The 144,179-nt window shown below is 36.1% G+C and overlaps 1 long non-coding RNA gene across 1 annotated transcript; it reads left to right on the forward strand.

The window, feature by feature from the left end:
* Positions 1–24,639: 24,639 nt before the first annotated feature.
* Positions 24,640–25,535, forward strand: LOC131181680 (uncharacterized). The gene is made up of 2 exons (XR_009150177.1): positions 24,640–24,690; positions 25,269–25,535. It is a non-coding gene; the product is annotated as an uncharacterized LOC131181680 (long non-coding RNA).
* Positions 25,536–144,179: the final 118,644 nt, after the last annotated feature.

Raw genomic sequence — 144,179 nt, forward strand, 5'->3', positions numbered from 1 at the left:
GCGCCTTTGAGGTGCGTCTTCAGGATATCAGATGTTGTCCCTCTAGCTTGTCCACACCAAGAACATCTATAGCAGTCCTTGAGCAGCTTCTAAAGCTTTTTCTATTATTTAGAAATTCAAGTTCTGCCTTTTAAGAGATTAAAGATGTAAACAGGACACTAGAAACAATTTCTAGTGTTTTTTATTCAAGAGATTGTTTGTTAATCTCTTGGAAAGATGAGAGAAGAAGATGAGGAGAGAAACCGTCTTGGGTGGTGGCACCAAAGAAAGAGGCTATTGGTTGTGTTATTTTTTTTCATAACAACACTTATATAGCTAGGTCAACATATTAAACCCTTGCCACATGTCACCCTCTGATTGGTTCTAGGTTTAATTGACCCAATCACATTGTGCCAAGTGTCAAACCTATATTTAATCTTAATTTTAATCATCTTACATGATTAAAAAACATTTGGCGAGCTTATGTGTAATGCCATGTGTCACCATCATATGGTGCCACATGTCACCCTGTGAATGACCAAAATGCCCCTGTGTCTTAATTTTGAGTTCTCAACCCAAAATAATTATTTCTCTTTTTCTAATCAATTTATATCAAATATAAATTAATTAATTAAATTCATATTTAAACACTTTAAATAGAAATTTAACTTATACAATACATCCAATAATCTAGATTTGGTTTCAAGTCATGTTAGGGACTTTGCAATCTAATTACAAACCAAACTTATTTAATTAATCAATTAAACTCTTTAATTAATTAATTAATTAAATCATATTTAATTAGGTGATTACTTGTGTATGTGTGTGACTTACTAGGCTCATCAGTAATTGGCAATGATATATGATATGAGATATGATATCAACTCTTAATATCATCAAAACTCTTTCTTACCAAAAATGATTTCTCTAAATCATTTTATGCACCTCATAGACCATGGTTAACACCTATCATAGCATGCCATGGCCACCCAATTAGTAATAAGGTTTACCTTAAATGAACCTATAATCATATGTTACCATGCACTAGAATCTCTCTGTTACAAAATCCCAAATCAAGCTGGAGTCATGGTTTCTGTCAAACCCCATTTGCTATAAATATTATGTTCTCTTTTAATTCCAGTTCTTGATTAAGATTTTTCTCATCAGAAACTCTTTTCTGATTAAATCTATCTGTCCTGGCCAGGAACTTGAAACATCAAGAATAATTAAATGAACATAGGATTTTATCTCTATTTACTTAGAGGAATAGATTCCATCTTGATTAACACCTTCCTCCATATATAACTAGTAGGAGTCAACACATGCCCATATACCCATACACAGTGCAAGTATGAAAGCAGTATCAAACTCAAACCACCTATATACAAGATAACTGTGCTATCTCAGGTCTAAAGATTATATGGACTGATATGATTTATGACAATGCATTGACAAGAGTAAACTCCATGTAATTATCATAAGTGTCATTGGTTCGACCTACTTATCATGTATAAGTGCCTATCATGTTTATTATATGGCATAAGACTCACCATTCCATCTTATTTATATCTCATATAAATAACTTGGGAACAAACATGAATACAATCTTTCTGGATAAGTCATGTCCTTATTATGAAGTATCCTCGATTGTGAACCTATTAATGATACTTTGTACTAGAAATACTGTCACTCATATTCTTAACGACTTAAGAATAGAATTTCTAACAAAATATCAATAGACCTTTTCTATTACACATAAATATATTATGTAAATAGAAAAGTGGAAATGCCTTTTATTAATAAAAACATGCACAAGATATATACTAAATGATATGCTCTAGGGCATACTACTAACATTTCATATTTGTACTGTGTATAGGTATATGGGCATGTGTTGGCTCTACTAGTTATATATGGAGGTAGGTGTTGATCAAGATGGAATCTGTTCTTCTAAGTAAATAGGGATAAAATCCTATGTTCATTTAATTATTCTTGTTGTTTCAAATTCCTAGCTAGGACAGATAGATTTAATCAGAAAAGAGTTTCTGATGAGAAAATCTTTTTAATCAATAACTGAAATTAAAAGAAAACATAATATTCATAGCAAATGGAGTTTGACATAAACCATGACTCCGGTTCGAATTGGGATTTTGTAACAAAGAGATCTAGTGCATGGTAACATATGATTATAGGTTCATTTAAGATAAACCTTATTACTAATTGGGTGGCCATGGCATGCTACGTTAGGTGTTAACCATGAGGTGCATAAAATGATTTAGAGAAATCATTTATGGTAAGAAAGAATTCTGATGATATTAAGAGTTAATATCATATCTCATTGCCAATTAGTGATGAGCCACGTAAGTCACACACATACACAAGTAATTACCAAATTAAATATGATTTAATTAATTAATTAAAGAGTTTAATTGATTTAATTGATTAATTAAATAGTTTGGTTTGCAATTAGATTGCAAAGTCTCTAGCATGGCTTGAAACTAAATCTTGGTTATTGGATGTATAGTATAAGTTAAATTTATATTTAAAGTGTTTAAATATGAATTTAATTAATGGAAAATTAATTAATAGAGATTAATTAATTAATTTATATTTGATATAAATTGATTAGAAAAAGAGAAATAATTATTCTGGGTTGAGAACTCAAAATTAAGACACAGGGGTATTTTGGTCATTTTATAGGTTGACATGTAGCACCATGAGATGGTGACACATGGCACTACATATAAGCTTGCCATATGTCTTTTAATCATGTAAGATGATCAAAGTCAAGATTAAATATAGGTTTGACACTTGGCACATGTGATTGGGTCAATTAAACCTAGAGCTAATCAAAAGGTGACATGTGGCAAGGGTTTTAAGTGGTGACCTAGCTATATAAGGAGTAGAATGAAAAGAAAAAATACAAGCTGCCATTCATCTATTTTGTGCCACCACCCCTTGGCTGCCTCTCCCTCTCTTCTTCTTCATCTCTCATCAATTCAAAGAGATTAGCAAACAATCTCTTGAATTAAAAATACTAGAAATCGTTTCTAGTGTCCTGTTTACATCTGTAATCTCTCAAAAGACAAAACTTGATTTTCTAATTCATAGAAAAAGCTTTAGAAGCTGTTCAAGGGTTGTCATTGGTGATATTGGTGTGGACAAGCTAGAGGGACAATGTAATACCCCTATATTCGATAGTGCATTTTACTGTTCTGATGATCAGTGTCAGTCTGGACAGCTAGAATGCTGGAAACTATACTTAAATGTTTATAAAGAGACATGAAATGATAAAATAAATAAAAAGAAAATACAAGAAAAATTAAGGAAAAATAAAAGAGAGAAAATGAAACAAAGTTAAACGAGCCAGTACCGCAGCGATGGGTGACCGCATGGGGAAGTTACGGTGCAGGCAATAGCCGGTCCAGGACTGCAGGGAACCCTCGAAATTTAATTTTGAGACATAATGAAATACTTATAAAAGTATAAGTGACATTAGAAATGTCAAAGAAAAATTAATTAATTAGTACAAAGGAAAACGAGAAATTGAGAAACCGACAAAAATTGGTGTTACCTAAAAATTGGGAATACAACCTGAATAGGGGCATTGTGGTCAATTGACACCCTGAGTTGCCTTTTGACCTAAATGACCCCTAAAAATAAGTGACATTAAAGTTGGAAAACTTCATGAAAAATTAAATTGTAAATGAAATATATAAATAAGGAAAATTAAGCGGTAAGAATTGGAATAATTGAAAGTTAAATTAAACTAATGTTATTTCTACATTAGTGGACCACTAAGCACTTTGTAAATCAATTAAAAATCTGTCATCTTCCACTAACTTCTGCAAAGCCATCTTCTTCCTCAAACTCTCCCTTGGCCGAACCAAAAAGCTCCCAAACTCTCCCATGGCCGTCCAAGCTCCAACCTCCATGCATCCATGATCCAAGCTCCCAATGGTTAAGGTTTCTTCATTAAACTTGACCATCACACCTTGGGCAGCACTTAGGGAACAAGAAAGAAGGAATTTGGTGGAGTTTTGAGGAAGTCCATAAGAGGTAAGTAGCCATATTTTCATCCTTTCTTTGTTAAACTTTGAGTTGATGTTGTGGTGAGTTGATTTATGGAAGAAGTTTTGAGGTTTGATGAATTATTGGTGATGTACCATTTTGACAGCCATGAAAGTTTAAATATTTAGCTTGTTTTTACATGTAAATAATGGGAAAGTATGTTGATTAATGTTATAAGATGTTGTAGCCAATGTGTATTAAGTGTATGTGATGATTGAGCAATTGATCTTGAAGTTGAAGAAAGTATGGGAAACTTTGGTAAATTGGAGCATTTCGGCACCCTTGAGAAGGTCATGAGGAATGCTTGAATTCATGAATATTATTTGATGAAATGTGATTTTAAAGTTGCTAAGTATGTATGTAATTTATTAGTGAAATTATATGTTATAGTTAGGAGTGATTATGTGTATATATTGTTAGAATTGGATCGAGTGAATTGGAATTATAATTGATGTATTGACAATTGGTTTATTACTGCCCAAATTAATTATAATGTGAAATGAGGAATGGATTTGGTACCATACCAAATTAGAATTGGTATGAAAGGTTTAAATTTGGTCAGTTGAATGTGCATTTGGTTTGGTGCCTTAAAAATGTGCTAATGGCAGTATGTGTTTTAGGCTATAAATGGAATTGTGTGACTCAAATTGGTATGAGGCTAATTGGCAGTGAAACTAGGCACAAAATGAAGAAAGCCTACCTAAATTCTATCCAAAATGTGACATGAGAATTGACCAAATACGGATTAGTGACTTTGCAAACCTGAAAATTGACTATTTGGACAGCAGTCAGTGTTTTGGCCATGACTCACTCAAAACAGGTCCAATTGACCTGAAATTTATACCATAGATATCTTAGACATAGAGCTACAACTCTTATGAAGACACCAAAACCCAGAAATGATCATAAGCAAGTCAAAATGCTTGCACAAGTTCGGGTATAAAAACTGTTAGAACCGGAAATGACCTAAGTTTGTCATTTTAGTGTAATCTGACCAGTAATAGTAAAATGACCATAACTTGGTCTAGTAAACTCCAAATGACCTAAAATTTGTGGCAAAAGTTCACTAAGACATAGACCTACAAGTTTATAAGTCGAACCAGAAATCGAAATCCGAGGGAACTAGGTCATCTGATTAGGTCAAAACAGCATACCGAAATTCGATAAATAGTAATAAAATGCAATACATTTGAAAATGAAACTGATAACATATACCAACACTAAAGGACTATAAAATGTGACATATTGGTAATATTAAAATTAATACCCCTAGAGTGCATCAAAGTTCAACATTATAGGTTGACTAAGGAAAGCAATAGTATTAAATAAATTTAATTATTAAACTTTATTATTAGAAACAATTTAAAAGAGTTCTGAAACACTTCAAATTGTGTGTTAAACACTTCAAACACTTTTGGTCTCCCTCAGTACAGTAATGTAGTAATGCATGGGGAGAGGCGGTTATTGCCATCAAACATTATTTCGGCTGCACTAGCTCGAAAAATGATCAGAAAGGGGTGTGAATGATACTTGGCACATGTGGTAGACAACCAAGTGGGCAGTCCAACATTGGGGAACATTCCTACAGTATGTGACTTTATAGATGTGTTTCATGATGAATTGCCAGGACTACCTCCGGAAAGAGAAGTGCAGTATGAAATTAATGTTATGCCTGGTGTGAATCCAATCTCCATTACACCATATAGTATGGCACCAGCAGAGTTGAAGGAGTTGAAGGTACAGTTGCAAGAACTACTTGAAAAGGGCTTCATCCGCCCTAGTGTGTCACCTTGAGGAGCGCCAGTATTGTTTGTTAAGAAGAAAGATGGCACTCTCCGCTTATGTATTGACTACCGACAGTTGAATAAGTTGACAATAGAGAACAGATATCCATTGCCTTGCATTGATGATCTGTTTGATCAATTGAAGGGTGCAGCTGTATTCTCCAAAATTGATTTGCGATCTGGTTATTATCAGTTGAAAGTGCAAGAGCAGAGTATTCCAAAAACTGCTTTCAGAACTCGATATGGCCACTATGAGTTTCTACTAATGCCATTCGGGTTAACAAATACTCCAGCTGCTTTTATGGATCTGATGAACAATATCTTCATTCCATATCTAGACCAATTTGTGGTGGTGTTTATTGATGATATTTTGATATATTCAAGGAATGCAGAGGAGCATGACAAACATCTGCGGATTGTACTGCAGACATTAAGGGAGAAACAGCTATACGCCAAATTGTTGAAATGTGAATTTTGGCTGAAAGAAATCTCCTTCTTGGGACATGTTGTGTCAGCTGAAGGGATCAAGGTAGATTCCAGCAAGGTAGAAGCTATCCTTAATTGGAAGCCGCCCAGGAATATCACAGAAATTTGCAGTTTTCTGAGTTTAGCTGGATATTACCGTCGGTTTGTGAAAGGGTTTTCTAAGCTGGCTTCTCCACTGACCAAGCTGCTCCGAAAAGATGTAAAATTTCAGTAGACAGACAAATGCCAGCAGAGTTTTGATGAGTTGAAGAGGTGTTTGATTGAAGGTCCAGTCCTTACTTTACCTACACTGGGTAAAGAATACACAGTTTATAGTGATACTTCTCACAATGGGTTAGGCTGTGCACTGATGCAAGATCGGAATGTCATTGCTTATGCATCACGCCAGCTGAAACCGCATGAGAGGAACTACCCAACACATGATTTGGAGCTTGCAGCTATTGTTTTTGCTCTGAAGATCTAGAAACACTATTTGTATGGGGAGAAATGCTACATTTACATAGATCACAAGGGCTTGAAGTACTTAGGCACCCAGAAGGAATTGAACTTGAGGCAAAGGAGATGGTTAGAATTGATTAAAGACTATGATTACTTAATAGACTATCAGCCAGGGAAAGCAAATGTGCTGGCTGACGCCTTAAGTCGCAAGACTATGGCAAGTCTCAGAGTTTCTCCTTTGTCCATGGTACATGAGTTGAAAGCACAGCATGCCAGTTTAGAGATTGATGATGAAGGACAGAAAGTAGTTGCAGGGTATGTACAGCCAGTGTTGATTGATCAGATTAGAATAGCTACTCAGGGTGATGAAAAATATCAGAAGCTGCTGAAAGAAGTCAAGCAGGGCAAGAAACCTGAATTTTCTGTGAGAGATGATGGTTTACTACTACATCAGGGCAGAATGTGAGTTCCTAATGATGTTGACTTGAGACAGATCATCATGAAGGAAGCACATGAGTCTCCTTTTACTATATATCCTGGTGGAACTAAAAAGTACAGAGGGCTGAAAGAGCATTACTGGTGGATGGGTATCAAGAGGGATATAGCTGATTTTGTCTCCAAATGCCTAACTTGTCAGCAAGTGAAGGCAGAACATCAAGTACCAACAGGTTTATTACATCCATTGCCAGTACTAGAGTGGAAATGGGAACGGATAACTATGGATTTTGTGATGGGACTTCCGAAGACACAGAATAGTCGTGATGCAGTATGGGCTATAGTTGACAGACTGACCAAGTCTGCTCACTTTTTGCCATTCCGGATGGACTATAGCCTGGAAAGATTGGCCAGATTGTACATAAATAAGATTGTAAAACTGCATGGAGTGCCAGTATCGATTGTATCTGACAGACTTCCAAGGTTCACTTCTATATTCTGGGGTAGTCTTCAGAGAGCCCTAGGAACTAGATTGAACTTCAGCACAGTGTTCCACCCACAGACAGATGGCCAGTCTAAGAGGGTAATTCAGATATTGGAGGATATGCTATGGGCTTGTGTGATTGAGTTTGAAGGTAGTTGGGATACACACTTGCCTTTGATTGAGTTTGCTTATAACAACATGTTATCCTCATTTTTCTTATAGTTGCTAAAAGCCTTTTCCCTATCCTCCTTCTTCCAGTTAGACTTCCAAGATGAAGAAGTACCTGCATTTCCTCCAAATTTTGACTTGCTTTTAAGTTGCCTTTCTACCTTCATAGCCATGTGGACCATATCCTCCAACTCAACATAGTGATGTAACTCAACAATATGATCAATCTCCTTGTTTAGCCCATTCAAGAATCCAGCCATGGTGGCTTCTCTATCCTCCTCCACATTTGCTCTAATCATAGCAATTTCCATTTCTTTATGATAATCTTCAACACTTTTAGAACCTTGAGTCAATTTTTGTAACCTCTGATGTAGCTCTCTATAGTAATGACTAGGAACAAATCTCTTCCTCATTATAGTTTTCATCTCACCCCAGGTTGCAATTGATTCTCATAATTTCTCCTTCTACTAATCAACACTTGATCCCACCATACCAAAGCATAATCAGTAAATTCTACTGCTGCTAACTTTACTTTCTTTTCCTCTGAATAGTGATGACAATCAAACACAGCTTCTACCTTCCTTTCCCATTCAAGATACACATCCGGATCATTTTTCCCTTGGAAAGAAGGGATGCTCATTTTAATACTTTTGATATTGTCATCTACCCTATTTCTCTCTCTTTCCTCTCTTCTTATCCTCCTATCCCCATTCCTCCTATCTTCAGCTCTTCTCTCATATCTACCCCTCCTAGGTCTTTCAACCTCAAAATCATAGTTATCAACCTCAACTTCATCAGATTCAACTACTGGAGGTACAAGATCCCTCCTATTTGGCCTTCTCTCATTTTGCCTATCTCTTTGCTCCAATCTTTCCAACCTATCTATGATTTCATTGCACACAACATTCATTCTTTCAAATTGTTGTCTGACAGCCTGCATGTAGAATGGATTTTCACCTTCCCCCTCACTACCATCACCCCTTCTAGACATGTTTTCAGACCTGCAAGAAAATGGTTAGTGTAAAGAAAACACCTCACTCACTCCCTTACGTGTTTACACTCAACAGAGGACACTCCACTCGTGTTTAACTCAACAAGGCTTTTTCCCTCTTATGAACTCACCACTCTGTGCCTTTTACCTCTCTTGGCTATGTCCACAAGTTCTTATCAAACTCAAGTAACTCAAACCAAGACTGTACCCACAAAAATTTAACACACAATAAAATTCCTGAACGTGACGGATCAAAACGAGTAATCAAGAAAACAATAATGTGATTCAAGAAGTCAAGAAAAGAAAAGCTCAAGTATGGAAATGTAATGCAATAGGAATCAAGAAAGAAGACACCAAAATAAAAGAGTAGTAAGCTGGAAAAGAGACAACCTAAAGTAGAGATATTAAGCTTAAATATCCAAGTTTGCCACCAACTTATCACAATTACCAGCAGTTCACACAATACACCAAGAATTGCATAAATTTAGGATCACCAAGCAAATGAGTGTATTTTGATCTGAAATTGAGTAGGCAAATGCAACCCAATACTGACTAATTGCTGCAAGAATTTCACGCTTTTCTTGACAGACTTACTATGTAAATCAAATATAATCGTGTCTGCCGCAAAATTTTGGTTCCCCACACAAACGATTAAATTTTGAGCTGAAATTTAATTTGAGAATAGCTCAAATGTGGCACAAATGGCCTGTAAATTTTCAGGAATTTCAGGGCTGATTTGCTATGTGAACTTAATTTGATCGGGTCTGCCGCAAAATTTTGGTTCCCCACACAAACGGATGAATTTTAAGCTGAAATTTAATTTGGGTACTACTGATATGGGGTATAAACACTCGGTAAATTTTCAGAAATTTCTGGGTATATTTGCATGCTCCACGTGACACCTGGTCACTTCTAAGCATAATTTTCACCAAATTTAATCCTTTACATTTTTCTTCATGCCATTCCAGCTTATAATCCTTGCTCCTTATGATTTCACAAATTAAATTCTGAAGTGATTTAGCTCTAGCTCTGGTAATTGGACCTTGGATGAAATCCTTTATTGTGGATGTAGCTTGATTCTCATCACAACAGCTACCAATCAAGCATTGGGATGCCTCAATATGAAGCTTTGTATGGCAGGAAGTGCAGAACTCCCCAATGTTGGGATGAAGTAGGTGAAAGAAAGATGATTGGGCCAGAAATTGTTCAGCAGATAGAGGAAAAGATCAGATTGATCAGAGATGGACTCAAATCTGCATCAGACAGTCAGAAGTCCTATGTTAATTTGAAAAGAAGAGATATTGAATATGCAGTGGGTGATAAGGTATTCCTTAAAGTTTCTCCTTGGAAGAGGATTATGAGATTTGGCAGAAAGGGGAAACTGAGTCCTCGCTTTACCGGACCGTATGAAGTTCTAGAAAGAGTGGGTCCTTTGGCATATCGATTAGCATTACCTCCAGATCTAGAAAGGATACACAGTGTCTTTCATGTGTCCATGTTAAGGAGGTACAGATCTGACCCATCCCATGTACTATCAGTTGAAGAGATTGAGGTAAATCCAGACCTCTCATATGATGAAGAACCCATAGAAATTCTGACATATGAGGTGAAGCAGCTGATGAATAAACAGATACACCTGGTTAAAATGCTGTGGAACCATTATTTAGGCAAGGATGCTACTTGGGAATGTGAAGAGGAAATGAGGCGACAACACCCACAGCTGTTCAAAAACTGATGCCAGGTAAAATTTCGAGACGAAATTTATTTTAAGGGGAGGGGGGGGGAGAATTGTAATACCCCTATGTTCGGTAGTGCGTTCTACTATTCCGGTGACAGTGTCTGTCTGGACAGCTAGGATGCCTAAAACTACACTTAGATATAGATGATGAGACATAAAATAATGAAATATAAGAAAAGAAAATACAAGAAAAACAAAGGAAAAATAATAGCAATGAAATGTAACCAAGTTAAACGAGCCAAAAACCATAGCGATGGGGTGACCACACCAGAAAGTTGCGGCGTGGACCATTGACTAGCCCTGCACCGTGGGGAACCTTGGAAAATATTTTTAAGACTTAAATGAACATCTATTGAGGTATAAATTTCATTATAAATATCAAAGAAAAATTGATTAATTAGTCGAAAGAAAAACGAGAAATCGAGAAAATGACAAAACTCGGTGTTACTGAAAAATCGGGAATACAACCCGAATAGGGGCATTGTGGTCATTTGACATCCCGAGTTGCCTTTTGACCTAAATATCCATTAAAAATAAATGATATTAAACTTTGAAAATATCATGAAAAATTAAAATAAGGTACATTATGTAAATAGTGAAAGTGTGATGGCCAAATTGCAAAAAATTGGAAACTTAATAAATAACCATTAAAATGTTAGATAGTGCTCCACTAACTTTAGCATTTGGACACCTAAAGGGACACTTGGGAGGTGTAGCACTCATCTTCAACCTTAGGAAGAGAACCAGCGGAACCAAACCTTTAGAGAAAACCTTCATAGCCATCCATGGTGAGAGCTCCATGCAAGCATGTTTTAGCCACTTTTTCCATTAGCTTTCTTCATTAAACTTGATCTCCATACTTTGGGCAGCATACTAGGAGCAAGAAGTATAAGTTTTGGTGAGGTTTTAAAGAACTTCCAAAGTGGTAAGTGAGTTTTTTTAATTCTTGTTTCATTAAAAGTGTAACCAAAGTTGTGGGTAGTTGATTTATGGAGGAATTTTTAAAGTTTGATGTTTGAATGGAGATGAACATTTTGACAGCCATGGAAATTCAGTATATGTAGCTTGTTTTTACTTGTTTATAATTGTTTAAGATGTTGTTATTAATGGCAACATACATATGTGTATAATGGTTTGGAATTGGGTATGTAAATGGGGTATGTTCATGTGGTTAAATGGTGTAAATGGACTTTAGAAAATTCTATTTTATAGTGTGCAAATTGAGAATGGTTACAAGCTATCCAAAATAACCAAAATGTGTTGTTAAATGTGTTAATGGTAAGGTACAAACTAGAATTGGCATGAAAGAAGTAGTTTGGTAATTGTTGAATATGTAATTGGTAAGTGATGAGAAGTGTGTAGTAGGGCAATGTGTGTTTTGGCTTAGAACCTTAAGTGTGTGACTCCAATTGGTATGAGACTAATTGAAGGTGAAACTAGGCACAAAATGTGCCAACTTTCATGAAGGAAGCTTACCTAAATTCTGCCTAGAAGTTGACTTGAAAAATGACCAAATCCGGATTAGTGACTTGAAAGCCTGAAAATTGACCATTTGGACAGTAGTTAGTGTTTTGACCATAACTTACTCAAAACAGGTCTAATTGACCTGAAATTTTCTCCATGAATAGACATATATCTACAATTCTTATGAAGACACCAAAGCCAAGAAATGGCCAAAACCAAACCAAATAGCTTTCACAAATTCAGGTACCAAAACTGGCCAAACCAAAAGTGACCTAAAAATGACCTAAAGTTACCATTTTGGTGCATTCTGTCCAGTATTGGTAAATTGACCACAACATGGTCTGCACAACTCATAATAACCTGAAATTTTGCTCCGCGTGCAATAAGACATAGACATATTCGGGTTATATTCCTGATTTTTCGGAAACATCGATTTCTCGTTTTCCTTTGTACTAATTACTTAATTTTTCTTTAACATTTCTAATGTTATTTATACTTTAATAGATGTTTATTTAAGTCTTAAAAATATTTTCAAGGGTTCTCCACGATCCAAAGCCAATCAACAGTCCACACCGCAACTTCCCAATGCGGTCACCCATCGCTACGGTTTTCGGCTCATTTAACTTGGTTACATTTCATTGCTATTATTTTTTCTTTGTTTTTCTTATATTTCCCTCTATTGTATTTCATTATTTTATGTCTCCTCACTAACATTTAAGTGTAGTTCTAGGTATTCTAACTATCCGGACAGACACTGGTCACCGAAACAGTAGAACACACTACCAAATATAGGGGTGTTATAATTCTCCCCCCCCCCCTCAAAATAAATTTCTTCTCGAAATTTTACCTACCATCAGTTTCTGAATAGCTGTGGGTGCTGTCTCCTTATGTCCTCTTCACGATCCCAAGTAGCTTCCTGACCTGAATGATGGTTTCACAGCAATTTAACCAGGAGTATCTGCTTATTCCTCAGCTGCTTCTCCTCATGTGCCAGAATTTCTATGGGTTCTTTCTCATATGAGAGGTCTGGATTTACCTTAATCTCTTCAACTGATAGAACATGAGATGGGTCAGATCTGTACCTCCTTAACATGGACACATGGAAGACACTGTGCATCCTTTTTAGCTCTGGAGGTAATGCCAATCGATATGCCAAAGGACCCACTCTTTCCAGAACCTCATATAGTCCGATAAAACGAGGACTCAGTTTCCCCTTTCTGCCAAATCTCATAATCCTCTTCCAAGGAGAAACTTTGAGGAATACCTTATCACCCACTGCATATTCAATATATCTTCTCTTCAGATCAATATAGGACTTCTGATGGTCTGATGCAGCCTTGAGTCGATCTCTGATCAATCTAATCTTTTCCTCTGTCTGCTGAACAATTTCTAGCCCAATCATCTTTCTTTCACCTACTTCATCTCAATATAGCGGAGTTATGCACTTTCTGTCATACAAAGCTTCATATGGAGGTATCCCAATGCTTGATTGGCAGTTGTTGTTATAAGCAAACTCAATCAAAGGCAAGTGTATATCCCAACTACCTTCAAACTCCATCACACAAGCCCGTAACATATCCTCCAATATCTAAATTACCCTCTCAAACTGGCCATCTATCTGTGGGTGGAATGTTGTGCTGAAGTTCAATCTAGTTCCTAGGGCTCTCTGAAGACTACCCCAGAATCTAGAAGTGAATCTAGGATCTCTGTCAGATACAATTAATATTGGCACTCCATGCAATCTTACAATCTCATCTATGTACAATCTGGCCAATCTTTCCAGGCTATAGTCCATCCGGACTGGTAGAAAGTGAGTAGACTTTGTCAGTCTGTCAAGTATAACCCATATTGCATCATGACTATTCTGTGTCCTTGGAAGTCCCATCACAAAATCCATAGTTATCCGTTTCCATTTCCACTCTGGTACTGGCAATGGATGTAACAAACCTGCTGGTACTTGATGTTCTGCCTTCACTTGTTAACAAGTTAAGCATTTTGAGACAAAATTAGCTACATCCCTCTTCATACCCATCCACCAGTAATGCTCTTTCAGTCCTCTGTACATTTTAGTTCCACCAGGGTGCATAGCAAAAGGAGACTCATGTGCTTCCTTCATAAGGATCCGTCTCAATTCCACATCATTAGGAATGCACATTCTGCCCTGATGTAGTAATAAACCATCATTTCTCATAGAAAATTCAGGTTTCTTGCCCTACTAGATTTCTTTCAGTAGCTTCTGATATTTTTCATCATTCTGAGCCATTCTAATCTGATCAATCAACACTGGCTGTAAATGCCATGCAACTACTGTCTGTCCCTCATCATCAATCTCCAAACTGGCATGTTGTGCTTTCAACTCATGTATCATGGACAAAGGAGAAACTCTGAGACTTGCCATAGTCTTGCGACTTAAGGCGTCAGCCACCATATTTGCTTTCCCTGGCTGATAGTCTATTAAGTAATCATAGTCTTTAATCAGTTCTAACCATCTCCTCTGCCTCAAGTTCAATTCCTTCTGAGTGCCCAAACACTTCAAGCCCTTGTGATCTATGTAAATGTAGCATTTCACCCCATACAAGTAGTGTCTCCAGATCTTTAGAGCAAAAATAATAGCTGCTAGCTCCAAGTCATGTGTACGATAGTTCCTCTCGTGCTGTTTTAGCTGGCATTGTAACACCCTCCCTGTAGCAACTCCGAACATTCTACTATTCTGGTGACCAGTGTCGGTCCGGACAGCTAGAACATCCAAAATATATATATATATATATATATATATATATATATATATATATATATATATATATATATTTAAACTAAAAGTGAGGAACCATAATTAACTCAACTATTAATAAGAAAAATTTAGTAAAAATTTTAGAAATAAAATACAACCAAGTTAAATGAGCCTGTGCCCTAGCGATGGGTAACCTAGTGAGAAGTTGCGGTTTTCGCAACTAGGAGCCCTAGACCAGGGGAAAAAATAATAAAATAATTTTTGGGACTCCAGAGAAGGGTTATTGAAGTTCTTATGGCATTAGAATGCCAAGAAAATACTTAGAAAAAATTTTCAATTGGTACAGACAATTTTGGCCCGTTAAGCCAAACGGAGGGTATTTTCGTCATTTCGTCTTCGGAGATGATTTTAGACAAACTTTTCCAGTTAAATAAATATTTATATAACATAAAATTTGATTAAATGTTGTTAAAAATTTAATTGAAATTAATTAGATAAAAAATGGAAAGAAAATGAGATTTATTACCTCATGCTTATGTAAGCATGAGGTAATTAAAAAGGGATGGCCAATCAAATTAAAGGAAGACATTTATAATACATAAATTGGGCAGAAAAAGAGACAATTCTAGAAAAAATTCTGCAGCTACTCATCTTCCCAAAAGAGACTCCCCACACTCCTCCTTTCCCTCCATTTTCATGCTTGCAAAGCTTGAATTCCTTAGTCTTTTCTCAATAAAACCCTAACCTAGTAACATAAAAATTTGTTCTTACATCCTAGTGAAGCTTTTGGGAGCAAAAAGAATTAAAAAGAAAGAGTTCTTGCAAGCTTTGGATTAGCTCCCTAAGAGGTTAGTGACCTAAACCTTGAATTTCACTTTAATTTCATGTTTAAGAACTATAAATATGTGTAAATGACAAAGAAATTTGATGAAACACCATTGGTATGTTAACCCTAAATTTTGGCAGCCATGGTTAGGGTAATATGGTGATGATTTTTGGAGAGCTAACATGCTAGTATGGCTGCCCTTAATGTGTATCTTATAAGTGAATTGATAAATGCAATGATAATGCATGGTTTTGAAATGTTGAGTTAGGGTTTAGGTTGAAGAATGAGACTTTGATCTTGTGATGATGGGAGTAGGTTTTAATGGTCAATTAGTTACCATTTGGTTTGGTTTGAATAAAAAATGAAGTGATTTGGGTTGTGGGATTTGAGGTTGGAGTGGCTGCCTTGTGTGACCTGCAGGTTTGGATGTGAGTCCAGCCTGTTTGGACAGCCATAACTTGAAATATAGAGGTCCAATTGGTGCAAGGCCGATTGTAAATGAAACTACACACATAATGGCACAACTTTGGTGATGAAACCATGCCCAGAAAACCAAACCAACTTGACCAAAAGTTTGCCCTAATCTGGGTGACCTGCAATCTGCCTGGGCAAAATGACCAAATGAACAGTGTTTGATCATTTGGTCATTTGGCCATAACTCAATGTAGAAAGGTCCAATTGACCTAAAATTTTACCGGCAACAAGGTGACATATAGACCAACAACTTTCATGAAGAAACCTGACCCAAATTATGACCATAACCTAGTCAAATTGCCAACAAAACTTGAGTTACCAAATCTGGCAGAAACAATTTATCCCAGAATTTTGAAATCTGTCCAATTCGGCCAGTTATGGTTTTTAGGCCATAACTTGAGCTACAAAACTCCAAATGGAGTGATTCAAAAAAAGGAAATTCAACTAGACAAAATAAGGAACAACTTTCATGTTGATCATTTTTCCAAATTCCCACTGCAACGGTGACTAATGGAACAGTAACCCCAAAGTTTGAAAACTGAAAATTCTGTCCAATTCACTTTAAGCTTAGAGATGGTATTGGCAACCAATACCAACAAGTTTAAAATGCAAAATGTGGTATGTTGATGATATTTAAACTAATTTACCTATTGTCAATGCAAAAGTCAACATTTTGGTTGACTAATGAAATGAATAGTAGTCATAAAAATTTCAATTTCAAAGAATTACACAAATTAAAAGTGTTAAATGCCCTAGTAGGCCTAACGTGATTGGTTTGGATAGGTTGGCATGGCAATAGGGTTCTGTTAGCAGTACTGCATATGGCTTCATGCCAGTCTGTTTTTCATGGCTTTCCATGCCATTCCGGGACATAAGAGTCTTTGGCTATGATATTGAGTTGTTATACTCGGGTTTAATCCCCGATAATTATTACAGCTTATTAGCTGTTCTGTTGCACACCGGGAGACACAATGTGACCGATGGTGTGATGGTCCGAGGTACTTAGTACCCAGTACCAGTATACCCGTTTATCCAGTCCAGTCAACTAGTATAGGTTACTCGGGCAGTGTTAATAAATCTTACCAAACTTCAATTGAATAATATTGCAATAAACATTTGAGACTTAGTTCACCCAAAAATGTAAACATACATGCTGTACACATGTTTTTATTTTATTTTATATTGTCACCACTAAGCAGAATTGCTTAGCGCGTCGCTTTTGCCACGCGCAGGTACTGGAGACATAGCTGGGGAGTCCAGCAGGCCTCATACAGGGTGAGCCTTCATATCTGCACTCAGAGTTCAGAGTCACCTCACATTGTAGTGCATTTGGTAGGACATTAGGCCATTTTGATATTTTGATATTTTGTATTTTGTAACATTCTGTAATGTATATTATAAATTCATGTAATTATGCTTTTGATGTAAGTATCTATGGAATATGTTCAGTAATAAATTGAGCATTTTTCATTGAGTTAATTGTGTTTTGAATTGAATTGAATTTTTGAGATACTGAAGTGAATTGAGAAATTGTTGAGAATATATTGGAGGTTGATTGAGAATAATGTGATGATATTATTGGAAGTGTTTTTAACAGGTTCAGAAGAACTGTTTTGCCAATTTATAGCCAGCACTCTGTCGGATTTTCTATAAAATTTGCTGAAAAATTTAGATTTATCAAAATTATAAATAAATGAATTAAAAAAGATTAATTGAAATTGAAACATGAATTAGTGTTCCGACACACTAAGCTGCATAACTTGCTCGGCTACACTATAGACGGATAAGGGGTGTCACAGGCATGATGCAAAAGCAATGACATTCCGATCTTGCATCAGTACACAGCCTAACCCATTGTGAGAAGCATCACTATAAACTGTGTAATCTTTACCCATTCAGTCAAACACCTCTTCAACTCATCAAAACTCTGCTGGCATTTATCTGTCCACTGAAATTTTACATCTTTCTGAAACAGCTTGGTCAGTGGAGAAGCCAACATAGAAAACCCTTTCACAAATCGACGGTAATATCCAGCTAAACCCAGAAAACTGCGAATTTCTGTGATATTCCTGGGCAGCTTCCAATTAAGGATATGATGTGAACCTTCAAGTAATTGGTAACTTGAAAACCCACATTCAAGAATTAAATGAACAATATGGAAAGCACCAAATCAAGATGTATGAATTTGAATCTTTGAACCAGCACAATCAGATTGTTGTGTAATTCAAAGAAAATATCAGAAATGGGATTCTTGACCTAATTCATATGGAGAATGAATAAACCAAGAATATTATGCACATTAAACCTTGCAAGATAGAATCTCAGCAAGTTAATGAGCTTCACAAGAACAAAGGCAACAGCCAATTTACTCACTAGCGGAGCAGAAACAATCTCTCATTAATATTCAAGTGTGTCCTCCACTCTCTCATTACACTTGTATTTATAGCCTCTTGGCTTCAAAACTAAAGACAAAAATATCCCTACTTTAGTAACAGCTGTAAGGAGCTTTAAGTCCAAACAAGAATTAATCTATCAAAAGACTAAAAACTCCTTACAAAAAGTAAATTTAATGCAGCCGCAAATAAGGGCATTTAAGTCCAAAAGAGAAGTGGTTATAACAGATGGAAAATTCCTTGAAAAAGGTGCCAGCAGATACATGTACATGGGTTGGATCTGGTGCATGCATGTCCACAGGTTATTCCATGTAATCTAATGCTCCACATGACACCTGTTCACTTCTAAGCATAATTTTCACCAAATTTAATCCTTTATATTTTTCTTCATGCCATTCCAGCTTATAATCCTTGCTCCTTATGATTTCACAAATTAAATTCTGAAGTGATTTAGCTCTAGCTCTAGTAATTGGACCTTGGATGAAATCCTTTGTTGTGGATGTAGCTTGATTCTCATCATTCCCCTCCGCTTCAAAAGGATTCGTCCTCGAATCTGTTCCTGCATTAACACAAGGAGATAAATCAGCAACATTGAAGGTGGCACTGACATTATACTCACCGGGTAGGTTTATTTTGTAAGCGTTATCATTAATTTTGGTCAGCACTTGGAAAGGTCCATCACATCTTGGATGTAATTTTGATTTCCTTCGAGAGGGAAACCTTTCTTTGCGCAAGTGAACCCATACCCAATCTCCAGGTTGAAATGTGACTTTCTTCCTTCCTTTGTTGGCTTGACTAGCATATTTTTCATTGTTCTTTTTAATTTGAAGCTTGGCTTGTTCATGGATTTTCTTCACCAATTCTGCTTTTCTTTTTCCATCTAAACTAGCAAGCTCGTTCACAGGCAAAGGTAAAAGATCCAAAGGAGTTGAAGGATTCAAACCATACACAATTTCAAATGGAGAATAGCCAGTAGAAGAATGCACATTTCTATTGTATGCAAATTCAACAAGTGGAATGCAATCTTCCCATGACTTCAAATTTTGCTTAACCACAGCACGCAAAAGAGTAGTTAGTGTCCTATTTACTACTTCAGTTTGACCATCGGTTTGTGGGTGACAAGTAGTGGAAAATAACAACTTGGTGCTCAATTTTCCCCACAAAACCTTCCAAAAGTGACTAAGGAATTTAACATCCCTATCACTAACTAAACTCTTAGGTATGCCATGCAACCTAACAATATCTCTAAAAAATAAATTTGCAACATTTGTAGCATCATCAGTTTTATGGCATGGAATAAAATGTGCCATTTTGAAAACTCACAACAACAACAAAAATTGAATCATGGCCTTGTTTAGACCTAGGTAATCCCAACACAAAATCCATAGACAAATGAACCCAAGGATCACTAGGGGTAGGCAAAGGTGTATACAAACCTTGTGGCAAAACTCTAGATTTAGCCTTAGCACACACAATGCACCTAGCACATACTCTTTCAACATCTCTTTTCATATTCAGCCAATAAAAATGTTCCTTCAATACATCTAAAGTTTTGGCAACACCAAAATGACCCATTAATCCACCAGCATGAGACTCATTCACAAGTAATTCACGCATGGAACTCTTAGGCACACACAATCTATTTTCTCTAAACAAATATCCATCATGCCTATAAAACTTCTCAAAAGCATTCTTTTCACAAGCTGCATATACTCTAGCAAAGTCATCATCTTCAGCATATAATTCTTTCACATATTCGAATCCTAATAACTTTGCATCAAGAAGGGCAAGAAGGAGATAAGGCATCAGCCACCACATTTTCTTTCCCATGTTTGTATTGAATCACATATGGAAAGGTCTCAAGAAACTGAACCCATTTTGCATGACGCCTACTCAACTTATTTTGCCCCTTGATATGCTTCAATGACTCATGATCTGTGTGGATGACAAATTGCTTTGGCCAAAGGTAATGTTGCCATGTTTCCAAGGCACGTACCAATGCATACAACTCCTTGTCATATATGTAGAATAGCTTAAAGCTGCTCCATTAAGCTTCTCACTAAAGTATGCTATTGGTCTCTTTTCCTGCATTAAAACGGCTCCAATACCTATTCCTGATGCGTCACACTCAATCTCAAAAGTTTTAGAAAAATCAGGTAAAGCCAACACAGGAGCGGAACATAACATCTCTTTATTTTTGTGAAAAGCATCATCTTGTTTCTGTTCCCAAACAAAATTAACATTCTTTTTGACAAGATCATTCAATGGTGCTGCAATGGTACTGAAATTCTTAATAAATCTTCTATAGAAACTAGCTAGTCCATGAAAACTACGTACTTCAGATGCAGTCTTTGGAATGGGCCAGTCTCTAATAGCTCTAATTTTTTCATCATCAACTTCAACACCATTAGCACTAATGACAAATCCTAAAAAGACAACCTTTTCCATGCAAAATGAACATTTCTTCAAGTTAGCATATAATTTTTCCTTTCTTAACACATCGAATACAGCCCTTAAATGATGCATATGTTCATTCATGCCTCTACTGTAAACCAATATATCATCAAAATAAACAACAACAAATTTTCCAATAAAAGCACGCAACACATGATTCATTAATCTCATAAAAGTGCTAGGAGCATTAGTTAGCCCAAAAGGCATCACTAACCACTCATATAGTCCATGTTTTGTTTTAAATGCAGTCTTCCATTCATCACCTACTTTCATGCGAATTTGATGATATCCGCTTTTCAAGTCAATTTTGGTAAAAACACAAGCACCACAAAGTTCATCCAACATATCATCTAATCTAGGTATAGGATGGCGATACTTTACAGTGATTTTGTTGACCGCCCTACAATCCACACACATGCGCCATGTGCCATCTTTCTTTGGTACCAAAAGGACGGGTACAGCACAGGGCTCATACTTTCTCTCACATATCCCTTAGCTAGCAATTCCTCAACTTGCCTTTGTAATTCTTTGGTTTCTTCAGGGTTACTTCTATAGGCTGGACGGTTGGGAATAACTACTCCAGGTACAAAATCAATCTGGTGCTCAATCCCTCGAATAGGTGGTAGTCCAGTCGGCATCTCCTTCGGTAGCACATCCTCATATTCCTGCAAAAGGGAGACAACAACACTAGGCAAATTGGGGTCAAGGTCAGATGTGGATAAACAAGAGTCCTTAAACACAATTAATAACATTTGCTTATTGGCAAATATGGCATTCCTCACATCTCTTCCTTTAGCATACAAGCTTAATTTTCTCTCCCCTCTTTTCGCACAGCTCTCCTTTTGAGCCGAAGATTCACCTTTTTCAAGCACTCTTGGAATGTTTTCTTTACTCTCTTTTCTTTCCTCACAACCACCCTTGTCTTGCTCACTCACAACATTTTCACTCAATTTCTTTTCACTCCTTCTTTTCTTCTCTGCTCTCTTTTCGGCCACTCTTGATTTTTCCTCACCCATTGCTTGCTTAAGCCTTGTTTGGTCTTCATAAATCTGTTTTGGTGTCATAGGTGCCAAAATGATTTCCCTTCCATTCATTTCAAAAGAATACCTATTTTTATACCCATCGTGGATCACCTTTCTATCAAATTGCCATGGTCGGCCAAGTAATAAATGGCCAGCTTGCATTGGAACCACGTCACACATAACCTCATCTTGATACTTTCCTATTGCAAAGGAAATCAATACTCGTTTTGTTACTTTCACCTCACCACATTCATTCAACCACTGCAATTTATAGGGTCTAGGGAAGACCTGTAACACCCCAAAAATTTTAAATTTATGAGCATTTTTGGTATTTTAATTTTATTTAAATTTTAGGAATTTTTTTGAGATTTTTCGGATTTTAAAAATCGGGTTCGATTTTCCGAAAATATAAACTTTGATGATTTTTAAAAATTAATTTAAAGACCACGTGGCAAAACTAAAAATATATTTGGAGTCTACGTATTTTTCTGAGTTTTCTGGAATTTTTTCAGAATTTTTGGACCTCGTTTTCGGTCCCGAGGCAGAGTAAAAATTCAAAATTTTGTATTTCGAATCGAACCGGCCGAATCGAACCGGACCGGATCGGACCGGTCGAATCGGACCGGTCTTCTTCCCTTTTTCTTCCTCCCGCGCGCGACGTTCCCTCTCCCTTTTCTCTCTCTTTTCTCTCTCCTCCCCTCCCCTGCCGCCGGCCAGCCGCCTCCCCTGCGTCCCCACCTCGCCGGCGCCGCCTCCCAGCTGTCCCAGCCGACCGGCCGCCGCCCCAAACGGCCGGAAACGCGCGCGAACGCCCCTCCCCTGCGCGCGCGGCGTTTCGGCTTCTCCGGCCAAAATCCGGCCGATCCGGCCACCAATTGGACCGGGTCTTGTGTCTAAAATCATCTACTCGGCGAGAGCTTTCCATAGACACCAAGAACGCCGAAATCCATCGAGCGGTTTGTCCAATTTTTGCTCGGGAAGTTTTTAGCCCATTTCGACTTTTGGGCTAGATTTCTCGAAAACCGTGAATCCCACGAGAAAACCGAGGCTACCAGCACGCTCCACTCGTCGAGAGCTTCGCAACGACATAAATTTCGAATTTTTCCGACACCGTTTTTCGGTGGGTCCCACGGAACTTCGCAGTGTTTTTCCGAGCATTAAATGAGCTTAGAAAATTCTGAAAAATTTATGTACTAACCCCCGTGTTGTGGGCTTCGTGTAGGTATCCTCAATTCGCGGAAATTCGACAGTTGACCAGGTCTGTGAATTTCCGGCCAGACAGACCCATTACCGGAAAAGTCTCCGAATTGGACCGAGGTTTTGGCTACCCCCCCATTGTCAGACGTCCTGAGTGTGTCCCTGAGGTCGGAATAGGCAAAGGTAAACCCGAACCTTGCTTTTTTGTAATTTTCTAGTGCTTAAATAGGATTAAAAATCCATAAAATATTCGTGGTAGCTTAGAAAATTACGATTCTTTTTGCAATAGCTTAGTAATATTGCTAAGGACCGCGGGGCAAAGTTTTATAATTTTTAGAGCTTGTTTGGGCAGTTTTTGCAAAAATGATCAATAATAAGGACTAAATTGAAATTTTGCATATTGTGATGGATGACTGATTTGATGGGCCCAGGAGGGGCTGTGTGATATGATTGAACTGTGGATATATGGATTGTGAATATAGAAGTGTGTTTTGAGCCATTTTGCAGGTTGGGTAGGTCCTAGGTATAGGGGAGACTCTGCCGGATTTTCGGCACGACTTAGGACGTATTGGTCTTTTTCTTTGTTTGTATTGAGTCAAATTTATTAAATGATGATGAAGAGGCACCAGTGCCTATGCCATTATTTAGAGGACCCATCACCAGAGCCAGAGCTAGAGAGCTGCAAGCATTGGTGTTGGAGCATTGTGAGCACAAGGGGGATCAAAATTGCCATGTTGGACTTTCTTGCATATTGTTGGAATCTAGGTGGATCATTCTCACACAAGTTGGCATGGGAGACTTGACAAGTGGCACCACATCAGCGTGACTTCGCCACATCAGCATGACTTGGCACAAGACCATTTGGCCAAGTGGATTGGAGGAGCTTCTTATGCTTATTTGGATTTGCCATGTGCTGATACCTTTTGTTGGTCCCCACTACATTAAAAAAAGGCTGCTACCACCTAAAGTGTTGCTGCCAACTTATGGTCCCCACTACATAAAGGGCTGCCATAAAGCAAGTGGTCCCAAGTGGTCCCAAATGGTCCCCCCCCCCTATGGAAACGCCCCATCTGATTGAGGAGCCTTTTATTTTTGTCTTTTTAGCCATGTTGGCACACTTTTAGGGTTTTGGCACACTTTTAGGGTTTTAGAGATGCTATATATAACCCAAGATATTCAGATTGTATGGGCAGCCTTCATTTTTCTAGTTTAAGTGTGAGTATTAGGGAGAGAACTCCATTGCTGGAGCTTGAGTTTCTTCTATGTTTCTTCCATGTTTCTTGAAAGAACTTGGATTCTAGCAGCATGAACCCCTTGCTAGTCTTATTTTGATGATCAATATGCTTTAGCTTGTTACTATTTGTGTATTGACACTTGGGTTTTCAATCTGAAATTCTGCCTTGTTTGGATTATTAAAGATCTTGGTTCCAATATTTAGATGTTGTGTTTCTTGTCATCCTAGGAGTGCTCATCAAATGATTGTAATAAATTTGTCAGGTGAGCCGGGACAGCCTTCTTCCTCCGCCCAGCCTCCTCAGTGACCATCGTCAAGTCTGTGAGTAGAATATTAATTTTAATTGTAATTTCGATATTATTATATGTTCAAGCATGCCCATGCATCACTTATATGCATATATTTATGTAGTTAAACTCTAGGCACGATTTATGTTGCATTCATAACTGTTGATGTGCCATGGATATTGTTGTGGTAATTTGGAGCAGTGTGCGTGCGTTGGCGTGCGTGTGATGTGGTGTGGACTATGGATAGGACGGGGTAGTCACGGCTTGAGTAATTCGCTGGGACCCGATCCTTCGAGGGGTAGTCACGGCTTGAGTAATTCGCTGGGACCCTCGATTTGGTTATTAAGTGGAAGTCCGAGCTGAGTAATTCGCTGGCACCAGGTTGGATTTAAGAGAGCTGTATAGGGGATCAGCTCCCATATGTTATGATTGATACTACAGGGTGTGTGAGTGCTCCAAATTACCTTTTTGATGTTATGATGTGAAAATGTTGTTGATGTTGCATTTCACTCTACAGGGTGCATTAGTTTTAGATAGTTATAGGGATTATGGTTAAAATTGATATTTTACTCTCTGAGTCGAACGCTCACTCCTGTTCAAAAATTTTTACAGGCCACAGGAGGATATTTTATTCTGGGTTAACCTGCTTTTATACTTCGCAGGTTGTTTATCAATATTTGTGTAATTTTATTTACTCCTAGAATTTCCGCATGTGTTAGCAGTATTTATTTGAATTTGGTCTGTAATATTATTATCATGTTGGACCTGTAAACTTAATATTCTATGTCTGTTTGATGGATTGGATGAGGGAGCTGAGCTCCCATTTCTTTTATGATGCTATGAGTATGTGGAGGGTGAGCTGAGCTCCCCAATTGAGTATTATTGTGTTTACAGGTCGGGTGAGTCAAAAACTCCCCGTTGGAAAGTCCATTTTATGGCCGGACTCTGTCCGTTTGGTTTCTTGAAATTGGGCCCAAATGGGCCTTAGAATTGGGTTAATGAACAGTTAGGCTTACTACGGGCCTCGGGGGCTTTAGGCTGGCCCAGGTCCTAGTGCCGGTCCGGCCCATAGGTTGGGTCGTGACAAGACCAATGTGATTGGATTTATTTCTTTTTATGTTTCTTTGGGTTGTAATGTAAATTAATTGATTTTAATTTATTTTTTGGCATATATTATTAAGGTTGTAATAATTTTTTATTGTGATTTCATTTATTTAGTTCTTGTAAATTTGCCTCGGTATGCCAAGGATTACTATGTAATTGGATTGCAAGAAGATAAAGGAAGTCAAGAGCATTGGTAGGACCAGTGGGGGGAATTCAAGATCAAGTGTTGATTTGTACTCCTTCAGCGACTCTTGTAATATGAATGAATGAAATACACCTAGGAATGCCCTGATTCAATTCTTGGTGGCTCAGAATTGAATCCCTTAGAAAGTCCATGATCATACCATATTTACTGTTTCTACTGTTTATCCATGAATGCATGAGATGTATGGGAATGTATGCAAGTATATGATATATGCATGCTAAATGGATAATGTGCAAAGTGAGACGTTAATAGTAATTAGGATGACCATAAAATCTTCCAAACAAATGATTAAGTTGGAAATGCCATAATTAAAGTAATTATAACATGGGCCCTCTATTGGGGCAATTATTTTAAGAAATTTTAAATAGTTGCATATGATGCAATTAATTTAAGAGATATTCTTAAGAATAATTGTTAAGCATGAGATGTTGTGAATATGTAAATGGTTTGATGGCCAATATTGGATGTACCTGAGGACATTAAAATTATTTTCATAATTACTGGCTCAATTGGATCAACTTAACTAATGCAAGATAAGTCAATAATGGATGTACCTGAGATTTTGAGCAGTAGGGGCTAGGTAAAGGATTGAACCTCACATGAGATGTGATGGGCAAGGAGTTGCTCACTTATAGTTTATTGTAATTCCAATAATGGATGTACCTGAGGATGATTAATAGAATTATAGGAATTCAATCACCCACTAGAAATCCATCTAACTAGGATTTTAGTTTTCTATTTTGAAAGTATAGGATTCGTTAAGTGGGAGGACCAATTTGATTGAAAGACCATACATTTACTAATTAATCTGGTTATTTTCTGCAGTTAATTTTCTGATAATAATGAGCACAAAACAACCACCACCATCCAATATTCTTGCAAGCATACTAGATCGCAATAGATTGACAGGACCTAATCTATCTGATTGGCTAAGAAATTTAAAACTTGTCCTGAACCTTGAACATATAGGATATGTTCTAGACTCAAATGTTCCTGGCCCCTTGCCTCCAGAGGCCACACAATAGAAACATGAAACTTTGGATAAGTGGAAGGAGCATGATATGAAAGCCAAGTGTTACATGCTTGCTTCTATGAGTAATGAGTTACAGAAGCAGCATGAGAACATGCTGAGTGTGAATGAGATCCTCCTTCACCTACAAGAGTTGTATGGTGAGCATAGCAGGAATGCTAGGTATGAGATATCTAGACAGCTATTCCGCATGAGGATGTCTGAGGGACAGAATGTTGGGGATCATGTCCACAAGATGATTTAGCTGATTGAGCAGCTAGAACATCTTGACTTTAACATGGATTTCCAACTGCAGATGGATTTGATCCTTCAGTCCCTTCCTGAGTCTTTTGGGAATTTTGTGACAAATTTCTATATGACTAAGCAGGAATGCACCTTGGCTAGTTTACTCATCATGCACTTGCCCAAAATAATATGCCGGGCAATAAAGGAAAAGAGTTAGCTTTGATTGCATCTTCTTCAGCTGGAAAGTCCAACAAGAAGAAGGGTAATAAGAAAAAGAAACCTCAGATTCCTGGTCCTTCCAAGAAAATAGCTAAATAGAAAAGGAAGACTAAAGCTGATGGAGGCAAAGGAAAGTGTTTTCACTGCCAGAAGGATGGGCACTGGAAAAGGAACTGCCAAGAGTATTTTGCTTCTCTGAAGGACAAGAAGGATAGACCTTCGGAAGGTATGTCTATATCTTGTTATTTAGATTCTAATGATACTCATAGTTCATCTACAGCTTAGGTTTTAAATACTAGTGCCAGTTCTCATATTTCTTATGATATGCAGGAACTAACAAATAATAGCAGCTTGCGTTCTCAAGATGTTAGACTCTGAATTGGCGATGGCTCAACTATTGAAGCTTTAGCCATAGGATCTAAATCTTTTTACATGTCTAAACGTGTTTTATATTTGGATAATATTTTATATGTACCTGATGCTTTTAAGAACATCATTTCTATATCTAGTTTGACAAGAAATGGCTATGAATTTCAGTTCACAGATGATGTTTGCAATATTTATTTTAGAAATAAATATGTTGGTTCGGGTTATATGAATGATGGTCTTTATTATTTAGATAATAATGACAAACACAAAATGAATGCAAATGATCTAAATGAATGCAATGCCATGGTGAAAATCAACTCAAGTTCAAAATATATTTGGCACTTAAGGTTAGGTCATGTTGCAGAAGATAGGATTGCAAAACTGGAGAAAATGGGAATTTTATCCTCATTGGGCTCTGAGCCTACTCCAACTTGTGAATCTTGCCTTCAGGGCAAAATGACTAGATCACCCTTTGTAGGACAAGGGCTAAAAGCTGAAAATATTTTGAAGCTAATACATAGTGATGTATGTGGTCGATTTAAAGAAATGGCTAGAGGTGGCTTTCATTACTTTATTACCTTTACTGATGATAAATCAAGATTTGGGCATTTGTGTTTGATGAAATACAAACATGAATCCTTTGATAAGTTCAAAGAATTTAAATCTCAAGTAAAAAATCAAACGAGAAAGAGTATTAAAGCTCTTCGATCAAATCGTGGAGGTGAATACTTGAGTACTGAATTTGATGAATACTTGAGAGAACACGGCATTGTTTCCTAGCTAACTCCTCCAGGAACACCATAGCTGAATGGTGTATCTGAGAGGAGAAATCGTATCCTATTGGATATGGTACGTAGTATGATGAGCTATACTGATATGCCAATCTCATTTTGGGGATTTGCATTAGAATCAGCTTTGTATATTCTGAATAGGATTCCATCAAAATCAGTTTCTTCCACACCTTATGAGATATGGCATGGAAGAAAACTAAGTCTTAAGCATGTTAAGATTTGGGGTTGTCCAGCTTATATCAAAAAGATAGTTTTGGATACTATTTTTATTTGCCTACATCACAAAAGGTTGTGATAAATAGAGATGCCACATTTCTTGAACAACTGTTTGTTTAGGAAGAAGGCAAAGGAAGGCAAATAGAGTTAGAATTAGAGAATTCTGACTAACCAACAGATCAGATGGATATAGATCCATCTAGTCAACCTACACCTATTGATGAAACATTTACAGCTGTTCCTGGTAGAACAACTAGGGTATCTCACCCACCAGTGAGATGTGGTTTCCTTCATGAAGAAGAACAAGAGTTGTCTACTCATGAAGAAGTAGATCATGGAGATGATCCACTTACCTATGAAGAAGCTATATCAGATATAGACTCTTCAAAATGGATTGATGCTATGAAATCCGAAATTGATTCCATGTATAAGAATCAAGTTTGGGATCTTGTTGACCCACCTGAAGGTATTGTACCTATAGGCAATAAATGGGTTTTCAAGAAGAAAATTGGTTCTGATGGAAAGGTAGAGACCTATAAGGCAAGGCTAGTAGCGAAAGGGTTTCGCTAAAGGCAAGGAATCAACTATGAGGAGACTTTCTCGCCTGTTGCCATGCTTAAATCAATTAGGATTCAATTAGCAATAGCTGTATACTATGATTATGAGATTTGGCAGATGGATGTCAAAACAGCTTTTCTCAATGGATACATTGAAGAAAACATTTTCATGGAACAACCTAGGGGTTTTGAATCCCAAGATGGTTCCAAGGTATGCAAGCAAAAGTGATCCATTTATGGGTTGAAACAAGCTTCGAAGAGTAGGAACATCCGTTTTGATGAAGCCATTGAGTCATTTGGTTTTATCAAAAATGAGGATGAGCCATCTGTATATAAGAAGGTTAGTGACAGTGCTATCACTTTCCTTGTCTTATATGTGGATGACATACTATTGATGGGTAATGACACAGGTATGTTGACAACTGTAAAGGTATAGTTATCAAATACATTCTCCATGAAAGTGTAACACCCCTATATTTGGTAGTGCGTTCTACTGTTCCGGTGACCATTGTCTATCCGGACAGCTAGAATGCCTAGAACTATACTTAAATATTAGTGAGGAGACTCATGATGAAATAAATAAAAAGAAAATACAAGAAAAATTAAGGAAAAATAAAAGAGAGAAAATGAAACTAAGTTAAATGAGCCAACACCGTAGCGATGGGTAACAGCACGGGAAAGTTATGGCCTGCAATAGCCGACCCCTAGATTGTGGGAAACCATCGGAATTAAGTTTTGAGACAAAATTAAAGACTTATTGAAGTATAATTGATATTAGAAATGTCTAAGAAAAATTAATTAATTAGTACAAAGAAAAACGAAATATCGAGAAACTGACAAAAAATCGGTGTTACCAAAAAATCGGAAATACAAACCGAATAGGGGCATTTTGGTCATTTGACACCTAGAGTTGGCTTTTCACCTAAATGTCCATTAAAAATAAGTGGCATTAAAGTTTGAAAACCCCATGAAAAATGAAATTGCAAATGAAATATATAAATAAGGAAAATTAGGGGGTAAGAATTGGAATAATTAAAAGTTTAATTAAACAAATATTTCCTTAACATTAGTGGACCACTAATGACTATATAAGCGCACAAATCAATAGAATTTTCCATTAACATTCTGTAACCTTTTTCTTCCTCAAGCACTCACCTTGGCTGAACCAAAATTTGCTCCCAAAGTTCATCCATGGCTGCCTACTTTTACAAGCCCCAAACTCCATGATCAAGCCATGATTTTCACCACTGGTCTTCATTAAAGTTAATCCTCACTTTGCAAGGAAGAAGTTGATACTAAATTTAAGAGATTTTAGTGAAGATTTAACAAGCTTCAACAATAGGTAAGTGTTCAAATTCCTTTCCTTCTTAAGTAAAGTTTGTGGGTAGTTTGAGATAAGTGATTTAGTGAAGAAATTTTAAAGTTTTGAAGAGTTATTGATATATCTAATTTTGGGCAGCCATGGAACTAGAAGGTATTGAGTTAGTGAAGAGTTAGTGAATTAATATCATGTATGTGATTAAACATGTGAAATTAGAGATTTGCTTGAAGTAGTGAAGGCCTTGGCAAATTGCAATGTTCGGTAGCCTTGAATTCCATGGAAGAATGTTAATTTCAAGAATGTAAATATTAATTTAATGTGTTAATACATTAGTGGAAGTACATGGTGAAAATTGCTAATTGAATTCTTATGTATTAGTTAGTTATTTCATATATATTAGGTATTTCATATATATTGTGTGTTTCAGTTGAAAAGGCCATTGAAAAGCATAAGTAACATTGAGTCAAGGCCTAGAGGCGACTCAAACTAGGTTTGTACATAATAACTTTTCACTTTCGATTTACTATTAGAAAATTTGTTTGAATACGCTTTGGAGCAATTTATGCTAAACAATGCTTTGAGAAATATTGTGTTGCCTACTTTGTAAATGGAAATTTGAAATGAAAATTGATTAATGTTTTGCATGAAATGTTGAATAATATGATTTTGAAATTGTTTTTGATTCACACTTGGCATGGCAGTCCCTTACTATGTTCCTCTTCCACTTGTGGGGTTGAGTTTGATATTTGATCACTTTCCTCCCTCTCTGGCTTGCCAGTATGAGGTGAGTTTGGATGAGTACTCATTAGCTAGGTAGCCACCTCCCTTATTGATTTCGATTAGTGGGGTGAGTTTGCCTTATCGTGGTGTACAACACGGCATGTTCAAAAAAATTTGTATCATGACCTAAGTTGTGTTATTGATTGGCAACACTGTGTTAGTAAATTATTTGATCAAATTTGTGTTTTATGAGCTTTGAAAATTATGACATGAAATTGTGAATCATTTGAATTGTAAATTGTCAATAAAAGTTTTATATACCGCATTTTAAATTGTTATTGTGCACCACTGAGTAAATTTTACTCAGCAATAACTTTTTCATTGCTGTCGTAGGTAGACAGACAGATAAAGCAGCAAAGTAGGCTGCTTGTGACTTCGCATTGGGATTTTGCCTGGTATATTGAGTATACCACTTCTTTGTAATTTTTGTTATAATGTATGTGAACTGTATGTAAATATTGTACTTGGTCTTGAGCAGTTGTAAACTAAAGTTGTAAAATAAAGTTATAAATTATTTTAGCCTGTTAAAATGTTGTATTTCAATTCTATTATTTCAGCTTTTGAAATACTCAGTCATTTTACATTCTCTTTTTAGATCTACTGAAAATGAGGTTGAATTGAGTTTGATAAATGTTGAGAAAATTGATTTGTGTTGAACCATATTGGAGTTTGGGAATGAAACAAATATATTGAAAGTGCTTTTTATAGGTTTTTGAAGAACTGTTTTGCTCAAAATACAGATGACACTCTGCCAAAATTTTTATAGAAATTATTGATACTTCAGATTTGTTATTTGATTTCACTTCAGAAAAAATTTTTTTTTAATACCTATCAAAAGTGCTCACCACTGTAAAAAGAAATAAGAAAGGGTTCACAATTCCTTATAGTGTATTTAATGGGTTATCAGTAGACGAAGTTTGGTAATTCATTAGGTATACTACAGGATCATGTTATGCCTTACGAAGGGGTAGGGTGTGACAGAAAAGACTTAGGGGAGGCAACCTATATTCTTGGGATTTGCATCTATAGAGATAGAGCGAAAAGAATAATTGGTTTATCCCAAAGTCTATACTTGGAAAAGGTGTTAAAGAGGTTTAACATGTTTGATTCCAAGAGAGGATTGTTGCCAGTGAGACATGGTATCTAGCTTTCTAAGGAGATGTCTCCAAAGACACCTGAAGAAAGAGATAAAATGGCTAGGATTCCACATGCTTCGGCTATTGGAAGTTTGATGTATGCAATGTTGTGTACTAAGCCGAATATCTCACATGCTGTTAGTTTGAGTCTCAGGTATCAATCCAATCCAGGTTTGGAACACTGGATAGTGTCAAGAATATCCTTAAGTACTTGAGAAGAACTAAGGATTTATTCTTGATATATGGAGGTGGAGACTTGCAATTTGATGGTTATACTGATTTTGATTTCTAATCAGATATCGATGATAGAAAGTCTACCTCTGGATATGTGTTCATTTGTGATAGAGGTGCAGTCAGTTGGAGGAGTTCCAAATAGAGTACCACTGCAGATTCCACTACCGAAGCTGAGTATATTGCTGCATCAGATGCTGCAAAAGGAAGCTGTGTAACATCCCCACTGTACATATTTTGTACGTTCTATTGCTCCAGTAGTCAAATAACAGTCCAGGCAAGTCAGTATGTCTGGAACTACACTTCGGTGATAGTAAATAGACATATAATGATAAAATAAATAAAAAAAAATACAAGAAAAATCAAACAAAAATGAAAGAGAGAAAATGATGCTAAGTTAAACGAGCCGGCACCACAGCGATGGGTGACCGCACCGGGAAGGCCGTTGCCGACCCCAGGACCTCGGGGAACCCTCTAAATTTAATTTTGAGACATAAATAAAGGTTTATTAAAAAGTAATTGATACTAGAAATATCAAAGAAAAAATTAATAGATTAGTACAAAGAAAAATGAAAAATCGAGAAACAGACAAAAATCGGTGTTACAAAAAAATCGGGAATGTAACCCGAAGTGGGGTATTTTGGTCATTTGACACATAGTGTTGCCTTTTGACCTCAATGTCCATTAAAAATAAATGATATTACACTTTAGAAATGTCATGAAAAATTAAATGGTGATACATTATGTAAATAGTGAAATAATTGAGCTAAAGATACAAATAATTAGTGGGCAGAAACCACTTCTTCATTATTTGTATATGTGTAATATTAACAATGAAGAAGTATATGTGTAATATTAACAATGAAGAAGTGGTTTCTGCCCACTAATTATTTGTATCTTTAGCTCAATTATTTCACTATTTACATAATGTATCACCATTTAATTTTTCATGACATTTCTAAAGTGTAATATCATTTATTTTTAATGGACATTGAGGTCAAAAGGCAACACTATGTGTCAAATAACCAAAATACCCCACTTCGGGTTACATTCCCGATTTTTTTGTAACACCGATTTTTGTCTGTTTCTCGATTTTTCATTTTTCTTTGTACTAATCTATTAATTTTTTCTTTGATATTTCTAGTATCAATTACTTTTTAATAAACCTTTATTTATGTCTCAAAATTAAATTTAGAGGGTTCCCCGAGGTCCTGGGGTCGGCAACGCCTTTTCCATGGTGTCACCCATCATTGGTGCCGCTTTTAACTTAGCATCATTTTCTCTCTTTGATGTTAGATCTTATAGACAAGATAGAAGATCAAGGAGAAAAAAGAGAAAAATTAGAAGAATATCTGAATCTGGTTAAGGATAAAAGTCCTTTAGAAAGAAAGATAGAAGAAAGAACAAATCCATATGAACTTAAAGAAGTTATGGAAAGAATGAAAAAAGCTAAAATGCCAAGAGAACCAACTCTAAAAGAGTTAAGACAAGAAGTAAATTCGATTAAATTCGAAATACAATTTTTAAAAGAAAACATAGTCTTGCTAAAGGCAAAACAAGAATTTCCCTTAATAGTGGAAACAACAGAAGAAAAAGAAGAAAAGCAAGAACCAGTAGAAATAAACAGTCTTCAGTATGTCAATCGTATAGATAGAGTAATCACTCATAAGTGGCATACCAAAGTTACAATCATTGTTCAAAAGGAGTACTTATTTAGTACTATAGCCTTAATAGACTCAGGTGCAGATTTATGCTGTATAGATGAAGGACTTGTACCTTCAAAATACTTCTCTAAAACAGTAGAAGAATTGCATACAGCAGACAGTTCTAAAATGGACATCAAATACAAATTATCTAATACGGTAGTTTGTAATCAAGGAATATGCTTTGAAATACCATTTATAATGGTAAAAGGGTTATCTCATCCAGTAATCCTAGGAAACCCATTCCTTCACATGTTATACCCAATTAAGTCAATTACTGAAAAAGGAATAACAACAGAAATAGATGGAAGAGAGATTATTTTTGAATTTATCTCTTTACCCATTGAAAGGGAAATTGATGTGCTTAAAAGTAACATCAAAAGGAAAGAAAAATTTATTTATTCTCTTAAAAGAGAAGTTGATTACAAAACAATAATAGAAAAGGTTAATGAACCTTTGATACAATAAAAAATAAAGCAGCTTCAAAATGAGATGGCTAATAGCATCTGTGCAGAAGTCCCTAATGCCTTCTGGGATAGAAAGAGTCATGTGGTTAATTTACCATATGAGCCCAGTTTCAGTGAAACAGATATACCCACTAAAGCCCGGCCCATTGCCATGGGTCCAAGACATTTGGAGATCTGTAAAAAAGAAATTGCTGACCTCGAGTCAAAAGGGCTAATTAGAAAAAGTCAAAGCCCATGGAGTTGCCCAGCATTTTATGTTGAAAATGCCGCTGAACTAGAAAGAGGAGTACCCAGATTGGTAATCAATTATAAGCCTTTAAATAAGGCCCTTAGATGGATAAGATATCCATTGCCTAATAAAAGAGATCTATTAAATAGACTCTTTGAGGCCCAAATCTTTTCAAAGTTCGATATGAAGTCTGGATATTGGCAAATCCAGATAGCTGAATCAGATAGGTATAAAACTGCCTTTACTGTGCCATTTGGACATTACGAATGGAACGTAAGGATTCAAGATTACTATTTACTATCCTTTACAAAATACCATGGATAGTCAGATGGGATTATATTATCTCAAGAAAAAAGATGAAAAGGTTCAGTGAATTCTCTACTGAACACGTACCCTGGTTAACCAGAAGAGTCCTAATCAAATGGTGGGATAAGTGTGACTTTTTCGAGCCACCCTCAATCTATTCCTCCAAAGGACTAATCACTCTGGCTAAAAAGCCATCACTGCCAAGTCCATCAGTCTCTTCAGGACTGTCAGATCTTTTCAAAGACCTACTCAAATCAGTGCCGAAAGAAGAATTGCGCCGACAACTTTTCAGCGCACTACAAGAAGAAGACAAAGAAGCCAGCTCAAAAGCATCCACTTCAAAAGCAAAAGATGCTGCTGAGTGCTCCAAGTCTCACAAAAAGGACGATAGCGACAGCGACACTGACATGGAAGGACAGTATTGGGACGACAGCCAGGACCCATATGCACTATAAAAAGTCAAAAGATTCTTGCCAGCACTAAAGAAAGCCACTACCAACTCCACCTTATCTTGTCTGCCACTTAAAAGTGATGCATGCCATGACATCAGAAGATTCCTTCTAAAGACTATAAGAAGGCCTCTCGACTTGCTTAACAAGCAGAATGTAACTTAGGCAATAAGTTGTAAAATAGAGTGCTCTCTAAGTTTTCAATTTGTTTTCTCTGCTTTGCTACTGTTTTGTTCAAAGTGTTCTTGTGTATACTGTTTTTATCAATAAAGAGTTTATGAATTTCTCTTCTACTTCTGATATTCGATCTTCATTAAACAAAGTAGGAAAAGAACTAGATGTTTTAATAGATCAAGCTAAAGAACTAAACAAAGAACTAGAGTTTAAATCCCGTAACATTGAGGATCTGCTTGGTCAACCATCTGGTAAGTTTGACTATAGAGTCTACTATTCACCTCCACCTACTGGTTGGAACAGCTCTGTAAGTATTACTGTTCATACTATTACTGTTTAAATATTTGTTTTATTGGAAGCACTGTAAGAATCATTACTGTTTAAGTATGCTCTGTACTTGCCCTTAAAGGGATCCTGTACATCAGAAACTGTTCATGTTTACTATTTATGTCCACTTATATTAATCGTCTTTTATTTACGTACCCTTGATTTAACTAATAGACGTGAAGTAGAATTGTTTAGACGAGCTTTGATTGAAAACGGTACTGACCTGTATAATTATCACGTTGAAACTCATAATGAATGGTGTGATTGTAGAGAGCATCAACGTTTGTTAAATTTGTTTAATATTATAATTAGATTTTTAGATTTTTTACTTAATAATAATAATTTTTAAGACTCTTCTTCTCCTAAGAAAGTAAGTGGTATATCGGCTGGAAACTACTAACCGCTTTAGCCCTTCACTGTTGGAAGGTAGAGCGACCTGTAGCTACAACGCCACGTACTACTGAAATAGTTTATATATAATCCTGAAAGTCCAGTGTTTAAAAAGAAAAAATTAAAAGCGATCCTTGCGTCTAAGTATTAGGCGTCTTCGATGGTATCAGAGCCTAGTTAGGAAACAGTTTGGTCAAAAGTTCTAGTGAAACCCCAAGTCGCGTATCCGTCAGCCGTTTAGCCGCAGTCAGGCGTTTTAGGCATTTGGAGTAAGTCGTTGACAGTGATCTAGAACCAATGGACAAATTATTTTCTCACTTACCTGGTAGCAGTAGAAGCGCTAGATATGAAACCGAGGAAAACAAAAAATCAAAAAATAAAAATAAAGAAATTTTGTTAATATCTAATATAGATAAAAGTCTAAATGATTGGAGTCTACCCCCTATCTCGTCAAAATTAATATATAAGTCAACTAATAGTTTTAAGTGGAAGTCAGACTATATAGTTAAAACCGTAGAACAAGCTACTCCTATCCATGAAGGATTAAGTTCAAGGAGTCTGTTTTCAAAAGAACTCTTAGATCAGCATCAAAAGATCTATCAATTCCTACACATAGGAATGATACAAGTTGCTCTTAAACCTGCAACTAGATTAGGCTTAAGCACCTCAGCCTTAGTCTGTGTTCGAGATAAAAGACACAAAGACTTTAACGATTCCTTATTAGGAATAATAGAATCATCCCTGTGTGATGGCCCGATATATTTTTCGTGCTATCCCAATTTTACAATCTCAATTAAAGATCCAAACATTATGCAAGCCTTATCCCTGGATATTCAAACCCATGGATATAACATGTTACCAGGATCCGAGAACATTATCCTTATTTACAGGATTCATTACAAAGCCATGAACACTGTAGTCCCTAACCTTAAGGAAAATACTACGAAACTCATCACCCCAAAAGGAACCACCACTTTCTTTGTCACAGACTTGCAGAAAGGAAACCTAGTGGTCCCTAAGTCCATAGCATGGGAACAGGTTAATTTACCTGATAGCTGGATTTTAGAAGAAGCAATTCCTCCTAAAAAGGAAGAATCTGATGATGTAGAATCCATTATTGAAACAAACAATGGAACCGTAGCAATATCTTTTGTTAGGACTAGGTCCAGAAACTCATTCTCAGGAAGATCTGTAGTTTCAGAACCTATCAGACCTAGGACATCCTTATCAGGAATAGACCTAGACAGATTCAGCTCTATTGGAATCCATAGAACTGAAGAACAAATAGCCCAGCCTATTTATGGCCCGAAAGCACGATTGCAAGCCCAATAGAAACAGTAAGCCTTAAAAGGCGTAAAGCCCAACTCCTTCAGATATGGGTTACGAAAGAGAAAGCGTTAGGACCCAACAACCTAAAAGGATTATGGCCCTAACAACAGAAGAAAGCCCATTTGAAAAAAGGTTTCAAATGACTTTCAAATTGAACCAACAAAAACAATTCTTAAAAGAATATAGTTGGTATCAAGATAGAGGTGGAAATAAAAATTTCCAAGACTTTATGAAATTCAGCTTAGAAATTCAAAGAAAGTCTTTCCCAGACTTTGAAGATCAGCAGTCCTAGTCACCCTAGAATGCGCCTACAGAATTTCATAACTCCCAAAGGTAAAACCTTAAGAGGCGTCCATCCACCATTAACAGAGATATCTTATAAGGTATCAGAAAATCAAGAATTTGAGTGTTCTCCATTCTCAAGATCAGATAAGCAGGGTTATTATGCCAACCTTAGCTTATACACCATAGGTCAACAATTGACCAGAGTAGAAACACAACTCCAGACCTTTAAATCAAGAGAGTACAAGCCAGAAAAGGGAGAAACCTCTAAATCAAGTTTAGAGAAAAAGGTTTTATTTAAGCCTGTTGAAACAGACAAGACCCCTATTAAGTTAGGAGGGAACTCAGAAATAGTTGATGAACTAACTAAAAGGTTAGCAGAATTAGGATTAGAAGCTAAGGATTCTAAAAAGAAAACTATAGCTCCATTAACTAAATCCCTGAACATACAAGAAGAATTAGAACAAAGGTTAAAAGCCTTAAGTATTGCTCCTTTAAGTAAAGGACAAGAAGAAACTGAAACTGAGTCTGAAGATTCTTCTAATACAGAAGAACAAATTAACTCTCTAGAAGTCATGTTTAAAGAACCTGAACCTCTAGAAGTTAATAGACTAGTATACCCTAAACCTAGAACTTGATCGAAATGAAGCCTTAGTATTCTAGGCCTTCACCAATTAATCTACAATTTGAAGACACTAGTTACAACTACGTACAATTTGATGGAACTTCAATTGTAGAATGGAACATAGATGGATTATCTGAATACCAGATTAAAAATACTATCCATTTTATGACCATGTATGCGTTTGCCGCTAAATCAAGAGGAAACAGTGAGCAGCAAATAGTCCACGCAATTACATGTGGATTTACAGGCCAACTTAAAGGTTGGTGGGATTTTTCCTTAACTGAAGAAGGAAAAAGACAAATTTACGATCTTTGTTAAAGCAGAACAATCAACAACGGTCAAACTCAAGTCCCGGTGTGTGTGTATACCTTATTGTGTACAATAGGATTACACTTCGTAGGCACCATGAGTATGTACCTAGATAGATCCAGGAACAACTAATGAACCTTAGGTGTCTGACCTATCTCATTTCAAATGGTATAAAGATACCTTCTTTTCCCTTATATTTGTCGGGAAGACAATCAATATGATTTTTGGAAAGAAAAATTTCTTTACGGATTGCCCTCGTTATTTCTTTGAGCAGGTCAAAAAACAAATAAGAGTCAAACATGACAATACATTGCCATACAATCAGTATACCTTTGGTGAATTAGCATCCGAAGTAGTCACTGCAGGGTTAACACTGTGCAATGAACTAAGACTTCAGCGCCAATTACACAAAGAACGGATCACGGGTAAAAGAATACTCGGTGATTTCTGTGAACAGTATGGTTTACCACCAGTAACTTTTCCTAATAAAGGCAAAGTTAAAAAACTGGGGAGAGAGAGTAAGAGAAGGTTTAAAAAACACAAAAACTTTTACCCTCGACAGGAAAAACGGTATAAAAGAACTGTTAAAAGTAAACCTGGAACATCTTCTAAAAGGAAGAAAAAGGTAACAAAAGAGACTAATGTAGTCTGTTACAAATGTGGTAAAACTGGTCATTACGCTAATAAGTGTAGAGTCAAACAACAAATTCAAGCCTTAGAAATTAATGACAATCTTAAAGATTCATTAATTAAAATCCTCTTAAATGAGTCTGATTCAGAAAAGGATTTAGAGATTAATGCGTTAGACTATACTTCTGAAGAATCCTCTACTGAGTTAGAACCAGAACAAGAAAAAATCTGTGATGGAAAATGTGACCATTACAAAGCACTCTGTACCTTAAATGGTTTATGTGTCTTAACAAAAGAACAAAACTTGATGTTAGATCTTATAGACAAAATAGAAGATCAAGGAGAAAAAAGAGAAAAATTAGAAGAATATCTGAATCTGGTTAAGGATAAAAGTCCTTTAGAAAGAAAGATAGAAGAAAGAACAAATCCATATGAACTTAAAGAAGTCATGGAAAGAATGAAAAAAGCTAAAATGCCAAGAGAACCAACTCTAAAAGAGTTAAGACAAGAAGTAAATTCGATTAAATTCGAAATACAATTCTTAAGAGAAAAAATAGTCTTATTAGAAGCAAAACAGGAATTTCCCTTAATAGTGGAAACAATAGAGAAAGAAGAAGAAAAACAGGAACCAGTAGAAATAAACAGTCTTCAGTATGTCAATCGTATAGATAGAGTAATCACTCATAAATGGCATACTAAAGTCACAATCATTGTTCAAAGGGAGTACTTATTTAGTACTATAGCCTTAATAGACTCAGGTGCAGATTTATGCTGTATAGACGAAGGACTTGTACCTTCAAAATACTTCTCTAAAACAGTAGAAGAATTGCATACAGCAGATAGTTCTAAAATGGACATTAAATACAAATTATCTAATACGGTAGTTTGTAATCAGGGAATATGTTTCGAAATACCATTTATAATGGTAAAAGGGTTATCTCATCCAGTAATCCTAGGAAACCCATTCCTTCACATGTTATACCCGATTAAGTCAATTACTGAAAAGGGAATAACAACAGAAATAGATGGAAAAGAGATTATTTTTGAATTTATCTCTTTACCCATTGAAAGGGAAATTGATGTGCTTAAAAGTAACATCAAAAGGAAAGAAAAATTTATTTATTCTCTTAAACGAGAAGTTGATTACAAAACAATACAGAAAAGGTTAATGAACCTTTGATACAGGAAAAAATAAAACAGCTTCAAAATGAGATGGCTAAAAGCATCTGTGCAGAAGTACCCAATGCATTCTGGGATAGAAAGAGTCATGTGGTTAATCTACCATATGAACCCAGTTTCAGTGAAACAGATATACCTACTAAAGCCCGGCCCATTGCCATGGGTCCAAGACATTTGGAGATCTGTAAAAAAGAAATTGCTGACCTCGAGTCAAAAGGGCTAATTAGAAAAAGTCAAAGCCCATGGAGTTGCCCAGCATTTTATGTAGAAAATGCCGCTGAACTAGAAAGAGGAGTACCTAGATTGGTAATCAACTATAAGCCTTTAAACAAGGCCCTTAGATGGATTAGATATCCATTGCCTAATAAAAGAGATCTATTAAATAGACTCTTTGAGGCCCAAATCTTTTCAAAGTTCGATATGAAGTATGGATATTGGCAAATCCAGATAGCTGAAACAGATAGGTATAAAACTGCCTTTACTGTACCATTTGGACATTACGAATGGAACGTAATGCCCTTTGGGCTTAAAAATGCCCCATCAGAATTTCAAAAAATTATGAATGAAATATTCAATGCTTATTCAGCATTCTCAATTGTTTATATTGATGATGTCCTTATTTTCTCCAGGACAATTGATCAACATTTCAAACACTTAAATGTGTTTATGAAAATTGTCAAAAGAAATGGCTTGGTAGTCTCAGCCAGAAAGATTAAACTCTTTCAGACTAATATTAGATTTTTAGGACATAATATAAAACAAGGATCAATTATTCCTATTGATCGAGCCATTGAATTTGCCAGTAAATTTCCTGATGAAATAAAAGAAAAACCCGACTTCAAAGGTTTTTAGGAAGCCTAAACTATGTCTCAGACTTCTATAAAGACCTGGCCCATGATGCAAAGCCTTTATTCCAAAGACTTAGAAAAAATCCAAGCCCATGGACCAAAGAACACACCTTATCTGTTAAACGGATAAAACAAAGGGTTAAAACCCTTCCTTGTGCAGCAATACCTCATCCATCGCCTTAAAGGTAGTGGAAGCGACTTATCGACATCGAATGCGGAGGCATCTTAAAACAAAAACTAGATGACAAAGAAACCCTAGTCAGATTTACCAGTGGTATTTGGACAGGACCTAGAGTTAATTACTCTACGGTTAAAAAAGAGATCTTATCTATAGTTCTCTGTGTACAAAAGTTCGAATCTGATTTATTAAATCAGAAATTCCTTATAAGGGTTGATTGTAAAAGTGCAAAAGAAATATTCTTGAAAGATGTTAAAAACATCGCATCTAAACAGATATTTGCAAGATGGCAGGCTATTTTATGCGTATTTGATTTTGATATTGAGTTTATTAAAGGAGAAACTAACTCATTGCCTGATTTCTTGACACGTGAATTCCTTACAGGACATGAGTTCAAAAGCCTCGATAACCGTCAAAGCGGACTCACGAGGTATCTCCACCTCCGTCTAAAATGATGGACAAACTCGAGAGGCACGCTTATGCTATCGATGTCGAAGCTAATAATGCTAAGGAGGTTAATTACCCCTACATTCCAATCGATTCTGTTTCCTTATGCCTATTGACAGAAACACAAGGATTTGAAACCTTATGAGGTGGCAAATTTCTATCTGAGAACATCATACAGTGAATCCTTATTTACCAAAGGACTACACTTATTATCAAGCTATCCTAGCAGAGACCGACTCAGTGGTCTTCTCACCTACAGAAAGGTCCGCTAATGAGTGGGCTTTCAGCAAGTTCATCATCAAAGGGTTATTACCTACGATGATTGGGGAGATTCACTCTTTAAACAAAGAGAGTTGAATTTGGTAAACCCAGTACTTTAATTATTTTGATTACATGATTGCACTTTGGTGCCTTAATCTATGAAAATAGGCGAAAAAGTTTATTTGGTTCATACAGTTCAGTTAGACAAAGAATCATGGGAATTTCCCTCATGGTTCTATGAATGGTTCTTTAAGCGGGGATTATATCCCATTTCTTTACCTAATAAGGTTGACTGTTTATGAGCAGTTTATCGATTCAAATAAATCCTTAAAGGATTCAAGATTACTATTTACTATCCTTTACAAAATACCATGGATAGTCGGATGGGATTATATTATCTCAAGAAAAAGATGAAAAGGTTGGTGAATTCTCTCTTGAACACGTACCCTGGTTAAAAAGAAGAGTCCTAATCAAATGGTAGGATCAGTGTGTCTTTTTCAAGCCACCCTCAATCTATTCCTCCAAAGGACTAATCACTCTAGCTAAACAGCCATCACTGCCAATTCCATCGGTCTCGTCAGTCTGCCGGATCTTTTCAAAGACCTACTCAAATCGGTCTTAGAAAGAAGAATTGCGCCGACAACTTTTAGCGCACTAAAGAAGACGACAAAGAAGCCGGCTCAAAAGCATCCACTTCAAAAGCAAAAGATCTGCTGAGTGCTCCAAGTCTCACAAAAGGGCGATAGCGACAATGACATTGACATGGAAGGACGGTATTGGGACGACGGCCCGGGACCCATATGCACTATAATAAGTCAAAAGATTCTTGCGGCACTAAAGAAAGCCACTACCAACTCCACCTTATCTTGTCTGCCACTTAAAAGTGATGCATGCCATGACATCAGAAGATTCCTTCTAAAGATATAAGAAGGCCTCTCGACTTGCTTAACAAGCAGAATGTAACTTAGGCAATAAGTTGTAAAATAGAGTGCTCTCTAAGTTTTCAATTTGTTTTCTCTGCTTTGCTACTATTTTGTTCAAAGTGTTCTTGTGTGTACTGTTTTTATCAATAAAGAGTTTATGAATTTCTCTTCTACTTCTGATATTCGATCTTCATTAAACAAAGTAGGAAAAGAACTAGATGTTTTAATAGATCAAGCTAAAGAACTAAACAAAGAACTAGAGTTTAAGTCCCGTAACATTGAGGACCTGCTTGGTCAACCATCTGGTAAGTTTGACTATAAAGTCTACTATTCACCTCCTCCATCAGCAAGCATTCCTTCATCTTCCATTAAACCTACTGGTTGGAACAGCTCTGTAAGTATTACTGTTCATACTATAACTGTTTAAATATTTGTTTTATTGGAAGCACTATAAGCATCATAACTGTTTAAGTATGCTCTGTACTTGCCCTTAAAGGGATCCTGTACATCAGAAACTGTTCATGTTTACTATTTATGTCCACTTATATTAATCGTCTTTTATTTTATTTATGTACTCTTGATTTGACTAATAGACGTGAAGTAGAACTGTTTAGACAAGCTTTAATAGAAAACGGAACTAATTTATTTAATGAACATGTCGAAACTCATAATGAATGGTGTGACTGTAGAGAGCATCAACGTCTGTTAAACTTGTTTAATATTATAATTAGATTTTTAGATTTTTTTACTTAATAATAATAATTTTTAAGACTCTTCTTCTGCTAAGCAAGTAAGTGGTATATAGGCTGGAAACTACTAACCGCTTTAGCCCTTCATTGGTGGAAGGTAGAGCGACCTGTAGCTACAACGCCACGTACTACTGAAATAAAAAAAAAAAAAAAAATTAAAAGCGATCCTTGCGTCTAAGTATTAGGCGGGTAGGGCCCAGTGGGGTCCACCAGGGACTGAGGGACTTAAGAGGTAGCTGGTGGCCTGACTGGGCAGGATATCCTTTTCAGATCAAATGGTATCAGAGCCATGCGGTCCTGTGGTAGGTCTCGGGTTCGAATCCCGTTCTTGTAAGTCTGCGCTGAAAGGCGTAGCATGGTGGGGTAGGGCCCAGTGGGGTCCGCCAGGGACTGAGGGACTTAAGTCTAATCTAGTTGCAGGTTTAAGAGCAACTTGTATCATTCCTATGTGTAGGAATTGATAGATCTTTTGATGTTGATCTAAGAGTTCTTTTGAAAACAGACTCCTTGAACTTAATCCTTCATGGATAGGAGTAGCTTGTTCTACGGTTTTTACTATATAGTCTGATTTCCATGAAAAACTGTTAGTTGACTTATATATTAATTTTGACGAGATAGGGGGTAGACTCCAATCATTTAGACTTTTATCTATATTAGATATTAACAGAATTTCTTTATTTTTATTTTTTGATTTTTTGTTTTCCTCGGACTCATATCTAGCGCTTCTACTGCTACCAGGTAAGTGAGAAAATAATTTGTCCATTGGTTCTAGATCATCACAACGACTTACTCCAAATGCCTAAAACGCTTTGCGGCTAAGCGGTGTGGATACGCGACTTGGGGTTTCACTAGAACTTTTGACCAAACTCTTTCCTAACTAGGCTCTGATACCATCGAAGACGCCTAATACTTAGACGCAAGGATCGCTTTTAAAATTTTCTTTTTAAACACTGGACTTTCAGGATTATATATAAACTATTTCAGTAGTACGTGGCGTTGTAGCTACAGGTCGCTCTACCTTCCACCAATGAAGGGCTAAAGCGGTTAGTAGTTTCCAGCCTATATACCACTTACTTGCTTAGGAGAAGAAGAGTCTTAAAAATTATTATTATTAAGTAAAAAAAATCTAAAAATCTAATTATAATATTAAACAAGTTTAACAAACGTTGATGCTCTCTACAGTCACACCATTCATTATGAGTTTCAACATGATAATTATACAGATCAGTACCGTTCTCAACTAAGGCTTGTCTAAACAGTTCAACTTTACGTCTATTAGTCAAATCAAGAGTACGTAAATAAAAGACGATTAATATAAGTGGACATAAATAGTAAACATGAACAGTTTCTGATGTACAGGATCCCTTTAAGGGCAAGTACAGAGCATACTTAAACAGTAATAATATTTACAGTGCTTTAAATAATATAAACAGTATTCAAATAGTATGAATAGTAATACTTACAGAGCTGTTCCAACCAGTAGGTTTAATGGAAGATGAAGGAATGCTTGCTGAAGGAGGAGGTGAATAGTAGACTTTATAGTCAAACTTACCAGATGGTTGACCAAGCAGGTCCTCAATGTTACGGGACTTAAACTCTAGTTCTTTGTTTAGTTCTTTAGCTTGATCTATTAAAACATCTAGTTCTTTTCCTACTTTGTTTAATGAAGATCGAATATCAGAAGTAGAAGAGAAATTCATAAACTCTTTATTGATAAAAACAGTACACACAAGAACACTTTGAACAAAATAGTAGCAAAGCAGAGAAAACAAATTGAAAACTTAGAGAGCACTCTATTTTACAACTTATTGCCTAAGTTACATTCTGCTTGTTAAGCAAGTCGAGAGGCCTTCTTATAGTCTTTAGAAGGAATCTTCTGATGTCATGGCATGCATCACTTTTAAGTGGCAGACAAGATAAGGTGGAGTTGGTAGTGGCTTTCTTTAGTGCTGGCAAGAATCTTTTGACTTTTTATAGTGCATATGGGTCCTGGCTGTCGTCCCAATACTGTCCTTCCATGTCAGTGTCGCTGACGCTATCGTCCTTTTTGTGAGACTTTGAGCACTCAGCAGCATCTTTTGCTTTTGAAGTGGATGCTTTTGAGCTGGCTTCTTTGTCTTCTTCTTGTAGTGCGCTGAAAAGTTGTCGGCGCAATTCTTCTTTCGGCACTGATTTGAGTAGGTCTTTGAAAGATCGGCGATCTGAAGAGGCGATGGACTTGGCAGTGATGGATTTTTAGCCAGAGTGATTAGTCCTTTGGAGGAATAGATTGAGGGTGGCTCGAAAAAGTCACACTTATCCCACCATTTGATTAGGACTCTTCTGGTTAACCCGTACGTGTTCAGTAGAGAATTCACTGAACCTTTTCATCTTTTTTCTTGAGATAATATAATCCCATCTGACTATCCATGGTATTTTGTAAAGGATAGTAAATAGTAATCTTGAATCCTTTAAGGATTTATTTGAATCGGTAAACTGTTCATAAACAGTCCGAACCTTATTAGGTAGAGAAATGGGATATAATCCCCAGTTAAAGAACCATTCATAGAACCATGAGGGAAATTCCCATGATTCTTTGTCTAACTGGAACTATATGAACCAGCTAAACTTTTTCTGCCTATTTTCATAGATTAAGGCACCAGTCCAGGCAATCATGTAATCAAAATAATTAAAGTACCTGGGTTTACCGAAATTCAACTCTCTTTGTTTAAAGAGTGAATCTCCCAATCATCGTGAGTAATAACCCTTTTGATGATGAACTTGCTGAAAGCCCACTCATTAGCGGACCTTTACGTAGGTGAGAAGACCAGCGAGTCGGTCTGCTAGGATAGCTTGATAATAAGTGTAGTCCTTTGGTAAATAAGGATTCATCGTATGATGTTCTGTATAGAAATTTGCCACCTCATAAGGTTTCAAATCCTTGTGTTTCTGTCAATAGGCATAAGGAAAGCGATGGCGATTGGAATGTAGGGGTAATTAACCTCCTTAACATTATTAGCCCGACATCGATAGCATAAGCGTCGTCTCCGAGTTTGTCCATCATTTTAGGCGGAGGTGGAGATACCTCGTGAGTCCGTTTGTGAGTTCTCGAGGCTTTTGAACTCATGTCCTGTAAGGAATTCACGTGTCAAGAAATCAGGCAATGAGTTAGTTTCTCCTTTAATAAACTCAATATCAAAATCAAATACAGACAAAATAGCCTGCCATCTTGCAAATATCTGTTTAGATGCGATGTTTTTAACATCTTTCAGTAATATTTCTTTTGCACTTTTACAATCAACCCTTATAAGGAATTTCTGATTTAATAAATCAGATTCGAACTTTTGTACACAGAGAACTATAGATAAGATCTCTTTTTTAACCGTAGAGTAATTAACTCTAGGTCCTGTCCAAATACCACTGGTAAATCTGACTAGGGTTTCTTTGTCATCTAGTTTTTGTTTTAAGATGCCTCCGTACCCGATGTCAGATGCGTCAGTTTCCACTACCTTTAAGGCAGATGGATGAGGTATTGCCAGACAAGGAAGGGTTTTAACCCTTTGTTTTATCCGTTTAACAGATAAGGTGTGTTCTTTGGTCCATGGGCTTGGATTTTTTCTAAGTCTTTAGAATAAAGGCTTTGCATCATGGGCCAGGTCTTTATAGAAGTCTGAGACATAGTTTAGGCTTCCTAAAAACCTTTGAAGTTGGGTTTTTTCTTTTATTTCATCAGGAAATTTACTGGCAAATTCAATGGCTCGATCAATAGGAATAATTGATCCTTGTTTTATATTATGTCCTAAAAATCTAATATTAGTCTGAAAGAGTTTAATCTTTCTGGCTGAGACTACCAAGCCATTTTTTTTGACAATTTTCATAAACACATTTAAGTGTTTGAAATGTTGATCAATTGTCCTGGAGAAAATAAGGACATCATCAATATAAACAATTGAGAATGCTGAATAAGCATTGAATATTTCATTCATAATTTTTTGAAATTCTGATGGGGCATTTTTAAGCCCAAAGGGCATTACGTTCCATTCGTAATGTCCAAATGGTCGATAAAGCGCTTTATACCTATCTGTTTATATCTCTGGATTTGCCAATATCCAGACTTCATATCGAACTTTGAAAAGATTTGGGCCTCAAAGAGTCTATTTAATAGATCTCTTTTATTAGGCAATGGATATCTAATCCATCTAAGGGCCTTGTTTAAAGGCTTATAGTTGATTACCAATCTAGGTACTCCTCTTTCTAGTTCAGCGGCATTTTCTACATAAAATGCTGGGCAACTCCATGGGCTTTGACTTTTTCTAATTAGCCCTTTTGACTCGAGGTCAGCAATTTCTTTTTTACAGATCTCCAAATGTCTTGGACCCATGGCAATGGGCCGGGCTTTAGTAGGTATGTCTGTTTCATCGAAACTGGGTTCATATGGTAGATTAACCACATGGCTTTTTCTATCCCAGAAGGCATTGGGTACCTCTGCACAGATGCTATTAGCCATCTCATTTTGAAGCTGTTTTATTTTTTCCTGTATCAAAGGTTCATTAACCTTTTCTGTTATTTTTTTGTAATCTATTTCTCTTTTAAGAGAATAAATAAAATTTTCTTTTTTCTTGATGTTACCTTTAAGCACATCAATTTCTCTTTCAATAGGTAAGGAGATAAATTCAAATATAATCTCTCTTCCATTGATTTCTGTTGTTATTCCCTTTTCAGTAATTGACTTAATTGGGTATAACATGTGAAGGAATGGGTTTCCTAGGATTACTGGATGAGATAACCCTTTTACCATTATAAATGGTATTTCGAAACATATTCCCTGATTACAAACTACCGTATTAGATAATTTGTATTTAATGTCCATTTTAGAACTATCTGCTGTATGCAATTCTTCTACTGTTTTAGAGAAGTATTTTGAAGGTACAAGTCCTTCGTCTATACAGCATAAATCTGCACCTGAGTCTATTAAGGCTATAGTACTAAATAAGTACTCCCTTTGAACAATGATTGTGACTTTAGTATGCCATTTATGAGTGATTACTCTATCTATACGATTGACATACTGAAGACTGTTTATTTCTACTGGTTCTTGTTCTTTCTTTTCTTCTGTTGTTTCCACTATTAAGGGAAATTCTTGTCTTGTTTCTAATAAGACTATTTTTTCTCTTAAGAATTGTATTTCGAATTTAATCGAATTTATTTCTTTTCTTAATTCTTGTATAGTTGGTTCTCTTGGCATTTTAGCCTTTTTCATTCTTTCCATGACTTCTTTAAGTTCATATGGATTTGTTCTTTCTTCTATCTTTCTTTCTAAAGGACTTTTATCCTTAACCAGATTCAGATATTCTTCTAATTTTTCTCTTTTTTCTCCTTGATCTTCTATTTTGTCTATAAGATCTAACATCAAGTTTTGTTCTTTTGTTAAGACACATAAACCATTTAAGGTACAGAGTGCTTTGTAATGGTCACATTTTCCATCACAGATTTTTTCTTGTTCTGGTTCTAACTCAGTAGAGGATTCTTCAGAAGTATAGTCTAACGCATTAATCTCTAAATCCTTTTCTGAATCAGACTCATTTAAGAGGATTTTAATTAATGAATCTTTAAGATTGTCATTAATTTCTAAGGCTTGAATTTGTTGTTTGACTCTACACTTATTAGCGTAATGACCAGTTTTACCACATTTGTAACAGACTACATTAGTCTCTTTTGTTACCTTTTTCTTCCTTTTAGAAGATGTTCCAGGTTTACTTTTAACAGTTCTTTTATACCGTTTTTCCTGTCGAGGGTAAAAGTTTTTGTGTTTTTTAAACCTTCTCTTACTCTCTCTCCCCAGTTTTTTTAACTTTGCCTTTATTAGGAAAATTTACTGGTGGTAAACCATCATTCCACGAAATCACCGAGTATTCTTTTACCCGTGATTCGTTCTTTGTGTAATTGGCGCTGAAGTCTTAGTTCATTGCATAGTGTTAACCCTGCAGTGACTACTTCGGATGCTAATTCACCAAAGGTATACTGATTGTATGGCAAGGTATTGTCATGTTTATCTCTTATTTGTTTTTTGACTCGTTCAGCAAATAACGAGGGCAATCCAGAAAGAAATTTTTCTTTCCAAAAATCATATTGATTGTCTTCCCTGACAAATATAAGGGAAAAGAAGGTATCTTTATACCATTTGAAATGAGATAGGTCAGGACACCTAAGGTTCATTAGTTGTTCCTGGGATCTATCTAGGTACATACACATGGTGCCTACGAAGTGTAATCCTATTGTACACAATAAGGTATACACACAGTCTGGGACTTGAGTTTGACCTGTTGTTGATTGTTCTGTTTTAACAGCATCGTAAATTTGTCTTTTTCCTTCCTCAGTTAAGGAAAAATCCCACCAACCTTTAAGTTGGCCTGTAAATCCACATGTAATTGCGTGGACTATTTGCTGCTCACTATTTCCCCTTGATTTAGCGGCAAACGCATACATGGTCATAAAATGGATAGTATTTTTAATCTGGTATTCAGATAATCCATCTATGTTCCATTCTACAATTGAAGTTCCATCAAATTGTACGTAGTTGTAACTAGTGTCTTCAAATTGTAGATTAATTGGTGAAGGCCTAGAATAATAAGGCTTCATTTCGACTGTTGCCCTAGGTTTAGGGTATACTAGTCTATTAACTTCTAGAGGTTCAGGTTCTTTAAACATGACTTCTAGAGAGTTAATTTGTTCTTCTGTATTAGAAGAATCTTCAGACTCAGTTTCAGTTTCTTCTTGTCCTTTACTTAAAGGAGCAATACTTAAGGCTTTTAACCTTTGTTCTAATTCTTCTTGTATGTTCAGGGATTTAGTTAATGGAGCTATAGTTTTCTTTTTAGAATCCTTAGCTTCTAATCCTAATTCTGCTAACCTTTTAGTTAGTTCATCTACTATTTCTGAGTTCCCTCCTAACTTAATAGGGGTCTTGTCTGTTTCAACAGGCTTAAATAAAACCTTTTTCTCTAAACTTGATTTAGAGGTTTCTCCCTTTTCTGGCTTGTACTCTCTTGATTTAAAGGTCTGGAGTTGTGTTTCTACTCTGGTCAATTGTTGACCTATGGTGTATAAGCTAAGGTTGGCATAATTACCCTGCTTATCTGATCTTGAGAATGGAGAACACTCAAATTCTTGATTTTCTGATACCTTATAAGATATCTCTGTTAATGGTGGATGGACGCCTCTTAAGGTTTTACCTTTGGGAGTTATGAAATTCCTGTAGGCAGATTCTAGGGTGACTAGGAACTGCTGATCTTCAAAGTCTGGGAAAGACTTTCTTTGAATTTCTAACCTGAATTTCATAAAGTCTTGGAAATTTTTATTTCCACCTTTATTTTGATACCAACTATATTCTCTTAAGAATTGTTTTTGTTGGTTCAAATTGAAAGTCATTTGAAACCATTTTTCAAATGGGCTTTCTTCTGTTGTTAGGGCCATAATCCTTTTAGGTTGTTGGGTCCTAACGCTTTCTCTTTCGTAACCCATATCTGAAGGAGTTGGGCTTTCTGGCCTTTTAAGGCTTACTGTTTCTATTGGGCTTGCAACTGTGCTTTCTGGGCCATAAATAGGCTGGGCTATTTGTTCTTCAGTTCTATGGATTCCAATAGAGCTGAATCTGTCTAGGTCTATTCCTGATAAGGATGTCCTAGGTCTAATAGGTTCTGAAACTACAGATCTTCCTGAGAATGAGTTTCTGGACCTAGTCCTAGCAAAAGATATTGCTACGGTTCCATTGTTTGTTTCAATAATGGATTCCACATCTTCAGATTCTTCCTTTTTAGGAGGAATTGCTTCTTCCAAAATCCAGCTATCAGGCAAATTAACCTGTTCCCATGCTATGGACTTAGGGACCACTAGGTTTCCTTTCTGCAAGTCTGTGACAAAGAAAGTGGTGGTTCCTTTTGGGGTGATAAGTTTCGTAGTATTTTCCCTAAGGTTAGGGACTACAGTGTTCATGGCTTTGTAATGAATCCTGTAAATAAGGATAATGTTTTCGGATCCTGGTAACATGTTATATCCATGGGTTTGAATATCCAGGGATAAAGCTTGCATAATGTTTGGATCTTTAATTGAGATTGTAAAATTGGAATAGCACGAAAAATATATCGGGCCATCACACAGGGATGATTCTATTATTCCTAATAAGGAATCATTAAAGTCTTTGTGTCTTTTATCTCGAACACAAACTAAGGCTGAGGTGCTTAAGCCCATCGAAGACGCCTAATCTAGTTGCAGGTTTAAGAGCAACTTGTATCATTCCTATGTGTAGGAATTGATAGATCTTTTGATGCTGATCTAAGAGTTCTTTTGAAAACAGACTCCTTGAACTTAATCCTTCATGGATAGGAGTAGCTTGTTCTACGGTTTTTACTATATAGTCTGATTTCCATGAAAAACTATTAGTTGACTTATATATTAATTTTGACGAGATAGGGGGTAGACTCCAATCATTTAGACTTTTATCTATATTAGATATTAACAGAATTTCTTTATTTTTATTTTTTGATTTTTTGTTTTCCTCGGACTCATATCTAGCGCTTCTACTGCTACCAGGTAAGTGAGAAAATAATTTGTCCATTGGTTCTAGATCACTGTCAACGACTTACTCCAAATGCCTAAAACGCCTGACTGCGGCTAAACGGCTGACGGATACGCGACTTGGTATCAGAGCCTAGTTAGGAAAGAAGTTTGGTCAAAAGATCTAGTGAAACCCCAAGTCGCGTATCCGTCAGCCGTTTAGCCGCAGTCAGGCGTTTTAGGCATTTGGAGTAAGTCGTTGACAGTGATCTAGAACCAATGGACAAATTATTTTCTCACTTACCTGGTAGCAGTAGAAGCGCTAGATATGAGTCCGAGGAAAACAAAAAATCAAAAAATAAAAATAAAGAAATTCTGTTAATATCTAATATAGATAAAAGTCTAAATGATTGGAGTCTACCCCCTATCTCGTCAAAATTAATATATAAGTCAACTAATAGTTTTTCATGGAAATCAGACTATATAGTAAAAACCGTAGAACAAGCTACTCCTATCCATGAAGGATTAAGTTCAAGGAGTCTGTTTTCAAAAGAACTCTTAGATCAGCATCAAAAGATCTATCAATTCCTACACATAGGAATGATACAAGTTGCTCTTAAACCTGCAACTAGATTAGGCTTAAGCACCTCAGCCTTAGTTTGTGTTCGAGATAAAAGACACAAAGACTTTAATGATTCCTTATTAGGAATAATAGAATCATCTCTGTGTGATGGCCCGATATATTTTTCGTGCTATCCCAATTTTACAATCTCAATTAAAGATCCAAACATTATGCAAGCCTTATCCCTGGATATTCAAACCCATGGATATAACATGTTACCAGGATCCGAGAACATTATCCTTATTTACAGGATTCATTACAAAGCCATGAACACTGTAGTCCCTAACCTTAGGGAAAATACTACGAAACTTATCACCCCAAAAGGAACCACCACTTTCTTTGTCACAGACTTGCAGAAAGGAAACCTAGTGGTCCCTAAGTCCATAGCATGGGAACAGGTTAATTTGCCTGATAGCTGGATTTTGGAAGAAGCAATTCCTCCTAAAAAGGAAGAATCTGAAGATGTGGAATCCATTATTGAAACAAACAATGGAACCGTAGCAATATCTTTTGCTAGGACTAGGTCCAGAAACTCATTCTCAGGAAGATCTGTAGTTTCAGAACCTATCAGACCTAGGACATCCTTATCAGGAATAGACCTAGACAGATTCAGCTCTATTGGAATCCCTAGAACTGAAGAACAAATAGCCCAGCCTATTTATGGCCCAGAAAGCACAGTTGCAAGCCCAATAGAAACAGTAAGCCTTAAAAGGCCAGAAAGCCCAACTCCTTCAGATATGGGTTACGAAAGAGAAAGCGTTAGGACCCAACAACCTAAAAGGATTATGGCCCTAACAACAGAAGAAAGCCCATTTGAAAAATGGTTTCAAATGACTTTCAAATTGAACCAACAAAAACAATTCTTAAAAGAATATAGTTGGTATCAAGATAGAGGTAGAAATAAAAATTTCCAAGACTTTATGAAATTCAGGTTAGAAATTCAAAGAAAGTCTTTCCCAGACTTTGAAGATCAGCAGTTCCTAGTCACCCTAGAATCTGCCTACAGGAATTTCATAACTCCCAAAGGTAAAACCTTAAGAGGCGTCCATCCACCATTAACAGAGATATCTTATAAGGTATCAGAAAATCAAGAATTTGAGTGTTCTCCATTCTCAAGATCAGATAAGCAGGGTAATTATGCCAACCTTAGCTTATACACCATAGGTCAACAATTGACCAGAGTAGAAACACAACTCCAGACCTTTAAATCAAGAGAATACAGACCAGAAAAGGGAGAAACCTCTAAATCAAGTTTAGAGAAAAAGGTTTTATTTAAGCCTGTTGAAACAGACAAGACCCCTATTAAGTTAGGAGGAAACTCAGAAATAGTAGATGAACTAACTAAAAGGTTAGCAGAATTAGGATTGGAAGCTAAGGATTCTAAAAAGAAAACCATAGCACCCTTAACCAGATCTTTGAACATTCAAGAAGAATTAGAACAAAGGTTAAAGGCCTTAAGCATTGCTCCTTTAAATCAAGGACAAGAAGAAACTGAAACTGAGTCTGAAGATTCTTCTGATACAGAAGAAAAAATTAACTCTCTAGAAGTCATGTTTAAAGAACCTGAACCTCTAGAAGTTAATAGACTAGTATACCCTAAACCTAGGGCAACAGTCGAAATGAAGCCTTATTATTCTAGGCCTTCACCAATTAATCTACAATTTGAAGACAATAGTTATAACTACGTACAATTTGATGGAACTTCAATTGTAGAATGGAACATAGATGGATTATCTGAATACCAGATTAAAAATACTATCCATTTTATGACCATGTATGCGTTTGCCGCTAAATCAAGAGGAAATAGTGAGCAGCAAATAGTCCACGCAATTACATGTGGATTTACAGGCCAACTTAAAGGTTGGTGGGATTTTTCCTTAACTGAGGAAGGAAAAAGACAAATTTACGATGCTGTTAAAACAGAACAATCAACAACAGGTCAAACTCAAGTCCCAGACTGTGTGTATACCTTATTGTGTACAATAGGATTACACTTCGTAGGAACCATGAGTATGTACCTAGATAGATCCCAGGAACAACTAATGAACCTTAGGTGTCCTGACCTATCTCATTTCAAATGGTATAAAGATACCTTCTTTTCCCTTATATTTGTCAGGGAAGACAATCAATATGATTTCTGGAAAGAAAAATTTCTTTCTGGATTGCCCTCGTTATTTGCTGAACGAGTCAAAAAACAAATAAGAGCCAAACATGACAATACCTTGCCATACAATCAGTATACCTTTGGTGAATTAGCATCAGAAGTAGTTACTGCAGGATTAACACTCTGCAATGAACTTAGACTTCAGCGCCAATTACACAAAGAACGAATCACGGGTAAAAGAATACTCGGTGATTTCTGTGAACAGTATGGTTTACCACCAGTAACTTTTCCTAATAAAGGCAAAGTTAAAAAACTGGGGAGAGAGAGTAAGAGAAGGTTTAAAAAACACAAAAACTTTTACCCTCGACAGGAAAAACGGTATAAAAGAACTGTTAAAAGTAAACCTGGAACATCTTCTAAAAGGAAGAAAAAGGTAACAAAAGAGACTAATGTAGTCTGTTACAAATGTGGTAAAACTGGTCATTACGCTAATAAGTGTAGAGTCAAACAACAAATTCAAGCCTTAGAAATTAATGACAATCTTAAAGATTCATTAATTAAAATCCTTTTAAATGAGTCTGATTCAGAAAAGGATTTAGAGATTAATGCATTAGACTATACTTCTGAAGAATCCTCTACTGAGTTAGAACCAGAACAAGAAAAAATCTGTGATGGAAAATGTGACCATTACAAAGCACTCTGTACCTTAAATGGTTTATGTGTCTTAACAAAAGAACAAAACTTGATGTTAGATCTTATAGACAAAATAGAAGATCAAGGAGAAAAAAGAGAAAAATTAGAAGAATATCTGAATCTGGTTAAGGATAAAAGTCCTTTAGAAAGAAAGATAGAAGAAAGAACAAATCCATATGAACTTAAAGAAGTCATGGAAAGAATGAAAAAGGCTAAAATGCCAAGAGAACCAACTATACAAGAATTAAGAAAAGAAATAAATTCGATTAAATTCGAAATACAATTCTTAAGAGAAAAAATAGTCTTATTAGAAACAAGACAAGAATTTCCCTTAATAGTGGAAACAACAGAAGAAAAGAAAGAACAAGAACCAGTAGAAATAAACAGTCTTCAGTATGTCAATCGTATAGATAGAGTAATCACTCATAAATGGCATACTAAAGTCACAATCATTGTTCAAAGGGAAATTGATGTGCTTAAAAGTAACATCAAAAGGAAAGAAAAATTTATTTATTCTCTTAAACGAGAAGTTGATTACAAAACAATACAACAAAAGGTTAATGAACCTTTGATACAAGAAAAAATAAAACAGCTCCAAAATGAGATGGCTAAAAGCATCTGTGCAGAAGTACCCAATGCATTCTGGGATAGAAAGAGTCATGTGGTTAATCTACCATATGAACCCAGTTTCAGTGAAACAGATATAACTACTAAAGCCCGGCCCATTGCCATGGGTCCAAGACATTTGGAGATCTGTAAAAAAGAAATTGCTGACCTCGAGTCAAAAGGGCTAATTAGAAAAAGTCAAAGCCCATGGAGTTGCCCAGCATTTTATGTTGAAAATGCCGCTGAACTAGAAAGAGGAGTACCTAGATTGGTAATCAACTATAAGCCTTTAAACAAGGCCCTTAGATGGATTAGATATCCATTGCCTAATAAAAGAGATCTATTAAATAGACTCTTTGAGGCCCAAATCTTTTCAAAGTTCGATATGAAGTCTGGATATTGGCAAATCCAGATAATTTGAAAACAGATAGGTATAAAACTGCCTTTACTGTGCCATTTGGACATTACGAATGGAACGTAATGCCCTTTGGGCTTAAAAATGCCCCATCAGAATTTCAAAAAATTATGAATGAAATATTCAATGCTTATTCAGCATTCTCAATTGTTTACATTGATGATGTCCTTATTTTCTCCAGGACAATTGATCAACATTTCAAACACTTAAATGTGTTTATGAAAATTGTCAAAAGAAATGGCTTGGTAGTCTCAGCCAGAAAGATTAAACTCTTTCAGACTAATATTAGATTTTTAGGACATAATATAAAACAAGGATCAATTATTCCTATTGATCGAGCCATTGAATTTGCCAGTAAATTTCCTGATGAAATAAAAGAAAAAACCCAGCTTCAAAGGTTTTTAGGAAGCCTAAACTATGTCTCAGACTTCTATAAAGACCTGGCCCATGATGCAAAGCCTTTATTCCAAAGACTTAGAAAAAATCCAAGCCCATGGACCAAAGAACACACCTTATCTGTTAAACGGATAAAACAAAGGGTTAAAACCCTTCCTTGTCTGGCAATACCTCATCCATCTGCCTTAAAGGTAGTGGAAACTGACGCATCTGACATCGGGTACGGAGGCATCTTAAAACAAAAACTAGATGACAAAGAAACCCTAGTCAGATTTACCAGTGGTATTTGGACAGGACCTAGAGTTAATTACTCTACGGTTAAAAAAGAGATCTTATCTATAGTTCTCTGTGTACAAAAGTTCGAATCTGATTTATTAAATCAGAAATTCCTTATAAGGGTTGATTGTAAAAGTGCAAAAGAAATATTACTGAAAGATGTTAAAAACATCGCATCTAAACAGATATTTGCAAGATGGCAGGCTATTTTGTCTGTATTTGATTTTGATATTGAGTTTATTAAAGGAGAAACTAACTCATTGCCTGATTTCTTGACACGTGAATTCCTTACAGGACATGAGTTCAAAAGCCTCAGTAACTCCGTCAAAACGGACTCACGAGGTATCTCCACCTCCGTCTAAAATGATGGACAAACTCAGAGACGACGCTTATGCTATCAGTGTCGAAGCTAATAATGTTAAGGAGGTTAATTACCCCTACATTCCAATCAGTTACTGTTTCCTTATGCCTATTGACAGGAAACACAAGGATTTGAAACCTTATGAGGTGGCAAATTTCTATACAGAACATCATACAGTGAATCCTTATTTACCAAAGGACTACACTTATTATCAAGCTATCCTAGCATAAAACGACTCTGTGGTCTTCTCAACTACAGAAATGTCCGCTAATGTGTTGGATTTCAGCAAGTTCATCATCATAAGGGTTATTACCTACGATGATTGGGAGATTCACTCTTTAAACAAAGAGAGTTGAATTTGGTAAACCCAGTACTTTAATTATTTTGATTACATGATTGCACTTTGGTGCCTTAATTTATGAAAATAGGCGAGAAAAAGTTTAGTTTAGTTCATACTGATTCGATTAGACAAAGAACTTTGGGAATTTCCCTCATGGTTCTATGAATGGTTCTTTAAGCGGGGATTATATCCCATTTCTTTACCTAATAAGGTTGGACTTTGTTTATGAACAGTTCTCGATTCAAATAAATCCTTAAAGGATTCAAGATTACTATTTACTATCCTTTACAAAATACCATGGATAGTCGGATGGGACTATATTATCTCAAGAAAAAGATGAAAAGGTTCGGTGAATTCTCTCTTGAACACGTACTGGTTAACGGAAGAGTCCTAATCAAATGGTGGGATAAGTGTGACTTTTGAGCCACCCTCAATCTATTCCTCCAAAGGACTAATCACTCTGGCTAAAAAGCCATCCGCCAAGTCCATCGGTCTCTTCAGTGCAGGATCTTTTAAAGACCTACTCAAATCGATCTTAGAAAGAAGAATTGCGCGACAACTTTTTAGCGCACTACAAGAAGAAGACAAAGAAGCCGGCTCAAAGCATCCACCTCAAAAGTAAAAGATCTGCTGAGTGCTCAAAGTCTCACAAAGGGCGGCAATGACAATGACTGACATGGAAGGACAGTATTGGGACGACAGCCAGGACCCATATGCACTATAAAAAGTCAAAAGATTCTTGCCAGCACTAAAGAAAGCCACTACCAACTCCACCTTATCTTGTCTGCCACTTAAAAGTGATGCATGCCATGACATCAGAAGATTCCTTCTAAAGACTATAAGAAGGCCTCTCGACTTGCTTAACAAGCAGAATGTAACTTAGGCAATAAGTTGTAAAATAGAGTACTCTCTAAGTTTTCAATTTGTTTTCTCTGCTTTGCTACTGTTTTGTTCAAAGTGTTCTTGTGTATACTGTTTTTTTTTCAATAAAGAGTTTATGAATTTCTCTTCTACTTCTGATATTCGATCTTCATTAAACAAAGTAGGAAAAGAACTAGATGTTTTAATAGATCAAGCTAAAGAACTAAACAAAGAACTAGAGTTTAAGTCCCGTAACATTGAGGACCTGCTTGGTCAACCATCTGGTAAGTTTGACTATAAAGTCTACTATTCACCTCCTCCATCAGCAAGCATTCCTTCATCTTCCATTAAACCTACTGGTTGGAACAGCTCTGTAAGTATTACTGTTCATACTATAACTGTTTAAATATTTGTTTTATTGGAAGCACTATAAGCATCATAACTGTTTAAGTATGCTCTGTACTTGCCCTTAAAGGGATCCTGTACATCAGAAACTGTTCATGTTTACTATTTATGTCCACTTATATTAATCGTCTTTTATTTACGTACTCTTGATTTGACTAATAGACGTAAAGTAGAACTGTTTAGACAAGCCTTAGTTGAGAACGGTACTGATCTGTATAATTATCATGTTGAAACTCATAATGAATGGTGTGACTGTAGAGAGCATCAACGTTTGTTAAATTTGTTTAATATTATAATTAGATTTTTAGATTTTTTACTTAATAATAATAATTTTTAAGACTCTTCTTCTCCTAAGAAAGTAAGTGGTATATCGGCTGGAAACTACTAACCGCTTTAGCCCTTCACTGTTGGAAGGTAGAGCGACCTGTAGCTACAACGCCACGTACTACTTTTCAAAGTTCGAAATAGAAGATCAAGGAGAAAAAAGAGAAAAATTATAGACAAAATAGAAGATCAAGGAGAAAAAAGAGAAAAATTATAGACAAAATAGAAGATCAAGGAGAAAAAAGAGAAAATTTAGAAGAATATCTGAATCTGGTTAAGGATAAAAGTCCTTTAGAAAGAAAGATAGAAGAAAGAACAAATCCATATGAACTTAAAGAAGTCATGGAAAGAATGAAAAAAGCTAAAATGCCAAGAGAACCAACTCTAAAAGAGTTAAGACAAGAAGTAAATTCGATTAAATTCGAAATACAATTCTTAAGAGAAAAAATAGTCTTATTAGAAGCAAAACAGGAATTTCCCTTAATAGTGGAAACAATAGAGAAAGAAGAAGAAAAACAGGAACCAGTAGAAATAAACAGTCTTCAGTATGTCAATCGTATAGATAGAGTAATCACTCATAAATGGCATACTAAAGTCACAATCATTGTTCAAAAGGAGTACTTATTTAGTACTATAGCCTTAATAGACTCAGGTGCAGATTTATGCTGTATAGACGAAGGACTTGTACCTTCAAAATACTTCTCTAAAACAGTAGAAGAATTGCATACAGCAGATAGTTCTAAAATGGACATTAAATACAAATTATCTAATACGGTAGTTTGTAATCAGGGAATATGTTTCGAAATACCATTTATAATGGTAAAAGGGTTATCTCATCCAGTAATCCTAGGAAACCCATTCCTTCACATGTTATACCCAATTAAGTCAATTACTGAAAAGGGAATAACAACAGAAATAGATGGAAAAGAGATTATTTTTGAATTTATCTCTTTACCCATTGAAAGGGAAATTGATGTGCTTAAAAGTAACATCAAAAGGAAAGAAAAATTTATTTATTCTCTTAAACGAGAAGTTGATTACAAAACAATACAACAAAAGGTTAATGAACCTTTGATACAAGAAAAAATAAAACAGCTCCAAAATGAGATGGCTAAAAGCATCTGTGCAGAAGTACCCAATGCATTCTGGGATAGAAAGAGTCATGTGGTTAATCTACCATATGAACCCAGTTTCAGTGAAACAGATATACCTACTAAAGCCCGGCCCATTGCCATGGGTCCAAGACATTTGGAGATCTGTAAAAAAGAAATTGCTGACCTCGAGTCAAAAGGGCTAATTAGAAAAAGTCAAAGCCCATGGAGTTGCCCAGCATTTTATGTTGAAAATGCCGCTGAACTAAAAAGAGGAGTACCTAGATTGGTAATCAACTATAAGCCTTTAAACAAGGCCCTTAGATGGATTAGATATCCATTGCCTAATAAAAGAGATCTATTAAATAGACTCTTTGAGGCCCAAATCTTTTCAAAGTTCGATATGAAGTCTGGATATTGGCAAATCCAGATAGCTGAAACAGATAGGTATAAAACTGCCTTTACTGTACCATTTGGACATTACGAATGGAACGTAATGCCCTTTGGGCTTAAAAATGCCCCATCAGAATTTCAAAAAATTATGAATGAAATATTCAATGCTTATTCAGCATTCTCAATTGTTTATATTGATGATGTCCTTATTTTCTCCAGGACAATTGATCAACATTTCAAACACTTAAATGTGTTTATGAAAATTGTCAAAAGAAATGGCTTGGTAGTCTCAGCCAGAAAGATTAAACTCTTTCAGACTAATATTAGATTTTTAGGACATAATATAAAACAAGGATCAATTATTCCTATTGATCGAGCCATTGAATTTGCCAGTAAATTTCCTGATGAAATAAAAGAAAAAACCCAGCTTCAAAGGTTTTTAGGAAGCCTAAACTATGTCTCAGACTTCTATAAAGACCTGGCCCATGATGCAAAGCCTTTATTGCAAAGACTTAGAAAAAATCCAAGCCCATGGACCAAAGAACACACCTTATCTGTTAAACGGATAAAACAAAGGGTTAAAACCCTTCCTTGTCTGGCAATACCTCATCCATCTGCCTTAAAGGTAGTGGAACCGACGATCGACATCGAATGCGGAGTCATCTTAAAACAAAAACTAGATGAAAAATAATCCCTAGTCAGATTTACCAGTGGTATTTTGATAGGACCTAGAGTTAATTACTCTTCGGTTTAAAAAGAGATCTTATCTATAGTTCTCTGTGTACAAAAGTTCGAATCGATTTATTGAATCAGAAATTCCTTATAAGGGTTAATTGCAAAAGTGCAAAAGAAATATTACTGAAAGATGTTAAAAACATCGCATCTAAACAGATATTTGCAAGATGGCAGGCTATTTTGTCTGTATTTGATTTTGATATTGAGTTTATTAAAGGAGAAACTAACTCATTGCCTGATTTCTTGACACGTGAATTCCTTACAGGACATGAGTTCAAAGGCCTCAGTAACTCCGTCAAAACGGACTCACGAGGTATCTCCACCTCCGTCTAAAATGATGGACAAACTCGAGGCAGCGCTTATGCTATCGATGTCGAAGCTAATAATGTTAAGGAGGTTAATTACCCTACATTCCAATCGATTCTTGTTTCCTTATGCCCATTGACAGGAAACACAAGGATTTGAAACCTTATGAGGTGGCAAATTTCTATACAGAACATCATACAGTGAATCCTTATTTACCAAAGGACTACACTTATTATCAAGCTATCCTAGCAGAGACCGACTCAGTAGTCTTCTCACGTACAGAAAGGTCCGCTAATGAGTGGGCTTTTAGCAAGTTCATCATCAAAAGGGTTATTACCTACGATGATTGGGGAGATTCACTCTTTAAACAAAGAGAGTTGAATTTCGGTAAACCCAGGTACTTTAATTATTTTGATTACATGATTGCCTGGACTGGTGCCTTAATCTATGAAAATAGGCAGAAAAAGTTTAGCTGGTTCATACAGTTCCAGTTAGACAAAGAATCATGGGAATTTCCTTCATGGTTCTATAAATGGTTCTTTAACTGGGGATTATATCCCATTTCTCTACCTAATAAGGTTCGGACTGTTTATGAACAGTTTACCGATTCAAATAAATCCTTAAAGGATTCAAGATTACTATTTACTATCCTTTACAAAATACCATGGATAGTCAGATGGGATTATATTATCTCAAGAAAAAAGATGAAAAGGTTCAGTGAATTCTCTACTGAACACGTACCCTGGTTAACCAGAAGAGTCCTAATCAAATGGTGGGATAAGTGTGACTTTTTCGAGCCACCCTCAATCTATTCCTCCAAAGGACTAATCACTCTGGCTAAAAAGCCATCACTGCCAAGTCCATCAGTCTCTTCAGGTCTGTCAGATCTTTTCAAAGACCTACTCAAATCAGTGCCGAAAGAAGAATTGCGCCGACAACTTTTTAGCGCACTACAAGAAGACGACAAAGAAGCCAGCTCAAAAGCATCCACTTCAAAAGCAAAAGATGCTGCTGAGTGCTCCAAGTCTCACAAAAAGGACGATAGCGACAGCGACACTGACATGGAAGGACAGTATTGAGATGACAGCCAGGACCCATATGCACTTTAAAAAGTCAAAAGATTCTTGCCAGCACTAAAGAAAGCCACTACCAACTCCACCTTATCTTGTCTGCCACTTAAAAGTGATGCATGCCATGACATCAGAAGATTCCTTCTAAAGACTATAAGAAGGCCTCTCGACTTGCTTAACAAGCAGAATGTAACTTAGGCAATAAGTTGTAAAATAGAGTGCTCTCTAAGTTTTCAATTTGTTTTCTCTGCTTTACTACTGTTTTGTTCAAAGTGTTCTTACATGTACTGTTTTTATCAATAAAGAGTTTATGAATTTCTCTTCTACTTCTGATATTCGATCTTCATTAAACAAAGTAGGAAAAGAACTAGATGTTTTAATAGATCAAGCTAAAGAACTAAACAAAGAACTAGAGTTTAAGTCCCGTAACATTGAGGACCTGCTTGGTCAACCATCTGGTAAGTTTGACTATAAAGTCTACTATTCACCTCCTCCATCAGCAAGCATTCCTTCATCTTCTATTAAACCTACTGGTTGGAATTTTGCATCTTCGACCAGAAGCTAAAAACCATGGGAAATAGGACTTTAAGCTAGACCAATCTAGCACACAAAAATTGAGAATTTGACATTTTGCATACAGTGATTCTTGGAGCATTTTGGCAATGAATGCCAACTTGTAAAAATGGTAAATTGCACTATATTGGCAGCATATTGAGATATAAATTTTTAAATATTGATACTAAAAACAACTTATCCATATTACCAAAAAAAACAAGGTTAACATATGCATGGACTTGTGAATTATATAATAGTTAGTAAACTGCAAAGATTGAAGAATTAAACAATTAATTTATAATGTGCCCTAGTTTGCCTAGTTGACTAGTATGGATAGGTTGGCATGCCAATAGGATTCTGACAGCTGTTCTGTAAATGGCTTCATGCCATATTGTGTGTTTACGATTTATTATGCCGCACTGTGACTTTAATAGCCTACGGCTATACATATTGTGTATTTATTTTTGGCTTATCGCCAGATTGACTATATGGCTTTTTAGCCACGCTATTTGCACACCGGGAGACACTTTGTGACCGATGGTGTGACGGCCTGAGGTACTAGGTACCCAGTGCTAGTATATCCGTTTATCCAGTCTGGTTAGTATATAGGCTACACGGGCAGTAATTTAAGTACTATTAAATTCAAATACCTAAATCCAGTCTACTGACATACAACACCACCAAAAATTTGTAAACACTTTATTTACTTTATTTTAGTGTATATTTCTTTATATTTGGCACCACTAAGCAAAATTGCTTAGCTCGCTTTTGTAATGCGTAGGTATTGGAGACACAGCTGGGGAGCCCAGCAAACCTACGACCGGGTGAGACATCAGATCTGCACAGGAGTCCAGAGTCATCTGCACTGCATTGCATACATGGTAGGACTTAGGATATCTTGTATTTTGTACTTTTATTGTATATTTGAAATTCAGCCCTGTATTTTGTAATGTTATGAAAGCTCTAAAATTTATAATATTTTGTACATATTAAGTAACATGGAGATTTTCTGTATATATTTAAATTATTATGGACTGTATTATGGAACTGTTTAATGACTGTAAAAGTCTATTGACTTTACTGATAGATAGAGACTGTGAAATATTTGAGATTTTGATATCATAATATTAAACTGTTTTCAACAGGTTTGGAAGGATAGTTTGTTCTAAATATAGACGGCATCTTGCCAAATTTTTATTACCAATCTTGAAACACTGATTTTATCAAAGTATGACAATAGTATCAGCATGATATGAATATTACATAAAAGACTTCTTAAAATCAAATTTAGTTCAAGAAATGAAATAATCACAAACTAGGTGTTCCGGCACGCCGTGTAGCACGCCTTGCTCTGCTATACTGTAGACGGGTGAGGAGTGTTACATTTAGTGGTATCAGAGCATGGTTTAGGCGTTTCTGGACCTAGATAGATTGCATATCATGCATTGCATTGTAAGTGTTAAGATGACTCTAATGCAGATCTTTTGATTTGTTTTGTTGTTTTGATCAGAATATGGACTCCACATCGCAGAGAGCGGTAGATGAGGAAGTGGAAAGTCATGCTCCATCTATGACTGAACCAGGAGACAGGAGGGAACCTATTCCACCAGTACCAAATGCATCAGCCACATTTCAGCAAATGGCTGAGTTCTTTATACAGATGGCAGGAGTTATGCCACCACCACCACCTCCACATCAAAAATCTCATATGGAGAGACTCAAGAAGTTTGGAACAGTGGACTTTCTGGGCAAAAGAGAAGATGATTCTGTCATAGCTGAAAACTGGTTGGACAGAACTGCAAGAGTCTTGAAACAACTTCATTGTACTCCACAGCAGAATTTGGAAGCTGCTGTATCACTACTGCAGGATGATGCATACCAGTGGTGGGATCTGAAGAACTAGTGAGGTGCCACGAGCAGATAACTTGGGATTTCTCTCTCCGAGTTCGAGAAAGAAGTATGTGGGCAGTGTATACTTGGAAGAGAAGAGAAGGGAGTTTATTACCCTACGCGAGACGGTGTGGTGGCTGAATATGAAAGAGAATTTGTCAGACTGAGCCGTCATGGGTGGGAAATAGTCCCTAATGAGGCAGAGAGATGCAAGAGATTTGAGGAAGGACTCAATGATATCATTAAAGTAAGCCTTGGGGATTACAGAGTTTGCCAAGTTACTGGAAGCTACACTGAAGGTTGAAAAAGTTAGAATGAATGAGCAGAACAGAAGGGACAGACAGCAGAAAAGAGGTCAGGGTCAGACCGGTACATCTTCTGCCCCTAGTAAGAAATTCAGAGGTTCGCCTACTCAGAGTTTTAGTAGAGCACCACGTCAGGGTCAGTCACAGAGGCCCAAATCTCAGTTTGCACCAAGGAGAGGCCAGTCCACCCCTTCAATGGCTAGCTCTCCAGGAACAGGGTACAGGGGACCAGCCTCAACAGTATCTGTTCTTTGCCCACATTGCCAAAAATAGCATAAGGGTGAATGTTGGAGGATGATAGGTGCTTGTTTACGGTGTGGATCTACAGAGCACCTAGTCCGAGATTGTCCACGCAGAACTGTTACATCCACTTCGGTATCAACTGATAGGCCTGCCCCTCTAGCTCTAAGGGGTAGAAGGCCGGGTAAGGCTAAGGCAGCCGGTACTTCACAGAAACCTGTGTCAGAGTTTGTGGAGAGAGCAGAAGGCAGAAAACCAGCCAAAGCCTATGCTATAAGGGCACAGGAGGAGCAGGATGCTCCAAATGTTATCAAGGGTACATTCCTCCTTTATAATACTTCTGTGCATGCATTAGTGGATCCTGGATCTACTCATTCATATATTTGTATCATGCTGCCCGTAGAAAAGGGAATACCAGTGGAGGAAAGTGACCAAGACATCCTGGTCACAAATCCACTAGGCCACGGTGTGGTAATAAACAAGGTGTATAAGGGCTGTCCATTGAAGATTCAAGGGAAAGAGTTCTTAGCAGACTTAATCGAACTACCTTTCCATGAGTTTGATGTGATTTTGGGAATGGACTGGTTATCCCATCATCAGGCAATAGTTGATTGTAAATTGAAGAGAATCTCTCTGAAAACTACTGAGAATGAAGAAATAATAATAGTGGGTGAAAGAACAGATTTCTTGCCCAATGTCATCTCAGCTACAGTTGCAAGGAGATGGTTGAGGAAAGGGTGTGAAGCCTATCTGGCACACGTGGTTGACACTAGGCAGGGTAAACTTAACTTGTCTGACATATCCACAGTAAGGGATTTCTCTGAGGTATTTCCTGAGGAATTGCCTAGTTTACCACCAGAAAGGGAAGTTGAATTTGCCATTGAGATTATGCCGGGCACAGCTCTGATTTCAATTGCTCCGTATAGGATGGCACCTACTGAATTAAAAGAGTTAAAAATCCAGTTGCAAGAATTACTAGACAAGGGGTTTATACGCCCCAGTGTGTCACTGTGGGGAGCTCCGGTACTGTTTGTAAAGAAGAAAGATGGGACACTGAGGTTATGTGTTGACTACCGGCAGTTAAACAAAGTAACAGAGAAGAACAAGTATCCGTTGCCTAGAATTGATGATCTGTTTGATCAGTTGAAGGGAGCCGATGTGTTTTCTACGATTGATCTCAAATCAGGGTATCATCAGCTAAGGGTTAAGGATGCAGATGTGCCTAAGACTGCATTTAGAACTATCCTTAACTAATGTAAGGCAAATGTAGTCGCTGATGCTTTAAGCAAAAAATCTATTGTAGCATTAAGATCTCTGAATGCCCAACTATCCTTAACTAATGATGGAGTTATTTTGGCTGAGTTGCAAGTGAAGTCGAATCTGTTACAACAGATACAGGATGGACAGAAGACAGATGAGAAATTAATGGCTGTTATGGGCAAAATCACTGAGGGGAAGGAAACTGAATATGAAGTGAAAGAAAATGGGTGCCTGTACTATAAAGAAAGAGTGTGTGTTCCAGATGATAAAGAATTGAAAACCAGTATTCTCAGAGAAGCACATAACAGTGTACACTATGCACCCAGGAAGCACAAAAATGTACCATGACCTAAAACTCCGATACTGGTGGCCAGGTATGAAGAAGGACATAGTTGACTATGTAACTAGATGCTTGACATGTCAGCAAGTCAAAGCAGAACATCAAGTTCCATCAGGTTTGTTACAGCCCATAAACATACCTGAATGGAAATGGGACCGAGTCACTGTGGACTTTGTCAGTGGTCTACCTCTCACTCAGAAGAAGCATGATGCAGTATGGGTGATTGTGGATAGGTTAACTAAATCAGCACATTTTATGCCAGTTAGAACTGACTACTCACTGGAAAAGATAGCAGAATTGTACATCAGTGAGATAGTTAGACTACATGGAATTCCACTTTCCATTATATCTGATAGAGACCCGAGGTTTACATCTAGATTTTGGAAGAAATTACAAGAATCCTTGGGCACACAACTCCATTTTAGTATGGCTTTTCATCCTCAGACGGTTGGACAGTCGGAAAGAATAATCCAGGTCCTCGAGGATATGCTGAGAAGTTGTGTTATTGAGTTTGAAGGAAGTTGAGACAGATACCTTCCACTGGCAGAATTTGCATATAATAAAAGCGATCAAGCTAGCAAACAAATGGCACCCTATGAAGCACTGTATGGGTGAAGATAAGCTAGTGGGGCCAGAGTTGATAAAACAGACAGAGGAAAAGGTGAAACTGATAAAGGCCAATTTGAAAGTTGCCTCAGACCGACAGAAATCTTATGCTGACTTGAAAAGAAAGGACATTGAATATGAAGTTGGCGAGAAAGTATTTCTCAAAGTATCATCGTGGAAGAAAGTGTTGAGATTCGGGAAAAAGGGAAAATTAAGCCCTAGGTTCATTGGCCCATATGAAGTGATAGAACGTGTGGGACCAGTAGCCTACAGATTAGCCTTACCACCTGAGCTGGACAAGATACATAATGTGTTCCATGTCTCGATGCTCAGAAGATACAGATCAGATCCTTCACATGTCATCTCAGCAGAAGAAATTGTAGTACAACCTGACCTGACATATGAAGAAGAACCAACTAAAATCTTGGCACGAGAGGTAAAAGAGCTCAGAAACAAGACAATTCCACTAGTGAAAATCCTATGGAGACACCACAACACAGAAGAGGCAACATGGGAGAGCGAGGAGACAATGAGACAACAGTCCCCTCAGCTCTTCACATCAGGTAAATTTCGAGGACGAAATTTTTATTTAGAGGGGAAGAGTTGTAACATCCCCACTGTACATATTTTGTACGTTCTATTGCTCCAGTAGTCAAATAACAGTCCAGGCAAGTCAGTATGTTTGGAACTACACTTCGGTGATAGTAAACAGACATATAATGATGAAATAAATAAAAAAAATACAAGAAAAATCAAACAAAAATGAAAGAGAGAAAATGATGCTAAGTTAAACGAGCCGGCACCACAGCGATGGGTGATAGCACCGGGAAGGCCGTTGCCGACCCCAGGACTGCGGGGAACCCTCTGAATTTAATTTTGAGACATAAATAAAGGTTTAGTGAAATGTAATTGACACTAGAAATATCAAAGAAAAAATTAATAGATTAGACAAAGAAAAATGAAAAATCGAGAAACAGACAAAAATAGGTATTACCGAAAAATCGGGAATGTAACCCAAAGTGGGGTATTTTGGTCTTTTGACACATAGTGTTGCCTTTTGACCTCAATGTCCATTAAAAATAAATGAATTACACTTTAGAAATGTCATGAAAAATTAAATGGTGATACATTATGTAAATAGTGAAATAATTGAGCTAAAGGTGCAAATAATGAAAGTTTAACTAATTAAACAATTAGTTTAGAGTTAGTGCTCCACTAACTCAATCCTTGGGACATTATCTAAGCCATTAGTGGGCAGAAACCACTTCTTCTTCACCAAAACACAAACCAGCCGAATTTCCACCATGGGAGGACTCCATTGCTGCACCTTGCTCTACCTCCATGCAAGCATGTTCTAGCCATCCTTTCCACTTCCTTCCTTCATTAAAGCTTACATACTCACCTTGGGGAAGATATTGGCAGCAAGAAAAACAAGATTTGGTGAAGTTTGATGGAAGCTTTCAAGTGGTAAGTGTCCAAAACCTCTCCCTTGTTGAGCTTGAGTTACTTTTACTTCTAATGAATGAAAATGAAGGTTGATTAGTTCAAATGAAAGTTGTAGTAAGTTTGTGCATAAGTATGTGCATGTAGTGTTTAGATTAAAGGTGTGAAATGGAACCTTAATGCCTTGAGCAAACTGCCATGTTTTGCAGCCCCTAATAGCATGAAATTATGTGTGAACATGTGGTTATTAATGATATATGTTAATGTTAAATTGTGGGCAGCAATTGTAAGTGATATTGAAGTATGAATATGTTAAAGTATATGTGTAATATTAACATTGAAGTATGTTGAATTTGGGTGGATGTAAATATTGAAAGTAGCTAAATGCAAAAGTTTGTGAATTAGGGTTTTGGACATTAGGGTTTAGAGACAAAAATGTGAGAAACTTGTAAATAATGTCTTGGACCTAATTTGAAGTGAGAAATGATCAATGGTGACCAAATGAAGTGTGTTAGAATGGTTGGAGTTGAAACCAAATTCGGATTCAATGTGGTAGCATGACCAAGTTACCTTTGAGGCATCAAAAATGAAAATTTACAAGTCCAATTGGTATGAGACCAGTTGGGAATGAAAATAGACACTAAATGAAACAATTTTCATTTAGAAACCATGCCCGAAAAGTGACCAAAACCTCGTGAATAAATTGACCAAACATGGGAAATCTCAGTCTGTCCCTGTACAAACTGACCAAATGAACAGTATTTATTCATTTGGCCATAACTTGAGCTAGGCAGGTCTAAATGGCCTGACATTTTACCAGTGGACAGACGAGATATAAACCTAAAACTTTTATGAAGAACACAAACCCAAATTATGCCATTAACCAAGTCATTGGGCCATCCAAAGTTGGTGACCTAAAACTGCCAGAACCAAAATTTGCCCAGAATTCTAGGTTAAGTCCAATCCGGCAGCCATAGTTCAAATGGCTATAGCTTGAGCTACAAAACTCCAATTGGAGTGATTCAAAAAGGAAAATAAATTTAAGACAATAGGAAACATTTTCTATGAAGAAAGTTTTGCCAAATTCCAACAGCAAGATGACCAATGGAACAGTGCAACCTTAGACACCAAAACTGAAAATTATCAAATTTGCCTAAAAGACTTAGAATTTGAATAAACAACCAAAACCAACAAATTTAGTAACCAAAATGTGGTATGTGGGTGAAGTTGAAGTTCCCATACCTATTAAGCCTTAGAAAGTCAACAAATTGACTTGAATAGTATCATGAATAGTAACTCCGAATGAAAATTTCCAAGAATGTTAATTTAAGCATATTTGGGCTAGAATTAAGTATTTATGAATTAATTATTGGATTTACTATGAAATAAGATACTGAAACACTATAAATGTTGTGTTTCAGCTGAAAAAGACTCGGAAGGTATAAGGGACTGAGTCAAGGCCTAGAGGCGACTCACGTCAGGTTTGTGCACAAAAATTTAAAATTATAGTTTTCTTAATGGAATTTGATTTGTTATACATTGTGAATGTGTTTGTTCATTATGAATTTCGAGAATGTTGTGTTGCCTAATCTATAATGGAAATTTGGAAGGAAAATTAATTATTGATTTATATGAAATATTTGAACAATATGGTTTTGAATTTAGTTATGGCTTTGAAAACATTATTTGAAAAATAGTGTATTGCCTACTTTGTAAATGAAAAGTTTAGAGTGAAATATGATTTGTGAATTGTATAAAATATTTGAATAACTTGATTTAAATTGTTTTTAATTCACATTTGGCATGGCAATACTAATACGTTCCTCCTCTACTTGTGGGGTGAGTTTGATATTTGATCACTTTCCTCCCTCTCTGGCTTTCCAGTCTGAGGGGTAAGTTTGGATGAGTACTCATTAGCTAACTAGCCACCTCCCTCCCTCATTGATTTCGATTAGTGGGGTGAGTATACCTTGTCGTGATGTACACACGACATGTTCGAAAATTTTGTGTCGTGGCCTAAGTTGTGTTATTGTTTGGCAACACCATGTTTATTAAATTGTTTAATCAAGTTGTGCTGTATTAAGCTTTGAAAATCATGATTTGTTATAAATGTGATTTGAAAAAAAATTATGAAATGCGATTATGAGATTTTTGAATGACGATTTGTTCATAAATATTTTATATTATGCATTTTATGCTTTATTGTGCACCACTGAATATTTATATACTCAGCGATAGCTTTAACTTGCTGTCGCAGATAGAGAAAAGGACATAGCAGCAGAGTGAGCTGCTATAGTTAGAGAGAAGCACAATTGAAGAATTTTTGTACGAGTATTTGTCTATACCCTGGTAGTTTAGTTTATGTAAATATGATAGTATGCATATGTATCTCTGTAATTTGAGCATTTGTATAGATAAAATTGTAATAATATTTTGAGATTTTGTATCTGTAAATTAACTTATGATTGTAAATTAATGATTTAAAATGTAATGTGCATGAGTTATGAAATGTTTTGAGATATTAATTCTTGATGTGAAATTTGGATTTGAAATTGAAGTGTTGCTATTGCTATTGATTTGAAGTTTGGTGGTTGCAATTGGAGTTGTGATTGAAACATATATTGGGAGTGTTTCTATTTTCAAGTTTTGAAGAACTGTTTTCTTAAAATACAGATGGCACTCTGCCGAAATTTTTGTAAAAATTACAGAGATTTTAAATATCCAAAAATTTGATTTATGTTTGGACTCTAAATGAAGGTTTTTAATATTTGGAAAAAAATTTTACCCACCAATTCCAAAATGAACGAAAATTGTTTTAAAATCCCTTGTAGTATATTTAATGGATTACCGATAGGTGAAGTACAGTAATTTATTAGGTGTACTACGGGAACATATTACATCTTACGAGGAGTAGGATGTGACAGTCACACCATCGGTCACATATGTATCTCTCGGTGTACAACAGAACAGCTAATAAGCTATAATAATTATTAGGCACAATTTGAATTGAGACAGATCATTATGAAGGAAGCACATGAGTCTCCTTTTGCTATGCACCCTGGTGGAACTAAAATGTACAGAGGGCTGAAAGAGCATTACTGGCGGATGGGTATGAAGAGGGATATAGCTGAATTTGTTTCCACATGCCTAACTTGTCAGTAAGTAAAGGCAGAATATCAAGTTTCAGCTGGTTTGTTACATCCATTGCCAGTACCAGAGTGGAAATGGGAACGGATAACTATGGATTTTGTGATGGGACTTCTGAGGACCCATAATAGTCATGATGGAATATGAGTTATAGTTGATAGACAGACCAAGTCTGCTCACTTTTTGCCAGTCCGGATGGACTATAGTTTGGAGAGATTGGCCAGATTGTACATAAATGAGATTGTAAGACTGCACGGAGTGTCAGTATCGATTGTATCTGACAGAGATCCTAGGTTTACTTCTAGATTCTGGGGTAGTTTTCAGAGAGCCCTAGGAACTAGATTGAACTTCAGCACAGCATTTCACCCACAGACAGATGGCTAATCTAAGAGGGTAATTCAGATATTGGAGGATATGCTACGAGCTTGTGTGATTGAGTTTGAAGGTGGTTGGGATACACACTTGCTTTTGATTGAGTTTGCTTATAACAATAGCCACCAATCAAGCATTGGGATGCCTCCATATGAAGCTTTGTATGGCAGGAAGTGCAGAACTCCGCTATGTTGGGATGAAGTAGGTGAAAGAAAGATGATTAGGCCCGAAATTGTTCAGCAGATAGATGAAAAGATCATATTGATCAGAGATCGACTCAAGGCTGCATCAGACCGTCAGAAGTCCTATGTTGATCTGAAGAGAAGAGATATTGAATATGCAGTGGGTGATAAGGTATTCCTTAAAGTTTCTCCTTGGAAGAGGATTATGAGATTTGGCAGAAAGGGGAAACTGAGTCCTCATTTCATCGGACCATATGACGTTCTGGAAAGAGTGGGTCCTTTCGCATATCGATTAGCATTACCTCCAGAGCTAGAAAGGATACACAGTGTCTTCCATGTGTCCATGTTAAGAAGGTACATATCTGACCCATCTCATGTGCTATCAGTTGAAGAAATTGAGGTAAATCCAGACCTCTCATATGAGGAAGAACCCATAGAAATTCTAGCATATGAGGTGAAGCAGCTGAGGAATAAACAGATACACCTGGTTAAAGTGCTGTGGAACCATCATTCAGGCCAGGAAGCTACTTGGGAACGTGAAGAGGACATGAGGAGACAGCACCCACAGTTGTTCAGAGACTGATGCCAGGTAAAATTTCGAGACAAAATTTATTTTAAAGAGGGGAGAATTGTAACAACCCTATGTTCGGTAGTGCATTCTACTGTTCCGATGACCAGTGTTGTCCGGACAGCTAGGGTGCCTAGAACTACACTTAGATATGGATGATTAGACATAAAATAATGAAATACAAGAAAATAAAAAATAAGAAAAATAAAGGAAAAATAATAGCAATGAAATGTAACAAAGTTAAACGAGCCGAGAACCATAGTGATGGGTGACCGCACCGGGAAGTTGCGGCGTGGACCGTTGACTAGCCTTGGACCGCGGGGAACCGTAGAAAATATTTGTAAGACTTAAATAAACATGTATTGAAGTATAAATATCATTAGAAATATCAAATAAAAATTAATTAATTAGTACAAAGAAAAATGAGAAATTGAGAAAACGACAAAACTCGGTATTACCGAAAAATAGGGAACACAACCCAAATAGGGGCATTGTGGTCATTTGACACCCCGAGTTGCCTTTTGACCTAAATTTCTATTAAAAATAAATGATATTACACTTTATAAATGTCATGAAAAATTAAATTGTGACACATTATAAGAATAGTGAAAGAAATGGGGGATAAAAACTAAATTATGAAACTTTAACTAAACAAATATTAAACCTTTACCTTAGTGCTCCATTAAATCCACTTAAGTGGACATTTAATCAACATATGGATAGAAGATAACTTCATCTTCAACCTTGGAAAAATTTAGCCGAAACCTTTAGGAGAGAAAACTCCATGGCCGCACCTTGAAGTCCACCATGGAACTATAATCCAAGCCTCCAATGGTTAAGGTTTCTTCACTAAACATTGTCCCCACACCTTGGGCATCATACTAGGAGCAAGAAAGTTAAGTTTTGGTGAGGTTTTGAAGAACTTCAAAAGTGGTAAGTATTTATTTTCAATTCTTGTTTCATTAAAAGTGTAACCAAGGTTGTGGGTAGTTGATTTGTGGAAGAATTTTTTAAGTTTGATGAATTAGTGGAAATGTACATTTTGGCAGCCATGGAACTTCACTATGAATAGTTTGTTCTTGCATGTAAATAGTGGTTTAAATGATGATTTAAATGTTTGATTGTATTGTAGTTGAATTCCATGAGTAAGGTTTGATTTGTAAGCTTGAAAATTGCAAATGGAGGTTAATGGGTATGTGTAAACTTGTGGCAGCCTCATGAAGAAGATTGAAGTGTTTGAATTCATGAAATATTGTTGAATTATGTTGTCATTGATGGCACCATGTGTATATAAATAATTATTTGAATTTGGACATGGAAATGAGGTATGTTCATGTGGTTGAATTGTGGTAAATGGGACCTTAATTGTTGTAAATGGGACTTTGGAAAATTCTGTATTATAGTGTGTATGTTGAGAGTGGTTAGAAGCTGCCAAAATGACCAAAAGTGTGAAGTAAAATGTGTTAATGGTATGGTAAACCAGAATTGGCATGGAAGAGTTAACTTGGTAAGTGTTGAATGGGTAATTAGTAAGGATGAACAATGTGCAATAGGGCAATGTATGTTTTGGCTTAGAACCTTAAGTGTGTAACTCCAATTGGTATGAGATCAATTGGAGGTGAAACTAGGCACAAAATGTGCCAACTTTTATGAAGGAAGCTTACCAAAATTCTGCCTAGAAGATAACTTGAAAAATGACCAAATCCAGATTAGTGCTTTGAAAGCCTGAAAATTGACCATTTGGGTAGTAGTTAGTGTCTTGACCATAACTTACTCAAAATAGGTCCAATTGACCTAAAATTTTTACCATGAATAGTTGAGACATATATCTACAATTCTTATGAAGACACCAAAGCCCAGAAATAGCCAGAACCAAGCCAAATAACTTGCACAATTTAGGTCCAAAAACTAGCTGAACCAAAAGTGACCTAAAAATGACCTAAGCCTACCATTTTGGTACATTCTATCTAGCATTGGTAAATTGACCATAACTTGGTCTACATAACTTAGAATGACTTGAAATTTTGCGTCGCGTGCAATAATACATAGACCTACAAGTTTGTAGTTTGGACTGAAACCCGAAAATCGAGGAAACTAGGTCATCCGGTTAGTTCAAATTAGTATACCGAAATCCGACAAATTGCAATAAAATGCAATATACTTGAAAATGAATTTGGTAACATGTACCAACTCTAAAAGGCTATTAAATGTGACATATTGGTAATATTAAACCTAATTCACCTAGAGTGCATCGAGGGTCAACATTTTAGGTTGACTAAGGAAAATAATAGAATTTAATAAATTAATTATTAAGCCTTATTGTTAGAGACAGTTTAAATGAGTACTGAAACACTTCAAATTGTGTGTTTCAGTTAGCGAAGACTCAGGGAAGGGGAAGGAAACACTGAGTCAGAGCCAAGAGGCTACACTTCAGAGGTTTGTGCACAACAATTATTTCTTTTGAATTTTTCAATTGAAATAAATTATGACTATTTGTATATTATTGTTTTAAATTGTGAAAAATTGTTTGAATGATATTTGATGGATACTTATTGATTGAAAAGCATTGTAAATGATTTGAAACTACAGCTATCATGTATATTGATTGAATTCCTCACTAGCTTGTCTAGTGGGATGAATTGACTTTGAATTCCCTCTCTGGCTGAAGTGTTGAGGTGTGTGCCTGTTGAGGATGAATAGAATGAGTACTCATATTATTGCTAGCTAGCTATATTATTCCTCATTAGCTATTGGCTCTTGGGATGAATTGGACTTTGGAACATGATTAAGCTGTGTGTATGATTTATTGATATTTATTGTGAAATTATGAAATGGAGTTTAAATTCGTTATGACATTCACTGTCTTTGAATTTAACTATAGTTTTAAGTATCCACTATTTATATGACTTATGATTTGTGATTTAAAGTTGCATTGTGTTTAATGTTGTGCACCACTGAGACATTGGCTCAGCGATAGCTTTTCATTACTGTCCCAGGTAGATAGACTGACAGAGCAGCAGACTAGGCTGCTAGTGCTTCTTTAAGAGTTCATCAATTATATTGAGTATACCATATTTTACATTTTGTATTATAATGTATGTTTACTGTATGTATATAGTGTTCTTGGTTTTGAGCAGTTGTAAATTAAAATTGTACATTAAAATTGTACCTTAAAGTTGTAAACTAAATTTGTAAATTATTTTGGCTTGTAAATATTGTGATATATTTCTTTTATCTCAGCTTTTAAAAACACTGGAAAATTATTGTAGATTGAGTAGACAAATGTTGAGAAACTTATTGTGTTGATTGGATGTTGGAGTTTGGGGATTAAACAAAATATAGGCAGTGCTTGTTTACAGGTTTTTTAAGAACTATTTTATTCAAAATATATATAGCACTCTGCCAAAATTTTTACAGAAATTATTAATACTTCAAATGTGTTTTCTGGTTTCACTAAGTTAAAAAATTTTTTTAACACCTGTAAATAGTGCTCACCACTGTAAAAAGAAGTAAGAAAAGGTTTTAAATCCCTTGTAGTGTATTTAATTGGTGATCAGTAGACAAAGTTGGTAATTCATTAGGTATACTATGGGATCATGTTATGCCTTACGGAAGGGTAGAGTGTGACAGCACCAGTGTTAACACAGCCAATGTCTGGAAAAGACTTTGTAATCTATAGTGATGCCTTACATAATGGGTTAGGGTGTGTAATTATGCAAGAAGGGAAAGTGGTCGCATATGCTTCCAGGCAGTTAAGGCCACATGAAAAGAATTACCCTACTCATGATTTAGAGTTAGCAGCAATTATCTTCGCATTAAAGATATGGAGGCATTACTTGTATGGAGAAAAATGCTACATATACACAGACCATAGGAGTCTGAAGTATCTGCCAACCCAGAAGGAACTTAATTTGAGACAAAGGCGATGGATTGAATTCCTGAAAGATTATGATTGTGTGATTAACCACCACCCTGGGAAGGCAAATGTAGTCGCTGATGCTTTAAGCAGAAAATATATTATAGCATTAAGATCTCTGAATGCCCAACTGTCCTTAACTCATGATGGATTTATTTTGGCTGAGTTGCAAGTGAAGTCGAATCTGTTACAACAGATATAGGATGGGCAGAAGACAAATGAGAAATTAATGCCTATTATGGGCAAAATCACTGAAGGGAAGGAAACTGAATATGAAGTGAAAGAAAATGGGTGCCTGTACTATAAAGAAAGAGTGTGTGTTCCAGATGATAAAGAATTGAAAACCAGTATTCTGAGAGAAGCACATAACAGTGTGTATGCTATGCACCCAGGAAGCACAAAAATGTACCATGACCTGAAACTCCTATACTGGTGGCCAGGTATGAAGAAGGACATAGTTGACTATGTAACTAGATGCTTGACATGTCAGCAAGTCAAAGCAGAACATCAAGTTCTATCAGGTTTGTTACAGCCCATAAACATACCTGAATGGAAATGGGACCAAGTCACTATGGACTTTGTCAGTGTTTTACCTCTCACTCAGAAGAAACATGATGCAGTATGGGTGATTGTGGATAGGTTGACCAAATCAGCACATTTTTTGCCAGTCAGAACTAACTACTTACTGGAAAAGCTAGCAGAATTGTATATTAGTGAGATAGTTAGACTACATGGAATTTTGCTTTCCATTATATTTGATAGAGACCTGAGGTTTACATTTAGATATTGGAAGAAATTACAAGAGTCCTTGGGCACACAACTCCATTTTAGTACGGTTTTTCATCCTCAGACGGATGGACAGTTAGAAAGAATAATCCAGGTAAATTCTGAAACTCATTGAGTTATTGTAAACAATAATTGAACTGATAATGATAATAATAACTGAACATATGTGATAGGTCCTCGAGAATATGCTAAGAAGTTGTGTTATTGAGTTTGAGGGAAGCTGGGACAGATACCTTTCACTGGCAGAATTTGCATACAACAATAGCTATCAAGCTAGCATACAAATGGCACCTTATGAAGCACTGTATGGGAGAAAATGCAGAACACCTGTATGTTGGACTGAGTTGGGTGAAGATAAGCTAGTGGGGCCAGACCTGATAAAACAGACAGAGGAAAAGGTGAAACTAATAAAGGCCAATTTGAAAGTTGCCTCAGACTGACAAAAATCTTACGCTGACTTAAAAAGAAAGGACATTGAGTATGAAGTTGGGGAGAAGGTATTTCTCAAAGTATCACCGTGGAAGAAAGTGCTGAGATTCGGGTGAAAAGGAAATTAAGCCCTAGGTTTATTGGCCCATATGAAGTTATTGAACATGTAGGACCAGTAACCTATAGATTAGCCTTACCACCTGAGCTGGACAAGATACATAATGTATTCCATGTCTCGATGCTCAGAAGATACAGATCAGATCCTTCACATGTCATCTCAGCAGAAGAAATTGTGGTACAACCTGACCTGACATATGAAGAAGAACCAATTAAAATCTTGGCACGAGAGGTAAAAGAGCTCAGAAACAAGATAATTCCACTAGTAAAAATCCTATGGAGGCACCACAACACGGAAGAGGCAACATGGAAGTGCGAGGAGACAATAAGACAACAGTTCCCTCAGCTCTTCACATCAGGTAAATTTCGAGGACAAAATTTTTATTTAGAGGGGAAGAGTTGTAACATCCCCATTGTACGTGTTCTGTACGTTCTGTTGCTCTAGTAGCCAAATAATAGTCCAGGCAAGTCAGGATGTCTGGAACTACACTTTGGTGATAGTGAACAGACATATAATGATGAAATAAATAAAAACAAAATACAAGAAAATCAAAGAAAAGTGAAAGAGAGAAAATGAAGCTAAGTTAAACGAGCCGGCACCACAGCGGTGGGTGACCACACCGGGAAGGCTGTTACTGACCCCAGGACCGTGGGGAACCCTCGGAATTTAATTTTGAGACATAAATAAAGGTTTATTGAAATGTAATTGACACTAGAAATATCAAAGAAAAATTAATAAATTAGTACAAAGAAAAACAAAAAAATCAAGAAACAGACAAAAATCAGGAATATAACCCGACGTGGGGCATTTTGGTCATTTGACACCACGAGCTACCTTTTGACCTCAATGTCCATTAAAAATAAATGATATTACACTTAGAAAATGTCATGAAAAATTAAATTGTGATACATTATAAGAATAGTGAAAGAAATGGGGGATAAAATCCAATTTATGAAACTTTGAATAATTAAACATTAAACAATTGATTAGTGCTCCACTAATTACATTATAAGGTACATAAAATAACCATTAGTGGACAGAAATGGATCATCTTCAACCTTGAGAGAAAGCTAGCCGAAGTGAATTCCACCATTGAAGTCCACCATGGTCGAATGAACTCTTCTTCCATGCAACCTTGATCAAGCCATCCTTTCCTTTTGATTCCTTCATTAAAGCTTGCCTACTTACCTTGGGGAAGATATTGGCAATAAGAAAAACAAGATTTGGTGAAGTTTGAAGGAAGCTCTTTAGTTGTAAGTGTCCAAAACCTCTCCCTTTCTTTAGTAAACCTTGTGTTTAGGTTGAGGTGAGTATTTTGGTGAAGAGAAATGAAGAAAATCTTGAGAAATGAAATGCTCCATTTTTGGCAGCCATGATTATGTGTTGTATTTGAGTTTTTCTTACCTCTAATGGATGGAAATTATGGTTGATTAACTCAAATGGAGGATGTAGTAAGTTAAAATCTAAGTATGTGCATGTAGTACTTGAATTAAGGGTGTGAAATGGAACCTTAATGATACGGTTTCTACCCTTAGTAGCTGATTCCACTAAGAAGAACGACCAAAGGACCGTCTTCAAAACAAGCCAAGAAACTCCCTTGAACCTTCAATCCTTCACCTTGAAGATGGAGAACTGAAAATATAATTCCCAAGAAAGACAGCTAAGAACAAGACCAATTCGCCTATGCTGATGAACAACCTTGAACATATAATAAAACTTAACAAATCAAGGCAAGAATTTGCTAAGAAAAATAGCGAGAGTTCTAAGAAGAAGTTTGAAGCAAAGCTCCAGCAATTTTGCTCAAAAAATGACCATATGAATTCTGTCCCCAAAATGAAACAAAAGAAGGCAGAAATATGTGTTAGTGTATTCTGCCAAGACACTTCAACAACCATGGGACATGTGCAAGTCTTGGTTAATACACCAATCTCTCCTAAAAATAGATACAAAGTTCAAACATTAATAGGAAGGTCAGATTTGGCAGGCTACAATTGAGAGACAATCTGAAAAGAGATGTTTTGTCTTGAAGCTGAAAGTAGTAACTTTGCTTTTCCTATAAAAAGTTGAAGCATGGCTGGAGCTCTTGGACAAATTTATGGCTTCCAATCTTTGCAAAATGGACAAAAGCATCTTCAAAAGGTAGGTGGAGATGGGCTGCCAATTGTGCTGCCACCTAGGCACTCCACTTGGACGCCACATTGGATGCCAACTAGGATGGACTTGCTGACATGGCTGCCACATGTATGCCAAATTGGACAGATGCCACTTGGTCTCTTGGCTCCTCAAATATGCAAAGGAATGTACAGCAAGGTTGGCTTCTCTCTTCCATGTCCAAACTGAATTCTTGCAAGAGGTTAGACTTGGTGATGTGCTTATGCACCAAGCCTTGAAGCTTCTTAGCCATTGCTCTAGTTATTGGCCCTTGATGTGGAATTGGTGCAACCGGTTCCTCATCATCCTCTCCCTCTTCGAAAGAATTCGTCCTCGAATTGTCATCATCTGCATAGAAAGGAGCAAGATCAGTCACATTAAATGTAGCACTTACACCATACTCACCTGGAAGGTTTATCTTGTATGCATTGTCATTAATTCTCTCTAGCACTTCAAAAGGTCCATCACTCCAAGGCTGAAGTTTTGATTTCCTTTGTGTAGGAAACCTCTCCTTTCTCAAGTGAACCCATACAAGATCACCAGGTTGGAACACCATCTTCTTTCTCCCCTTGTTAGCTTGGGCTGCCCTCCTCTCATTTACTTTCTCCATTTGTTGCTTTGCTTTTTGATGCATTTGTTTCACCATTTCAGCTTTCCTTTTGCCATCTAAACTAGCAAGCTCATTAGTAGGCAAAGGCAACAAATCTAAAGGAGTTAGAGGGTTAAAACCATATACAAGTTCAAATGGTGAATAACCAGTAGATGCATAGACCTGTTGTATGCAAATTCTATGAATGGTATGCACTCCTCCCAAGCTTTCAAGTTTTGTTTAATCATTGCACGTAGAAGAGTGCCCACGGTCCTATTGACAACTTCTGTTTGCCCATCTGTTTGTGGATGGCAAGTGGTGGAGAAACAAAGTTTGGTTCGTAATTTTCCCCACAGGACTTTCCAAAAATGGCTTAGAAATTTCACATCCCTATCACTAACAATTGTTCTAGGAATGCCATGCAATCTAACTATCTCCCTAAAGAACAAAGAAGCAATGTAAGATGCATCATCAGTCTTGTGACATGGTATGAAATGAGCCATCTTGGAAAAACGATCAACAACAACAAAAATACTATCATGGCCTTTCTTTGTCCTAGGTAAACCCAAAATGAAATCCATGGATAAATCTACCCAAGGTTCACTAGGAACACTCAATGGCATGTATAGACCATGTGGCCTTACTTTGGACTTTGCCTTCATGCAACTCACACATCTAGCACACAATCTCTCTACATCCCTCTTCATGTGTGGCCAATAAAAATGTTCCTTTAAAATTTCTAAGGTCTTTGCAACCCCAAAATGTCCCATTAAACCACCAGCATGTGATTCTTTAACAAGCAACTCTCTAATTGAGCATTTAGGCACACATAATTTATTTTCCCTAAACAAGAAACCATTATGCCTTTAGAATTTATCATATGCAGCATGTTCACAAAAGGAAAACACTTTCCCAAAGTCATCATCATTAGCATACATTTCTTTCACATGTTCGAAGCCTAAAAGTCTAGCATCAAGCATGGAAAATAAAGTGTACCTCCTTGAAAGTGCATCAGCCACCACATTCTCTTTGCCTTGCTTGTATTGAATCACATATGGGAAACCTTCAATGAATTCACTCCACTTGGCATGGCGCTTGTTGAGCTTGTTCTGCCCCTTTAAGTACTTGAGTGACTCATGGTCACTATGAATGACAAACTCCTTCGGCCACAAGTAGTGTTACCAAGTCTCAAGTGCACGCACCAGAGCATACATCTCTTTGTCATAAGTGGAGTAGTTCAATGTAGCCCCACTTAGCTTCTCACTGAAGTAGGCAATCGGTCTCCTTTCCTGCTTCAAAACAGCTCCAATACCCACTCCAGAGGCATCACATTCAATCTCAAAAGTTTTAGAAAAATCAGGTAAAGTAAGTAAAGGTGCAGAACACAATTTCTCCTTGAGTGAATTAAATGCATGCTCTTGTTCTTCCCCCCACTTGAATCCCACATTCTTTTTTACAACTTCATTCAAGGGTGAGGCTATGGTACTGAAGTCCTTTACAAATCTCCTATAAAAACTAGCCAACCCATGGAAGCTCCTCACATCACTCACGGACTTAGGTGTAGGCCACTCTCACCTTCAGCCTCCTCCTCGCTATCCTCACCGTCATCCTCGGGAGCCAGGTTGGCCATCCAGGAGAAGTCCTCCTCGGGATAACGCTTCTTGAGCTCGGCCAGGAGATCTCTGTGAGCATTCACATAAGCGCCGGCCACTCCGGTCACCATTTCTTCTTCTTTCGCCTTGAGCTCCTCAGCAAGATGGGCGAGTTGAGCAGCTTCATCGGCCCGGAGCGCTTGCACTTCTTCAAGAACATGATCTCGCTCGGCCAGAACTTGAGCCTGTTCGGCCAGCTTATCCTCATAGAACTTCATTCGCCCCTCAATTTGTGATATGTAGTTCTGAGCGGACGACAGTTGGGATCGGAGAGAAGTCACCTCATGACCCATTTTCTCGACTTCCTTACCCAGGCGGTGAGCCTTCTCCTGAACAATGTGCTGGTTCACCAAGCACTCCACGTTCAGGCTCATAGATCGGGTCAGGATGTCATCCAGATTGTCCGGGGACAGCCTATCCCGATCTTCCCGAAGGCAGATAGAGGACCCTAGGACCTTAGCGAAACCCGGGTTCTCTCGAACCGTGCGGTTCTTCTCCAATGAGTGGATCAGCACTTGGGCACCGCGGGAGAGAGTCCTTGGGGCAGGCTGGGAAGGACCCCCTTCCGCACTCGAAGCGACTGGAGGAGGCGGAGGTGGCTCTTCTTGACGAGGAGGAGACCGGACCACTTCTATGATCGGCGGTCCAGAAGGTTGAGACGAGCCTCCCTGAATCTCCCCGGGCTCATGACTGGGTGTCTGCATCTCCTCAGCCCGCTTCATCTCCCGTACCTTCCGGGAGATCTCCCTCTTTCGCTTTCGGCTCTCCTTGGAGGCTTCGCCGCTTGCCATACCTGCACAAAGAAGAGGTCAGTGAGATCGCTAAGGTCCAAAGATCTGAGATATGGAAAATACCGATGCCGAGATCAGAGAGCTGAAGCCCGCGATCTTGACCGGTGACCAGCTGCATAGTCCAATGGTGTAGCTCGGCCGTCACTGCATCCAAACAAGAGAACTTCTCTCTGGACGCCTGTTCCTTCAACTCCATCACCATTGCACCCTCTTCCCTATTTAGGGCGATGTGCTTCGTAAGCAAGGGACCCTGATGCAGCCAGCTCCGAGGGAAGCCCTCAAAACCGTTCGGAATTTTGCTCCTCAAGATGAAGAAGCGGTTCTTCCAATTCTTCAAGGAGGAAGGCAGGTCGGTAAAAAGCCCACAATGGGGTTTCGCCTGGAAGAACCAATACTCGTCGTCCTTTCGACGAGTTAGCCTGTGCAGTTCAGCGAACACCTTAGCTGTAGGTCGGAGCCCCTTAGCTCGGCATAGGCCTCGGAAGGCTACTAAGATCCGCCACGAGTTCGGGTGAACTTGGGCGATGCACACTTGGTGATATTTTAAAACTTCTTTAAAGAAGTCGTCAAGAGGGAACCGCAGCCCGGCTTTTAACTGTTCTTCATACACCATGATCATATCGTTCCTCTCAAAGAAGTGATCTGCTCGAAGGTCGCCATGACACCGGATAAGTTCGTACGAATCAGGCCGGATGTTGTACTCCTGGCTGAACGACTGCAGGTCAGTTTCTTGCAAGATTGATGGCAGCTCGTCCATGGGAAGATTTTCCCTCCCCGAAGAAGGCACATGCCTTGATGGTGCTGGTTGTCCCCGAGCTGGAACGGAGACCCTAGGAAGTTCAGGCTGCGCGCTTGGTCCGACCACCTCTACCTCATCGGACGACCACGAGAACTGAATGGAAGGGGGGCTTACTGCTCTCTGACCCTCGGCACCGCTCATTTTCAAAGGAAACAGAAAATTTAAACTAAAAGAAAGATCAAAACCCTTACCGGAGCTTGATCGGTGTCGGAGGAACTTGAGAAAACGAGAGAATTTGGAAGTTGTTCGCGAGAGACTGAAAATGACATAAAGGAGCAACTGGCTAACCCCACCCCTATTTATACTCGTCCGAGCATTTAATGCTCACGATGTTCCAGGTAGTGCATCGGATAGCGGGACTCGCCAGCTGTTCTGACACGTCTCACGAATATTCCGGAGATTCCATAAAGAGATCGGTTAACTATAGAGCGGCAGATTAAGGTGTTTTGAATTACGGATCGGATAAGTGTCATTCAAATTAAGAGTCGGATCGGATAAATACTTCAGAGATCGGAAAATAATCAATGCAATAATAATAAAACGACAGTTGTCAAAATAAATTTTATTTCCGAAAAGATCTGATTACATCATTTGGGCGATCTCTGGAGATCGGATTACATTAAAGGTCTAATTACATCATTTGGGCGATCTCTAAAGATCGGATTACATTAAAGGTCTGATTACATCATAAGGGCGATCTTTAGAGACCGGTGGAACATCCTATCTAAAAGGCCTATGTCAAAGCCTAGTCTCGTGGCTGAGTCAAAAGATGTGTTTGACCAGGAGACCGGCTGGGGGGACTATGACTCTCATGAGAATGAGAGAGGTCGTCATCAAAGTTACCGCTCGAAACCGAGCCGCTGTCGGAACACCCAGTGTGGAGAGGAGCCAGATGAACGCCAAAGAGCAGTCACCGGTGTTGAGGGGAATATTAGCAGTCTTCTCGCCCGAAACCAGTTCGCCGATTATATCGGGCGAACGATTCGAGATCGGCACGATCGAGGTCCTCGATCCAGATCGGTTAATTAGTCCAGTTCTCTCACTGTCATCAGATAAGGTCATCATGATTTTTCGATCACCGGGATCGTAAATTTTCAGGCAAGGAACAAAGAGGACAACCGGAAAAAGATTAAAAGCGGTCATTTTGTCCGGGATTGTTGCCGGAGCAGCTAGAACAAGGAAAATGAGGAGAATAGGGGAGAAAGTCAAATGAGGTAGGGCTTCCCGATTGAAGGTATATATATAGGAAAATTTGAGCATTTATTGCAAGCAGAAAACGAAGCGGACGCCTCGAGAATTGAGGGAAATAAATGCTTTGACTGGACCGAACCCGATAAAAAGGAAGACTGGTGTGGTAAAGATCGGTAGAAGGGAGACCGGCATGAAAGATCGGAAGAGAGCGTGTCAGGAGAGATCGGAAGAGAGGAACTCGGTATGAGAGATCAGAAAAGGATCACGTTGAAAAGACCGAAAAGAAGGGGAGGTCGGAAGACAAAGAGAATAAGACAGCTCCTGCCGATTATCGTCATAATCAGAGCCGAGGTAGTTAAAGCGTTGCAGGTGAAATCTCAACCGCACGCCCCAGAATCGCCCGCATTACTGACATGTGCCAGAGTACGTCAGGACAGCGCTGTACATCCTAATCTCCACCGTTGATCTTACTTGTAAGGACGAGCTCGGAGCCCTCGGATCGAAGAAGAAAACGACAAGATCAGCGCCTTTCACTCCTAGCCCTCGGATCGCTCTTGACAAGAAATTTTGGGCCGTCAGATTAGAAGAGAGAAAAGGAAAAATACTCCGGAAGGGATCCCAGTCGTCCGTTCTGATTCTCTTTAATTCCTGAGCCCTTAGTGTTTGTAGTATGCCCTAGAGCATATCATTTAGTATGTATCTTGTACATATTTTTATTAATAAAAGGCATTTCCACTTTTCTGTTTACATAATATATTTATGTTTAATAGAAAAGGTCCATTGATATTTTGTTAGAAATATTATTCTTAAGTTGTTAAGAATATGAGTGACAATATTTCTAGCACGAAGTATCATAAATAGGTTCACAATCGAGGATACTTCATAATAAGGACATGACTTATCCAGAAAGATTGTATTCATATTTGTTCCCAAGTTATTTATATGAGATATAAATAAGATGGAATTGTGAGTCTCATGCCATATAACAAACATGATAGGCACTTATAAATGATAAGTAGGCCGAACCAGTGACACTTATGACAAGCACATGGAGTTTACTCTTGTCAATGTTTTGTCATAAATCATAATAGTGCATATAATCTTTAGACCTGAGATAGCACAGTTATCTTGTATATAGGTAGTTTGAGTTTGATACTGCTTTCATACTTGTACTGTGTATGGGTATATGGGCATGTGTTGGCTCCTACTAGTTATATATGGAGGTAGGTGTTGATCAAGATGGAATCTGTTCCTCTAAGTAAATAGAGATAAAATCCTATGTTCATTTAATTGTTCTTGATGTTTCAAGTTCCTGGCCAGGACAAATAGATTTATTCAGAAAAGAGTTTCTGATGAGAAAATCTTTTTAATCAAGAACTGGAATTAAAAGAGAACATAAAATTCATAGCAAATGGAGTTTGACATAAACCATGACTCCAGCTTGAGTTGGGATTTTGTAACAGAGAGATTCTAGTGCATGGTAACATATGATTATAGGTTCATTTAAGGTAAACCTTATTACTAATTAGGTGGCCATGGCATGCTATGCTAGGTGTTAACCATGGTCTATGAGGTTCATAAAATGATTTAGAGAAATCATGGTAAGAAAGAGTTCTGATGATATTAAGAGTTGATATCATGTCTCATTGCCAATTAGTGATGAGCCTAGTAAGTCACACACATGCACAAGTTATCACCTAATTATTGGATGACTTGAAACCAAAGTCTAGATTATTGGATGCATAATATAAGTTAAATTTATATTTAAAGTGTTTAAATATTAATTTAATTAATGAGAAATTAATTAATAGAGATTAATTAATTAATTTATATTTGATATATATTAATTAGAAGAAGAAAAATAATTATTTTGGGTTGAGAACTCAAAATTAAGACACAGGGGCATTTTGGTCATTTTGCAGTGTGACACGTGGCACCATGAGATGGTGACACATGGCATAACACATAAGCTTGCCAAATATTTTTTAATCATGTAAGATTATTAAAATCAAGATTACATATAGGTTTGACACTTGGCACAATGTGATTAGGTCACTTAAAACTAGAGCTAATCAAAGGGTGACATGTGGCAAGGGTTTAATGTGTTAACCTAGCTATTTAAGTGTTGTTATGAGAAAATAAAATACAACCAGCAGCCACACTCCTTGGTCACGCCATTTTGCAGCCCTCCCTCTATTCTTCTTCATCTCTCATCAATTCAAAGAGATTAGCCATCAATCTCTTGAATTAAGAACACTAGAAATTGTTTCTAGTGTCCTGTTTGCATCTCTAATATCTTAAAATGTAGAACTTGAATTTCTAATTAATAGAAAAGGCTTTAGAAGCTATTCAAGGGCTGCCATAGGTGTTCTTGGTGTGGACAAGCTAGAGGGACAACATCTGGTGTCCTGAAGACGAATCTCAAAGGCGCAGACACGCTGCAGTGCATCAAGAGATTAGTGTAATCGTTCTTGATTTAATCTAGGGTTCTAAAATTAATCTGATTAATTTTAAAATCTTAAATGGCAAATACATATCCAAAAACATATTAAAAGAGTTTTAATATGTTGTTTATCATTGAAATCAAATAGATAAAAAATAAATCTTGCATGATGCATGTGACCCTAGGTGAAAATTTTTGAATTCAATGGTATAAACTTGTGTTTTTCACGCTTCCGTTCCTTCAATTGGTATCAGAGCCACTATATTTGCCATTTAGATTGTTGATTATATGATTTAATTGTGTGATTTGATCATGAGATGATTGATCCATTGCTGGTTGGATCAAGAGGTGTGGCGGCATGCTTGATGAACTCCAACATGGTGCGCATGGCTTTGGAAGAACATGGTGCGCATGGTTGTTATTAAATTCTGCAATTGTTGCATGATGAAAGGTTCATCATATGACTAATTAAAATGTTTAATTAGGATTTTTAATCACACAATTAAATTATGATTCAAATCAGAATTTTAAAAATTGTTTGAATGTGATTCAAATCTGAATTTTAAAAGTTGTTTGAATGTGATTCAAATCTGAATTTTTAAAGTTGTTTGAATCATATTTAAATCTAATTTTTTAAAATTGATTGAATAAAATTCAGATCTGATTTTTTAAAAAATGTTTGAATGTGATTCAAATCTGATTTTTTAAAAAATGTTTGAATGTGATTCAAATTTGAATTTTTGAAGTTGTTTGAATGTGATTCAAATATGAATTTTTAAATTTGTTTGAATGAGATTCAAATCTGAATTTTTAAATTTATTTGAATCATATTCAAATCTAGATTTTTAAGTTGAATATGAGATATTCAATTTAATTTAAGTGTGCATGTTTTATTTAATTGTTAAGTAGTGATATGCATGATGGATGATCATGGACTATAAAAGACTAATGTGATTGGATTTATTTCTTTTATGTTTCTTTGGGATTGTAAATTAATTAATTTATTTTAATTTATTTTGGGCATGTATTATTAAGTTTGTAATAATTTTTGGGTTGTAATTTCATTTATTTAAGTTCTTGTAAATTCGCCTTGGTATGCCAAGGATTACTATGTAATATTGGATTGCAAGAAGTTCAAGGAGGTCAAGAGCATTGGTGGGACCAGTGGGAGGAATTCAAGATCAAGTGTTAATTATGTACTCCTTCAGCAACTCTTGTAAAATGAATAAATGAAATGCACCTAGGAATGCCCTGGTTCAATTCTTGGTGGCTCAGAATTGAATCCCTTAGAAAGTCCATGATCATACCATATTTACTGCTTATCCATGAATGCATGAGATGTATGGATATGTATGAAATTATATTATATATGCATGCTAAATGGATAATGTGCAAAGTGAGACCTTAATAGTAATTAGAATGACCATAAAATCTTCCAAACAAATGATTAAGTTGGATATGCTATAATTAAAGTAATTATAACATAGGCCCTCCATTGGGGCAATTATTTTAAGAAATTTTAAATAGTTGTATGAGATGCAATTAATTTAAGAGATTTTCTTAAGAATAATTGTTAAGCATGAGATGTTGTAAATATGTAAATGGTTTGGTGGCCAATATTGGATGTACCTGAGGACATTAAAATTATTTACATAATTACTGGCTCAATGGGATCAACTTAACTAATGCAAGATAAGTCAATAATGGATGTACCTGAGATTTTGAGCATTAGGGGCTAGGTAAAGGATTGAACCTCACATGAGATGTGATGGGCAAGGAGTTGCTCACTTATAGTTTATTGTAATTCCAATAATGGATGTACCTGAGGATGATCAATAGAATTATAAGAATTCAATCACCCACTAGAAATCCATCCAACTAGGATTTCCGTTTTCTACTTTGGAAGTGTAGGATTCGCTAAGTTAGTGGGAGGACCAATTTGATTAAAAGACCATAATCATTTTGGTTAATTACATGATACATTTACTAATTAATCTGGTTATTTTCTGCAGTTAATTTTCTGATAAAAAGGAGCACAAAACAACCACCACCATCCAATATCCTTGCAAGCATACTTGATCACAATAGGTTGACAGGACCAAATCTGTCTGATTGGCTAAGAAATTTGAAACTTGTCCTGAACCTTGAACATATAGGATATGTTCCACACAAGAGGAACATGATACTTTGGACAAGTGGAAGGAGCATGATATGAGAGCTAAGTGTTACATGCTTGCTTCCATGAGTAATGAGTTACAGAAGCAACATGAGAACATGCAGAGTGCGAGTGAGATCCTCCTTCACCTACAAGAGTTGTATGGTGAGCAAAGCAGGAATGCTAGGTATGAGATATCTAGACAGCTATTCCGTATGAGGATGCCTGAGGGGCAGAATGTTGGGGATCATGTCCACAAGATGATTCGGCTGATTGAGCAGTTGGAACATCTTGACTTCAACATGGATTTCCAACTACAGACGGATTTGATCCTTCAGTCCCTTCCTGAGTCTTTTGGGAATTTTGTGACAAATTTCCATATGACTAAACAAGAATGCACCTCAGCTGGTTTACTCAACATGCTGGTTATTGCCCAAAAGAATATGCCAGGCAATAAAGGGAAAGAGGTAGCTTTGGTTGCATCTTCTTCTGCTGGAAAGTCCAACAAGAAGAAGGGCAATAAGAAAAAGAAACCTCAGATTCCTGGTCCTTCCAAGAAAATAGCTAAACAGAAAAGGAAGACCAAAGCTGACAAAGGCAAAGGAAAGTGTTTCCACTGCCAACAGGAAAGTGTTTCCATTGAAAACAGGAAAGCGTTTCCATTGCCAGTAAGAAAATGTTTCCACTGGACAGAGTATAGCAATCTAAATGAATGCAATGCCATGGTGAAAACCAACTCAAGTTCAAAATATATTTGGCACTTAAGGTTATGTCATGTTGCAGAAGATAGGATTACAAAATTGGAGAAAATGGGGATTCTATCCTCATTGGGCTTTGAGCCTACTCCAACTTGTGAATCTTGCCTTCAGGATAAAATGACTAGATCACCCTTTGTTGGACAAGGGCTAAGAGCTGAAATATTTTGGAGCTAATACATAGTGATGTATGTGGTCCATTTAAAGAAATGGCTAGAGGGGGTTTTCATTATTTTATTACATTTACTGATGATAAATCAAGGTTTGGGTATTTGTATTTGATGAAATACAAACATGAATCTTTTGAAAAGTTCAAAGAATTTAAATCTGAAGTAGAAAATCAAACAGGAAAGAATATTAAAGCTCTTCAATCAGATCATGGAGATGAATATTTGAGTACTGAATTTGATGAATACTTGAGAGAGCATGGCATTGTTTCTCAGCTGACTCCTCCAGGAACGCCACAGTTGAATGGTGTATCTGAAAGGAGAAATCGTACCCTATTGGATATGGTACGTAGTATGATGAGCTATACTGATATGCCAATCTTCTTTTGGGGATTTGCATTAGAATCAGCTTTGTATATTCTGAATAGGATTCCATCAAAATCAGTTTCTTCCACACCTTATGAGATATGGCATGGAAGAAAACCAGGTCTTAAGCATGTTAAGATTTGGGGTTATCCAGCTTATATCAAAAAGCTGAACACTGATAAATTGGAGATCAGATCAGAAAAAGGTCGATTTGTTGGATATCCAAAAGATAGTTTTGGATATTATTTTTATTTGCCTACTTCACAAAAGGTTGTGATAAGTAGAGATGCCACATTTCTTAAACAACAGTTTGTTCAAGAAGGAGGCAAAGGAAGGCAAATAGAGTTAGAATTGGAGAATTCTGACCAACCAACAGATCAGATGGATATAGATCCATCTAGTCAACCAATACCCGTTGATGAAACATCTACAGCTGTTCCTCGTAGAACAACCAGGGTTCTTCATGAAGAAGAACAAGAGTTGTCTACTCATGAAGAAGTAGATCATGGAGATGATCCACTTACCTATGAAGAAGCTATATCAGATATAGACTCTTCAAAATGGATTGATGCTATGAAATCTGAGATTGATTCCATGTATAAGAATCAAGTTTGGCATCTTGTTGACCCACCTGAAGGTATTATACCTATAGGGAACAAATGGGTTTTCAAGAAGAAAATTTGTTCTGATGGAAAGGTAGAGACCTATAAGGCAAGGCTAGTAGCGAAAGGGTTTCGCCAAAGGCAAGGAATCGACTATGAGGAGACTTTCTCGCCTGTTACCATGCTTAAATCAATTAGGATTTTATTAGCAATAGCTGCATACTATGATTATGAGATTTGGCAGATGGATGTCAAAATAGCTTTTCTCAATGGATACATTGAAGAAAACATTTTCATGGAACAACCTAGGGGATTTGAATCCCAAGATGGTTCCGAGGTATGCAAGCTAAAGCGATCTATTATGGGTTGAAACAAGCTTCGAGGAGTTGGAACATCCGTTTTGATGAAGCCATTAAATCCTTTGGTTTTATCAAAAATGAGGATGAGCCATATGTATATAAGAAGGTTAGTGACAGTGCTATCACTTTCCTTGTCTTATATGTGGATGACATACTGTTGATGGGTAATGACACAAGTATGTTGACGACTATAAAGGTATGGTTGTCAAATGCATTCTCCATGAAAGACTTAGGGGAGGCAACCTATATTCTTGGAATTCGCATCTATAGAGATAGAGCGAAAAGAATAATTGGTTTATCCCAAAGTCTATACTTGGAAAAGGTGTTAAAGAGGTTTAACATGCTTGATTCCAAGAGAGGATTGTTACCAGTGAGACATGGTATCCATCTTTCTAAAGAGATGTCTCCAAAGACACCTGAAGAAAGAGATAAGATGGCCAGGATTCCATATGCTTCGGCTATCGCATATGCTGTTAGTTTGACTAGCAGGTATCAATCCAATCCAGGTTTGGAACACTGGATAGCTGTCAAGAATATTCTTAAGTACTTGAGAAGAACTAAGGATTTGTTCTTGATTTATGGAGGTGAAGACTTGCAATTGGATGGTTATACTGATTCTGATTTCTAATCAGATATCGATGATAGAAAGTCTACCTCTGGATATGTGTTCATTTGTAATGGAGGTGCAGTCAGTTGGAAGAGTTCCAAACAGAGCATGACTGCAGATTCCACTATAGAGGCTGAGTATATTGCTGCATCAGTTCGTGACAGAACTTACAGTAGTTCCTTCCATTGAGTCAGCAGTTCCACTACACTGTGACAATAATGGAGCAGTCATACAGGCTAAGGAACTAAGGTCTCACCAAAATCCAAACACATAGAAAGGCGCTACCACATTATCAGACAAATAGTTGGGCAAGGCGATATAGCCATGCAGAAAAATAACATCAGCTGAAAAATCCAGCTGATCCATTCATTAAGCTTTTGTCACAAGTTCAGTTAGACCGACATCTTGAGAAGATGGGTCTAAGGTATTGTAATGAATGGCTCTAGTGCTAGTGGGAGATTGTTTACTAGTAGTATGCCCTAGAGCATATCATTTAGTATGTATCTTGTACATATTTTTATTAATAAAAGGCATTTCCACTTTTCCGTTTACATAATATATTTATGTGAAATAGAAAAGGTCCATTGATATTTTGTTAGAAATATTATTCTTAAGTTGTTAAGAATATGAGTGGCAATATTTCTAGCATAAAGTATCATAAATAGGTTCACAATCGAGGATACTTCATAATAAGGGCATGACTTATCCAGAAAGATTGTATTCATATTTGTTCCCAAGTTATTTATATGAGATATAAATAAGATGGAATGGTGAGTCTCATGCCATATAACAAACATGATAGGCACTTATAAATGATAAGTAGGCCGAACCAGTGACACTTATGACAAGCACATGGAGTTTACTCTTGTCAATGTTTTGTCATAAATCATATCAGTGCATATAATCTTTAGACATGAGATAGCACAGTTATCTTGTATATAGGTAGTTTGAGTTTGATACTGCTTTCATACTTGTACTGTGTATGGGTATATGGGCATGTGTTGGCTCCTACTAGTTATATATGGAGGTAGGTGTTGATCAAGATGGAATATGTTCCTCTAAGTAAATAGAGATAAAATCCTATGTCCATTTAATTGTTCTTGATGTTTCAAGTTCCTGGCCAGGACAGATAGATTTATTCAGAAAAGAGTTTCTGATGAGAAAATCTTTTTAATCAAGAACTGGAATTAAAAGAGAACATAATATTCATAGCAAATGGAGTTTGACATAAACCATGACTCCAGCTTGAGTTGGGATTTTGTAACAGAGAGATTCTAGTGCATGGTAACATATGATTATAGGTTCATTTAAGGTAAATCTTATTACTAATTGGGTGGCCATGGCATGCTATGCTAGGTGTTAACCATGGTCTATGAGGTTCATAAAATGATTTAGAGAAATCATTTATGGTAAGAAAGAGTTCTGATGATATTAAGAGTTGATATCATGTCTCATTGCCAATTAGTGATGAGCCTAGTAAGTCACACACATGCACAAGTTATCACCTAATTAAATATGATTTAATTAATTAATTAAAGAGTTTAATTGATTAATTAAATAGATTTGGTTTGCAATTAGTTTGCAAAGTCCCTAGCATGACTTGAAACCAAATCTAGATTATTGAATGTATAATATAAGTTAAATTTATATTTAAAGTGTTTAAATATGAATTTAATTAATGAGAAATTAATTAATAGAGATTAATTAATTTATATTTGATATAAATTAATTAGAAGAAGAAAAATAATTATTTTGGGTTGAGAACTCAAAATTAAGACACAGGGGCATTTTGGTCATTTTGCAGTGTGACACGTGGCACCATGAGATGGTGACACATGGCATAACACATAAGCTTGCCAAATGTTTTTTAATCATGTAAGATGATTAAAATCAAGATTACATATAGGTTTGACACTTGGCACAATGTGATTAGGTCACTTAAACCTAGAGCTAATCAAAGGGTGACATGTGGCAAGGGTTTAATGTGTTAACCTAGCTATTTAAGTGTTGTTATGAGAAAATAAAATACAACCAGCAGCCACACTCCTTGGTCACGCCATTTTGCAGCCCTCCCTCTATTCTTCTTCATCTCTCATCAATTCAAAGAGATTAGCCATCAATCTCTTGAATTAGGAACACTAGAAATTGTTTCTAGTGTCCTGTTTACATCTCTAATCTCTTAAAATGCAGAACTTGAATTTCTAATTAATAGAAAAGGCTTTAGAAGCTGTTCAAGGTCTGCCATAGGTGTTCTTGGTGTGGACAAGCTAGATTGACAACATCTGGTGTCCTGAAGACGAATCTCAAAAGCGCAGACACGCTGCAGTGCATCAAGAGGTTAGTGTAATCGTTCTTGATTTAATCTAGGGTTCTAAAATTAATCTGATTAATTTTAAAATATTAAATGGCAAATACAGATCCAAAAACATATTAAAAGAGTTTTAATATGTTGTTTATCATTGAAATCAAATAGATAAAAAATAAATCTTGCATGATGCATGTGACCCTAGGTGAAAATTTTTGAATTCAATGGTATAAACTTGTGTTTTTCACGCTTCCGTTCCTTCACTTAGATCATGTCCTTCAAAATTTTAACCCTCCATCTCCCTCAAAACAGATCCTGACCCTCCATGGGGAGCACTCGGTTCCTATAAATACCTGCATGAAAAACTGTTCAAAGGAGGACGAAAAAAAGAGGGCAGTGACTATAGTGGAAGAACTCTAAAACTTAATTCAGTTCGTTACTCTTCTATTTTTTTTTAGCGTTCATAAGAAAAACTTTTGAAACCAGTTTTCTAAAGTATTTTCTTGCAAAAGGGATTCTTGAATACTAAAACTCTCTATTTTCAATTCGTTCATTATCCTGTGGTGCTCTCATTTTCAGCTCTTTGTTTTCTTTAGTTCCACTCCCATTATCCAGGCTCAACCTAATTTAAACTCTGGTATTATTTCGACCCGATTGCATTTTAGCGAAGCGTCCTTCGTTTCAAGGCGGACCTTAACCTTCCGGTTACCAACCTGCAGTTCTATTATGTTTTGTGATTCCATACTTAGTTTAGTAGATTTGGCTCCCTACAGGTGAGTGCTCGTATTGTCATTTTATTAAGTGTTCGTTTTCATTTTACGTATTTCCTTTGTTCTTTTATGTATGTTGTTTTTTTTTAAGTTTATATTGTGCTAAAGAATACCAAAAGGTTACTCTCGGGTTTACTTCTTTGTTGATCAGTCCATTCTTTTGTTGATCTTTGTTATTTCTGAATGCAAGTCTTCTAGTCTCGAGTAATGTATAAGGGGTCAGATAAAATGTAGGTAACCGTATCTTAAGGGTCTCTTTAAAATAATGAAAGGTCTGAACAATAAGTCGGGAAAATAGTAAGGCCGAATCACTAGAATAATGCAAAAAAAACAATTGAGTAAGACTGTAAGGCAGAGTAAAATCGAACCTTAAGATAGATAAATGGGATAGATCGGGTATCAAAAGGTACTGGTAAGCCGACCACATAGGAAGGTCGGAAAATTCGGTTTGGTATCTCCTGACTAGTTACAAGATACCAATGAGTTAAAAGAAGCTTTATTTCGAGCCCCTGCATCTTTAAATGCCAAAACCCTTAGTTCTAGGATTTCGTGAAGGGTAGCTGTAATCAAGTTTCGAGAGATCGGAAAAGTCCTTATCCGATTCCTATTAAAATAAAAGAGATCGGAGGAGAGTTCTTATCCGATTCTCACTTAAAATTTTAATAAATATTTAAAAAGGAGATCGGAGGAGAGTTCTTATTCGATTCTCAATCTAAAATTTTATCAAATATTTAAAAGAGATCGGAGGAGAGTTCTTATCCGATTCTCACTCAAAATTTTAACGAACATTTAAAGGAGATCAGAGGAGAGTTCTTATCTGATTCTCGCCTAAAATTTTAATAAAAGAGATCGGAGGAGAGTTCTTATCCGATTCTCACTTAAAAACTTTAACAAATATTTAAGAGATCGGAGGAGAGTTCTTATCCGATTCTCAACCTAAAATTTTTAAATATTTAAAGGAGATCGGAGGAGAGTTCTTATCTGATTCCCAAATTAAATTTTAACAAATATGTAAGATGATTGCCCCTGAAGTAAAATTAATACACAACAGCAACTCACTAAGGTTGTCTCATTTACTTATGTATCTGGGTAATCCAGATTAGTGAAAAATCAAATATTCCTTTCAGTCAAAAAGATTAACATTTCCATTCAAACCCTCCTAACTATGATGAACGTGAAGTTAAATCTGCTTACCCTCGTTAAGGGACGAGGTGGGGTGCCTAACACCTTCCCCACCCGTTTACGGACCCCGAACCTAGAATCTCTGTTTTTGAAGTGGTTTTATTTTAACTTACTTTCACAAATGGTTTTCTTTAATTTCCCTCAAAATTAAAGTGGCGACTCCTCACTTTTCCCACTTCGGTGAGTGTTCGTCTAGGCGACCGCAAAACACCTTGCGACAACTTGGCGACTCCACTGGGGACGGTACCCTAGTCTAGAGGTCTAAAAGTAGATTTAATTTTGCGATCAAATCATAGTTAGGTGGGCTCACTCCGCAAAATTTTATACATTAATTATTGTTATTCTTGCTAACTGTTTTGCTTGTCTTGCTCGTTTTACTTCCTACAGCCCTCCTCGTCTAAAAGAAGAAAGAAAAATTTCCCCCTATATTGGGAAGAGGTAAAGGTGTCCCTTCACACACTGAACACTCACATGATGACCTCACACAATTCAGCCCTATACCCGGGCTTTCTTACCCTGTTAGGAAAATAGGAGGGGGTCATGTAGCGGTACCCGTGGGTTTTTACCCCATTGGTATCCGTGAAGGCTTCTGCTCAAATTGAAACTCGTTCTATTCACTGTGATACCCGTGGAATTTTTCCGACAGTACCATGGGGGATAGAATGGGGCTCTACTGTTTATAGCAGGGGCAATTTGGGAACCTGTGGCTTTTAGAAAATTAGACCATTCATACTCAATTCATATGTAAACATTCTCAAATTCAATGAGCAAAATTTTCAAATTTTCTTAATTTACATAATTTACAAAATAATTACAAAATTTCATAATTTACATGATGTATAAACTAATTACATATGAAAGAGCTAATTTATTAATTTACATCACATTTATATTAATTACCTATTCCTAATCTACATTATAATGCAATATCTAGCATTTTATACAAAATACAAAATATGATCTATATGGGCCCTATCTACATGCATTGCTGAGGAGGTGACAACCTTGAATACTCCAGCCACTTCTGCAGATCTGGACTCCAAAAATCTTAGTCAAAGTACCTGCGCGAGGAAACAAATCCATCGCGCTAAGCATTGCTGCTTAGTGGTGCAATAATAGAACAAGAAAATAAAATATACAAATAAAGAAAGAACGAAGCATAATTTTAATATTTAAGAATCTGTTTAATTTAATACAAGGTGTATAATATTAATTATCTTTTGTTCTCATTTGTTTCGCTTTGGAAGCGTTTAATTCCGAAATTCACAGTGATAATATACAACATACAGAATTAATAAAAATACTCAGTTTATATTTATATGGCAATAGAAGGTACATTTAAAATATTTAGTTAAGTTATACCTATTTTTGCAACTCTTTTATCATTTTACTTAACAATTTTTTTTTATATGGTTTGGATCATTTCATAATTCTAACTAATTCTTTTGAAATCTTATTAACTCATTTATTTGATTTCTAATATTTTTAATTACTAATAGTCTTAATTTATTTTAATAAATTACACTGCCCAAGTAACCTACGACAGGCTGACTAAACTGGATAACGGGTCGTTGGCTCTGGACACCGCGATTGCCTCGGGCGTCATACCATGGGACGCAGAACGCCAACCACGTGATAAAGATGGCTAAAAAGCCATGATATCACATAATCGGGCATAAAAGCCATGAATGTTGGCATAAAGCCATGAATGTGGGCACAAAGCCATGAATACGGGCATAAAGCCATGAATACAGGCATAAAGCCTTTTGCAGTATTGTTAAAACAATACCCTATTGGCATGCCAAACTATCCAATCTGACACACATGTCTAGGTAGTACAAGGGCACATAATATCATTAAATATTAATATATTGTGTTTTATGACTTTATTATTTCATGATAAATTTCAATTATAATTCATACATTCATTTGATCATTTATATGATTACAATTCACATCAATTATCCTTTTATACCATTTTACTCAAAATACTCCTCCTCTCTACAATAATGAGAACTAAAGTCTCATTTATACATTAATATGGTTTATTTATTTGTTCATTATGTTATTCATATTGATCACAATTCTAAACAATGGTTCACATGTACCATTGTATTCAAAACATTTTTCCTTTCTCATTTATACATTCAAGAATCTACTTATGTAATTACAAATTTTATATTTCAAGTTGAGTTACTAATATTTTATGAATTCCATTTGTGATGGGCATATAAGCCCTAGCTATCTATTCACATCAATTAGGTGACTTATTTTTCATGTTTCAAGTAATCCATGAATATTTCATGGATTTTAAATTTATGGCCTTAATTTCTTTTTAACAATTTTGACTAGGATGCATAGCCTACATTTGTCATACAATTCTAAGCATTTAAGCTTAGAATTGGTTCTAGGTTTTCATCTTAATTTACTAATCATTTTGATTACTATTCACCCACTAGTCAACCAAAATGTTGACTTTTTTATACTTAATGGATATATTAATTCTAATTACACCAAGATCCCATATTTGGAGTTTTATATTTGCTAGTATTAATTGCCAATTACAATTTAAAGTCCCCTAGATGCATTTCTAAATTTTAAACTTTGAATTTCAAGTTTGGTGTCACTATTCACGTCATTGGTCAACAAAAATATTGACTTTTGGATAGAAAATAGGTACATTGGTTTTGACACTCCAAACATACCACATTTTGCATTTAAAACTTGTTGGAAGTGATCACCATTACCATTTCTAAGCCTAACACTAAGTGGCAGAATTTTCAGTTTTTGTACCATAAGTTTACTGTTTTATTAGGGACTGTTACAGTGAAATTTGAGGAAATGGTAAACATGAAAGTTGTTCCTTATTTTGTCTAGTTGAATTTCCTTTTTTGAATCACTCCATTTGGAGTTTTGTAGCTCCAGATATGGTCCAAAAACCACAGCTGGCCGGATTTCAATTCTGCAGAATTTACCAAATCTACAGTACCATGAACAGTGATTGTGACTGCCATTTGGGTTAGGTTCTGGTCATAATTTGGAGTAGGTTTCTTCATAAAAATTGTTTGTCTATGTCTTAACTTGTTGCTGTAAAAATTTCAGGTCAATTGACCATTTCTACAGTGAGTTATGGCCAAATGAACTGTTCATTTGGTCATTTCTGCAGGTGTTGTTGCAGGGTATCCGGATTGGAGCCAACTTTTGGTCCACTTGCTTTGGTCTTTTGGGCATGGTTTCTTCAGCAAAATTGTGCCATTATAAGTCTAGTTTCATGTCCAATTGGCCAAATACCAATTGAACCTACACAGCCAAAGTTATGGCTGTCTAAGTGGGCTGCAATCTCAGCCACCATGCTGCACTCTCTAGGCAGTATACTCATTCACTTTGCCATGCTATATTTTAGTCCCAATTATGGTCAAATTTCCTCAAATGGTCACTAATTGACCACTAGAATGTTCTTTAACAATTTCATAAGCCAAGTCCAAATTTTCACTCCTAAACCCTAGCTCAAATTCAAGGGTTACACCAATTACCTTAGTTAGCATACCAATTCATTATACTTGTGTATATGTATGTACCTTAAACATCATTTCTAGTCCACTCTAAGTCCAGCAAAACACTCATTCCTATTCCTTCAATAGGGCTGCCGAAATTCATGGTAGGCATACACTCAAATTTGGTTCATTTAACCCACAAATTCATATTGATTTCAAGTCTCTAACATAGAAAATAAGGGTTTTAAGTAGGTAGGTGCACTAACCTCTTGTAGGGCAGAATTTTCCAAGCTTGAACTTCACTTTCCTTCCTTTTCTAGGCTGCCAAACACTTCCCCAAGATGAGTGGACAAGTTTTAATGAAGGTAACTTAGGGTTTAGTAGTGGAATTTCATGGGAAATGGAAGTAGTTAAAGGAAACTTTCATGGAGAGTTATGGAGGGGAGGTTCACGTTTTGAGGAAGAAGAAGAACCAGAAAATTGGTTTCTTAATTTGCCATTTTTCTCTTTTTAAAGAGTCTTTGTTGTGTTGTTGAATGGTGATTAGTGGAGGGCACTTAAATGACATCATGGTGATGTCATAATTAAGCATTTAAGTCATTTTCTTTTTCTTTCTTTTCTATTCATTTTTAATTTAATTTTTAGCAATATTTATTCATATTTTAGATCATAATAATTATTTACTTAACTGGACAAGTCGGCCAAAAATCGTCTCTGAAGGCGAAATGACCAAAATGCCCTCCATTTGGCTTAACGGGTCAAAATTGTCTGTACCAATTGAAAATTTTTTCTAAGTATTTTCTTGGCATTCTAATGCCATAGGAACCTCAATGACCCTTCTCTGGAGTCCCGAAAATTATTTTATGAATTTTTCCCCGGGTCTAGGGCTCCTCGTTGCGAGAACCGCAACTTCCCTCTGGTTACCCATCGCTTGGGCACTGGCTTGTTTAACTTGGTTGTATTTTATTTCTAAAATTTTTCCTAAATTTTTCTTATTAATATTTGAATTATTTATGACTCCTCACTTTAGTTTAAATATTTTTCGAACGTTCTAGCTGTTCAGACCGACACCGGTCACCGGAACAGTAGAATGTACGTAATTGCTACAATGAGGGTGTTACAGTGAAACTAATCAAAGCCAATCTGAAGGTTGCCTCAGACAGATAGAAATCTTATGCTGACCTGAAGAGAAAAGAAATAGAATATGCGGTTGGCGACAAAGTGTTCCTCAAGGTGTCACCGTGAAAGAAGGTATTGAGGTTTGGAAGGAAGGGTAAGTTGAGCCCTAGGTTCATTGGCCCATATGAAGTCATTGAACGTGTGGGACCAGTAGCCTACAGGCTAGCTTTACCACCAGAGCTGGACAAGATCTATAATGTGTTCCACGTGTCCATGCTTAGAAGATACCGCTCAGATCCTTCACATGTCATCTCCAGGGAAGAAATTGAAATACAACTGGATTTGACATATGAAGAAGAACCTCTACGGATCCTAGCTCGGGAAGTAAAAGAATTGAGGAACAAGCAGATTCCACTGGTGAAAGTGCTATGGAGGCACCACAACACCGAAGAGGCAACTTGGGAAAGTGAAGAGACGATGAGGCAACAGTTCCCTCAACTGTTTGCATCAGGTAAATTTTGAGAACGAAATTTAAATTAGAGGGGAAGAGTTGTAACACCCTCCCGATAGCAATTCCGTACATTCTACTGTTCCGGTGACCGGTGTCGGTCCAAACAGCTAGAATGTCCGGAAAAATATTTAAACTAAAGTGAGGAACCAAAATTAACTCAAATACTAATAAGAAAAATTTAATAAAAATTTTAGAAATAAAATACAACCAAGTTAAACGAGCCGGTGCCCTAGCGAGGAGTAACCCAGAGGGAAGTTGCAGTTCTCGCAACTAGGAGCCCTAGACCCGGGGAAAAAATTATAAAATAATTTTTGGGACTCCAGAGAAGGTTTATTGAGGTTCCCATGACATTAGAGTGCCAAGAAAATACTTAGAAAAATTTTTCAATCGGTACAGACAATTTTGACCCGTTAAACTAAACGGAGGGCATTTTGGTCATTTCGCCTTCAGAGGTGATTTTTGGCCGACTTGTCCAGTTAAGTAAATAATTATTATGACACAAAATATGAATTAATGTTGATGAAAAATTAATTTGAAGTTAGTAGAAAAGAAAAGAAAAGAAAAATCAATAAAAAAGCCAAATATGACATCATTAGGATGTCATTTAAAAACTTCTACCAATCAAAATTAAACAACCCTTTAAACTAACCAATAAAAGAGACAAACCAAGACAAAAGAATTAAAAATGCAGCTGCCTTCTTCTTCTCCAATTCCAGCCAAAACTTTGCTTGCCCTAAACCTCCATTAATCCTTCAACCAAAGCTCAAGTTCTCTCCTTATTTCACCATAAATTTTTCTACTCCATTCACTAAAACTTATCCCCACATCACAAGGTAACTCTAGGCAGCCACAAAGAGGAGGAATTCTAGAGTTTTCACAAGCTCAATAAGTTGAGCAAAGAGGTTAGTGCTATACTTCCACTCTCACTCATTTAATCTTTGTTAGAGCATCACTTTAAGTTAAGAAATTGTAAAAATTTGAAGTAAATTATATATGTTAGGGTATCTTCAATTTTCGGCAGCCCTAACGAAGGATGATTTTGATTGTTTTATTGGACTTAGAGTGAATTAGAGATCATGTTTAAAGTGTATACATATATATATACAAAGAATGAAAGAGTTAACTAAGGAAATTGTGAAAACCTTGAAATTGAGCTAGGGTTTAGGGGTGAAAATTTGACTTGGCTTATGAAATTGTTAAAGAACACTCTAATGGTCAATTAGTGACCATTTGAGATAAGTTGACCATAAATTGGATTGAAATATAGCATGGCAAAGTGAATGAGTATGCTGCCCAATGAGTGCAGCAGGGTGGCTGAGATTTCAGTCCACTTGGACTGCCATACCTTTGGCTGTGTTGGTCCAATTGGTGTTTGGCCAATTTTACATGAAACTAGGCTTATAATGGCACATTTTTGCTGAAGAAACCATGACCAAAAGACCAAAGCAAGTGGACCAAAAGTTGGCCCCAATCCGGATACCCTGCAACAGCACCTGCAGAAATGACCAAATGAACAGTAACTGTTCATTTGGCCATAACTCACTCTCGCTATGGTCAATTGACCGAAATTTTTACAGCAACAAGTTAAGACATAGACAAAAAAACTTTCATGAAGAAACCTACCCCAAATTATGACCAGAACCTAACCCAAATGGCAGTCACAGTCATTGTTCATGGTACTGTAGATTTGGTAACTCTACAGTTTTGGCAATCCGGCCAGCTGTAGTTTTTGGACCATATCTGGAGCTTCAAAACTCCAAATGGAGTGATTCAAAAAATTAAATTCAACTAGACAAAATAAGGAACAACTTTCATGTTTACCATTTCCTCAAATTCCCACTGCAACAGGGCCTAATGGAACAGTAAAGTTGGGTCACAAAAACTGAAATTTCTGCCCTCTTAGATTTAAGTTGAGAAATGGTAATGGTGACCAATTCCAACAAGTCTTAAATGCCAAATGTGGTATGTTGGGAGTACCAAAGTCAATGTACATATTTTCTATGCAAAAGTCAACATTTTTGTTGACCAATGAGGTGAATAGTAACACTAAAACTTGAAATTCACAAATTGAAGAATTTAAAAGTTTCAAATGTCCTAGTATACCTAACAAGATTGGTTTGGATAGTTTGGCATGCCAATAGGGTTAAGTTAGTAGTACTGCACATGGAAATATGCCATTCTGTGATTTTATGGCTTTTAGCCATTCTGACCTTGTATTGAGCTTTGGCCTTGTGCCTAATGTTATCACAGCTTGTTAACTGTTCTGTTGCACACCGGGAGATGCATATGTGACCGATGGTGTGACGGCCCGAGGTACTTGATACCCAGTGCTAGTTTACCCGTTATCCAGTCCAGTCATCTAGTGTAGGTTACTTGGGCAACCAAATGAATGAAAGTGGACAAAGATAATGAAATAATGGATACACCAATACCAAACAAAGAAATCATACACATTCTATGCATACTTATTTTCTGCTATTTTCTTTTATTATACTATTGCACCACTAAGCATTATTGCTTAGCGCGTTGCTTTTGCCACGCGTAGGTACTGGAGATACAGATTGTGAGTCCAGTAGACCGCAGACTGGGTGAGTCTGTCCGGCAGTTCTGCACAGTGTCCGTGTCACCTCAACTTCTGCAGTGCATTGGTAGGACACTAAGTGTCATTTTGATATTTTGTAGCTAATTTTTGCTTTCTCATATGTATTTGAACTTATGTAATGTATTCTGATGTTCATGTAAATAATGAAAGTTATGGCTATGAATGCAAAATTTGAGCATTTATTTATTGTTTGTATATGAGAAATGGATGTTTGAGAAATGAAAAGGTTATTGAGAACTAAAATTGAAATGTTGTTGAGATCTTGATATTCAGATTTTGTTGATGAATTGAAGTTGGGATTGTTTGGAAATTATTTGGAAGTGTTTTTAACAGGTTCCGAAGAACTGTTTTCTCCATTTTTAGCCGGTACTCTGCCGGATTTTCTTTTAAATTTTCGGAACCTCAAATAAATTATGATTTCAATAAATGACTTAAATGAGTTATCTTTCACAAATTATCTTCAAAACTTTGACAAAAAGAATTAATTAAGGTAAAATAGAGTGTGCCGGTACACCGTGTGACATAGCTTACTCGGATACACTGTAGCCAGGTAAAGGGTGTCACAGAGCACTAAGTGGACACTTAGTGGACTATAAAAGCTCACTTGAGGACAAAGTGGACAGCCATTTGATCACTTTCATCTTCTCCATTCTTCTTTGCCGAATTAAAAATCCTCCAAGCTTCATCCATGGCTGCCCAATATACAAGCCTTCATCCAGCTATGATCAAGCCATCATTTCTTCAAGAGTCCTTCATTAAACTTGTTCTACACATCATGGGCAGCATGTAGGAAGCAAGAAAGAGGAGTTTTGGTGAAGTTTAATCAAGCCCAAGTTGAGGTTAGTGCTAGTTTTCCTTACCTCACTTAATTAAACTTTGTACTAAGGTGGAGATGAGTTGAATTATTGAAAAATTGGAAGGATTGGATGAATATTTAACGGTAATTGAATTCGGCAGCCATGGAACCTAAAGAGGTTTGAATTATCTTTACATGTAGTTGATGGGAAATGATATTGATTAAGGTAATTAGAGGTCCTAGCAAATTAACTTTATGTGTATGTTGAGATTGAGTAATTGAATTAGGAGTTTGAAAGAATTGTTGAAGACCTTGGATAATTGTTGAATTAGGGTAGCCATGAGAAGCATGAAAATGGTTAATTTATGCATATTATTGTTGATTAATGATGCTCAATTTATGTGATTATAAGTGGTAGAATTTAATTGTAAGAGTACATGTGAGGTTGACAATGTGAAAGTGGGTTTTGAACAAAATTTTGAAGACTTGGACAATTGAGCTTGAAATTGGCAGCCTATAATGTTATGAAATTGTATGTGAATTTATGTAATATATTGATGAGATGTGATGGTATTAAATTGTGGGCAGCATGTGTAGTTAAAATGGAAGTGTTTGTATAACATAAGTGCTGATGTACATTGAATTTGGGTGGATGTAAATGTTAAAGTTTAATGGTGTATTGTGTGCCTTGTGCCCTTGAGTATTCTGCCCAGAATTCTTGCTGGAATTGTGTATAATATATATATAGAAGTGCCATAGATTGAATATTGAAGTATTGGGAGGAGGAGGATTGTTAAAATTGGAAGTGTGATGTTCAAATGCAGGTTATGTATGTTGGCAGCACTTAAATTAGGTCATAAGTGCAATATTGTGAACCCAATTGGTATGAGGCCAATGGGGAGTAAAACTAGACACCAAATAGGCCAACTTTCATGTAGAAATGTTGCCAAAATTCTCCCTAGAAACTGACCTTAAAAATGACCAAATCCGGAATAGCAACCTTGCAACCCAGATTTTTGAGCATGTGAACAGTAGTCCTTGGGATGACCATAACTCACTCAAAAGAGGTCCAATTGACCTGAAATTTTTACCATGGTTATTTTAGACATAGATCTACAATTCATATGAAGACACCAAAGCCCAAAAATGGCCAGAACTAAGTCAAATAGCTTGCACAAGTTCAGGTACCAAAACTGCCAGAACTAAAATTGACCAAATTTTGCACTAAAGGTGCAATCTGTCCAACTTTAGTAAATTGACCATATCTTGGCCTATACAACTCAGAATGACCTGAAATTTTGCACAGAGTGCAATAAGACATAGAGGTACAATTCTTATGAAGACACCAAAACCCAGAAATGGCCAGAACCAAGTCAAATGGCTTGCACAAGTTCGGGTACAAAAACTACCGAACCAAAAGTGACCTGAAATTGACCAAATTTTGCACTAAGGTGCAATCTGTCCAGCATTGGTAAATTGACCATATCTTGGTCTACACAACTCAGAATGACCTGAAATTTTGTCCCACGTGCAATAAGACCTAGACCTACAAGTTTGTAGTTTAGACCGAAACCCAAAAACTGAGGGAACTAGGTCGTTCGGCTAGGTCAAAATAGTACACTGAAATCCGGTAAATTGCAATAAAATGCAATACACTTGGAAATGAAATTGGTAACATATACCAACACTAAAGGGCTATAAAATGTGACATATTGGTAACATTAGAATTGACTCACGTAGAGTGCATCAAGGGTCATCATTATAGGTTAACTAATGAAATGAATTGAAGGGAATAGTACCAAGAGAAATAGGACTTTAAGCTAGACAAATCTAGCACACAAAAATTGAGAAATTGACCAAATTTTGCACCAAAGGTGCAATCTGTCCAATTTTAGTAAATTGACCATAACTTGGCCTATACAACCCGGAATGACCTGAAATTTTGCTCCACGTGCAATGAGACATAGAGCTACAATTTTGCTTCTTTGACCAGAAGCTAAAAACCAAGAGAAATAGGACTTTAAGCTAGACCAATCTAGCACACAAAAATTGAGAATTTGACATTTACATACAATGATGCTTGAAGCAATTTGGCAATGAATGCCAACTTGTAAAAATGGTAAATTGCACTATATTGGCAGCATATTGAAATGCAAATTGTGACATGTTGATACTATAATCAACTTATCCATGATGTATAAAAAGGTCAATATTTTCATTGACCAGTGAATTGTGTAATGACCAGTAAACCCTGAAAATAAAGAAATAAATATTTAATCTTGTAATATGCCCTAGTTTTCCTAGTTGACTAGTTTGGATAGGTTGGCATGCCAATAGGATTCTGACAGCTGTTCTATAAATGACTTTACGTCATACTGTGTTTTATGGCTTATTATGTCATACTATGATTTTAATAGCCTATGGCTATACAGTTTGTGTTATTATACTCGGCTTAATGCCTGATTGATTATATGGCTTTTTAGCCACACTGTTTGCACACCGGGAGATACTTTGTGACCGATGGTGTGACGGCCCGAGGTACTAGGTACCCAGTGCTAGTATATCCGTTTATCCAGTCTGGTCAGTGTATAGGCTATATGGGCAGTCATTTAAAACATTATTCAATTCAGGAAGCTGAGTTAAGTTAAATATAATGAAATTTCAGTATAATTAAATTAAGTATTGAATGAGTAAAAGAAATTAGCAAAAGCAACATAACAAAAATATAAATTGCAGAATCGTAGAGACTTGAAATACAATACAGTTAGAATAATTTGTATACTGGGTAGTATTACTGAAAAGTTATAAACTAAGCACTTCCAAAGAGGAACAAACTAGTATATAAGATCGTTGATACTAGAAATACCATACCAAATTAAATTGATTCTCAAGTATCCAAATTATGATTTATTTCTCTCTTTATTTGTATATATTATTTCTTATTATACTATTGCACTACTAAGCAGAAATGCTTAGCGCGATGGAATTGCTTCCTCGTGCAAGTACTGAAGGTAAAACCAGTAGACTGTCAACTGAGATTTTTGGAGTCCAGATCTGCAGAAGTGTCAGAAGAGTTCAAGATTGTCACCTCCTCAGCAATGCATGTAGATAGGGCTCATTTTATGCATGTTATGTATATTGTTCATTCCTAGCACATTATAAATTATTTTTATATCTTGTACAAAATAAACTCATGTAATTAACCTATGAATTATGGAAGCTACTCAAAGTAAGTATTTTAATATGTGAATTGAATTTGAGTTATAATGAGATTGTACTTGTGAATATTGAGATTTTGAAAATCTGATGAGATATCTGAAAAATCTGGACACTGTATTGAGATACATTATGTTCGAAAATTTTTGAGACTATTAAGTTTGAGAAATTGAGTATATATTGAAATTGTTTTTGGCAGTTCGTAAGAATCATAGTCCAAATTACAATCGCACGCTGTTTGGGATTATCGTTAAAATTTTTAAAATTTCCAAATTAGTTAGATTTTGATAAAAGTAAAAATAGCCTAAACCTTAAATAAAGTTTTCGAACAAGTAAATTAAGAACTATAATGAAATCAGATAAGATCAGGTGCTTCGGCACGCCGTGTAGCACGCCTTGCTCAGCTACATTGTAGTCAGGTAAGGGGTGTTACATGCATCCTAATTGGATAATGTGCAAAGTGAGACCTTAATAGTAATTAGAATGACCATAAAATCTTCCAAACAAATGATTAAGTAGGAAATGCTATAATTAAAGTAATTATAACATAGGCCCTCCATTGGGGCAATTATTTTAAGAAATTTTAAATAGTTGCATAAGATGCAATTAATTTAAGAGATTTTCTTAAGAATAATTATTAAGCATGAGATGTTGTAAATATGTAAATGGTTTAGTGGCCAATATTGGATGTACCTGAGGACATTAAAATTATTTGCATAATTACTGGCTCAATGGGATCAACTTAACTAATGCAAGATAAGTCAATAATGGATGTACCTGAGATTTTGAGCATTAGGGGCTAGGTAAAGGATTGAACCTCACATGAGATGTGATGGGCAAGGAGTTGCTTACTTATAGTTTATTGTAATTCCAATAATGGATGTACCTGAGGATGATCAATAGAATTATAAGAATTCAATCACCCAACAGAAATCCATCCAACTAGGATTTCCGTTTTCTACTTTGGAAGTGTAGAATTCACTAAGTTAGTGGGAGGACCAATTTGATTAAAAGACTATAATCATTTTGGTTAATTACATGATACATTTACTAATTAATCTAGTTATTTTCTGCAGTTAATTTTATGATAAAAATGAGCACAAAACAACCACCACCATCCAATATCCTTGCAAGCATACTTGATCACAATAGGTTGACAGGACCTAATCTGTCTGATTGGCTAAGAAATTTAAAACTTGTCCTGAACCTTGAACATATAGGATATGTTCTAGATTCAAATGTTCCTGGTCCCTTACCTCCAGAGGCCACACAAGAGGAACATGAAACTTTGGACAAGTGGAAGGAGCATGATATGAAAGCTAAGTGTTACATGCTTGCTTCCATGAGTAATGAGTTACAGAAGCAACATGAGAACATGCAGAGTGCGAGTGAGATCCTCATTCACCTACAAGAGTTGTATGGTAAGCACAGCAGGAATGCTAGTTATGAGATATCTAGACAGCTATTCCGTATGAGGATGTCTGAGGGACGAATGTTGGGGATCATGTCCACAAGATGATTCGGCTGATTGAGCAGTTGGAACATCTTAACTTCAACATGGATTTCCAACTACAAATGGATTTGATCCTTCAGTCCCTTCCTGAGTCTTTTGGGAATTTTGTGACAAATTTCCATATGACTAAACAGGAATGCACCTTAGCTGGTTTACTCAACATGCTGGTTATTGCCCAAAAGAATATGCCAGGCAATAAAGGAAAAGAGGTAGCTTTGGTTGCGTCTTCTTCACTGGAAAGTCCAACAAGAAGAAGGGCAATAAGGAAAAGAAACCTCATTCCTAGTCCTTCCAAGAAAATAGCTAAACAGTAAAAGGAAGACTAAAGTCGATGGAGGCAAGGAAAGTGTTTCCACCGCCAAAAGGATGGGCCTTGGAAAAGGAACCGCCTAGAGTATCTTGCTTCTCTGAAGGACAAGAAGGATACACCTTCTAAGGTATGTCCATATCTTGTTATTTAGATTCGATGATACTCATAGTTCATCTACACTTGGGTTTTAGATATCGTGCCGCTTCTCACATTTCTAATGATATGCAGGAACTAGCAAATAGTAGCAGCTATGCTCAAGATATTAGAGTCCTGACTGACAATGGCTCAACTGTTGAAGCTTTAGCCATAGGATCTAAATCTTTTTACATGTTTGGACATGTTTTGTGTTTGGATAATATTTTATATGTTCCTGATGCTTTTAAGAACATCATTTCTATATCTAGTTTGACTAGAAATGGCTATGAATTTCAGTTTACAGATGATATTTGCAATATTTATTTTGGAAATAAATATGTTGGTTCGAGTTGTATGAATGATGGTCTTTATTATTTGGATAATAATGACAAACACAAATTGAATGCAAGTGATCTAAAAGAATGCAATGCCATGGTGAAAACCAACTCAAGTTCAAAATATATTTGGCACTTAAGGTTATGTCATGTTGCAGAAGATAGGATTGCAAAACTGGAGAAAATGGGGATTTTATCCTCATTGGGCTCTGAGCCTACTCCAACTTGTGAATCTTGCCTTCAGGGCAAAATGACTAGATCACCCTTTGTTGGACAAAGGCTAAGAGCTGAAAATATTTTGGAGCTAATACATAGTGATATATGTGGTCCATTTTAAGAAATGGCTAGAGGGGGTTTTCATTATTTTATTACCTTTACTGATGATAAATCAAGGTTTGGGTATTTGTATTTGATGAAATACAAATATGAATATTTTGAAAAGTTCAAAGAATATAAATCTGAAGTAGAAAATCAAACAGGAAAGAGTATTAAAGTTCTTCGATCAGATCGTGGAGGTGAATATTTGAGTACTGAATTTGATGAATACTTGAGAGAGCATGGCATTGTTTCTTAGCTGACTCCTCCAGGAACGCCACAACTGAATGGTGTATCTGAAAGGAGAAATCGTACCCTATTGGATATGGTACGTAGTATGATGAGCTATACTGATATGCCAATCTTCTTTTGGGGATTTGCATTAGAATCAGCTTTGTATATTCTGAATAGGATTCCATCAAAATCAGTTTCTTCCACACCTTATGAGATATGGCATGGAAGAAAACCAAGTCTTAAGCATGTTAGGATTTGGGGTTGTCCAGCTTATATCAAAAAGCTGAACACTGATAAATTGGAGACCAGATCAGAAAAAGGTCGATTTGTTGGATATCTAAAAGATAGTTTTGGATATTAATTTTATTTGCCTACTTCACAAAAGGTTGTGATAAGTAGAGATGCCACATTTCTTGAACAACAGTTTGTTCAAGAAGGAGGCAAAGGAAGGCAAAGGAAGGCAACCAACAGATCAGATGGATATAGATCCATCTAGTCAACCTATACCCGTTGATGAAACATCTACAGCTGTTCCTCGTAGAACAACCAGGGTATCTCACCCACCAATGAGATATGGTTTTCTTCATAAAGAAGAACAAGAGTTGTCTACTCATGAAGAAGTAGGTCATGAAGATGATCCACTTACTTATGAAGAAGCTATATCAGATATAGACTCTTCAAAATGGATTGATGCTATGAAATCCGAGATTGATTCCATGTATAAGAATCAAGTTTGGGATCTTGTTGACCCACCTGAAGGTATTATACCTATAGGGAACAAATGGGTTTTCAAGAAGAAAATTGGTTCTGATGGAAAGGTAGAGACCTATAAGGCAAGGCTAGTAGCAAAAGGGTTTCGCCAAAGGCAAGTAATCGACTATGAGGAGACTTTCTCGCCTATTGCCATGCTTAAATCAATTAGGATTTTATTAGCAATAGCTGCATACTATGATTATGAGATTTGGCAGATGGATGTCAAAACAGCTTTTCTCAATGGATACATTGAAGAAAACATTTTCATGGAACAACCTAGGGGTTTTGAATCCCAAGATGGTTCCAAGGTATGCAAGCTAAAGCGATCCATTTATGGGTTGAAACAAGCTTCGAGGAGTTGAAACATCCATTTTGATGAAGCCATTAAATCCTTTGATTTTATCAAAAATGAGGATGAGTCGTGTGTATATAAGAAGGTTAGTGACAGTGCTATCACTTTCCTTGTCTTATATGTGGATGACATACTGTTGATGGGTAATGACACAGGTATGTTAACGACTATAAAGGTATGGTTGTCAAATACATTCTCCATGAAAGACTTAGGGGAGGCAACCTATATTCTTGGGATTCGCATCTATAGAGATAGAGCGAAAAGAATAATTGGTTTATCCCAAAGTCTATAGTTGGAAAAGGTGTTAAAGAGGTTTAACATGCTTGATTCCAAGAGAGGATTGTTACCAGTGAGACATGATATCCACCTTTCTAAAGAGATGTCTCCAAAGACACCTGAAGAAAGAAATAAGATGGCCAGGATTCCATATGCTTTGGCTATTGGAAGTTTAATGTATGCAATGTTGTGTACTAGGCCGGATATCGCATATGCTATTAGTTTGACAAGCAGGTATCAATCCAATCCAGGTTTGGAACACTGGATAACTGTCAAGAATATCCTTAAGTACTTGAGAAGAACTAAGGATTTATTCTTGATTTATGGAGGTGGAGACTTGCAATTAGATGGTTATACTGATTTTGATTTCCAATCAGATATCGATGATAGAAAGTTTACCTCTGGATATGTGTTCACTTGTAATGGAGGTGCAGTCAGTTGGAAGAGTTCCAAACAGAGCACGACTGCAGATTCCAATACAGAGGCTGAGTATATTCTCGCATCGATGTCGCAAAGGAAGTCGTTGGATAAAGAAGTTCGTGACAGAACTTATAGTACTTCCTTCCATTGAGTCAGCAGTTCCACTACACTGTGACAATAATGGAGCAGTCATACAGGCTAAGGAACTAAGGTCTCACCCAAAATCCAAACACATAGAAAGGCACTACCACATTATCAGAGATATAGAGGCAATATAGCCAAGCAGAAAAATAACATCAGCTGAAAAATCTAGCTAATCCATTCACTAAGCTTTTGTCACAAGCTCAGTTAGACCAACATCTTGAGAAGATGGGTCTAAGGTATTGTAATGAATGGCTCTAGTGCTAGTGGGAGATTGTTAGTAGTATGCCCTAGAGCATATCATTTAGTATGTATCTTGTACATATTTTTATTAATAAAAGGCATTTCCACTTTTTCATTTACATAATATATTTATGTGTAATAGAAAAGGTCCATTGATATTTTGTTAGAAATATTATTCTTAAGTTGTTAAGAATATGAGTGACAATATTTCTAGCATAAAGTATCATAAATAGGTTCACAATCGAGGATACTTCATAATAAGGACATGACTTATCCAGAAAGATTGTATTCATATTTGTTCCCAAGTTATTTATATGAGATATAAGTAAGATGGAATGGTGAGTCTCATGCCATATAACAAACATGATAGGCACTTATAAATGATAAGTAGGCCGAACCAGTGACACTTATGACAAGCACATGGAGTTTACTCTTGTCATTGTTTTGTCATAAATCATATCAGTGCATATAATCTTTAGACCTGAGATAGCACAGTTATCTTGTATATAGGTAGTTTGAATTTGATACTGCTTTCATACTTGTACTATGTATGGGTATATGGGCATGTGTTGGCTCCTACTAGTTATATATGGAGGTAGGTGTTGATCAAGATGGAATCTGTTCCTCTAAGTAAATAGAGATAAAATCCTATGTTCATTTAATTATTCTTGATATTTCAACTTCCTGGCCAGGACAGATAGATTTATTCAGAAAAGAGTTTCTGATGAGAAAATCTTTTTAATCAAGAACTGGAATTAAAAGAGAACATAATATTCATAGCAAATGGAGTTTGACATAAACCATGACTCCAGCTTGAGTTGGGATTTTGTAACAGAGAGATTCTAGTGCATGGTAACATATGATTATAGGTTCATTTAAGGTAAACCTTATTACTAATTGGAATGCCATGGCATGCTATGCTAGGTGTTAACCATGGTCTATGAGGTGCATAAAATGATTTAGAGAAATCATTTATGGTAAGAAAGAGTTCTGATGATATTAAGAGTTGATATCATTTCTCATTGCCAATTAGTGATGAGCCTAGTAAGTCACACACATACACAAGCTATCACCATTTTAAATATGATTTAATTAATTAATTAAAGAGTTTAATTGATTAATTAAATAGGTTTGGTTTGCAATTAAATTGCAAAGTCCCTAGCATGACTTGAAACCAAATCTAGATTATTGGATCTGTAGTATAAATTAAATTTATATTTAAAGTGTTTAAATATGAATTTAATTAATGAGAAATTAATTAATAAAGATTTATTAATTAATTTATATTTGATATAAATTAATTAGAAGAAGAAAAATAATTATTTTGGGTTAAGAACTCAAAATTAAGACATAGGGGCATTTTGGTCATTCACAGTGTGACACGTGGCACCATGAGATGGTGACACATGGGATTACACATAAGCTTGCCAAATGTTTTTTAATCATGTAAGATGATTAAAATCAAGATTAATATAGGTTTGACACTTGGCTCAATGTGATTGGGTCACTTAAACCTAGAGCTAATCAAAGGGTGACATGTGGCAAGGGTTTAATGTGTTAACCTAGCTATTTAAGTGTTGTTATGAAAAAGAAAAGCAACCAGTAGCCACTCCTCTCCTTTTTCACGCCACTTTGAGGCTTTTTATCTATTCTTCTTCATCTCTCATCAATTCAAAGAGATTAGCCATCAATCTCTTGAATTAAGAACACTAGAAATTGTTTCTACTGTCATGTTTACATCTCTAATCTCTTAAAAGGTAGAACTTGAATTTCTAATTAATAGAAAAAGCTTTAGAAGCTGTTCAAGGGCTGCCATAGATGTTCTTGGTGTGGACAAGGTAGAGGGACAACATCTGGTGTCCTGAAGATGAATCTCAAAGGTGCAGACATGCTGCAGTGCATCAAGAGGTTAGTGTAATCGTTCTAGATTTAATCTAGGGTTCTAAAATTAATCTGATTAATTTTAAAATCTTAAATAGCAAATACAGGTCCAAAAACATATTAAAAGAGTTTTAATATATTGTTTATCATTGAAATCAAATAGATAAAAATAAATCTTGCATGATGCATGTGACCTTAGGTGAAAATTTTTGAATTCAATGGTATAAACTTGTGTTTTTCACGCTTCCGTTCCTTCAACAATTTCTTCACCCACATACCACATTTTGGTTGCCAAACTTGTTGGTTTTGGTCGCCAAACTTGTTGGTTTTGGTCATTTTCTCAAAACTTAAGTCCTTTAGGCAAAATTGCAAGTTTTCAATTTTAGTGCCTTAGGTTGTACTATTCCATTGGTCACTTTACTGTTAGAATTTGACAAAAATTCCTGCATAGAAAATGTTCCCTAATGTCTTAAGTTTATTCTCCTTTTTGAATCACTCCAATTGGGGGTTTTTAGCTCAATTTATAGCCATTTGAACCATGGCTGCCGGATTGGACTCAACCCAAAATTCTAGGCAATTTTTGGTGCTGGCAGTTTTGAGTCACCAACTTGGGGTGGCCAAATGGCTTTGTTAATGGCATAATTTTGATTTGTGTTCTTCATGAAAGTTTTAGGCCTATATCTCATCTAACCACTGGTAAAATTTCAGGTCATTTAGACGTTCCTAGCTCAAGTTATGACCAAATGAACAAACACTATTCATTTGGCAGTTTGTACAAGGCAGACTGTGATTTTTCAAGTTTGGTCAATTTGTTCACTAGGTTTTGGTCACTTTTTGGGCATGCTTCCCAAATGAAAATTGTGTCATTTAGTGTCTATTTTTATTCCCAATTGGTCTCATACCAATTGAACTTGTAAAATTTCATTTTTGGTCCCTCAAAAGTAATTTGGTCATGCTGCATACTCCATTCGAATTTGGCCTTAACTCCAACCATTTCAACACACTTCATTTGGTCACAAATGACCTTTTCTCACTTCACATTAGGTCAAAGACATCATTTACCACTTCCTTACATTTTTTTTGTCTCTAAACCCAAAGTCCAAACCCTAACCACACTAAATTGTTGCATTTAGCTAATTTCAAAGCTCTCAACTATAATCATTCAACTAATGGAGGTCCATAAACTCATTCAAATCCATCAAACCATGCAAATCATACTCCCCTTCAAGCTGGCCGAAATTTCAATTTGGTCCTCCCCACATATTTTTATTTCATTTCATTAGTTTCTAAGTTCATTTAAGTAACTAAACATGCATTTAAAGTAGAAAATTGAAAGTTAGCATACTAACCTTTCTTAGAACTTCAAATCTCTACCTTTTGTTCTTCTTTCCTCTTTCAATCTTCTTCTTAAGTTGAGATAACAAGCTCTAGTAAGGTTTTTACGGGAGTTATTAAAGTTGAGTGGAGAAATTTAAGCTTGAGTGCAAGCTTTAATGGAGGTTTAACTATGGAGATGTGAGGGAGAGAGTGATGGCAGCAACAAGGGAAGAAAATGACCAAATGAATTTTTTTTTCTTTTCTTTTCTTTTCTTTTATGTCTTTTGTCTTATGGATGACCCAAAAAAAATCAATTTAATCAAATTATTAATTATGGGATTTATGGCATCATGCATGATGTCATCTCCCTACACCTTTTTCATTTTCTCTTTTTTTTTTTCTATTAGTTCTTTAATTTAATTCTCGATTCTGAAATTTTCTTTTCTCTGATTTTATTTGACAGTTAGGTCAGGAGTCAGCTCTCGGGGTCAATTGATCAAATTGCCCCTCACTGGTTTAACCTAGTTTGCAAATAATTCAATATTTCTTTCGGCTCCCTGACCTAATTATTTGACTGACTTAATAATTCTTTTTCGTGATTTTCCCTTTTCCACTGTGTTCATAATGGTCCTAAGGACCGCGGTGTCACATTTTATGGTTCGAAATTGGAGTTTAAAATGACTTCGTAGTCCTTCTCGAGAAGGTCACCCATCGTTGTGACTCTCAGCTCGTTTAAATTCTTATGTTCTATTTTTCTTATTTATACTTAACTAATTGGCAATTACTAATTATTTGTGTTTATAGCTTATCTAGTTATCTTAAGTGTAGTTCTAATCTCCTTAATTATCCCGACCGACTCCGGTCACCGGAATAGTGAAATATACCAGGCTATACAAATGGGGGTGTTACAATTCCTTCACCCACATACCACATTTTGGTCGTTGAACTTGTTGGTTTTGGTCATTTTCTCAAAACTTAAGTCCTTTAGGCAAAATTGCAAGTTTTCAATTTTAGTGCCTTAGGTTGTACTGTTCCATTAGTCACTTTACTGTTAGAATTTGACAAAAATTTCTTCATAGAAAATGTTCCCTAATGTCTTAAGTTTATTCTCTTTTTTGAATCACTCCAATAGGAGTTTTTTAGCTCAAGTTATAGCCATTTGAACCATGGCTGCCAGATTGGACTCAACCAAGAATTCTAGGCAATTTTTGGTGCTGGCAGTTTTGAGTCACCAACTTGGGGTGGCCAAATGGCTTTGTTAATGGCATAATTTGGGTTTTTGTTCTCCATGAAAGTTTTAGGCCTATATCTCATCTAACCACTGGTAAAATTTCAGGTCATTTAGACGTTCCTAGCTCAAGTTATGACCAAATGAACAAACACTATTCATTTGGCAGTTTGTACAAGGCAGACTGTGATTTTTCAAGTTTGGTCAATTTGTTCACTAGGTTTTGGTCACTTTTTAGGCATGCTTCCCAAATGAAAATTGTGTCATTTAGTGTCTATTTTTATTCCCAATTGGTCTCATACCAATTGAACTTGTAAAATTTCATTTTTGGTCCCTCAAAAGTAATTTGGTCATGCTGCATACTCCATTCGAATTTGGCCTTAACTCCAACCATTTAAACACACTTCATTTGGTCACAAATGACCTTTTCTCACTTCACATTAGGTCAAAGACATCATTTACCACTTCCTTACATTTTTTTTTTGTCTCTAAACCCTAAGTCCAAACCCTAACCACACTAAATTGTTGCATTTAGCTAATTTCAAAGCTCTCAACTATAATCATTCAACTAATGGAGGTCCATAAACTCATTCAAATCCATCTAACCATGCAAATCATACTCCCCTTCAAGCTGGCCAAAATTTCAGTTTGGTCCTCCCCACATATTTTTATTTCATTTCATTAGTTTCTAAGTTTATTTAAGTAACTAAACATGCATTTAAAGTAGAAAATTGAAAGTTAGCATACTAACCTTTCTTAGAACTTCAAATCTCTATCTTTTGTTCTTCTTTCTTCTTTCAATCTTCTTCTTAAGTTGAGATAACAAGCTCTAGTAAGGTTTTTATGAGAGTTAAGGTTGAGTGGAGAAATTTAAGCTTGAGTGCAAGCTTTAATGGAGGTTTAACTATGGAGATGTGAGGGAGAGAGTGATGGCGGCAACAAGGGAAGAAAATGACCAAATGAATTTTTTTTTTCTTTTCTTTTCTTTTATGTCTTTTGTTTTATGGAAGACCCAAAAAAATCAATTTAATCAAATTATTAATTATAGGATTTATGGCATCATGCATGATGTCATGCATGATGTCATCTCCCTACACCTTTTTCATTTTCTCTTTTTTTTTCTATTAGTTCTTTAATTTAATTCTCAATTCTGAAATTTTTTTTTTGTCCGATTTTATTTGACAGTTAGGTCAGGATTCAGCTCTCGGGGTCAATTGACCAAATTGCCCCTCGCCGGTTTAACCCGGTTTGCAAATAATTCAATATTTCTTCCGGTTCCCTGACCTAATTATTTGACTGACTTAACAATTCATTTTCATGATTTTCTCTTTTTAACTGTGTTCGTAATGGTCCTAAGGACCGCGGCGTCATATTTTATGATTCGAAATTTGAGTTTAAAATGACTTCGCAGTCCTTCTGAGAAGTTTACCCATCGCTGTGACTCTCGGCTCGTTTAACTTCTTATGTTGTGTTTTCCTTATTTATACTTAACTAATTGTCAATTACTAATTATTTGTGTTTATAGCTTATCTAGTTATCTTAAGTATAGTTCTAATCTTCTTAATTGTCCGGACCGCCTTTGGTCACCGGAACAGTGAAATATACTAGACTATACAAATGGGGGTGTTACAACTGCACTTTAATAGACAATTGATTAAAAAGAATGCATGCTCTTTCTTTCAATGGTTTGATCCACCTTATAATGGCTTGGAGAAGGAGCTATTAACACATTTGCTTCAGTAAAAAAATACTATTAAGGAGAAAGTTATAGAGTTGGAGGACATTAACAACAAAATCAATGAGAAATAAATGCAGCTTAGTGAATAATGTGATTTAAATGATACACTAATTAATAGTTTGCAGAGCAGAGTTAAAGCAATGATAAAGACAAAAAGTATAATGGAATTTGATTTATAATTTCTTATTTATTGAAATATACTAATAGTTTATTGATAGTCAAGTCAATTTGAGATATCAATCAAATGTGAGGGTTTAATTGACAATATGCAAACTTTAAGGTTTAATTGCAAAAACTGACAAAACTTCATGTTTTTTTTGGCAATTAACCCTAATTTAGGGTTTTTTATTCTACAGTGATGATATGGCAACTGACGTAGAACTCCCATTAAGTATAATAACAGTTTTTTTATAGTCTAGTCAATTTGAGACATTTATCAAATATGATGACTTAATTGACAATTATACAAACTTTAGGATTTAATTGCAAAAATTGCCAATCTTCAGGATTTTTTTGGCAATTAACCCCAAATTTCTCTATGTTTAAAGGTTTCATCAATTGAAGTAAAATTGAAACCATTGGATTAAAACACAAAATGTCGAAAAGGTTTAGATTTTTAGTATGATTAAGAAAAAAAAAACTTGTAATATTTTGCATTTTTATATTTTATACACAACTAAAGGTTTAAAATTCACTGAGAGAAGAATTTTAAAAGTTCAAAGTTCAAATCTCACCACCATCGAAACTACATAGTTTTGATTTATTTAACAACTTAATATAGATTGGTTTTTGAAGCGGTGCATTGCACGTGTAGTAAATAATTAATATTAGTTTAATTAATATAATAGTTAACATATAATATTAATTTAATTGTGAATTTAAATGCAACAAATGAACCGTAGTCTCCCCTCCTGCCAAACATTTACAAAAAAAAAAAAAATATTTTGATTTTTTTTTATTTAATTGATCTCTTAAATTTTTTATTGACTCCTCTAGATATTTATTAAAAATCTTAAATAGGTGTATTCAATTTTAATTTTCATTAATTGCCCCCTCAAATTTTCTATTGGCAATAATAATATATAATTTATTTATTATGACTTAAAATGAAGCATCAAAGTTGGTTGGCTTTCATAAATGAGCATAAAAGTTCAATTAAAAATTAATTATTATAATTTTTATATTTACAAATAAAAATTTGATAGGTAGTTATTTCACAATTAAATACAAGTCAACCTAATAATTTCCTATCATATAATTTCAGATTGGATGGGTATTTTCCAATTTATATTTTCTTTATCCTACCATTGGTACAATATAAAAGTTTTTTTTTTCTATCCCTCATATCAAGCTTTCTATCTTTTATGTTATTCAAATTGAAAAATTATTTTATTTATATTTGTACAAGTAGATAAAACTAATAGTCTAGTAATAGTAATAGAGTATAAAAGTTCAATTAAAAAGAAAAAATCAGAGGGACTAAAAGTTAATGGAATCAAATTATAGAGACTAACTAATGTGCTTCTTATAATAAAAGAAAAAATTAATTAGTTTTACTAAAATACAATGATTAAATAGTATTTTGATTGTCATTAATTAAAATCCATTGACTTAGTTTGATTGTCATTAATTAAAATCCATTGATTAACGCAAAAATTGACGGAGAGACTAAACAATTTAAAAAAATAAAGTAGGAGACTAAATTGCGTAATTTTTTCAAATAGAAGGACTAAGTAGTTGATTTCGTTGAAATACAAGAATTAAATAGTAATTTTTCCTTTAAAATATCAGTTTGGTTTGATTATTTTCGTTTAGCTGAAGTGACAGAACCAAGTTGAAATACTAAAAATTTTTAAAATTTCTAATCAAAATTGAACCGAAGTAACTAAAAAAATAAATTTAAAAAAATCTAATTGAATCAATTAATTTTTATTTTTATTATAATTGAGAGACAAGGGTGAGCATCCATAGCGTTTAGACAGGGGTGGAGGGAAGAGGGAGCAAGTGTTTATATATATATGAAAAATTTTATTTTATTTTAATTATTAATCTCTGAAAATAATTTATACTATAATATTTTATTTCATTATAATATAGGTAATGTAAAATATTAAAATTATTTATTTCCCATCATATATTCAATAATTTTTTACTACATTCTATAATCATATATTTTTTTTAATATATTAACATTGATCCTTTGGAAATATATAAACAATGAATTGAACTTTTTAAAAAATTAAATTTACATATAACATTAGCTCTTAAAAATATTTTTTGGTATCCCCGTAGTTATTAGGCCAAGTAGGCCTTTATAAAGAACTTGCTAACCCTTAAGGCTTTTTAGCTACAAGAAACATTTTTTTAGAAAGATTTTTTTTCATGCACCTTTTGGTTTTGGCTTATAGTTATGATCACAAATCTAGAACTTTATTCTGATTAATTTTCTTGGTATTTGACATTACTAAAATACTATAACATATACATAATGTAGCAAATTATTGATATTATAACCACTAAAATAATACTAAATGTCATACCTTACCCCTCTGTAAGGCATAATATGATCTCGTAGAATACCTAATGAACTACCGAACTTCACCTATCGATAACTTATTAAGTACACTACAAGGGATTTTTAAACTATTTTCTTACATTTTGGAAGTGGTGAACATTTTAGTAGAAATTAAAAACATTTAATTGAAGTTTCAAACTAGTAAAAATTTTTGTCCATTTTTATTTGTCCGCAATTTTTGAAAAAATTTCGGCAGAGTGCCATCTGTATTTTGAAAAAACAGTTCTTAAAAAACCTGTAAAAACACTTCTAATAATTGTTTCCACAACTCCTAACCACCAAAATGACTCAGTTCAACATAATTCAAATCAATTCCATAATTCAATCAAAGTTTGTCATCTCACAATATTTCATAATTTGATTCACATTGCATTTAAAATTTAATTTACATATACAGGTCTTAATTTACAAAAATAAAATCTAAAATAATATTATTACAATTTACTGTACAACTGCTCAACTTTACATTAATACATATGACATTACAATATTTACATCAAAATAACTACAAGGGTATAAATAAATACTCGTACCAAAAGGTGAATGTAGTCCCCTATCTCAATAGCAGCTCACTCTGCTGCTTTCTCCTTGCCCTTATTTGCGATAGCAAAATAAGCTATCGCTGGGTATAAAAATACTCAGTGGTGCACAATAAAAATTCGAAATGTAGTACATAAAACATTCATTGATAAATCACAATTTAAATATTTCACAAATTATCAAAACTCATTATAGCACTATTTTGGTCAAATAATTTAACAAACACAGTGTTGCCAATTCATACACAACTTAAGCCATGACACTAAATTTCCGATCAATGCCGTGTTGTACATCACGACAAAGCAATCTACAACCCCACTAATTGAAAATCAATGAGGGAGCTGGCTAGCTAGCTAATGAGTACTCATCCGATCTACAACCCCAATTGGTAAGCTAGAGAGGGAGGAAAATAAATGATCTCAACCTTATAGATGGAGGAGGAATAATGTGATACTGTCATGCTAAGTGTGAACACAAAATAAATTCAAAACAAAGTACTCAAATAATTTAGAAAAGATCCCAAGCAATTTCCAAATTCATTTTTGCAATCACAAAATGGCAACACAATTTATAAGTGTGATACTGTCATGCTAAGTGTGAACACAAAATCAATTCAAAACAAAGTACTCAAATAATTTAGAAAAGATCCCAAACAATTTCCAAATTCATTTTTGCAATCACAAAATGGCAACACAAGTTATAAATAGCACAGCGATTTCATAAAGCATAATAATCCAATTTTTCACTTAGAAAATAATTGCATAAATTTATTGTGCACAAACCTGACATGAGTCGCCTCTAAGCCTTGACTCAGTCCCTTAAATTTTTCGGGTCTTTTTCAGCTGAAACACACAATTGACAGTGTTTCAGTATCTTAACTCACAATAAATCCAATAATTAAATTCATATATGCTTAATTCTAGCCCCAATATGCTTAAACTTATGTTCTTGAAAATTTTCATGTCGATGTTACTATTCATGATACTATTCAAGTCAAAATATTGACTTTCTTATGCTTAAAACGTATGGGAAATCCAATTATACCCACATACCACATTTTGGTTACCAATTTTGTTGGTTTTGGTTGTTTTCTCAAATCTTAAGTCTTTTAAGCACAAATTTTAAATTTTCAATTTTGGTGTCCTGTTTTGCACTGTTTCATTGGTCATATTGCTGTAAAAATTTAGCTAAGTTTTCTTCATAGAAGTTATTCCTTATTGTCTTAACTTTATTTCCCTTTTTGAATCACTCCATTTGGAGTTTTGTAGCCTCAGTTATAGCCATTTGAACATGACTGGCCGGATTTGATTTTACCCAAAATTTTGGGCATTCACTGGATAATGGCAGTTTTTGTGGGTTGATAGCAAGTGGCTTTTCAAATAGGATATGGTTAAAATTTGGGTTTATTTTCCTCATGAAAGTTGTAGGGCTATGTCTCAGCTTTCTACTGGTAAAATTTCAGGTCATTTGGACCTTCCTAGACCAAGTTCTGGTCATTTACATAACTACTGTTTATTTGGTTATTTTTGTACAGGTCAGTTTGCCAATTCTAGATTTGGCCTAATTATTCACTAAGTTATGGTAACTTTCTGAGCATGATTCCTAAATGAAAAATGTGCCATTTTGTGTCTAGTTGCATTCCCAATTGGCCTTACACTAATTGGGTTGGTAAATTTTTAGTTTTGGCCCCTGAAAAGGACTTAGGTCATACTGGCTGCATATTGACCCTCACCAATCTGAATTGGAACTTGGTTCCAACAATTCATACACACCACCAATGGTCACAATTGACTATTTCTCAACTCAAATAAGGTCAATAATATCATTTGGCCATTTCTCAAATTATTCTACAATTCCATAAACCCTAATTTCCCAATTCATCATAATTCCATGACATTTGAGTTCACTTATCATTCTAACCACACATACCACATTATTTAAGCTCTAATTCATGTTTAGTTTAACTAAACAACATCAAATCCAACACCCTTACAAGCTGGCTAAAATTTATTACATTAAACTCCATGCATAACTTTTCATGCTTTCTTAAATTATTCCTACATATTTCAATTCAATTTAAATCAACATACAAGAAGAGAGCTTAAAATCAACTTACCTTTAATAGTGCCCTCTTCAATCTTCTTAATCTTCAAGTTTCTCTAAATTCTTTTTCTCCCAATCTTCTTTTCACACTTAATTATCCAACTTTTACTCAAGGGGCTATGGAAGATAAGAAAGATTTCAAGGGAATTTTTGAGCTTGGAAGCTCAACAATGGAGTTTTAGAGAAAAATGAGAGAGATATGGGGCGGCTGAATGTGTTGAGAAAGATGAAAATAAATTTTATTTTTATTTTTTTTGTCATTTATCTCTTTAAATTAGCCATTTGACTTGGTCAATTATTGGGCAAAATTAATTTTTATTTTGACATCATTTGTGATGTCATCAAGATGATGCAATAAAACTTTTTCTTTTCTTTTTCCATTTTTCTAAATTTTTTAATAGTTCTTTAATTTAATTCTCAATTCTGAAATTTTCTTTTCTCTGATTTTATTGGACAGTTAGGTCAGGAGTCAGCTCTAGGGATGAATTGACCAAATTGCCCCTCGCTGGTTCAATCCGATTTGCAAGTTATTCGATATTTCTTCCGGATCCCTGACCTAATTATTTGACCTGCTTAACAATTCTTTTTCATGATTTTCTCTTTTCCACTGTATTTGCAATAGTCCAAAGGACCGCAATGTCACATTTTATGATTCGAAATTTGAGTTTAGATAGACCTCACAGTCCTTCTTGAAAAGGTCACCCATCGCTGAGACTCCCGGCTCATTTAACTTTTTATGTTCTGTTTTTCTTATTTATACTTAACTATTTGGAAATTATTAATTATTTGCGTTCAGGGCTTATCTAAGTTTCTTAGATGTGGTTCTACTTCTCTTAATTGTCCGGACCGACACCAGTCACTGGAATAGTGAAATATACCAGGCTATGCAAATAAGGGGTGTTACAATTCTCCCCCCCTTAAAATAAATTTCATCCCAAAATTTTACCTGGTATCAATCTCTGAATAGCTATGGGTGTTGTCTTCTCATGTCCTCATCTCATTTCCAAGTAGCCTCCTAGCCCAAATGATGGTTCCACAATACTTTTACCTACGGTATTTGCTTGTTCCGTAGCTGCTTCACCTCATAAGCCAAAATCTCTATGGGTTCTTCTTCATATGTGATGTCTGGATTCACTTCAATTTCTTCCATTGGTAGTACGTGAGATGGGTCTGATCGATACCTCCTCAACATAGATACATGGAAGACATTATGTATCTTCTCCAACTCTGGAGGTAATGCCAAACGATATGCCAAAGAACCCACTCTCTCAAGAACCTCATATGGCCCGATGAAACGAGGACTCAGTTTCCCCTTTCTGCCGAATCTCATAATCTTCTTCCAAGGGGAAACCTTGAAGAATATTTTGTCACCCACTGCATACTCAATATCCCTTCTCTTCATATCAATATAGGACTTCTGATGGTCTGATGCAGTTTTAAGTCGATCTCTGATCAATTTGATTTTCTCTTCAGTTTGCTGAACAATTTCTGGCCCAATAAAATAGGGTTCTACATTTTCTGCCATACAAAGCTTCATATGAAGGCATCCCAATGCTTGATTGGTAGCTGTTGTTGTAAACAAACTCAACCAAAGGCAAGTGTGTGTCCCAACTGCCCTCGAACTCAATCACACAAGCCCGTAGCATGTCCTCCAAAATCTGAATTACCCTTTTAGACTGGCCATCTGTCTGTGGGTGGAATGCCGTACTAAAGTTCAATCTAGTTCCTAGGGCTTTTTGAAGACTACCCCAGAATTTAGAAGTGAACCTAGGATCTTTGTCTGATACGATGGATACTGGCTGTCACACCCTACTCCTCGTAAGATGTAACATGTTCCCGTAGTACACCTAATGAATTACCGTACTTCATCTACCGGTAACCCATTAAATATCCTACAAGGGATTTAATGCAATTTTCATTCAGCTTTAAATTGGTGGGTAAAATTTTTTTCAGATTTTAAAAACTTTTATTTAAAGTCCAAACATAAATCAAATTTTTGGATATTTAAAATCTCTGCAATTTTTATAAAAATTTTCATACGTGTTGTTTTCCCCCCTTAAAATAATTTTCATTCAGTAAAATATACCAGGCTATACAAATAGGGGTGTTACAATTCTCCCCCCTTAAAATAATTTTGTCCTCGAAATTGTGTCCACTATCTATCCTCAAATAGTCATACGTGTTGTTTTCTCATGTTTTTCTCACATTTCTACATATCTTCATAATCGGAATAATGGTCCATAGCACTTTAACCAATACTATTTACTCATCGATTGCTTACCTTGTGTTTCATGTTCCTTATGAGCTTCTGTCATAAGTTAGATTCAAATTCATTTCAATTTTAGAGGTAAGCAAATCTGTGTGCTAGTGGATCCGCTTTTCTAGGACCTCGTGTGATCCTATGGTGAGAATTTACTTTTACTCTTTCTTATCAAATCTCTTAATCATTTGATGTAACCTTCAGTTTAGTTTAGAATATTTTTGTCTTTTCTTGTTGTTGTTTTAGCAATTATTTTCTTTTGTGGTCGTTTCTTTCTTGGCCATAGGTCCATAACCATTATCTTACCATCTCCATTTATGACCAAGGCCTATGTGCCATTTTGCACTATCTTGTTTACTTTGGTTTAACTTATTTCTTTCTTGATAAAATAATTCAGAATATCGTTATGCATTTTAAGTAAATTGCTTGCCTTTGTGGCAATTTCTCATCTAGTATTTTTCTCATTTCTTACTGTTCTATTTATTTTTATCTATCGATATTCTATAGCTTATTTTACACTGATGTGTAGTCATTATTTTCTTTTGTACTGAACTATATCCTTTCAATATTCTAACTTTAGAGTTTTAAATCCCAGGTTAGGATTTTCAAACTCCTTTCCAATAAGAAAACTTTATCTTATTATAACTATACCAAAACAGATGCCGTTTGCAACTATTCTTATTCTTGTGTATTATTGGGTAGTACGTAGCTCTACACAATAAATCTCAAGTCAGTACTGTAATCTGCAGCTTACAGCACAAACATCAAGAATATTGCATAGTTACTACGATACATCTCAATAGATCAGACTTCCCTATATCTTATTTCTTTTAAATTCACTAATATCTTGAACTTATTTTGATTATGGTACCCACTGACATCTATCAGCAGTAATACCCTGACCCGTATCTAAGATAGCTATATTACTATAACTTACTTTTAGGTTCTCTTTCCTTACATAATTAGGCTTACTAATCAACTTTACAAATTCTTGTGTGCTAGCAAATACTTTTCACTGACAAACTCTTCCAAAATTAATTTTAAAAAGACTAGTCACTAACATATCAAAATTGGATTTTTTTTTTTACACATATACATATCTCAGTTAAGAATTGAGAAAATACCAGCAACCATACCAGAAGTCTCATCCTCGTCCTTCTGTCGCATAGTGTATACTCTCATTAGAGCATCACCTTGCCCTGGTTGATTCACAGTACTCTGACTTCCAGGTGTACTACCCCTACCTCTGCCTCTGCCTCTGCCTCTACCAACTGCTGGTGAACTCTTCGGGGTAGACACTTGGGCTGATCCTTCTGACATAGTGAATGATCCATAATGGCGTGGACTTACGCAATCCTTAGCAAAATGACCAGTCTCTCCACAATTAAAACATGCTCCTATAGCTCTATAACATACTCCACTATGTGGTTTACCACAAGTCTCACAAAGTCGATCCAACAGTGTCTTTCTGCTTGTCTGTGGAGTTCGCTGATCGGATTGGCATGGTTTCTGTCCAAAAGATCTACCTCTACCTGATTTGCGTGATCTAGATCCTCCAAAATGTTTTCTTTTCCCAGAGCCACTCTCAGTAGCTTGACCAGTAACCCTTTCAGTTTTCTCTTTCTCTTGTATACTCTTTTTCACTGCCCATTCTGATTCTATCCTTTCCAATTCCAGGGCTTGTGAAATCAATTCAGAAAAATTCTGGTGTCAGAACCCTATCACTTGCATTCTCAAGCTAGGCCTCAACCCAGCCTCAAACCTTTTACACCGGTCTCTGGGGGTGGAGACAAAGCTTCTAGCATAATGGCTTAGCCTTGAAAAGTCCCGCTCATACTCTGCTACAGTTCTATCCCCTTGCTTCAAACTTAAAAACTCTTGCAGCTTCATGTCTACATAAGTATCAGGGACCCACTTTTACCGAAATTCCCTTAAAAAGTCTGCCCATGTGAGGACTGGTGGCTCTATCAGACTGTAGGGGATGGTCTTCCACCACTCATATGCATCCCCCTTGCAGAAGTGATACTGAATACTCAAACTTCAACTCTTCAGCACACTGTAGTTTTCTGAAAACCCGTTCCATCCTCTCTAACCACTGTTCTACTTCCAGTGGATCCACTGTTCCTTTGAATTCTGTAGCCCTAAATTTCATTAATTTCTCATATTGCCGAGCCGGAGGCTGTGGTTGTGCTACAGGTGCTTGTGTCTGTGCTTGAGGTGGCACATTTCCCGCCATTTGTTGAAAGAACGCAGCCATCTACTGTGCAAACTGAGCAGGGAACTGCGGTGCTTGAGGAGGAGCTGGAGTGGCTGACCCACTCACATTCTGGAGTGCTGGGGCTTCTCCTCGGGCCTCAGCCTCGACAGATTGCTCTACGGAATGATCTCCCTCTTCCATTCCGTTTTCCAGAAATTTTCTACTCTCTGATAACAAACACAGGGAGGTTGACCTCCGTTAGTGCATATTCATGATGTAAATATGTCATATATATATCAAACATTTGAGCAGTTGTATTTACCGACAAAATATTTCAAATTCACAGTTCAAAATTTATTTTAAAACCTTGCTCTGATACCACTAAACATGTCACACCCTACTCCTCGTAAGATGTAACATGTTCCCGTAGTACACCTAATGAATTACCGTACTTCACCTACCGGTAACCCATTAAATATACTACAATGGATTTTAATGCAATTTTCGTTCAGCTTTAAATTGGTGGGTGAAATTTTTTTCAGATTTTAAAAACTTTTATTTAAAGTCCAAACATAAATCAAATTTTTGGATATTTAAAATCTTCGCAATTTTTACAAAAATTTCGGCAGAGTGCCGTCTATATTTTGAGAAAACAGTTCTTCAAAACCTGAAAATAAAAACACTCCCAATATATTTCTCAATCACAACTTCATTTGCAACCATCAAACTTCAAATCAACAACAATGGTAACACTTCAATTTAAAATCCAAATTTCATAACTCATGCACATTGCATTTTAAATCATTAATTTATAATCATAAGTTAATTTAAAGACGCAAAATCTCAAAAATAATATTATTACAATTTTATTTGTACAACTGCTGAAATTATAGGGATACATATGCACACTACCATATTTACATCAAACTAAACTACCAGGGTATAGATAAATACCTGTACAAAAATTCTTCAATTGTGCTCCTCTCTAACTATAGCAACTTGCTCTGTTGCTATGTCTTTTTCCTTATCTGCGACAGCAAGTTAAAGGTATCGCTGAGTATATAAATACTCAGTGGTGCACAATAAAGCATAAATGCATAATATAAAACATTTATGAACAAATCATCATTCAAAAATTTCGTAATCGCATTTCACAATTTTTTTTTTCTCAAATCACATTTATAACAAATCATAATTTTCAAAACTTAATATAGCACAACTTGATCAAACAATTTAATAAACATAGTATTGCCAAACAATAACACAACTTAGGCCATGACACAAAATTTCCGAACATGCCGTGTGTACATCACGACAAGGTAAACACCCCCACTAATCGAAACCAATGAGGGAGGTGGCTAGCTAGCTAATGAGTACTCATCCAAACTCGCCCCTCACACTAGGAAGCCAGAGAGGGAGGAAACTGATCAAATATCAAACTCACCCCACAAGTGGAGGAGGAACATATTAATATTGTCATGCCAAGTGTGAATTAAAAACAATTTAAATCAAGTTATTCAAATAGTTTATACAATTCACAAATCATATTTCATTCTAAACTTTTCATTTACAAAGTAGGCAACACACTATTTTTCAAATAAAATTTTCAAAGCCATAACTAAATTCAAAACCATATTGTTCAAATATTTCATACAAATCAATAATTAATTTTCTTTCCAAATTTTCATTGTAGAATAGGCAAAACAACGTTCTCGAAATTCATAATGAACAAACACATTCACAATGTATAACAAATCAATTTCCATTATAAAAACTATAATTTATAAATTTTTGTGCACAAACCTGACGTGAGTCGCCTCTAGGCCTTGACTCAGTCTCTCAAACCTTCAAAGTCTTTTTCAGCTGAAACACACAGTTTCATAGTGTTTCAGTACCATAACTTAGCATAAATCCAAAAATAAATTTAACTTCATTTTTTCCTCGCTCTAATGTGCTAAACTCGACGTTCTTGAAATTTTTGTGTTTCGGGTTACTATTCACTACACTATTCAAGTCAAATTGTTGACTTTCTAAGGCTCAATAGGTATGGAAATTCCAACTTTACCCACATACCACATTTTGGTCATTAAATTTGTTGGTTTTGATTGTTTATTCAAATTCTAAGTCTTTTAGGCAAAATTGCAAATTTTCAGTTTTGGTGTCTTAAGTTGCACTGTTCCATTGGTCATTTTACTGTTAGAATTTGGCAAAACTTTCTTCATAGAAAATGTTCCTTATTGTCTTAAGTTTATTCTCCTTTTTGAATCACTCCAATTGGAGTTTTGTAGCTCAAGTTATAGCCATTTGAACTATGGCTGCCGGACTGGATTCAACCCAAAATTCTGGGCAATTTTTGGTTCTGGCAGTTTTGGGTCACCAAATTTGGGTGGCCAAACGACTTGGTTTATTGCATAATTTGGGTTTTTGTTTGCCATGAAAGTTTTAGGTCTATATCTCATCTAACCACTGGTAAAATTTCATGTCATTTTGACCTGCCTAGCTCAAGTTATGACCAAATGAACAAACACTATTCATTTGGTCAATTGTACATGGATAGACTGTGATTTTCCGATTTGAGTCAATTTATTCACTAGGTTTTAGTCACTTTTTGGGCATGCTTCCTAAATGAAAATTGTGTCATTTAGTATCTATTTTCATTCCCAATTGGTCCATACCAATTGGACTTGTAAAATTTCATTTTTGGTCCTTTACATTGAATCCGAATTTGGTTTCAACTCCAACCATTCCAACACACTTCATTTGGTCACCATTGACTATTTCTCACTTCAATTTAGGTCCAAGACATCTTTTACCAATTTTTTCACATTTTTGTCTCTAACCCTAAGTGTCCCAAAACCCTAACTCACAATTTCTCAATTCATGTAAACACATGCTAATCAATTTGTTCATCACAAATACTCATCAATATCACTAGTAAACACAAATAATTTCCTCAAAACCATCAAACCACAACTCATATAATGGCTGTTGAAATTTAGAAATTTCCTATCCCTACAAATTTCTTTTAATTTCATATCAATCTAATTTAATTTAACAAACTTGTCATGCCTAGAAAAGAAATAGAAATAAATTAGTGCACTAACCTCTTTAAACAATTCTTGAACTTGTAGAAACTTTGGAATTTCTCACTTTTTGATAATCAAAATGTTCCTCTTGGTGTGGGGATAAATTTTCATGAAGGGTGTTTAGGGTTTTAGGGAAGAAAACTTAGGAAAAATCAAGGTAGAAAATAAAAATAATAAGAGCATGGAAGAAGAGGGAATCGGCCATGGAAGCCAAAAATGAAGAAGATGACTATTTTTAATAAATTGTCTCATTTTAAACTCTTCCTTATCCCTTTTAATTGTGTGTTAATTGCCCATTGGTTACTTTCTCTTTTAATGATGTCATTATAAATAATTCTATTATTATTTTTTTTTAATTCTTTCTTTTTCCTTTTCTTTTCTTTTTTTATGCATATTTATCTTATGGAAGACCAAAATATCTAATTAATTGAATTTATTAATTATACTATTTATGATGTCATGCATGATGTCATCTTCCTACACTTTTTCATTTTCCTTTTTTTTCTATTAGTTTTTTAATTTAATTCCTGACTCCGAAATTTTCTTTTTTCCTATTTTATTTGACAGTCAGGTCAAGAGTCAGCTCTCGGGGTCAATTAACCAAATTGCCCCTCACCGGTTCAACCCGGTTTGCAATTAATTCAATATTTCTTCCGGCTCCCTGACCTAATTATTTGACTGGCTTAACAGTTCTTTTTCATGACTTTCTCTTTTCCACTGTGTTCGTAATGGTCCTAAGGACTGCGACGTCACATTTTACGATTCAAAATTTGAGTTTAAATCGACTTCGCAGTCGTTCTCGAGAAGGTCACCCATCGTTGTGACTCTCGGCTCGTTTAACTTCTTATGTTCTGTTTTTCTTATTTATACTTAACTAATTGACAATTACTAATTATTTGTGTTTATAGCTTATATAGTTGTCTTAAGTGTGGTTCTAATCCCCTTAATTGTCCGGACCGACTCCGGTCACCGGAGCAGTAAAATATACCAGGCTATACAAATAGGGGTGTTACACTGACACTCCATGTAGTCTTACTATATCATTAATTTATAACTTGGCCAATCTTTTGAGGCTATAGTCCATCCGTACTGGCAGAAAATAAGCAAACTTGGTTAGTCTATCAACTATAACCCATACTGCATCATGACTCTTCTGTGTCCTCGGAAGTCCCATCACAAAATCCATAGTTATTCATTCCCATTTCCATTTCGGTACTGATAATAGATATAACAAACCAGCTGGTACTTGATGCTCTGCCTTCACTTACTGACAAGTTATTCATTTGGATACAAATTCAGCTACATCTCTTTTTATACCCATCCACTAGTAGTGCTCTTTCAGCTCTCTATACATTTTGGTACCACCAGGATGCATAGTAAAAGGAGATTCATGTGCTTCCTTCATAATAATCTGTCTCAAGTCAACGTCATTAGGAACACACATTCTACCCTGGTGTAGCAGTAGACCATCATCTCTAATTGAGAACTCAGGTTTCTTGCCCTGTCTGACTTCTTCTAATAACTTCTGATATTTCTGATCATTCTGAGCAGCCATTCTGATCTGGTCAATCAACACTGGCTGTACATGCCATGCAATTACTGTCTTCCCCTCATCATTAATCTCTAAGTTGGCATGTAATGATCTCAACTCATGTACCATAGATAAAGGAGAAACTCTGAGACTTGCCATAGTCTTGAGACTTAAGGCGTCAACCACCACATTAACTTTCCCTAGCTGATAGTCTATTAGATAATCATAGTCTTTTATCAACTTTAACCATCTCCTCTGTCTCAAATTCAACTCCTTCTGAGTATCCAGATACTTCAAACTCTTATGATCTGTGTAAATGTAACATTTCTCCCCATACAAATAGTGTCTCCAAATCTTAAGAGCGAACACAATAGCTGCTAGCTCCAAGTCATGTGTCGGATAATTTCTCTCATGAGGTTTCAGTTGGCGTGATGCATATGCAATAACATTCCGATCTTGGATCAGTACACAACCTAACCCATTATGAGAAACATCACTATATACTGTGTATTCTTTAGCTAGGGTGGGTAAAGTCAGGACTGGAGCCTCAGTCAAACACCTCTTCAATTCATCAAAACTCTGCTGGCATTTATCCGTCCACTAAAATTTCACATCTTTCCTAAGCAGCTTGGTCAGTGGAGATGCCAATATGGAGAACCCTTTCACAAAACAGCGATAGTATCCAGCTAACCCCAGGAAATTGTGAATCTCTGTGATATTTCTAGGTGGCTTCTAATTAAGGACAGCTTCTATCTTACGGGGATCTACCTTAATACCTTCTGCTGATACTATATGCCCCAAAAAGGATATCTCCTTTAACCAAAATTCACATTTTGATAGTTTTGCATATAGCTGTTTCTCCCTCAAAGTCTGTAGTACAATCCACAGATGTCTATCATGCTTCTTTGCACTCCTCGAATAAACCAATATATCATTTATGAACACCACTACAAACTAGTTGAGGTATGGTCTGAAGATAGTGTTCATCAAATCCATAAAAGCTGCCGAAGCATTAGTTAACTCGAATGGCATAACCAAGAACTCATAATGGCAATAACGGGTTCTAAAGACAGTTTTAGGAATACTCTGCTCTTGTACTTTCAGCTGATAATAACCTGATCTCAGGTCATTTTTGGAGAACACAGCTGCACCCCTCAACTGATTAAACAAATCATCAATATGGGGCAATGGGTATCTATTCTTTATTATTACCTTATTCAACTGCCGATAGTCAATACATAAATGGAGAGTGCCATCGTTCTTCTTGACAAACAGCACTGGCACTCCCCAAGGTGACACACTAGGGCAGATAAAGCCCTTGTCAAGTAGCTCTTGCAACTGTACTTTCAACTCTTTCAATTCTGCTGGTGCCATTCTATATGGTGTTATAGAGATTAGGTCCACACTAGGCATAACATCAATTTCAAACTGTACCTCTCTTTCTGGAGGTAACCCTGGCAATTCATCAGGAAATACATCTGAAAAGTCACATACGATGGGATGTCCTCGATCTTTGGACTCCCCACTTGGGTGTCTATCACATGTGCCAAGTATGCTTCACACCCCTTTCTGATCATCCTTCTGGCTAGTGTAGCTGAAATGATGTTTGATGGCAGAAACTGCCTCTCCCCATGTATTAACACATCACCATACAGAGGGAGACCAAAAGTGACTGTCTTCAGCCTACAGTCAATCATCGCATGATGCCTGGCTAACCAATCCATGCCCAAGATAATATCATAATCTCTGAAGGGCATTTCAATCAAATCTGATGGAAAAACATGTCCTTGGATCACTAAAGGACAGTCTCTATAGATTCTATTGACTCTAACCTCCTGACCTAATGGACTAGTTACTAGCACATCATAGTCCATTTGTACACACTGGATAGCAGTAGAATACATCACACTAGCACTGACACATGAATATATGGAGCCAGGATCAAACAACACATATGCATCTTGGTCAAGGATAGAGAAAATACCAGCTACTACATCTGATGTTTCAGCCTCCTCTCTCTGTCTCATGGTATAGACTCTAGTTGGTGCACCCCTTGGTTCTGGCTGGTTAACAGTACTCTGACTTCCAGGAGTTCTACCAGGACTCCTACCTCTGCCTCTACCTTCACTAGCTGGCTATAACCCTCTAGGTGTAGAGACTTAGGCTGATCCCTCAGATGTGGCAGGAGGTCTAGATTGGCGCAGACTAGTACAATCCTTAGCAAAATGTCCACTCCCTCCACATTTGAAATATGCACCGGTGGCCTTGAAACACACCCCACCATGTGTTCTACCACAAGTCTCACACTGCCGAACTGATAAAGCTCCTCGAGATGCATGCTGGGTCTGCTGACCAGACCGGGGTGGTCTTTGGCCAGAGATCTGCCTCTGCCAGATCTACGAGAGCTAGTTCCCCCAAACTGTTTCCTCTTAACAGAACCACTCTCAGTAGCCTGGCCCCAGCCTTTTCAGTCTTTTCTTTCTCTTGAGTGTCTTTCTTCACTGCCCCTTCTGATTCTATCCTTCCTAGTTCTAGGGCTTGTGAAATCAGCTCAGAAAATTCTGGTGTCTGAATCCCACAACTTGCATTCTTAAGCTAGGCCTCAACCTAGCCTCAAACCTCTTACATCTGTCTCTGGGGGTGGAGACTAAGCTTTCAGCATAGTGACTTAGCCTTGAAATGTCCTGCACATACTCTGCTATTGTTCTGTCCCCTTGCTTTAGGCTAAAAAATTCTTGCAATTTCATATCTACATAAGCATCGAGAACCCATTTCTGCCTGAATTCCCTCAAGAAGTTTGTCCATGTCAGCACAGGTGGCTCAACCAGGCTGTGGGGGATGGTCTTCCACCATTCATATGCATCCCCTTATAGGAAGAGATACTGAATATTCAAATTTTAATTCTTCGGCACACTGCAGTTTTCTAAATACCCTCTCCATCCGTTCTAGCCACTGTTCAACCTCCAGTGTATCCACAGTGCCCTTAAACTTGGTAGCCCCAAATTTCATTAGTTTTTCATATTATCAAGTTGGGGGCTGTGGTTGTGCTGCAGGTGCTTGCATCTGAACTTGGGGTGACACATTCCCCATTTGTTGAAAAAATGCAGCCATCTACTGTGCAAATTGAGCAGGAAACCGCGGTGCTGGAGTAGGAGCTGGAGCGGCTGATCCACTCACATTCTAATGTGTTGGGGCTTCTCCTTAAACCTCAGCTTCGACAGATTGCTCTACGGAATGATCTCCCTCTTCCATTCTGTTTTCAAAAATTTCCTACTTCCTAAGATCAAATACAAGGAGGTTAACCTCCGTTAGGGCATATTCATAATGTAAATATGTCATATGTATCAATTAAAGACACTTGAGCAGTTGTACTTATCAAAGAATATTCACATACATAGTCAAACTTCATTGCAAAACCATGCTCTAATACCACTAAAACATGTCACAACTTACTCCTCTGTAAGGCATAACATGATCTTGTAGAATACCTAATGAACTACCGAATTTCACCTATCGATAACTCATTAAGTACACTACAAGGGATTTTTAAATCATTTTCTTACATTTTGGAAGTGGTGAGCATTTTAGTAGGAATTAAAAATATTTAATTGAAGTTTCAAACTAGTAAAAATTTTCTCTATTTTTATTTGTCCGTAATTTTTGGAAAAATTTCGGCAGAGTGCTATCTGTATTTTGAGAAAATAGTTCTTCAAAAACCTGTAAAAACACTTTCAATAATTGTTTCCACAACTCCCAACCACCAAAATGACTCAGTTCAACATAATTCAAATCAATTCCATAATTCAATCAAAGTTTGTCATCTCACAATATTTCATAATTTCATTCACATTGCATTTAAAATTTAATTTACATATACAGGTCTTAATTTATAAAAAGAAAATTCAAAATAATATTATTACAATTTACTGTACAACTGCTCAACTTTATATTAATACATATGACATTATAATATTTACATCAAAATAACTATAAGGGTATAAATAAATACCCGTACCAAAAGGTCAATGTAGTCCCTTATCTCAATAGCAGCTCACTCTGCTGCTTTCTTCTTGCCCTTATCTGCGACAGTAAAATAAGTTATCGCTGAGTATACAAATACTCAGTTGTGCACAATAAAAATTTGAAATGTAGTACATAAAACATTCATTGATAAATCACAATTTAAATATTTCACAAATTATTAAAACTCATAATAGCACAATTTTGGTCAAATATTTTAATAAACACAGTGTTGCCAATTCATACACAACTTAAGCCATGACACAAAATTTTCGATCAATGCCACGTTGTACACCACGACAAAGCAATCTGCAACCCTACTAATCGAAATCAATGAGGGAGGTGGCTAACTAGCTAATGAGTACTCATTCGATCTACAACCTCAACTGGTAAGCCAGAGAAGGAGGAAAATAAACGATCTCAACCCCATAAATGGAGGAGGAATAATGTGATACTGTCATGTTAAGTGTGAACACAAAATCAATTCAAAACAAAGTACTCAAATAATTTAGAAAAGATCCCAAACGATTTCCAAAGTCATTTTTGTAGTCACAAAATGGAAACACAATTTATAAACAGTACAGTGATTTCATAAAGCATAACAATCCAACTTTTCACTTAGAAAATAATTGCATAAATTTATTGTGTACAAACCTGACGTGAGTCACCTCTAAGCCTTGACTCAGTCCTTTAGATTTCTCAAGTCTTTTTCAGCTGAAACACATAATTGACAGTGTTTCAGTATCTTATCTTATAATAAATCTAATAATTAAATTCACATATTCTCAATTATAGCCCCAATATGCTTAAACTTATGTTCTTAGAAATTTTCATATCGAGGTTACTATTCATGATACTATTCAAGTCAAAATATTGACTTTCTTATGCTTAAAAGATATGGGAAATCCAATTATACCCACATACCACATTTTGGTTATCAATTTCGATGGTTTTGGTTGTTTTCTCAAATCTTAAGTCTTTTAGACAGAAATTTCAAATTTTCAGTTTTGGTGTCCTGTATTGCACTGTTCCATTGGTCATGTTATTGTGGAAATTTGGCTAAGTTTTCTTCATGGAAGTTGTTTCTTATTGTCTTAACTTTATTTCCTTCTTTGAATCACTCCATTTGGAGTTTTTTAGCCTGAGTTATAGCCATTTGTGTAACACCCCTAAGTTCGGTAGTGCGTTCTACTGTTCCGGTGACCAGTGTTGTCCGGACAGCTAGAATACCTAGAACTACACTTCGATATGAGTGAGGAAACATTAAATAATGAAATACAAGAAAAGAAAATACAAGAAAAATAAAGGAAAAATAATAGTAAAGAAATGCAACTAAGTTAAGCGAGCCGAGAACCCTAGCGATGGGTGATCATGCAGGAAGTCACGGCGTGGACCGTTGACTAGTCTGGGACCGGGGAACCCTGGAAAATATTTTTAAGACTTAAAGAGACACCTATTGAAGTATAAATATCATAAGAAATATTAAAGAAAAATTAAATAATTAGTACAAAGAAAAGTGAGAAATCGAAAAACGGACAAAACCCGGTGTTATCGAAAAATCGGGAATGCAACCCGAACAGGGGCATTATGGTCATTTGACACCCCGAGTTGTCTTTTGACCTAAATTTCCATTAAAAATAAATAATATTACACTTGGAAAATATAATGAAAAAATTAATTTAGTGGTACCTAATGTAAATAATAAAAATAGAGTGTAAATGGAGTAATTATCACTTAAAACTTATTAAATGATTATCCTAGCATGAGTGGAGCACTATGGGAATTAAAAATTCACTAAGTGGGCAGATTACTCCACTAATGTCTTCTTCTTCCTCTCAAATCCTCACTTTGCCGAATTGAATTTTCTCTCCATTGTCCACCATGGCCACACCTTGCATGCAAGCTCCACTCCTAATGATCAAGCCACAATTTCTCCAATTGTTCTTCATTAAACTTGTTCTACACATCATGGGCAACATGTAGGAAGTAAGAAAAAGAAGTTTTGGTGAAGATTTAAGAAGTCTCATCCATAGGTAAGTTTGAGTTTTTGAATATTGCTTTGTTAAAGTTTGTAAGCATGTTATGGGTGTTTGAATTATAAAGAAACTTTTGAGGTTTGATGTTGAATGGGAATGTGTAATTTTGGCAGCCATGGAAATACCTTGAAGGCAGGTTATTTGTGCTTGTAAATGGTGAATTAAATGATTGATTAAATGTATATTGTGTAGGAAATTGTTTAGGTGATGTATACTTAGTATATGCAAATGTAAAATGAAATTTAAAGCTTAGAAAGTAATGGAATGTAAGTGTACCATTGTGGCAGTTTGCTAATCCTTGAAGAATGCTGGAATTCATGCTTGGTTTATGGAATAATGACGTTAAAATGTGTTGGTTGTTATGGCAGTTTGAATGTATGTATAGTGGTGTGAAGGTTGGACATGTGAATGAGCTTGGTTATGGAGTTAAATTGTTGTAAATTTAGTTGGGCAAATTCTGCACTTGTTGGTGCACATTGAATGTAATTGTAAGCTGCCAAAATGACCTATAATGTGTTGTGAATTATGTTTAGGTCATGGTACAACCAGAATTAGTTTGAATATTAAGTTTGGTGAGTGTTAAAAGTGATGTTTGATATGTATGCAAGAATTGCAATAAGGCAGTTTGTATTTTAGGCCTATAACTTTAAGTGTGTGGCTCCAATTGGTATGAGACCAATTGGAGGTGAAACTAGGCACAAAATGTGCCAACTTTCATGAAGGAAGCTTGCCAAAATTCTGCTTGCAAGGTAGCTTGAAAAATGACCAAATCCGGATTAAGTGCAATTGAGGCCTGAAAACTGATCATTTGGGCAGCAGTTAGTGTTTAGGCCATAACTCACTCAAAACAGGTCCAATTGACCTGAAATTTTAACCATGAATAGTTAAGACCCATATCTACAAGTCTTATGAGGACACCAAAGCACAGAAATGACCATACGTAAGTCAAACAGCATGCACAAGTTCGGGTCCAAAAACTGGCCGAACCTAAAATGACCTAAAATGACCAATTTTGGTGCAATTTGACCAGAAATAGTAAAATAACCATAACTTGGCCTACATAACTCAGAATAACCTGAAATTTTGCAACGCGTTCCATAAGACATAGATCTACAAGTTTGTAGTTTTGACCGAAATCCAAAAACCGAGGGAACTAGGTCGTCCGGCTAGGTCAAACTAGTATTCCGGAATCCTGCAAATCGCAAGAAAATGCAGTATACACGGAAATGAATTTGGTAACATGTACCAACCTTAAAAGACTATCGAATGTGACATATTAATGACATTGAAACCTAAATTACCTAGAATGTACCAAGGGTCGACATAGTAGGTTGACTAAGCAAATAAATGAATTCAGTGAATTAATTATCAAGCATTATCGTTAGAGACAATTTAAATGAGTACTGAAACACTTCAAATTGTGTTTCTCAGTTAGCAAAGACTCAGGGAGGGGAAGGAAACACTGAGTCAGAGCCAAGAGACAGTTATCAGAGGTTTGTGCACAATAAGTATTTCTTTTGAATTTTTCAATTGAAATAAATTACGATTATTTATATGTTATTGTTTTAAATTGTGTTTGTGCACAATAATTTTGACTTCTCATTTTCTACTTAAAAATTTAATTCAACATTATAGTTTTAAATTGTGTCCGTGCACAATACTTTTATATTCACTGCTTTTACTAGC

This window comes from Hevea brasiliensis, chromosome 7, assembly GCF_030052815.1.
Source record: "Hevea brasiliensis isolate MT/VB/25A 57/8 chromosome 7, ASM3005281v1, whole genome shotgun sequence".
NCBI lineage: Eukaryota > Viridiplantae > Streptophyta > Magnoliopsida > Malpighiales > Euphorbiaceae > Hevea > Hevea brasiliensis.